At 45.8% G+C, this 144,179-nt stretch overlaps 2 protein-coding genes across 2 annotated transcripts; one reads left to right on the top strand and one right to left on the bottom strand.

The window, feature by feature from the left end:
• The first annotated feature begins 27,513 nt into the window (after nt 1–27,513).
• Nucleotides 27,514–121,574, top strand: LOC124098776 (guanine nucleotide-binding protein subunit alpha-12). The gene is made up of 4 exons (XM_046453727.1): nt 27,514–27,831; nt 72,466–72,681; nt 117,406–117,456; nt 118,621–121,574. The coding sequence occupies exons 1-4, from the start codon at nt 27,529–27,531 to the stop codon at nt 119,188–119,190; spliced, it is 1,140 nt and encodes a 379-aa protein (XP_046309683.1). The 5' UTR covers nt 27,514–27,528; the 3' UTR covers nt 119,191–121,574.
• A 9,187-nt stretch (nt 121,575–130,761) lies between these two features.
• LOC124098783 (archaemetzincin-1-like) lies at nt 130,762–136,218 on the bottom strand. Its single transcript, XM_046453734.2, has 5 exons — nt 136,209–136,218; nt 134,098–134,223; nt 133,637–133,725; nt 133,066–133,242; nt 130,762–131,392 (listed from the first exon to the last, which is right to left on the bottom strand). Exons 1-5 carry the CDS (start codon nt 136,216–136,218, stop codon nt 130,847–130,849), a joined length of 948 nt encoding a protein of 315 aa, XP_046309690.1. The 3' UTR covers nt 130,762–130,846.
• Between the last annotated feature and the right edge of the window lie 7,961 nt (nt 136,219–144,179).

Below are 144,179 nucleotides of genomic sequence, written 5' to 3'. Positions count from 1 at the left end.
ATGTGTATTTTGTGTGTGCACATGCATGTGTGTTTGAGTGTGCGTGCATATATGTGCGTGTGTGTGTGTGTGTTCCCTCTCACATCTGGTATGTGGGGAGCATGCACAGGTGCTAGGCCTTCTCCCTGGTCCCAGGTGCAAGCCAGAAGACACACCCGACTTTCCTCCATCAGCCTCGGTCTCTTTGGTGGCCTTGCTCTCTTCAGGCTGTGACAGCCTGGTGACTCCCGGGTGCATCTCACCCTCTTTGCATCTCCCCAAAATAGGCGGGGCTGACAGCTGAGCAAACCCAGACCTTGGAAGATCAACCCCCTCAGGCCACTGACCCACCTTTCAGTCAGAGGGATGGGACTCCTCTGACCCAGAGTCCTACAATCCTTAGTGGCCTTCATCCTCCAGGATTAGGCTATTCCTTGCTCTGAGGAGGTATGGCCAGTCTTTGTCCCCGTTGGGGCCACACTTCATGCAGCGGCTTGCTGGAGCAGAGAAGACTGATTTCCCTTCTGCAAAGCATCACAGATCCCAGGGCAGGCCCAAGTGACCTGGGCCCCTGAGACCACCAGGCCCTAAATGTCATTCCAATATATCCTAGTGTTTGGCATGGCCTATTGGGCAGTGGGAGACACTTACCTCCAGAGTCCTCTGAGATCTTTGAATGTCCCCACAGGTGGGACTTTGGATAGCCCCTCAGGGCGAGAGCTCACTCTGACCCCCTTGACTGTGTGCACTTGGGCCTGGGGCTCCTTCCCCTGGGCCTCCAGGGTTCCAGCTATACAATGGGCACACATCTGTGAAACTGGAACACAGCACTGCGTATATCACTATGGTTACACACATACCCAAGAACTACATTCACACAACAGCAAGACCAACAGTCAACTGAAAATGTGTCTCTTTCTTGGGAGAACAGGAAGGGGAAAGGCTCAGGGTGGTGCACGCAGGGAGAGGGGCTTGGGTAACTTCTGTGGTATTCTAAGTCTTCATGAAATCCAAAGAACGTGCCTTGCAAAATAAGAATTCCATGGTCTAGGGGGTTGTTTCACAAAGTGTAATATGAGGAGGACACAAAAACTTTCTAAAATAATATATATAAGAAAACGTAAAATACATATGAGTAGTATATATCCATCCAGGTGATACATGGGGGCGTAAAGTGGAGACATACTGATTTCTGTGTTATCATCTTTTGTTGGCAAGTTATACTGGTTTCCTATAAATCAGTGATACAAAGTTTCCTTTTATAGTCAGTTTGCTGATATGAGGGGAAAGTGATTCAGATTAAAGAAAAATGAAGACAGAGTTGGGGGTGGCACATGGATGCCAATCAAGGTCCCTAGTACCCAGCCAGGTGTCTGAGAGGGGCTGAACTCAGCCTGTGCCCACCCGCAGGCCTCATGCCCGACTCTGGCCACCCAGAGGATAAGCCATTACCTTCTTCACACAGAGGGACCATCTGCTCACCAAATACTGTGAGGGTGGAAATGGAAGTTCGCAAAACAAAGGGACAGCAGGACACCCAGGCTCCTTTCTATCTGGTGACCCTGTTGCAACCTATGTCTCTCCCATCCCCTTCCTTCCATAGGGACCACAGGTCCAACCAGAACATACCCATGTCCCCACCTCTGGGCTGGTCCCAACTCTCCTATTTATTTGCTGGGTGACCTCAGGCAAGTGCCTGTCCATTCCTGGACCCGAGTCCCATCAAAAGATGGGAGCTAAAGATTTCTAGTGGTTTCTAGAGGTGCCTGCTGCACAGTCTACGATTCACTGCCCCGTGTCTCTCCCACCTGCCTCCCCTGATGGCTTCAATGATTCCACCAGCAAAAAGCGGTCTCCCCCAGAGCAGATGGATTGATGGCTCAGTCACCAGCCACAGCCTGCTCAGCCTGTCCTGGCGAGGGACGGAGGCAGCACTGCCTTCTGGAACCTCCACGCGCCCCTCCTAAGTGCTCCAGCTCAGAGGCCCCCAGAGTCACACCTAAGCTTGGACCTCAGGGCTATTGGGTGATGTTGCCAGGCCACAGGGGCAGGGCACTGGGAAGGCACCCAGAGCCCTCAGGCACCAACCAGGCCCTGCTTTACTAATGGAAGCCTGAGGCCTGGCCCAGGGCTACTCTTTCAGGGTGGCAGGAAGTCACTGGTAGGGCCTAGATGAACATCCAGCTGCCTTAATGGGACTGCCACCACGGGAAAGTCCCAGGTATGGCTCCCAGCCTCCCAGGCAGGTCAGTGCAAGGCCTACAGCCCGTCTTTGCCTCCGTTTGGCCCTCTGTTCACTCTCAGGCCCTGGGTATGACCCTCCAACCAGGACCTCTGCTCCCAGGTGCCTCTGGCCCCCTCCTCACTGGCCCCCGAAGAGAGCCTTGTTCTACCTTGGCCGTGGAGGTGGGGTCCTGGTGGCACTTGCCCCCACCACATTGCAGGGCGAGGTCTGAGCGGGGATAGGAAAGCTCCGTGAAGCACCGCGGCTCCTTCAGAGCTCCCATCCCGGGGGCCGGGGCTCGGAATCACAGCACATCCAATCCTAAGGAGCCCCAGACACACGTGCTCTCGTCATCTCCCGTACACCCAAGAGGAAGCTGAGGCTCCGAGAAGGGACGTGGCTTAAGGCCAGGAAAACTGCAGCTGGGATTTGGAATCGGGGCACCTGGACCCAGGCAGGTGGCCCCAGCATAGCCACCAGAGCACACGCATGCCACACGGGTGCCCACAGGGAGCCGCACCTGAAGCTTACTTAGCAAACTCTCAGAAAGACCAGAGGACGTTACAGTGAGTGACAGTCTTAATGGGTCATCTTGGGCACCTGGGAGAAGACAGGGAGTTGGAGATCCCAAACTAGCCCCAAGAATCATTACCTCTTCCTTTTTCCCCATGCCTCACCTCAACACGTGAGGGAGCTTCCGGAACCTACTAAGAAAAGGAATGAGGATCCCTCCCCTGAACTTCTAGAAGTTTACACCTGAGCAAGGCAGGAATGACCCACAGGGGGATGCACCTTGCCCAGAGCCTTGCGTGATCTTGAAACTTTGGGGCGCAGGTGCCACCCAGGGTGCCCGTCCTTTTCTCCTACAGGATTTGGCTGCAGGTCCCCTTCCACGGGGGGCCCCCAATCCTCAGGGCTGAGCCCACCTTACCCAGACACACCCTGGCCCCCCACCACGAACTGGGATATAAATTAAAATTCAATTTCATTAGAGCCGGTGAGCAATCAATTCCTGGCTCAGCTAACAATGCCGGGCTGGGGGCCTCGCTTCCTCCCACGGCTGTAATTCACTCGGCCTCCCCTGCTCTTGTTCACAAACTGCTAGAGCTGCACTTTCCGCCCAAATTTATGGTGCTGGCAGCGTCTGGGGCCTGAGTTACAGCTGCAGGTTTGATCGGGGACTGCATTATTCTGCATCTAATCCTCACGCTTTGACAGCCAGGGAAGGGACTGCTGTTCCCCAGAGCTGGGCATTGTCCTCTGGCGGGCCAGGTTCTGGTGGAAACCAGGGGTCCAGGCCCTCAAGCAGCCCACACCCTGCAGAACACCTGCAATCACAGAGCTCAACCCACATTGGCTCCAACACCATCGCCTTGAATACCCTAAAGGAAGGGGTGCTGAGATCCCGTGTCACAGAGCAGCAAACGGAGGCACAGAGAGGTCATCAGGAGGCCCAGCAAGTGGGCTCTAAGCTTCTGCATCAGGGAAATTCTCTCCCCAAAGTGCACCGTTTGTGTCCATGGGTGCCCCTGCGGTGTCACCTGCAACAGGCTGAAATCAGAAGGAAAGAAACAACCATCAATAGGTCACAGAGCAAAAAGAACCTGTGAACTCTGGACCCATGGTAAAGAGCAAGGGAGCCGGGTATGGTGGTTCATGCCTGTAATCCCAGTGGCTCAGGAGGCTGAGGCAGGAGGATCATGAGTTCAAAGTCAACCTCAGCAAAAGTGAGGCGCTAAACAACTCAGTGAGACCCTGTCTCTAAATAAGATACAAAATAGGACTGGGGTGTGGTTCAGTGGTTGAGTGCTCCTGAATTCAATCCCGGTACCCCTAAAAAAAGAAAAGAGCAAGGCAGCTCCATGTATTCCAGTGTGCAGAGACTCAAGAGGAACTGGCACAAGGAAGAGGCTAAAGGGCAGGTGGGAGGCTCGTGTGCACAGGGGAGCCCGGAGGTGTAGATTCCCACTGTTACCTCTGGGAACCAGAGATCATTTTTTTTTTTTTTAAGGACTACATTCTCCTTGCACGACATCTGGCTGCATCTAGAAGTTTCCATACCCCCATCTGGGCCTCAGAGGTTGACAGAGGGTGGGGTTCAGTTATCTGTGCCCCCCCAACCCCATCCACACCCACATATAGGGACTGACCTGCTGGGACCCTGGATTCCTCCCTTCAGGGCTAGGCCATCGGCCAGGATCCCTGGGCTCTGACCTGAGTGGCAGGCCTTGAAAGAGGACTGCAGAGAAGCAGGCATGGGATTGGCCAGAGCAAGAGGCAGAAGGAAGGAGGATAGAAGGGGGATGCCAGAGGACCTGTGACACATCCCAAGCCAGCCCTGAGGAGCATCTCCCAGGTTCTAGCAGTCGCTGAGGATCCTGAGTCCCTCCTGCTCAGCTGAAGAGGGGCCCCCATCCCTAGCTGCAGCCTCCCTGAGCTCTCCTACCACGTAAGGGAGTCCCAGTACCCAGCAAAGGACCCACTGCTTGCAGGAGTCAATCAAAGGTGGCTCCTTCCCACTCAGCTTGTTTCTCTTCAGGAACCAGTATTTAGTAAAGCCTCTTTTATGTTCCTGAGGCTACAAGCAATTCTGAGACACCATTTCTGCCTTCCAGGGAGGCTCTGGGCTCCAAAGGGAAGAAAGGTGCCCAGGAGACACAGACATGGCCATGCCAGCCGTGCCAGCCTGGGCAGCTGCTCAGGGAGGCCCCATGCAGCTCCTGGGTAGACGGGCGTCTCGGTCTCTGTCTCCCCACCATTGCCTCCACCCCTGTTCAGGTGTCAACTCCCATGAGGCACAGCAAGGGCTAGCCTTTGTCTGTGCCGGCTCCCTGTAGTCCACTGTCCTCCCTGTACACAGAGGGTCTTTCTTTGTATTTGCAAATGTGGCCTGATCACTGTCCAGCATGAACCCTCCTGGGCTCCCACTGCCCTCCAGACTGACCCTGCCCTCCACAGTCTGGTTCTGCACAGGATTGTCTCTGCTTTCTGTGCAAACTTCACCACCCGACCCCCCCACACCTGCCCACTCACAGACATATGTGCATATGTGTGCCCAAGCACGTGCACCCACAACATGTGTACATTCACACATAGAACACACTCAGGTTGCTGATGTCACACATGCATGCCATCAAGCTGAATATGCAGACACACATGCTCCAGCCAGGCCAGTACTCACCCCGCTTCCCCGCCTCTCCTGGGCTGCCTCTCCTGAATGAGCCCCACTCCTTTAAAACTGAGCAGCAGCAGAGGTAGGTGGCCCTGCACACCCACCCTAGTCCCCTCTCCTGGACACATAGGTGTTTTGCATTTTCGCCCCCTAGAAGCTGGTCTGTACCACATGCCCCATGGACCTTGTCACTGCCCACCCCAAGCATCAACTTGACCCTCCAGTCCTTTCCCCCTTACAGAGCAGCATAGGCAGAGACGGGGACCCACACCCAACTGTGGGTGACCAAGAAACAAAGCTTTGTCATCCTGAGCCACTGAGATGTGGGAGCACTTGTTACTTCACACAACAGCAGCCTAACCTGATACACTGTCCCCAGCTTCAGTGCTACCTCTTTGGGGACTCCCCCGGGAGAACCACCTTCCAAGCCAGGTCAGACGCTCCTCTCCAGTGCCAGGCTCTCTCCAGCACCAGGGCCCCAGCTTCTCCCTCCACACACTTGGCACATCACAGTAGGGCTGCTTGGTCACATGTCCATGTCCCTCTCCCCAATAACACTGAGTTGAAACCCTGAAAGGACAGGGGCTTGGCCAACTACATTGAGGTCACATCAGGGCCTGGCAGAGAGGAGCGTCAAGTAAATAGGTGTTGAATGAAGGTGTAATTGGGAGTTGGAAGTAGAGCTGGGCATGGGAGCTGGGCAGGTGTCAGGGGAGGGAGGGGGAGGGGAAGCTCCAGGAGAGGTGTCCTGCTCGGCATGCCCCAGCCCAGAGGAGGAAGAGACGCCAAGAGGAAGGACAAGGAGACAGTGAGGGGCCCCATCAGGCTGGGGGCAGGTAGCAAGAGGTCAGCCAGTGAGATTCAGGGCAACGGGCCCCCACCCCGGGTCAGCATGTCACCAAGCACTAATTAAATGTGACCCATTTGGCCCTCCCTACACCAGCACAGTCCTGCAAACTGGGTCCCCATCCAGGAAGGTCAGGACCCGGCCCGGTGCTGTGGGGCAGCAGGAGGTCATTCTCTGCCACCTGAACCCTGGCACCTCTGCTGGTGCGTCGCTCTGGGCCCTGCATGGCCTCCAGTGGGAGGGGGGGACAGCGGGACTGCTCCTCCTTTCTCTTTGTGAGTCGAAATGTATTTTTCCCTTTTCCTAATTAACTCCCTGCCACCCCGCTCGCGGTAAAGCCAGATTTATTTCTGCCTCTCTGCATTCAGGCGACGGGCTATTTAATCTCGGCTGCGTGGACTCCAACACACCATCTCAATGAAATGCAGATCCTTCATCCTGTTAGCGGCCGGCCAGCGCTCTTCCATCTTCCTGCTGTCCACCGCTGGCTGTCCGGGGCTGCTGCCACCGCTGCTGTAAATCATGCAGTCTCTCTTTCATAATAACACCCTTTGCCCTTTGGCCACACCTGTCAGTACAGCGGGGACTCTGCTGAGCTGGAGTCAGCTGCTCACTTTCATGGGCAAACCCGGCCTCAGGCAGCACCTGGCCAGCTGGTCCCTGGAAGCCAGAATCAACATCACACCCTCCAGTGATCAATTAGATACCCTTTGTCTCTGCTCAGTCCTCACCCTGTGTGGTCTAATTCCCTGCCTTATCTTAGTTCCCAACTCTATGGTCAACAAGGGGGTCACCTCCCAAATAAACGACTTGTAGCCTGGCCTCAGGATCAGCCTTTGGGGAAAGTCATAGACAGGCAGGCGGATGAGCCAGGCACGTGTAAGTCCTTGGTGTTTTGTGTGCGGGCTTCTCTAGGTGGCTGCCCTGTCACCCTGTGGCTTGGACCACCCTCGTCCATGCCAACTGCACTGTAGCGTTTCATTGTCCTCATCTCTCAGGTCACTACCTCCACTCCCCCACATGCCACTGGCCTGCTCTTGACCTCTCATGTTGCTGGGGTTTCTCACTCCCCTGCAGCTTAGAGCTGATGGCACCTGCCCTCCAAGCCCCAGCACCCTCCTTCTTCACCTGCCTCTAGGGGACTACCTCCTGCTCCCATCCCTCTGCAGCAGAGGCTCCAGCAGCCCTGGCTAAGTGGTCTCCTCCCAGCGGGAAGACAGCCTCTCATTCACCCAGAGAACAGAGCAGGGCAGGTGAGGTAGGGTAGCAACACAGGTTGAGGTTGACCTTGAGCCAACCTTTGCACATCTCCCGTGGGCCTTCTTCCTGAGCTTTCCCATGCTGCTAGCTCTTGCATTTATGCAGTTACCACCACCCCCACACACACCTTGAGAGGCCCCTTTGTTCCTCCCACAGCTTGATTTCCACTGCCGATAGCTCCACCCATCCTCACCCCATCTATCCAACCTCACACACCTCTAAAGCCTGATTGGAAATATGGTTCAAATTCCTTCCTAGCAGACTCCAGGCCCCCTGCAAATCAGGGGATATGGCTGAAGCTAGGAGATGTGACGATGAAAGTAAGAAGAGGCCTGTCTAATTCCACATCAGTCCCCTTGGCTTTAGTCAGCTTTGGCTGCATAACAAACAGCCCCAACTTCAGTGACATGGACAGTATTTCTCATATCTTACTGATTTAGTCTGGGTTACAGCCCATGGCACAAGGACTGACCAAGAATGTTTATTCTATGGTGGAAAAGAGAAAGGTTGAGAGGGCAAGTCCAACACCAAGTGCATTTCAAATGGGCACACATTCACGGGCCAAAGCAGGTCTCTCCCAGGGTCCAAAGTTGGGTGCAGAAAAGTGCATGGTTGTGAACAACAATGTCAACCATACACCCCACAATGTATGCAAGTCCAAGAATTTGGTGTTCCAATGCTCATCAAAGCATAAACTTGCTGAGTTGGCAATGCTGGGATGAGGCACAATGGGACTTTCAGGAAGAAGGCCTTGACTTCCCTCTTGTGAAAAGATCACTTCAGCCACTCCAGCAAGGACAAAGCAGGTAGCCTGTGACCAACATCTGCCAGCCACAGTCCTCACTGACATAGTTTCTATTCAATCCATGACACTCCCTGAGAACCTCACTGTGCCATACCTCACATCGGCCATAACTAACCAGATGCCCCCAACGGCCATGGCTTAGCAGGGGGACAGGTGAGCCTGCCTCCACAAAGGAACAAAATCAGTTGCAGAACAAAAGCACAGGCCATGTGTCTAGGACACGTAGACTGGGGTGAAGAAGCTGATGGGCATAAATGGGAAGGAGGATAAAACATTGGCAAAGAAAAAAATAAATGGGAAGGAGGGGACATTTGGGCTGGGTATCAAAGGGTGAGTAGGAGCCCAACATGCAGAAGGAGTGGGGAACAGAAGGCCACATTCTGGGAGAGCAGGTCTGAATGTGAACAACTTAGAGAGCAGTTTTCTTTTTCTGTCTCAGAGATTGTGTTCAGGACAGGACTAGGGCATGTCGTTACCATGGTACCCAGCTCTGCAATCTGTGTGACTTGAACATCCTGCTCTGACCTCAAGCGGGCAAGTGGATTCCTTTTCCAGAAGAATTAGTCTATGAGCTCGATTTCAAGATGGTCCCTCAGGTAGGTTTTGACAGGTCATAAATTGGGCCTGCCCTCGGGTGTACTTTTTACTGAAGGCTTTGGTCATGTGCTTTGCAGTCCAAAGGCCTGATGTGCTGAGTCTGTCCCCAGTAGGGCACTTTCTACAGTGGCCTACAGAGCAAACCTCAACCTGAGCCCTGAGCACGTGGAATGAGACTGTACCAGGCCAGGGGATGTTTCTCAGACGTGAGTGAGCGTGAGAACTTCGGCAAGCTTCTAAAACATGGACTCTTGGTCTCGACCTCTAGGCCCTCTGATTCTGCATATCCATGGGAGCCAGGGAGTCCTTAATCCAACAAGCTCTCAGGCAATGCTGCTGCTCCCAGGTCACATTCTGAGTGGCACTGAACTCCAAACCCCACCCTACAAAGGATTATCAACCTCGTCCTGTGACATCATGATGGCCAGCCATACTAGGAGAGAGCTTGGGCAGCATCTTCCTAAGGCTGATGGTTGGGCCAGGGGAGAGGTTTAGAGACAAGCAACCTGTGGGTGGACAGAGACCAGCAGGCCACGGAGCCTGCAGCCTCTAACCTGGTCTTGAGGGGAGCAGAGTGGGTGCAGAGTGGTGTCCTCACTCCTCCCAGGGCTTCAATACCCCACCAGCACAGCCAGGGGGTTGGCTGAGGCATAGGCCAACATTCTTCCAGCCAAATGCACTGTCACAGAGCACTCACAATATCCCAAGCCTGGCTTTGGAATCACCACCTCCAGAGGGACCGACTGTTCTCACGACAACCTTGTTTTGCAGATGAGTAGCAGGAGGCAGAGGGAGGCAAGGTGACCTGCAAACCCAAGGTCACAGCCAGTAGGTGGGAGAGCAGGGATTGGAATCTAGATCGTGGGCCTTCTGGTGACGCTCTGCATGGCCAGGCCTGTCCTGGAGCTCTGGGGAGGGGGAGGGAGGAGCTGGCAGCAAGGTTAGGATGCTCTGCAACAGGGGACTGCCTTAGTGGAGTCCGAGTGGAGGTTCTCCTGTGCATGTGGGGAAGGGAGGCCCAGAGAGGGCTGGAGGTAGCAAGGACACCAACAGCATCAAGGACACCAACATGCTCCTGGCCCATTAGGGTGAGAAAGAGGAAGGGATGGGGGCCATGAGCTTTTCTAAAAGCCACCAGGTCAGGCCCAGGCCAGGAGGTACTCAGCTCCCACTTGTCCCTCTCCCAACACTGCCTGGGCTGCAGCTCCACAAAGACAGCTCTGTCCCTGTCCTCTGCAGCCAAGTCATCTCCATGGGGAAACCATACGGCCACCCACTCCTTCCTCCTGGGGATGCAACCAGACTCACTCCCCCACGTCTGCACCTCCCCTTTGGCTCACGTCACTGTTGCCAAAGGAGCAAGCAGGTCCAGGTCACAGGCCCCATGCCTCTGTGTGTGCGCACACGTGTGGCTCTACATGTGTGTGAGTGTGTGACTATATGGCATGTGTACCCGCGACTCTGTGCGCACAGAGGTGTATGGTGCATGCACATGTGTGTGACCGATGTGCTCTTTATGTGTGACTGTGTGGTACCTGGGCACCTGTCTGTGACTCCATGGGGGGGCGGGGGGGGGGGTGTGCATGTGTGTGTGTCTCAGGAAGCTTCCCAACACTGAAATGGGGAGATGGGGAGCTGACACTGGAGTAAGAAACAAAGGACACTGGACAGATGAAAGCAGAGCTGGCCACTCACACTGCTGCTCCTCCCGTCTCCCTCCCTTACCATAGGACTGCATTAGAGTCCCCATCTGTGAAAGGTTTCAGCTATCCAGTCAGCTTTGATCCAAGAATATTAAATGGAAAATTCCAAAAATAAACAATTCATAAGCTTTAAATTTGCATTCCAAATAGCTGGGCAAAATCTTGAGCCCTCTCACTCCAGCCCACCCCAGGCACGACTCATCCCTTTGGACACAGACTCTGCGTTCACATGCCACCTGCCTGTCTGTCACTTAGCAGCCACCTGGGTCATCACATCGCTGTCCCGTGCTGTGTTCAAGTAGCCCTCATTTTACTCTGGGGACTCCGAAGCGCAAGAGTAACGACGCTGGCAATTCATAAGTGCAACAGAGAAGTCAGGAAGTGCCTCCTTCAAGTTTGAAAGGGTGAAAGTCCTTGACTTAAGAAAGAAAGGGAAAAATCGCATGCTGAGGTTGCTAAGAAAGAATCTTCTACCCATGAAATTGTGAAGAAGGGGAAAAAATCATGCTAGTTTTGCTGCCGCACCTCCAACTGCAAGAATTATGGCCCCAGTGTGTGATAAGTGAAGATGGGAAAAGCCTTACCATGTGGGGTTCGGTGCTCTCCAGGGTTCTGGGCATGCCCAGGGCTTTAGGAAGCCCCCTGTGGACAGGGTGATGCTGGACCTCAGTTAGGGGCTGTTTCAGGAATCAGTGCAAATGAAGCACTTCAAGTTTCCAAGGGCAGCACGGGAGACCACACCCTCTTCCACGCAGCCCTGAGTACAGCTTTAGATGTAGCCATCACTCAATAGACATCATGTCCATGGAAAGGTCCAGAGGACACCTGCCAGGGGGGACCTCGGGGATGCTCCCTGCTCCTCTTCAGCAATTTCTCTCTTGAAAAGAGGCCAAGAGTGCATCTCCAGGGGTGCAGGGTCACTGTCGTCTGTGGGTCAAAGGACTCTAGTAGGAATTATTCAGTGGACAGATGGGGAAACAGAGGCCAGATGTGGTGGTGGTCACCTATAGTCCCAGCAACTTGGGAGGCTGAGGCAGGAGGATCACAAGTTCAAGGTCAGCCTCAGCAACTTATTTATTATTATTTATTTTATTTAAAAAAATAAGAAGAGCTGGAGATGTAGCTCAGTGGCAGAGCATTCCTGGGTTCAATCTCATAAAAAGGAAAGAAGAAAGGAAGGAAGGAAAAAGGAAAGAGAGAGAAAGAGAGAGAAGGAGAGAGAGAAAAGGAGATTAGGGGCTGGAAACAGCCATTAGGTTGAGTTCTATAAACACAGTCCTGGTTTTGCTTCACTCAGTCCTGAGTGAACAGTGATTCAGTGACTAACCATGTCCTCCCATAGCAGTCAGGAAGCTTCCAGAACTCAATTGTTTGGTCTGAAGGCAAGATTGGCCAACCCAGCCTCAGCAAGCTATTGAGGGGCCCCCTGGGCTTGGAGCATACACCCTGAGTTAAGATCTAGTAAGTTCCTGAGGAGTGGTGGCAGGAAGCCAAATTAGCTCCTCAGGCAGGGGGAGGGCTTGGCAGCCAGGGCGAGAGGTCTAGGCAGCTGATGAATGGCCTGGCCAGCAAGCCTTTTCTTGGGTGGCCAAGGCCAAAGCTTGTGGGTGGGAAGTGGGTGGAGTCATGGCTAGCAGTGTCCAGCCTCAGGCCCAAGGTCCCCATCCCCCATCACCCTCCTGTTTTCTCACTTACAGCTCAGAACTGGGGAGAGGGGCTACGGAGCCTTTGGCCCGCAATGATGGTCAAGCTTGTATGTTTCTAGGGAAGGAAATCCGAGTGCTAATGAGAACCAAAGGAAGCCTTGAGAACTCATCTGTGACTCACAGACTGAGACTCCAGCTCCAGACACCCAAATTCAGCCAAGCCCCATCACTGGGTTTCCTTGTGTGACATGAGCGACACCTGGTGGTCATGTGTGGAATTTCAAGACCCGTTCTCCAGGATGCCCAGGGGCACCCCATCCCAAATGCACTATTGTCTGGGCAAAGGTGGGATGTGCCCCAACCAACCACCCCACACACTGAGCACCTGAGGACCTGGCAGTGGTAAGGAGGTGTAATACAGTGGCCACACCTCCCATCCAGAAGACATTTCATTCATTTGTTCATTCATTTCTCCACGCATTTACTGAGTGCCTCCTGGATGTAAGGGACAGAGATGAACAAAATGGCCACTTGGCTGGCTTCATGGAATTGACATCCTAAGGGAGAGGCAGGTGACAAGCATGTACGTGATAAGATAATTCAGACTGTTAAGTGTGTTCAGGAAGAGAGTCCAAATCCTTAGAGCCCCTTCAGTAAACCCCAACCTTATCTCTCAAACCTCACCTTGACCCAGGCCATGGCCTGACCTCATGAAGCTCCCAGCCAGTCCTGGTCAGATGCCCTCCAGGCTTCAGGCCCTGGCACACACTTTTCACTCTGACCTCAGTGCCTCCCTCCCTCCTTGCCCTGAGAGCTCACCAAATGTCAGAAATGGATTTGGAAGACCTTGGGTCCTGACCATGACTGCCACGTCCTAATGTCATAACCTTGGGCACATTTCTGAACCTGTCTCAGCCTCAATTTCCTTGACAGAGAAAAATGGGGTTCATAAGAGGACTCACCTCCTAGTTGTGAAACTCAGACACTTCTCAGTAAAATGCTTGGGGCTGTTCCTGGCCCAGAGAAAATGCTTCGAGCATTTAGTGCCATGGCCAGGGCTGGCTTGTTGCCTGGCATGGCCCTAGGCTGTGAGTGTCTTGTTGTCTTATCCTACTGAGCATGCCTTTTCCCACTGCCCCCAAAGTGACATGTAGGACTCCAAACTAGAGCCAGTGTGCTAGCCAGCAGCCCTATCAACAGAAGGTAGCTGAGACCTGTGAGGAATACCAAAGTCCTGGGGACCCCACCCCTGGTCCCTTTGGATACTAACCACAAAGAGGCTGCCTTGGACAGACGCAGTGACCCAAAGGCAGGTGGCATCGGGTGATAGCTGGAGGTGAGTAAAACATTCTAGCTTTCCTCCTCCCTCTCCTCCCCCCTCACTCCCTCATCCTATCCCCCCCACGCCAACTCCATGGGAGGGAACAAGATGATCATGAACTTGGATCTGAGATGGAAGTTTTAGATTCAACCACTCCGGGCTTTTTATTGCCCCAAAGTGCCCAGGCCGCAGGGAAGGGACAGGAAGCTGGGATTGGAAAGGCCAAGGCTGAACAGAGTGAGTCAGCAGCAGGGAGAAGATGAACCATTTCCTGTGTGTTCCCACAGAGGTCGGAGCGTCCAGCACTCAGTGATGTACATCCTGGACTGGCTATTCCACAATGGCCTCCCCTCCCCAGAAGGGCCCTGTGTTTAATACTTTTTTTTTTCTCTTCTTCTTCTTCTTCTTTTTTCCAGAGCTAGGGATGAAACCCAGAGCTTGGCACATGCTAGGCAAGTGCTCCACCACTGAGCTGCATCCCAGCCCTTCTTAGCCCTTTTAAACAAGAGGCTCCGTGTTTACATTTTGCACCAGCCTTGCAGATGGCAGATTGTGTGACAGGCCCAATAGGTATTACCCCAGGTAACCTTCACCTTCTAGGATCGAGGAGTTTACCACCATTTCACAGAATGGGAGGCAGGCTCAGGTAGTATCTTGTTGGAGCCCACAAGTAAGTGGCAGAGGGGGCCAGACCTGGCATTTTCCATGCATGATCTCTAATCTCGCCGTATCAGTGGGGCAATTGCTAGCAGTAACCAAATATTTCAGATGTTTTCAACAGTGTTCAAGAGTGTGGCTGCTGGAGCAGCCTGAATCCTGGAGTGAAGTGACACAAAGGGGAGTCCTTAACCAGAAAGAAATCTTGGCTGTTGAAAGCCACCAAAGCTTTTTGTTACTGCATCACAACCTAACTTATCCTTACTGGTAGAACTTCCACATGGCATTGCAGTCTAAGGGTTAAGGATGTGGAACGTGGGATCCATCTCTCTACGTTGGAATTGTTGTGTGATCTTGAGCAATTACTGAACCTCACCATGTCTCATCTATAAAGTGGGAATAATAAATAATACATACAATAGCACAATAGGGTTGAATTCAAAATCAGGTTACTCAGACATGTAAAGTCATAAGAAGAGCAACTGGCACAAAATCAACTCTCAAAAAGTGTTGTCATCACAATTTTTATCTTCATCCTATACAACATGAAACTGGCTCCCTGGACTCCCTCTGCATTGTGTGCCTCCCCACAAAGCCATCAGGACTTCCTCAGCCCTGCTCACTGCACCGGCCAGAGGTTGCTCCCACCTTGGGGCCTTGGCTCCCTCTCTTACCTTGGCCAGAACAGCACTGCCTGCCCCCCTTCCTTCACACTTCAGAGCTCAGCTTTCTCAGGGAGTCTTTTCCCACCCCAAACCCTTCTCCATCCCACCAAACTGGGCCCAGAACTCCTCGGATCTCCCTTCCTACTCCTGCAAGCATCTCATTCCTGACATTTACTACAACTATATGTATAAAAACCTATGTTTAATGTCTGTCTCCCCAGTTTTACATATGAAGCAGGGATTGCACCCAGCTAGGGAGAGCTGGAGCCTGGTGCCTGTACACAGGAGGAGCTCTGGCACTGTTTTGTGGGGTAGATGGTAGAAGGAAGGGTTCGTAGGAGGATGGCGGGTGGATGGATGAGTGGACAATGGAAACTTGGGTGGATGAATGAGTAGATGGATAGGCAGGTGGGTGGGTGATGGACGGATAGATGGGTGGGTAGGAGGAAGAATGGATGAATGGATGAGTGGGTGGGTAGATGAATGGATGGATGGGTGGGTGGATGTGGATGGATGGATGAGTGGATGGATGAGTGGGTTGACAATGAGAACTTGGGTAAATAAAATAGATGGGTGGATGAAGGAGTAGGTGAATGGGGTGGGTGGGTGATGGGCAGATGGATAGGTGGGTAGGTGGATAAATGAATGGGTGTGTAGGTGGATAAGTGAATGAGTGGGTGAATGGGTCTAGAGATGGATGATGAGTGCAAGGCTCCCTGGGAGCCTTGAGAGCCGTGCCAGAGGCCCTCTCTTTACAATGGGTTTCGACACCTCTGGAATTAGACGGGGGACCCTCTGGGATGCTGCCAGCCACATTGGGAGAGACAGTTACTGTCTTCTGACTGATTATCTCACCCAAAGTCAGCAACATTTTTAAGGAAGGGTTGGTCGTGTGACCCAGGCTTGAGTTCCGAAGCACTTCTATATTTGGGGGTTTTCTGTTTTATTTTTATTGTCATAGTGGTGTGGCGCTGGGGATGGGCCTCCTGCATGCCAAGCACATGCTCTACCATGAGCTACACCCCCAACCTCCCTTCCCCATTGGAACTTAGGTTCTACTTAGTTGTTCCCCAACCCCAGGAGAACATTTATGGGGACTAACAGGAAATTTGAGAACCAAATTAGAGGTTTGGAGAGCTGGGTGACTTGATCTCTTGACCATGGCTGGTCCCAGTTACCATTTCATTCATGGCAACAACAGGAAGAGCTTCCTGCAATGATAGCTATGAGGAGCAGGCTGAGCCTGGGGTGCCCTCTGGGATTGCTCAAGAAAGTTGGTTGGAAGACTGGAGTGTGTTTCTGGTATCCATTCAGATGGTTAATTTTATGTGTCAACTTGGCTGGGTCACAGAGCCCAGATATATAGTCAAACTTTATTCCGCAAGGCTATTTTTGGATGAGATTAACGTTTAAATTGGTAGACTTGGAATACAGCAGATTACCTCCATAATGTGGGGGGCCTCATGCAGTCAATTGAAGGCTTTCAGAGAACAGATTGGCCCTTCAGAAAACAGACATCTTCCGACTTCATCTACGACACCTGCTCTTCTGGGTCTCCAGCTGACTCCAGATGTTGGGCTTTCCAGCCTCCACAATTGCATGAGCCAGTTCCTTAAAATAAATTGTTCTGGTTTAGATGTGAGGTGTCCCCCAAAAGCTCATGTGTGAGACGATGCAAGAAGGTTTAGAGGAGAAATGATTGGGTTATGAGAGCCTTAACCCCATCAGGGAATTAATCCCCTAATGGGACTACTTGAGTGGTAACTGAAGGCAGGAGGTTATACCTGGAGGAGGTGGGTCTTTGGAGTGTAGCTTTGGGGAATATATTTTGTATCTGATGAGTGGAATCTCTCTCTGCTTCTTGATCATCTTGTGAGATGCTTCCCTCTGCCATACTCTTCCACCATGATGTTCAGTCTTAATCCGAGCCCCAAGGAATGGAGCCAGCTGTCTATGGACTGAGACCTCTGAGTCATATCTAAGTACATGAGCCCTTAAATAAACTTTTTCTCCTCTGCAATTGTTCTGATCAGGTCCTTTCGTCACAGCAGTGAAAAAAGTTGACTAAAACAGAAATCTACGTATGTGTGTGTGTGTGCGCGCACACACACACACACATTATTACACTATTGTTTCTGTTTCTTTGGAGAACTTCAAGTAAAACATGTATTTATTCTAGAACCCACAGATTTCAACTCTCATGGGGCTTCAGTGCTCCCCAAGGAGAGAGAAAGGGCAGGGGGCAAGTGACCAGCTCCTGCCTAATGGGCAGCCCCTTTCAGTTTTCTGGAAGTCCCTCCTGAAGACTGCCACCTGCATGTAATTGGCCACCCCCACACTGCAAGGGAGGTTGGAATGGAAACATTCCCCTGGGCCATGTGCCAACCCAATAAAATCAGACTTTGGCTGACAAGGATCTGGAGGAGGCAGAAACACGGTTTGCTATGGAGGAACCAGATGCCTGGAGGAGTCTCTGATCAGACAGACAAGACACCCAGCTATTGCCTCTTCTAACCCAACATCCTTACTTTTCCACAGCCTGATTTCTTGTAGTGGGAAGTTTGTTGGCCTGAGAACCTGAAGACCCAGAACTCTGCTATAGCTTGGGTAAGTGACGTTGATCTGGATACTCCACACCGGGAGGCTTCAATTTCCCCAACTGCAAAGTGACAGGAAAGTGTCCTTTCGACTCCATGGTGCTGCTTCTGAAGGGTAACCTACACCTGGCCCCATCGAAAGGTGCACGCAGGGGTTGGGGGTGTGGCTCTGTAGTGGAGCATGTGCAAAGCGCTGGGTTCCATCCCCAGCACCACAGAATGAAAAAGTGCGCTCATTTGTGTGAGGGCTGGGGCTGCACTGGCAGGTGCTTCTTCAGGTCAGGAATAAATGGTCTGAGCAGGGCAGCTCCCTGCCAGCGGTGAGGCAGCTGCCCATTAGATGACCAGAGCATCTGGATCTGAGTGTCACTTGGGCCAAACCTCTGCCATACGAGTCCCAGACATCCTAACACTCCACTGCTGGGCCTGTGGAACTGTCGAAGTCATGGTGCTCTGGCCCTGAGAGTACAACCAAGACAGCCGCTGTCTTCATCACAGGAAGTCAGGTGAGGACGGGAGCCCTACTACTGGGGTTGAATGTCCCCTCTACACTTCATGGTGACATTCCATTGTCTTGCTGAAAGGTGAGACTGGAAGAGGTGATTAGGCCAAGAGGCTCCACCCTGTGGTGGGGTTAATGTCATCACAAAGGGTAAGTTCAGTTTCCTTTCTCTGTCTTTTACCTTGTGAAATGGCAGCAATAAGGCCTTCCCCATGCCACTGTCTTGGTCTTAGACTTCCCAGCCTCCCAGGACTGCGAGGAAATAAATCCCTGTTCTTTATAAATGACCCAGTCTCGGGCATCTGCAGTTCAGAACAGAACTGAGGAGAGGGGTGTACCCCAAAGTGTTCTGTCCCCTGCCTAGACCCCGCACCTGCTCAGCCCTGTGCTAATAATGCCTATGCCTCAAAAGGGTCCTAGCACAGATCCGGGACTGAGACGAGATCCAAGGCTTTTGCATTTTACAGATGAGAAAACTGAGGCTGCATTTTCCACATGGGCCTTTGAGAGGGCTGAAAGGGCCCAGCACCGCTCCTTGAGGTTTTTGTCCCCCCCCCCCCCCCCCCCCGTATTTCTTTTTGTTATTTTGCTCTTGGACAAAAGCAGCTCTGGGGGAGGGAGGAGCCACCGCGGCTAATGCACCAAGGAGCATCGGGCAGATATTCTTGCAGCACATTCATCTGGACAAGGGGCCCTGCTTCTGAACACTGTCTGTCTGGGGACACTCAGCCATCTGAGGGCAGCTTGTGGGCACTGAGACCCTGCAATTACCCAGGTGCTGATCACCATGGCAACAGAAATCAAGAGCTGAGGTCAACGTGATCTTGTTTATTGTAGCAACCTGTGAATCCAGGGCAATCCAGACAAGACCAGACTGTTTGATTCAAAACAACCTCCCATTTCCTATGCGGGCTGGATAATAAAGTGGTTCCAGAGCTACCACATATAAAAGCACAAAAAGCCCCTTTAACACTAGAACTACAGCTTTAAAAAAAATCAGTTGATTATTTAATAGATTTTATATTACTGATGACCATAGCAATGCTCTATCCCAAATCCAATGGCTTCAAAAGAGAATTAGTACTTCTCACTCATGTGTTTGGTTTGGCCAGGAGTCAGAGGATCAAAGTTGGGCTCAGCTGGACTCTGTTGGTCCAGGTCGCCTGCCCATGACTCCTCCTCTTTGGTCCTGTGCCTCCTCAGGGCACAAGAGGCCAATCCAACCCAGGCAAGCATACTGCCAACCTCTGCCACCACAGTTTTTGAAGGCTACTTCACTGGCCTCTTTGGGTGAAAATAAAGAGACGAATCCATGCAAAGTAATCATCCAACAGCAACTGCCCCAGGCAGAAAGAAAGACGTCTGGAGCTGGGCTAGCCAAGCAAGAAGAGGGCCAGAGAAGTTCTGCGTGTGAGAAGTACAGCCCACGCTGGAGGTGTGGTGTGGTTACCTGGTCAGTCCCAGCCTTGGCCAGCATCCTGCAGAGGGTTTAATCTGCAGCCTTCCGGTCCATCATCAGAGAGCTCACGTCTAACTCACTGTGGGATTCGGAGGTTCTTGCTAACCTGTTAGTGCCATTTTTCATTCTTCTTAAGGTTTACTTTGTTGGTACTTTTTTTTTTTTCTTGCTCCTTATTTTAGATGCTGTGTGTGCGTGTGCGTGTTTTTGCTGGGGATTGACTACCACTGAGGCATATTCCCAGCTCATCATGGGTTTTTTTTTTTATGGGGGCAGTACTAGGGATTGAATCAAGGGGTGCTTTACCAATAAGCTACATCCCCAGACACTTTTATTATTATTATTTTTTTAAATTTTGAGTCAGGATCTCGCTAAGTTGCTTAGGGCCTTGCTAAATTGCTGAAACTACCCTCAAACTTGCGATCCTCATGCCTCAGCCTCCCGAATCTCATCATGCATTTTTGATATGTAGTAATTCAACTATGGTTTAGTTCTAAATACACTAAATTAGATCTTCACTTGATGAGATTACTTAGGGGTGTATTTTTAATTTCTATAACTACGCAGTTGTTTCAATATATCTTTATGGTAGGATAGAAGTTCATTGGATTAGACAAAGGGGAATGAAGGGAAGGGTAGGAGGATGAGAATAGGAAAAACAGTAGAATGAGTCTGATATAACTTTCCTATGTTTATATATGAACACATGACCAGTGTAACTCCACATCATATACAACTACAAGAATGGGAAGTCATACTCCATGTATGTATAATATGGCAATATATATTCTACTGTCATGTATAACTAAAAAGAACAAATAAAAAAAGGAATACATCTTTATGTTAATGCTTTCAAATTTAATGGCAACCTGGTTCAGAAAACGTGGTCTATATGATACTAGTCCTTTGACATGTGTTGAAACTTGCTTTCAGACCTAGTATTTGGTCAGTTTTTTTTTAATATTCCTTTTATTTGAACAGAATATGTACTCTTTAATTCTTGTTCATGTACATTTAATAGGTCAAACTTATCATTACAAGCCACTCGAAAACTTAGTGGCTTAAAACGTTTTATCTGGTCATGATTTTGCAACCAGAGCTGAGCTTAGCTTGGCTCAGTTCCTCTGACTACATGCAGCCCGTGGATTGGCAGAGGGCATGGCTCAGCGGGTGCTCTCAGGGCCTTTACCTCCGCCCATAGTCTCTCCTGCAGGGTAGCTAGAGTTCTTATCTAACAGCTCAGGACTTCACTATCACAAAATCAGAAGTTATCAGGCTTTCCTAAGGCTTAGACTAGAACTGGCAGAATTCTATTTGTCAAAATAAGTTCCAGACCCAATGCAGATTCATGTGGAATAGCTATAGAACATCATGGATACCAGGAGAGGTTCATGTGGAGGTTACTGACATCACAGACCACTATAACTACATTTTTCAACTGCCTGAACTATTTTCTTACTAGAAGGAAACAAAATTGCTTAACCCACACCCCATAATAATGGTGGACTCTTGAGATTCTCCTTGATGTTCTGTCCATTTTTTTGCCTTAAGTGTTTGAGGCTATGTTATTAGGTGCATACAACTTTAGAATTGCTACATATCTTACTACTTAATTAAATCTCTTACTATATACAATAGCCCTCTTTCTCACTAGTAATTCTTTTGGACTTAAAAAAAATCTATTTTTTTCTCCTATTAATATTGATACTCCAGACTTCTTTTGGTTAGTATTTGCCTGGTAAATCTTTCTGCTTTTTTTTTTTTTTTTATCTTTTCTGGGTCTTTAGGTGTGTCCTTCATGAGCCTGTGGTTGAACCTTGTTTGTTTTATCCGGTCTGATAGGCCATCTTTTAACTCTTTATTAATCTACTTACATTTATCTTGATTAGTCAAATATTTGGATTTATTCCCACCCTCTTATTTTGTCCTATTTGTGCAATTTTTAATTCTCATATTTCTTTTTTCTTCACTTCTCTCAAATCATATACTGATTTTTATTTCCTTATTTCATTATTTTCTCCTCTCCTAGAGTAGAATTTAAAAATTCTATTCCTCTTTTTTCATGGGTTTACCCTATAAATTTTAACATGAATATTTAAGTTGACAAAATTTAGCATTAACCAAAACATTTATCCTCTTCTCAAGAAGATCTTTGAATTCTTTAATTATCACAGCTTTTTTTCCACATTGTCTTTTGTGTCCAATACTTTAGCTCCATTTTTTTCTTAACTTTATAAGTCAAAGTTATTATTGTTAATACAGTCAACGATAAGAATCATCTACACATGCCAGCATGGTGGCACTTGCCTGTAATCCCACCAATTCTGGAGGCTGAAGCAGGAGTATCACAGGTTGGAGGCCAGCCTCAGCAACTTAGGGAGGTCCTAAGCAACGTAATGAGACTCTGTCTCAAAATAAAAAATAAAAAGTGCTGGAGATGTGGCTCAGTAAGTAAAGGGCCCCTGGATTCAATCCCCAGTACCATAAATAAATAAATAAGAATTATCTACAGGTTCACAAAATGTCTGCCATAAATTTTGGATTGTCAGACCTTCCTTTTGATATTATTTTTCCCTCTTCCTATAGCATGCAATATTAGTCTGCTAGGTGGTCATGATAAAGTACCATAGACTGAGTGCCTTACAAATAGAAATGTATTTTCTCACAAATCTGGAGGCTAGAAGTCCTACACTAAGGTGTGAACAGGTCTGACTCTTCTTCTCCAGGGTCCTCACAGGGTCATCCCTCTGGTATGTCTATGCCCTGATCTCTTTTTATGAAGACCCCAGTCAGACTGGGTTGGAGCCAAACCAAATGACCTCAATGCACCTTAATCTCCTCTTTAAAGGTCCTGTCTCCAAATATAGTCACATTATGAGGCACTGAGGGATTAGGATAAAATTATTAGTATAAAATAATCCTGTTTTTTGGGGGGAGGGTTATTTTTGGTACCATGGATTGAACCCATGGGGACTTAATCCCTGAGTCACATCCCCAGCCTTTTTATATTTTGTTTAGAGATAGGGCCTCCCCGAATTGCTTAGAGCCTCGCTAAGTTGCCTAGTTGGCTTTGAACTTGCAATCCTTCTGCCTCAGCCTCCCAAGCTGCTGGGATTACAGGCATGCACTACCATGCCCAGCCAACCCTGTTTTTATCTGAAGCATCTTTATCTTCTCCAGGAGATATTTTCACTGAGTTTCCAGTTCTAGGTTAGTGACTGTTTTCTCTTGGCACTTTGAACATGCCACTTCCCCATCTGGCCTCACTTCTGTCATGGAGACGTCGGCTCTCAGTTTACCCAGTTCCTTAGAGGGTTGCAAGAGCCAGTAAGTGCAGAGGGTCAGACAAAGTCCAGAACCTAGTAACTACTACCTGCGCTGTAGCTGTTATTACTTTCTCTCTAGCTGTTGTTAAAATCCCTTTGTCTTTGATACACTTTAGTGTGTTATAGGTTGCATTTCTTTTTATTTACCAAACCAAGCATTTCTTGTTATTTGCCAATTTAAAATTCTCAGTGATTCTCTCTTCCTCATTCTTTCTGTCCCCTTCTGAACTCTGCTTAGATATATTTTAGATATTTTCTCCTCTTTCTCTCTCTCTCTCTCTCTCTCTCTCTCTCTCTCTCTCATTTTCCTATCACACTTTCCATATCTCAGGTCCGTGTTGGATTCAGGGTAATTTTTTCCAGACCTATAATCCAGTCCAGTCTTTCTTTTGTGTCTTAATCTGCAATTTAACCCATCCATTAAGTTTCTATTTAGTTTGCTTTTCATATTTACATGTTGTTTGGTTCTTCTTCCACATTTCAGGCATTGATTATATTCTCTTATTTCTTACTGAGACTTTCAATTGCCTCTTTTATTTCTTTAGAAGTAAATACATTCATTCAGTGATCTATACTTGATAATTTCAGTACCCCAGCTTTTCGTGGGGGTGATTCTTCTGGCTGTATCTGAGCTGGTTTTCACTCATGTTGTCTTGTTTGCCTGTTCAGGGATTTTAAATATGCGTTGAGAAACCTAATGTATTGATAAACTTTGTCATACTCTTGATTTGGCTACTTCATCTTTCCCCTGTATGCACAGATCTCTGTGACCCTGGGTTTATCCAGTGGCCCATCAGAGGCTCTGTCTTTGATGATCTCTACTCCTGCCCTCTGGTCTCCTGTGTCCCCAGCACAGCCAGGGAGATAGAAGGCCAGATTCAAAGGCTTCAGCAGGAGCCCCCAGGCAGCTGGAGTTTCACAACTTATCAGTTCAATTCTTTGTCTTTCTGCTTTCACTTTGATGTTGGCCAGGGGCCTTCCTTGCTCTGCTCAGTGACACTTTTTTAAAGTTTTGATTTGTTTGTGTGATATTTTTTAATGGTTACTGAGTATTTGGTCCGATACACCATCAGCCAAAGAAACTTTATTATTTCTTTACCTGTGTCCCTACCTCCTCCTCCTCCCTCTCCTCCTCCTGTAAATCCTGATTTGCTATTTTCATTTTATGCCATGAACAGTTTTCCTAAGGTGGGATGACAGTGGTGGTGATGGTGGTCATAGTGAAGGTGGCAATGATGGTGATGACTGTGTGGTGGTGGTAGTGATGATGATGGTGGTGATGGTCATGATGGTGGTGATAATGATGTGAAATTCTACTCACCACTATTGGAAATATTCTATTTTATCTGCTTTTCTCTGGTACATGCGTCTCCTTAAGTTTGTGTTCTTTTTTTTTTTTTTTTTTTTGTACTCACAGCTCTTGGCCTTTCAGAGAAAGCCTTTAAGGTCTCTCATGCAGTAGAGAAAAATGGTGTAATGGACAAGGTGCTGCTCCTCTGATGACTACCAGTTGAAGCAAATGCAGTTGTTGGCAAGCTCCCTCACTCAGAGATGGAGAAAATGTCCCCCCACCCCATGTAGCTCTCCCACATTTTCCCCAGGGCCAAAAACCCTTCTAGGACATCACAAGGGAGTTACATGCATGGGATCCCAGGGATCCTCTTCCTCTGGGGAATCCCAGAAAACTGAGCTCAATTCCAGGCCTCCAGGCCCTCTCACTTCCACCCAGCTAGGGAGCGAGAGTCCTGTGGCTGCTCCCTTTCTAGAGATTCCAGATGAGTCCACTGTTTCACACATATGTTCCAATCCCTGCTGGGTGCTCCTTGGCTTAGGAGGTGGAACTGAACACAAATTGGGAGGAGCATTCAGTATATCCCTTCCACCCCTCAACCAATTTTTAAACACATGGTGGTCTCAGACAGACAGCATGTCTGTGGGCCATCTGTTTGCAAATCTCAGTCTTGCTTATTCTTTTAGGAACTTCATATTATTGCATTATATGAATGTACCTTAATTTAACCAGATCATTTCCTCCTCTCTTCCTTTTTTCCCGAAGCAATGAAATCTCACTATGTCGCAGATTGGGCTTCAATTTCTGGACTCAAGTGACATTTCTGCCTTAACCTCCCAAGTAACTGGGACCACAAACTCTTGCCACCACGCGTGGCTCTTGTTTTGTTTCCTGGGGATTGAACCCATGGTCTCATGTGCAATCAGGACATACTCTACCAATGAGCTACATCTGCAGCCTTGCAGGTTAACTTATTTAATACTTATCAAGGTCTTATTTTTATCCTGACTTTACAGATAAGGAAACTAAGCCTCAAAAGCATTAAGTAACTCATTCAAGGTCACAGAGCAATGGGTGGTAGAACCAGGCTCCCAACCAGGCTCTCAGGTTTTCCTCCAACTCCATTGTATGTGATGAACACACTGGGTTAGGCTTCCCATCCAGGTCCTACAATTACCAGCAGACTTCTCCTGATGAGCAATGATAGCTGCCCAGGACTCAGATTATTCTATTACAGTGCCTCTGACTGGCCTCCCTCCCAGCAGTGTGGAAAGGACAGATGAGATCATGTATGTGGAAGCACTTTGAAAATTATAGCTTGCCATAAATATAGGGGATAATTAAGAGATTATTATTGACTACACAGATAAGCTTGTTTATTTGAAGCACTTTAGCCCCTTGACAACGTGAAGGATATGTCCAGGGACCTTGTCAAATTCCCAAATTAGATACCACTAACAGCATATAATTTCTCCCATAAAATGCCATAATGTGTCACTAAAAAAATGTAAGTGACCCTTTAAAATATTTAATGATTATATAAACATAGACATCAAGCTATTTGTAAAGATATAAAGTTATTTGTTCCTGTTGTCTGAAGCACTTGGTGATTCTATTTTGTGAATTACTTCAATTTTTTAACTGAATATGAGATGAACTCTGACTTGAATACTATTGTCCCTCTTTGAAATTTCCCTATTTTCTGTTTTAGAAAATTGCTTTCTTAGTCCTCTTCACTTCTGTTGTAATAGCGGTGCTTGGCTTTTTGCGGGAGATGATTTTTCACAAAGAAACAAGATTTCCTTTTAATCGTTTTTCAAAGATAATATGAATTTTATCCATATTGTTTTACTGAATAATGTTGACTCAAAAGGAATACAAATTCATGCCATGATTTATAGCATTTGTAGCAAGTGACAAATGCTATAAATCATGGCCATTTAAGGTCCTCAGAGAGTTTAAATCTCAATTAAATCTTGAATATCCATGGCTCCATGGCTGAAAATAGGGATGCCTTTAGACTCTGCTTTGCCCAGTAATTTGAACAGTCTGGCTTCCTAACGAATGTATAAGTTTCTTGATGCAAAAAAAGGATCATGCAAAAATTATTCATAGAATATAATGGAATCACATTCACTAATCATTTTTTTTTCTCTATTGATCATATCCCTCTCTGATTAGAAGCAGACAGATGTTCTAAAAGAACAGAGTTCCAGCTGCCCTGTGTGATCATGGGTTATTTGTTTTTCCTGCTCCCCTTCATTGTATTCTCCTGTACGGGGTGGAAAGGCAAGTCGGTGACAAAATAATCTTTAAGACTGTTCCCAAATCTAACCAATCACCTGGATACCTGGGCTCCTTCCAGCAGATTCAGTAGATCTGGTGAGCATAAGGAATCTAATAAAATCAGCTGACATTCCTCAAGCACCTATTTGGGGGTAAACACTGTACTGTTTTGCAAGTTCATGTTCTCAGTTTATATTTTCACAGCTACTGGAGGTACTTGCTAAGAACAAAACACACACACACACACACACACACACACAAAGTCCCTTAAAAGGTAACGCAACCAGTATAACCAGTAACTTGGTTGAGTATAGGTTTTAACTCACAGGCTCAGCAAATAAATCCAGGTCGCCCTCTCTCGATCACTATGCTATATAAAGACTTTCCTGAGGAATTTCAGGTGATTATGAAGATTAGCCAGCTTTTCGAAAGTCGCCAGGAGTCCCATGCAACTCTTAAAGGTATATTTGCTTGAAATTTATGGCCTATCTCTTTCCAGTGTTTCTGGGGAAAAGATGGTTCAGAAACAGATTTCTCCCTAAATATAGCAAGAGTAGCTGGACCTCCTATCGGTATTTTCCAGCTTTCGGGCCACGTCCCCGTTCGCTCCGCTAAGGTCCTCGTCTCGGGGGCTGACCCAACCTGGGAACCAAGGGAGACTCTTTCTGTACACCTGGCACTTCTGGTCACGCCCCATTCCGCGAAACTCCCAATAACAAGCCCATTCACTATGACTGACGTGTCCTCAGAGCAATTATAATTGACCATGGAGGACGGCCGCTCCACCTCCTAAACGACCCCGCCTCCCTTTCATTCTGAAAGAAAGAACCTCGCTCGCGAGTCCAATGAGAAGCGCCTCCACCCCAAAGATCCCGCCTTCTTCGGTGCCGGCCCCGCCCCAAGGGCGACAGGGGCGCCCGCCCTCCCGGCGCGAGCCAGGCCAATCGGAGGGCCCGTTCAGCCGGACGGACAGCCACCGGCCCAATCTGCGGGCCTCGCGCGGCACCGCCCGCCCGTCGCGGCCGCCCCGCCCCGCAGCCGGGCTGAGCGGCGGCCGGGCGAGTGCGGGCCTCGGGCGGCGGCGGCGGAGCGGCCTGGGGAGCGGCGGGCGGCGCCTGGCCCGGCCTGCGCGCGCCGCGGGCGTCCATGGCGCGCGGGCCCCGGCGGGGCGCGGCCGCGGCCTGAGGGGCCATGTCCGGGGTGGTGCGCACCCTCAGCCGCTGCCTGCTGCCGGCCGAGGCCGGGGCCCGCGAGCGCAGGGCGGGCGCGGCGCGCGATGCGGAGCGCGAGGCCCGGAGGCGCAGCCGCGACATCGACGCGCTGCTGGCCCGCGAGCGGCGCGCCGTGCGGCGCCTGGTCAAGATCCTGCTGCTGGGCGCCGGCGAGAGCGGCAAGTCCACCTTTCTCAAGCAGATGCGCATCATTCACGGCCGCGAATTCGACCAGAAGGCTCTGCTGGAGTTCCGCGACACCATCTTCGACAACATCCTCAAGGTGAGCGGGCCCGCCCTGCCCCGCCCGCACACCTGTGTCCAGGTGGGCGCTGGTAGCGGCGGCCAGGCGCGCGCAAGCTGGGGCCACGGCCGCGCGCTTTGTCCCCCGCTCTGCGGCGCCGCCTGGCTCGCAGCGTTGTCCACTGCTCCCGCGACCAGGTACCCCTGCGCGGAGTCGAGAGGGCCACTAGCCTGGGTCACCTGGGGCTCTCCTGCACACCCCCTAGTCCCCGTCGGCCTGGTGGCTTTGCCCCTTCTCCGGTGTTTGGGGACGTTAAGAGTAGAAGCTGGCCAACTTCTGGCGACTTGGGGGCGGAGGGGTGCTTGGTGATGGAGAAAGCCCCCCTGGACACACCCTGGCAGGATGGAGTCCGGGGTTTCCCCTGCAGCTGCGCCGGGTGAGGGAGCTGAATTTGCCCTGCCCAGCCAGCAGCAAGCCCTGAAGAGCAGTGAAGTCTGGAGGAGAACCAGTCACCAATCTTAAGTTTTAACTTTATAGTAGGAAAATTTAAAGCATATACAAAAGTAGCGAAGATAGTAGAAAGAACTGTAATGTACACCTCTCAGCTTCAACAGCGATCATGTCCAGGCCAGCCCGGTTCACCTATGCTCCCATGATCTCCAAGCAAATTCCAGACGTTGTACAGTGGCCTTAGAAAACATAAGATCGCTAAAGATAAAGGCCTTGTTTAAAAAAAACAAAACAAAAAAACACATTACCATTAATGAAAAAGGTTATTACTAAAAGTAGTAACTCCTTAATGTTGCCAAATATCCAGTCAGTGTCCATATTTCTTCCATTGTTTCATTATAAGTTTTATTTGTTTGACCAGGATACAAATAAAATCCTTACATTGTGTCTTGCTCCCTTTATATCTTTGCTGTGTTTGCGGAAGGAACGGTAGAGTTGACTGTCCACTTTCCAGTGTCTCACTACTGTGAGCTTGTGTAAAAGGCCCCAGAGAAAGGAAATCTGGAGAAAACTGATGAGAAGGGGAGAGGAGAGAGTCAATCCTGCACTTAGATTGGGTCATTTCCTTTTTGAGTTTCTTATCTATACACTTTTCATGCCCCACTCCTCAACTTTTCCCACGTCCATTTTGGAGAAGCCAAGTTACAGGTCTGAGGAACAGTTGTCTCCAAGCAGACGTGGAGAGACATTTATCTACCAGAAAACCTGCCTGAAGACTCAATTTTATGGTGCCTGAGGGATTTTAAATTTAGCAAAGGGCAGGAGAATCGAATCTGGGACATCTCTTTCACTTCACCCTGGAAGCTCCCCTCTGGCCATGGTGCCAGGATCCTGAGCCCCAGAATTCCAGGCCGGTATTCCCACTTTACATTTTTGTTACTAAAATATCTCATTTCAACACAAATAGGTCATTTGGGATTGTGATGGGAAGAAAATAATTTGAATGATAAAACATCCCTTGCCTTTTCAAAAGCCCGTCCAGTCAGGGCTCTGGCCAAACACTGGATGAACTTTAAAGAGGAGGTGCCCAGTGCAGCTCACTAGAGATCAATTGTGTGCTTCAAAAATCTCCTCATCTTCTGGGGTAAAGTGCACTTGAGTATCTCTCAAAACCTGCTCTCTTAACTTCTCTTCAAAAGGCTAGTTTAATTTTTGCTGCTTTCCTAGACCTCGGAACAGGCAAATTTGGCTGGTTCACTGTCTCCTGGTTTCTTTCAGTTCAGGATGCAGGAAAAATATTCAGAAACAGAGGGCTCAAATCCAACTTGGTACCCGAAGCATATTTTAGAAAACTCAGTCTTAACCTTTTCCCAATGCATATAAATGTTAACTTTTACTGGCTTCCTTATCAAGAGAAATAAGATTTGTTAAATAATATTAAATTTTCTTTCCCAATTTTCTTTTTCTGTCTGGGGGCGGGGGTGGCAATACTGGAGATTGAATTCAGGGGCACTCAACCACTGAGCCACATCCCCAGCCCTATTTTGTCTTTTATTTAGAGACAGGGTCTCACTGAATTGCTTGGTGCCTCATTTTTGCTGAATTTGCAATCCTCCTGCCTCACTTTCCCAAGCCACTGGAATTATAGGTGTGTGCCACCGTGCCTGGCCCCAATTTGTTTTTGACTAATTGTAGTTCTGTATTAAACTCATTTTATCCATTGTGAGGATTTTAAAAGCTAGTTAGAAATTCATCTTTTAATTTGAAACAACAAAAAACTTTTCCTCTCCCCCATTCCCATTTTTATTTGGACAAAATAACTTCAGAAAGAGACTTTTTAAATAAATGGCTTTGTAGTAGCTTCAATTGTGGACATTTGAATGATACTGTTCAGAATAATATTTATATAGAGGCTATTTTTAAAGCAATCTGTGCTATGCATATTGTGCCAGACCCTTTCTGTATGGCATTTAATTTTCATAACACTTTCAAATGGTATTGTCCCATTTAGCCAATAAGGAAATTGAAGATAGAGTTTTAAAATCTCAAGGTCGGCTATCTAATTAGCAGATGGCAGAGCTGGAAACCAAATCTGGTCTTTTTTAATCAAACTTTTAATTTTGCAATAATCAGAGTCGTGTGCAGTTGTAAGAATAACACAGAGATCCCATATACCCTCTACCCACTTTTGCTCAATGGTAATATGTTGTAAAACTGTACTACAACACTACAACCAGAATATTGGCAATGATACAGGCAGGACCCAGACCAGTTCCATCACTAAAAGGCTCTCTAGTTGCCCTTTTGCAATCTCTTTTTTTTTATGCTCCCCTCCCAGACCCTATCAGTGACTGATATATTCTTCAATTCTATAATTTTGTCATTGGAAGAATGTTGTATGAATGGAATCTTGCAGAACGTGATCTTTTAAAATCAGCTCTTATCTCTTAGCATAATTCCTTGGAGATTCAGTGCAAGTAGTTGCGTGTATCTATAGTTCTTGCCTTTGTTTAATATTTATTTTTTAGTTGTAGGTGGACACAGTATCTTTATTTCATTTTTTTAAAAGTATTTATTTATTAATGTTTTTTTTTTTAGTTATCGGCGGGCACAACATCTTTGTCTGTATGTGGTGCTGAGGATCGAACCTGGGCCGCACGCATGCCAGGCGAGCGCGCTACCGCTTGAGCCACATCCCCAGCCCTTCATTTTTTTTAATGTGGTGCTGAGGATCAAACCCAGTGCCTCACACATGCTAGGTGAACACTCTACCATTGAGCTACAACCCCAGCCCATCTTGCCGTTTTATTGCTGAGTAGCCCACCATTTAACTCTTCTCCTATTGAAGGATGTTTGGGTTGTTTCCAGTTTCTATTACAAATAAATCTCCTTTAAACATTCATGTACATACATTTATATCTACATAATTTTTCATATATCTGAGATAAATTCCCATGCATACAATTACTGGCTCATATGGTAGTTGCACATTTAGTTTCATAAGAAACTGCCAGTTTATTTCCCAAATGATGTGCTATTTTACATTGCCATTATCAATGTATAAGAAAGCCAGTTTCTCTGCATTTTGCCAGCATTTGGTGTCACTGTTTTTTATTTCAGTTATTTTGATAGGTGTATAATGACATCTTCTTGTAGTTTGGGGGGCTTTTTGTTTTGTTTTGGTACCAGGGATTAAACTGAGGGGCATTCAACCACTGAGCCACATTCCTAGCCCTATTTTGTATTTTTTTTAATATTTTTTTTTTAGTTGTAGTTGGACACAATACCTTTATTCCATTCATTTATTTTTATGTGGTGCTGAGGATCGAACCCAGGGCCCTGCGTGTGCTAGGCAAGCTTTCTATGGCTGAGCATAATCCCTATTTTGTATTTTTATTTAGAGACAGGGTCTCATTGAGTTGCTTAGCACCTCACTGTTGCTGAGGCTGGCTATTGAACTCATGATCCTCTTGCCTTAGCCTCCAGATTCTTACAGTTTTAATTTGCATTTCTCTAATGGTTAATGATGATAAACATCTTTTCATGTGCTTATTTGCCATTCATTTATTTTCTTTGGGAAAGTGTTTCCCTGTTTTTGTCCATTTTCTTATTAGGTTGTATGTTTTTTTATTGTTGAGTTTAGGGAATTTTTTATATATTCTAAATACTAGTCCTTTGTTATAGATGATGAATTATACATATTTTCTTGCAGTCTGTGGGCTGGCATTTTATTTTTTTAACAGGCACCTTTTGTAGAGCAAAATTTTTGCTTTCAATGAGGTCTAGTTTACCAATATTTTTCTTTTATAGATCATGCTTTTGACATCAAGTCTAAGAATTCTGCATAGCTCTGAATCTCAAAGATTTTTTCCTTACTTTTTTCTAAAAGTTTTGTAGTTTCACATTTTACATTTTAGTGTGTGATCTACATTGAGTTAATTTTTGTGTAAGGTATGAGATTTAGACCAAAGTTCATTTTTTCTGCCTGTGAAAATTCGGGTGCTCAGGTACCATTTGTTGAAAAGGCCATCCTTCTATTGAGTAGTTTCATGCGTTTGTCAGAAACCAGGTGGGCATATTTATGTAGGTCTGTTTCTGAGTTCTCTTTTCTGTTCCATTGATCTGTATGTTCATCCTTGTGCTACTATCACATTATGTTGATTATTACATAATTCAACTTTAATATCAGATAGGGTGATTTCTCCTATTTTGTCTTTTCAAGATCACTTTACTTATTTCAGGGCTGTGCCTTTTGTTTCTGATAAATTTTAGAAATCAGCTTTGTCTGTGTCTGTTTTTAAAAACTTTGTTGGGATGCTAACAGCAATTATATTAATATGAATCAAATGAGAGAAAATTGATAGCTTTGCTAAATTGAGTCTTCCAATCCCTAAACATGGTATGCCTTCATTTAAGTCTTTGATTTCTTTTATCAGCCTTTTCCACATTGCAGCATATATATTCTGTACATTATTTATTAATTTTACACCTAAATATTTAAATATTTTTTTAAAGCAATTGTAAATGAGATTGTCCTCTTACTTTCAATTTCCACATGCTCATTGTTAATGAAAACAATGTGATTGTTTTTTATATCTTGGTCTTGCATCCCATGACCTTGCTGAAAATTACATCAGAAGAGCTTTCCTGTGGATTCTTTGAACCTTCTACGTAGACCATCATGTTAGTTTGTTAGCTACAAGTAGAGAATTTTACTTCTTCTTCCCCAATTGGTATGAATTTTATTTCTTTTTCTTGCCTTACTGCAAAGGCTGGAACTTCCAGTATTATGTTGAGTAAGAGTGATTAAAGTACTGATTATCTTCTCTTTCTGATCTGATGTTGATGATTTTTGCTTTCTGTATTTTTGTCAGTCTTCATAGAAGCTTACCATTCTATTGATTTTTTTTTGCCCCCTAACCAAAAAGAACCAGCTTTTGATTCCATTGATTCCACTCTCACTTCATTTCCTTGTTTCCAATTTAATTTATTTCTGTTCTTTGCTTCTTTTGTCCATTTACCTTAGATTTATTTTGTTCTCCCCCCCATCCCCATTTTCTTGAGTTAGAGACTTAGATTACTTATTGAGATCTTTTCTCATTTCTAATATAAACATTTTAAGTGTTGCAATTTCCCCTCTCAGCACGGCTATAGCTGTGTCCACAAAATTTGAATGTTCTACTTTCATTTTTATTCAGTTTCATGGGTATTTTATTTCTTTCGAGATATCTTCTTTGACTCATGGATTATATTTTTATAAGTATGCTGTAGTTTATAAATGTTTGGAGATTTTTCTGTTATCTTTCTGTTACTAATTTCTAGTTTGACTCTAGTATGTTTAGAGAACACACATTGTATAATTTCAGTTCTTTGAAATTTGTCGAGGTTACTTTTATGACCCAGCATATGGTCTATCTGTCATATGTTTTGTGGTCCTATGTTGGTGAATATTCCATAGGCATTTGGGAAAAAAATATGTATTCTGTTATTTGTTGGAGTGTTCTACATATTGTCAGTTGATGCTACTGGTTAACACGGCTGTTGACTCTGTATCCTTGATGAAATTTTGTTCAGTAGTTCTATCACTTGCTGAGGGTTGGATATGAAAGCTCCCAATTTCTTCTTTAGTTCTGTCAGTGTTTATGTGGTACATAAACAATTGGGATTATTATCTACCTGATAGATTGAGCCTTTGCCATTATGTAATGTCCCCTCTTGTCTTTACAGATGTCCCTTAAATTACAATGTGATTACTCATCCTGTCAATTTGCAACTCTTTGTAAATTGAAACTGTTATAAGTCAAAATGCATTTAATACATACCTAACCTACTGAACATCCTAGCTTGGCAACACAGTACACTGTTGTGTTCAATTTTTAATCCTGAGGATGTGAGGCTAAGCTGGAGCTGTTGCAGTATCTTACTGCATTCTACTAGACCAGAGAAGATCAATATTAAGATATTGAAGTAGGTTTCTATGGAATGTGGATGGCTATTGCACTATGATAAAGTCAAAAAAGCTGAAACATAGTAAGTCAGGAAATCATCTATAGTAATTTTTTTTGTGTGTGCTGAAAGTGTCTTTATCAGTTATTGTCACATACCCACTTCTGGGTTTTTTTTAATATTTATTTTTTAATTGTAGGTGGACACATACCTTTATTTTATTTTTATGTGGTGCTGAGGATTGAACGCAGTGCCCCATGCATGCTGGGCGAGTGCTCTACCTCTGAGCCCCTCCACTTCTGTTTTTATTAATGCTTTCAGGGTGTCTGGTTTTTTCATTCTTTTAACCTACCCATATTGTTTTGAAGTGACTTTTGTGTGGATTTTTTAATCCAATCTTCCAATTTTAATTAATTTGAATATTTAGATTATTTGCATTTAAGTTAAGGTTAATTTATTATTAATGTGTTAATTGTAGATGGACATAATAGCTTTATTTATTTATCTTTATGTGGTGCTAAGGCTCAAACTCAGTGTCTCACACATACTAGGCAAGTGCAGTACCACTGAGCCACAACCCCAGCCCCAATAATTTGGATTTTTGAAAATTTTTTAGAGAATCCTTTGGGGTTTTTGAAATTTTTTTATTTGTATAAATTTTTTATTCTATTGACAATAGAATGTATTATGTCCATCTACAACTTAAAAAAAGATATTAAAAAATATCCATGCATACATGGAGTATAAGCTCCCATTTTGTGATTGTACATGATGTGGAGTTATACTGGTTGTGTATTCATATATGAATAGGAAAGTTATGTCCAATCATTCTATTGTCCTTCTATTCCCATTCTCCCTCCCTTCCCTTCATTCCCCTTTATCTAATCCAATGAAATTCTCTTCTTTGGGTTTTTTTTTTTTGTTGTTGTTGTTTTTCTGTTTTGTTCTTACTTTTTTATGGGCTATCTGAACATGTTTTAGGACTCCATTTTGATTGATTTTTTAGTATTGCATTTTGAATCAATTTCTTGGTAGTTGTTCTAGATTTACAATATACATAGGTAACTTACCCAGTCTCCTGACAAGGGTGTTTTACTACATTAAGTTTCCATTTAGTTTACCCTCTCCACTTTTCAAATATAAATATTTTAAATATAAATATAAATATTTTAAATATAAATGTAAGTATTTTAAATAGAAAGTAAATATAAATATAAAATATAAATATAAAAGTGGAATATTACTAATGTCCTCTTCTTACCTTTTATATCTGCACCTCTTCTTACTCTTCTGATGGTCGTCCTCTCTCCTTTCTGGAGTTCACAGCCTTCTGTTCTCATTCCCTTTCTGTTTAAAAAAACTGCTGCTGGCTGTTCTTTAAGAATAAGTCTGCTTGCAATAGATTCTCCAGGCTTTCTTTCATCCAAGAAACTTCTTTATTTCCCCTTCATTCATATATATATTTCCCTTTATTTTATTTATTTATATGTGGTACTGAGGATCGAACTCAGGGCCTCGCATGTGCTAGGCAAGCGCTCTACCACTGAGCCACAACCCCAGCCCTCTCTTCATTCTTAAGGGACATTTTTTGCCAGCTGTAGAGTTCAAGCTGTCAGTTCTTTTAGTAGTTGAAGAATGTGCCTTACCCAGTTTCAGATGAGAAGATGTCATTTGAATTGGTGTCCCTCTATAAATTAATGCTTTTTTTGTTCTCTGGTTGCTTTTAAGATTTTTCCATCATCTTTAGTTTTCAGAAGTTTGATTATGATTCATCTTAGCATAGGTTTCTTTCAGATTATTCTATTTGGGGATTATACAATTTACTGAATCTGTGCCTTTATGTGTTTTGCCAAATACAGGGGAGTTTTCAGGTATTATTTCTTCAAATACTTTCTCAGTCCCACTGGTTTTCTCTTCTCCTGGAACTGATGGCTGAGCTCTTTGCTCTTTGGTTATTGACCTCCAGGTCACCAAGACTATTACCTTCTTGAGTGGGGTTGTAGCATCAGCCTCCTGCCACCTCCTAGTCATTGGGTTAGGGTCCTGTTTGAGGCCAAGGTTCAGGCCCCCAGGGCCCTGCTGACATTATTCCTGTAGGGGATTTGGACACCCGTGCTCTTCCAGGCAGAGGGGGGATTCCTGTCTGGCCTGCCAGAACTACCTGCTGGGCCACTTGGGAGGACCAGCTGTTTCCTCGGGGCAGGAAGATGACGGAAAACCAACTTCCCTCCCCTCACAACTTTGCTGAAACCTCAGTGGGTGGCATATTTGGGGTTTTTGTTGGTGTTTGGCTGGAGTAGGGTGGGTATTTTAGTCAGCTTTTTCACTGCTGTGACTAAAAGACCGGACCAGCACAATTGCAGAGGAGGAAAATTTTATTTGGGGGCTCATGGTTTCAGAGGTCTCAGTCCACAGACAGCAGGCTCCATTCCTCAAGAGTGTGGCAGAGGGAAGGCCGTGATGTGATGATCTGGAAGCAGAGAGGTCAGTCGCTGGTTGCCAGATACAAATATGTGCTTCAAAGCCACGCCCCCAAGTCCCCTCTACTCCAGCCACACCCTACCACTTCAGTTACCACTCAGCTAATCCCTATGAGGGGATTAATTCACTGATTGGTTAAGACTCACAGCCCAATCACTTTTCCTCTGAACCTTCTTGCATTGTCTCACATGTGAGTTTTGGGGGACACCTCATATCCAAACCATAACAGTAGGCATTGCCAAGGTCTCCTGCTGTAATCCCACCTCTCCCTAGGTGCATTTGCCAGGAACTGGCTCATCTTGGGGTTCTTTTTTCCTCTGCCTCCTGTCTCTTCCAGCTGCCCTCTGCAACACCTGACTTGTGTGGGTAGGAGGTAACAGGATACCCAGGGGACTCACCAGCATGTCCTTCAAGTCCAGAGGTTCCGAGGCAGCCTACCTTCTTTCCCACATTTGCTTATTGTGTTTTCTTGATATTGTGTTTTGCAGTACTGGGGATTGAACCAGGTGCTCTGCCCAGCCATTTTATTTTATTTTAAATTTTGAGACAGGGTCTTGCTAAGTTGCTGAGGCTGGTCTCAAACTTGCAGTCCTTCTACCTTAGCCTTCCAAGTAGCTGGGATTACAGGCATGTGCTGTCACGCCCCATAGCCTGCCATGTTATATCCAAGACTTTTTAGGGGTGGAGATACTCCATCTTGATGGTATGGCAGTCTTATCCCCCTTGTTCTTTGATTCTAGATGTGGGGCTCATCCCTCTTGATCACAGGTGTGCCTGAATTTAAATATGTGATTTCTTTAACTTCATTACCTCCAACCATCCTCTGCAGTTAATTATGTGAATCTACTAGTTGCTTTGACTTGCTATAAATAGTTCCAGTAAGACTGGTTCATTCTTTTATAATCTTAAAGATGAAACTCTCTCATTTCCTTAGTGGGCTTTCCTTAAAGTTCGTGTGTTTGATATTTGGAGTTTGCTCCAAATTAATACCTCCACTTGGCACAAGCTCAAACCCAGCTTGGATTTGATTTATAGTGGTTCCATAGCCTCTTGTGTGTGATATTATGCATTACAAGAGGGTTTTGGGTTTTTATTTTTTCTGTTTTCTGTTTTCTTTTGCAGTTCAGGGGATTGAACCCAAGGCTTCATACATGTGAGGCAAGTGCTCTACCTCTGAGCCACATCCCTACCCTTTTTTATTTTATTTGGAGACAGTGTTTCATTAAGTTGCCAAGTAGGCCTCAAACTTGTGATCCTCCTGCCTCAGTCTTCTGCGCAGCTGGGATTATAGGTGTATACCAGTGCACCTGGCTCAAGAACATTTTTAATGACTGAATTTCATATCCAGTTAGAAGTAAATAAGTTGTTTGAAGGTTTTTTGTTGAATATACATAATACCATGCCCATAATTGCATTGGTATCTCTTCTAACCACTCCAACATAGTTCCACCTTATGTATATGTATATGTATGTGTGTGTGTGTGTGTGTGTGTGTTGCTGATTTTAGAAACTTCTTGAAGATTTGATTACTAGAATGGGTGGTCTCTGAAACAAAATAATTGACAACTGAATTGTTGATACTGTTGATAATGAAATGAAAAAATTACATTCAACAAATATGCAAGGCCTTGTGCTAGGCGCTAGTGGCAGAAGGGGTAGTCAATGAAAAGTGCCTGTTCTCAACCCTCATCTGTTAAACTGGAAAGACAGTTGCACAAATATATTTAACATAGAGTGTGAATGTACACCCTGTAAGCACCACTATGGAAGTAGTGAGTTGGTGGGAGAACAGGGAAGATTAACACTGGCTGAAGAAGCTGAAAGGCCTTGTCCAGGAGGTGTGATTTGAGCTGGCTTTGGGAGGCTCTACAAGATTTCAACAGGTATAGTAGGATTCACAAATGAGACCATCTCAGTGCTACAGAAGTCTACCAGTGAAATTGGTTTGTTATTGTTGTTTATTTTCATTTATTTATTTATTGGGGGTGCTGGTGATTGAACCCAGGGGTGCTTTACCACTAAGCTATACCCCCAGTCCTTTTTATCTAATTTGGAACAAGGTCTCACTAAGTTGCTCAGGCTGGCCTCAAACTTGATCCACCTGCCTCAACCTCCTGAGTTGTTGGGATTACAGATGTACACCACCACACTCAGATATCAATGAAGAAAACTCTAACAGGGAGCAATATTAAAAGGAGACTCGGCACAGGAGCTGGATGGAATTTCCTAGTCAAAGCAACTGGTCAGATTGTGGTAGATTGTGACATACCCTGTATTCATCACATTCTAGCTAAAAGCTGTGGGTTTGATCCCTGGAAAATTCATGTATATACACATCATTCCAAGGGGTTTTCTGAATGCCCTAAGTTCCAAGAGTGGGCCTACAAGTGGTCTAGGAACTATTATTAAGAACTTTTATTGTAGAATAGTTAAGATTAAGCTAACTTTTTGGAAGTTTCTTTTTCTTTTACTTTTTGGGTGTTTTTTGTTGTTGTTTGTTTGTTTTAGAATTTTGTTGCTTTTGTGTTTAAGACTTTGAAGACACCAACATTGCTGATTTGCATTTTTTGGTTTTTGGTTTTCGTATTTTGTTGTTGGGTTTTGTTTTGTTTGTTTGTACCAAGAGTGAACCCAGGGGCGCTTAACCACTGAGCCACATTCTCAGCCCTTTCTTTTAATTTTACAATCAGGGTCTCACTGAGTTGCTGAAGCTGGCTTTGAACTTGTGATCCCCCTGCCTCAGCCTCCAAGGCTGCTGGGCTTATAGGTGTAAGCCACCATGCCCAGCTGCTAATTTGTGTTTTTAATCACTTTGCAACTCTTGCCTGCAAGATTCTGCATGTGTTGGGCTCACAAAATACTGCTTGGGACTCGATGCTGCAGTGGGTTTTCGTGAGAGCAGAAGCACAAAGCTGCTTCTGGGGTCTGGAGCACAGTTGAGTTTTTATTGCCTTGTTGGAAAATTTCATTTAAGTAAGCAAATTTACTTTTACACTGGGAAACACATGGTTGGTTTTTTAGAAATGCCCGAAACCAAAAGCATCTTTTTCCATCAGTTGAGAGAAATGCAGACACACCCCTCTGGCCATTGTTGAGATTCAGAGCCCTCAATGCCCTCCAGCTTCCAAGTTTACATTGTAACCAATCATATCAGGGAGCAGTTTTTGGCCTTTAGTCACCTGTAGGGTGAGATTTGGAACATAGCTGCTAGATGCTTAACAAGGTTCTGTTGACAGCTCATAATCATTTTGTTGTTACATAGTTGAGAGTGGGTACATGGATGGTATCATTTTTTTAAAGTGTAGCTGAAGATTTAAACTTGAGGCTTATCTAGAGATGTAATTATAGGGTTATCTTTAAATCCAAGAAACTTATATAGTGTAATAGACCTGGTACTTTGCTTAAGAGACAGGCTGGTTCATTTTATTCTGTAGCTATTATTATTTATTTGTATTCAAACAATTAATTTGAGTCTTCTTTCCTCTTGTATCAAATGGCTGGACAAAGCTACATAGTGTCAACTGTCCTTTAAGGGAAAGCAGAGTGTAAAGTTTCTGACCTGTGCAATAGTTTTTCTGTATGTTTCTTTTGCCTGTCTTGAAGAGCCAGGTGTGATAAGGCACCTGTAAACCCAGCTACTCAGGGGCAGAGACAGGAGGATTTATGAAGCCCACAAGTTCAAGACCAGCCTGGGCAACACAGCGAGACATCTCTCTTTTTGTTGTTGTTGTTGGAACTGGGGTAGGGGGATGTGGCTTAGTACTAAAGCATGTGCTTAGCATGGGTGAGGCCTGGATTTTATCCTCAGCACCACAAAAGAAAAGAACTGTGTGTGTCTACTTCAGGATTGAATATTCAGGTATGCCCAGGGACATTGGTTTCGAGAATAGAAGGCATAACTTGCCCTCTGCATAGTTTGTCTGTTGGAAGTGCCCATGCCTCTGTGTTGATTTCATGAATCAGCTGGTTTGTAACTTGAACTTCGGATATACAGCATCCATATGGCAGTAAAGGGACAGTCCTTACTCCTGGGAGGGTTGTGAGCAGGAAGGTGTAGACAGAGAGCAGCACATGGGTTGTTATGGAGTCCAGGGGAATTAGTCCCCGACCCTTGCTGATGCCCACTGAATAGCATCCTTGTCTAGATTTTGGCATCTATTTTACTATCTGGTCTAAAGCTTCAGCCCTGTTGCATCAGACCACTAATCTTAGTATCACTGGCGTGAGCCAGTGCTGTAAGCATTAGGTAATCAAATGACTGTGGGAACTGAGTTGAGCAGAACCAGAAGCTGAGGAGACACTCATGTGCAAATAATTTGGATTTTGTTGTCATTATCCTGAGGAAGTATTCCCATGACTGTGCACTGTGGCTGTACCAAGCCCTCCAGTTTCTGTTTGGAACAGACAGGTGGGTTCCTGCTGTGACCAGGAAGGGCCAGGTGGCTGTGGAGGAAGACCTTCCCTATCACTTAGGGCTCTGTATGTGTGCAGCCTGAGTGGAAGAGACACTTCCTCCTCTCCTGGAGCTTCCTCTCCTAGACAGCTCCTTTGAGACCAGAAGCCCAACAGAGGAGGGCAATGTGTATGTGTGTGGGGGGGTGAAGCATCACTGGTTATACCACTGGCAGGACAGGGAGCCCTTGCCTGGCTGTAAATGTGCCTATTGGATGTGTGATTAGATTCTCCTGGGCTATGCTAGCAGCATCCAGGGCCAGTCCAGGTTCAGACTGCTGAGGAATCTCTACAGGACAGCTCAGTGCTGGGTGTTGGTCAAGGTGCGCATGCCTCCACAGTCACTGACAAAGCTCCAAGTGACATAGTTGCATTAATTTTCAGGGGAAAATATTATTCATCTTTGTAGACAAGATACACAGTATTCCAAGCCAAAGACTTGACATTAACCAAGGAAGGAAAGGGAGTTGTTATTTAAAGCCTCACCTTAACTTCTGACTAGCTGCTGACTAACTTAGAGGGACTAGCCGCTGCAAACATTATTTTTACAATTTCTATAATACTTATTAGCAGAATTTATTTCTTTTTTTAGTTTTTTAGAGGTCCTAGAAATGGAACCCAGGGTCTCATGCATACTAGGCAAGTACTCTACAACTGAGCTACACTTCAGCCCCCCCCCCCCCATTAATAGGATTTTTAAAAATCTATATATACTCCATTTTAAAACTAATTAATTAATTATTGCTATGGGGATTGATCCCAGGGGTGCCCTACCACTGAGCTACATCCCCAACTCTTTATTTTTTATTCTGAGACAAATCCTTGATAAATTGTCCAAACTGGTATTAAGCTTGCAATCCTCCTGCCTCTACCTCCCAAGTTGCTGGGATTGTGGGCATGTGCCACCACACGCACCCTCATACTCAGTTTTTACCTACAATTCTTAGCACACACAAGATGACTAGTAACTTTTTATATTTTTGTGACCACTTAGATGTTTTTCCTTCAAGGCAATGAAGTTCCATAATTTTAGTTTGAGGATGGGGAAAGGAAATGTTTTTTCCCAGGGTTCTGATGACTTAATGAGATAGACATAAGTCAAAAAGCATTAACCTTGCAGAGTAATGTGGAACAAGACGAGAAACTTCCTGGGAGATTAGCAAGTTGAAATTGAGAAATAGAAATCTGGTCATTTACCTTCTTATCAGTACGTGTTTGGTATGACTATAAAGCAGTGAAACTATTTTTAAACAAACAAACCAGGACCACCAGAACATACTAGTTAGAGCAGATGTGTCATTAAAGGAAATAACCCAGGGAAGCCAAGTCACCCACTGCCTATTAAGTGTCCATGTGCAGACAGACACTTCTGAGACTTCAGGGAAGGCAGCCGGCCAGTGGGAGGGAAACCGCCCCATGTAGGGAGCATGCATTTTGAAAGTACCTTGTCTGTTACTGCATTTGACCCTGGGAGTAACCCTGCCAGGGTAGGCGGGGGCCCTCCGCTGATTGGGGTAAGATTCTTTATCTTCCTGGCCTCCTGTGTCCTGGACAGGAATTTCAGCTGCCTGGATTCTCCTGCCTTCTCTCACCATCCCTCTGCCCCTGTGCTCAGGGAAGGAGGAGCAACTTGGTAGTCTAGTGTGTTTGGGAGGAGAATGTGAGCAGGCAGGGCTCAGCACCCTCTTCAAAGCCATCCTGCCCCCAGGAGTGTGCCTTTCTTCCTGCACCAGCCGCAGGGCCCCCGGCCTGTGTTGTCAGCAGTGCTAGTGAGCAAGCCCTACTTGGCTGCACATCTGAAACCAAGCTCTGTAGTCAGAAAGCCAGCGTTTTGATCTCCATCTATCTGACTCCTGTTTTGATTTCCAAATTGATTCTAGACTTGGGGGCAGGAGTAGAAAGGAGACTCCTGTGAGGATGGATGCACACTACAGCCAAGGATGGAGAGAGACTATTCTAGTGCGGTGGTACCTCTTGACCTCGCACTTCCCGAACATTCTCTCCAACACCCTCTGATCTGGGGAGAAGTAGACCCAGGATCTGGAATATAAGCCCAGGGAAAAGTTAGAAGGCGACCTCAGAAGTAGAGGACCATGTCAGGCTGAAACTGCACCATCTCCAGAGCCCTGGGCTGGAGCCAGGCTCAGGGGCTAGTGAGTGAGCTTGAGGTCTAGGTCACCAAATAGGACTTCACTGAGCCCAGACCAGATTTCAGCTGTTGTTCACCTCCTCAAACATGCTTTGAAAGCAACCTCTGTCTGTCACATTCCAGTTCTGACCTGAGAAGAAAATAGGTAGAAATGGTATCAGGGAGATTGACCTGGAGAACTGCTGAGAAAGGTTCTCAGCGCTTGGAGAACTAAGCTTGAGAAACTTTTAAAGAAATGAAGTGGCAGTTCTGAAGTACTGTAGCCAAATTAGTAGTAGTGTTGGGGAACAGCATGCAAAAGGCAAATACAAAACCAAATCTGAAAAAAAGCCAAACTGTAAGATAGAAGCATTGCTCAAAAGTGCTTGTCATCATGCAACATTACCAAGCATATAGATTCTATGAAACAAAAGCTTCAGGATATCATACAAGAATAGCTGAGATAAAAACGGAGATTTGCACAGTTAATGAGATAAATTAAAAATCCAGATAACACCATTATAGATCTCATATGTGTTAAAAACAGGAAGGAAGATAAGCTACCACAGAAAAGTAAATTAATGGTGTGTGGGATTGTGCCCCAATCCCACTCAGCATTGGTGTCCCCACAGTTGTAGAGCCAGGAGTCGCAGGACACCTGACTCCTTTGGATGCTCGCCTGTGAAACAGATCTGGTGTCAGTGTCCAGAGAAGGCTTGGTGCTCTGCAGTCCGTCCCTACAGAGGGGAATAAGGGCGGCTTTGCCAGTTCTCCTCTCTTCTTTCTGAGTATACACTGCCTCAGGCGGCGTCCTGGGCCTGGGCCAGGGGCTACAGATGGCCTTTTGTCCTCTGAGCCCATCTCTGCTGGCACTGCCATGGCCTTTGTCCTGCACTGCAGTGCAGTGTGGGTACTCCCACTAAAGAAGGGCCTGTTTGGGCAGAGGGAAGTTTATCTCTTAGGCCACCTCTTAAACTAAGGTCCCAAGAGCAGGAATAGTTTTCCTCTGGTGTCTCACCAGTGCCCACACATAATGGGAGTGGGAGACGCAGTCCAGGTACCTGCCACAGGTTTGAGAGCAACTCTGGCCCTTCTCTCAGCTGCCTCCTTGGATACTTTTTGGTGCTCAGCTGCACAGTTGTCCACCCTCCGTTGCACAGTTCCCTGTTCACAGTAAGTGGCAAGGCAGGGATCAGGTTTCAGATGAGAAAACAGGGACAACGGCCCTTTGTAACATGTGACTCAGCCTGTCGGAAAGTTGGTGACAGTGGACTGAGCCACCTAGGCTGTCTTCTTAAAACATGGGAGAACTGTGTCAATGGTGCTAGAAGTTGCTACAGTGTTTCCTGCATTAGGAGTAGATGTGGGAACTGTGCATGTGTGATAGTTGCTACAGGTGAAGGAGCCAGGCTGAGTCTTTTGTGGAATCCAGTGCAAAACCTGGAAGCACAGGAACACACGCTCACACTCATTTGCTCTCATAGATGCACACACACAGTACAAAACATTTCAAATACTATGATTCTGTTGTAACAATATATGTAACCAGACCTAGAAAAAAGTGCTTATTTCTAGGATACAATTATAGACATGTTGTTTTTTAAAATGTATTTTCTACGGTAAACATTATTTTAGACACTGCATTGATCATAGCAATTTTGTAGTATGAATCCCTAGGAATATAATTTAACTATCCACTAGTGATTAAACCTTTTCTCCCCACGTTAATTCCTCTGCAGTTACCCGGAAATTTTCATTTTGAATTGTAGGTGTTGTAACTTAATTTCTGGTTTTAATCTTACTTTAGAATTTTTGTAATCTTGAATATTTTCAGAATGCATAAATATTTGCCAAACAGACCACAGCATCTTCAGCATTTTTTTTTTTTTTAATTGGAAACTTGTCTTAATTCTTGGTAACATTTCCCCTGTCCCTCCCTATCCCAAGATTCCCCTGTTAGGAACATCTTGCAGCAGTGTGGTACATTCAGTACCATCAGTGAATGAACATTGACATATTTTTATTAATTAAAGTCCCTAGTTTACATTAGGGTTCATGCTGTTGTACAGTTCTGTGAGTTTTGACAAATGTATCCACCATTACAGGTCATACAGAAAAGTTTCACTGCCCTAAAAATCCCCTGTGTGCTACCTGTCCGTCCCTCCCTCCCTCCAACTCTTGGCAACCACTGGTCTTTTTTAGGATTTTTTGGGGGAGGAGGGTCCTAGGGATTGAACCCAGGGCCTCACTCATGCTAGGCAGGTGCATCCCCAGTTTAGCAATCTCTGATCCTTTGCTTTCTCCATAGTTGTACCTTTCTAGAGTAACATATAGTTGTAAGCAGACAACATACAGCTTTTTCAGATTGTCTTCTTTCACTTAGCAATTTATATTTAAGGTTGCTCTGTGAGTTTTCATGGCTTGATAGTTTATTTCTTTTTATTGTAGAATCATACACCTTTGTGGCTGTACCACAGTTTGTTGTTTCTTTTACCTGCTGAAGAACATTTTTGGTGGCTTCTAAATTTGGGCAGTTGTGAATAAAGCTCCCTAAACACCTGTGTGCAAGTTTTAGAATAGACATGTTTTCATCTTGTTTGAAGCATTACTGCTGAATCACATGGTAAGAGTATGTTTAGTTTTGTGAGAAACCACCAAATTTTGATTTCCCAGCAGCAGTGGATGAGCGTTCTTGTTTCTCTATGCTCTCACCAGCATTTGGCATTGTCAGTATTGGGGGTTTTAGCCATTTTAGTAGGTATGTAGTGGTGTCTTGCGGTGGTTGTTTTACTTTGCAGTGCCCTAGTGATGCATGGTGCTGAACATCTTTCCATAGGTTTATTTGCCATATGTATGTCTTTCAAGACATACGGTGTCTGTTCAAATCTTTTGTCCATTATTTTTTAAAAAATATTTATTTTTTAGTTGTAGTTGGACACAATACCTTTATTTCACTTATTTATTTTTATGTAGTGCTGAGGATCGAACCCAGGTTCTCGCATGAGCGAGGCAAGCGCTCTACCGCTGAGCCACAACCCCAGCCCTGTCCATTATTTTTTTTTAATCTTGAATTTTGAGAGTTCTTTTTATATTTTAGATACATGATATATGTTGCAGAGGTTTTCTTCCAGTCTCTGGCTTATCTTTCTGTCCTCTCAAGCATAATGTGTTCAGCATTCACATGTACTTCATTCCTTTTATGACTGAATAATATTCCATTGTACAAGTATACTAGAGTTTGCTTATCCATTTATCAGTTAATGGACATTTGGGTCATTTCCACTTTTTAAAAAATATTCTTTTAGTTTTCAGTGGACCTCTATTTTATTTATTTATATGTAGTGCTGAGAATCGAACCCAGGGCCTCACACATGCTAGGCAAGCACTCTACCACTGATCCACAACCCAGCCCTCATTTCCACTTTTTGACTATTGTGAATAATGCTGCTGTGAACATTCATATGTGGGATGTGTTTTGTGTGATATATGTTTTGTTTTCATTTCATTGGCTATATTCTGTTAGGTAGTTTTTCATTACTATAACAAATACCCAAGATAAATCAACTTCTAAAGAGAAACGGTTTATTTTGGCTTGTTTGGGAGGTTTCAGTCCATGATGAGTTGGCCACATTGCTTATAGTCTACCAATAATGTAGCCCATCATGGTGGGGAGCATGTGGTAGAGCAAAACTGCTCACCTCGTGGTCAGGAGAAAAAAAGAGAGAAAGAGGAAGGGACCTGGATTCCACAGTCCCTTTCAAGGGCACACTGGCTATGACATGAAGATCTCCCACGAGCCCCAACCTCCTAACCTACCACTTCTCAGTAGGGCCAGAGGCCAGGGGACCAAGCCTCTAACACATGGCTTTTGGGAGACATTTAAGATCCAAACTATACACATGCCTAGGAGTGGAATCACTGGAGCATACAGTAGCTCTTATGTTTTTTTGAGGGGCTGCCAAGTTGTTTTCCAAAGCAGCTACACCATTTAACACTTGCTTCAGCAATGAACATGGATTCTAGTTTCTTCACATGCTTGCCAACACTTGCTGTTGCCTGTTTTGTGTGTGTGTGTGTGTGTGTGTGTGTGTGTGTGTTTAAAAGCCATTGTGGTTTTGATTTGCATTTCCTTAATAGTGTTGAAAACTTTTCATAAGCCTCTTGGTTTGTTCTGTCAAAGATTGACTCTTTTTGACTTCTTGAGTTTAACTCCTTGCTGTTTAATCAAACCTATGTGAAGACTCATTAAATTTTATATATAATAAAGATGTATGTAGACCTAATGGCAATTTGGGCACCAAGGAATTGAAAATATCCAGTGATTTTAGGGAGTTACATTATTATTATGATAATGATGATAAGGAAGAAGAAGAGGAAAAATGTTGCGAGTGTGTAATTGGAATGAAAGTCTGTCCAAGACTCGTCCTTCTGACTGTCTCGATTGCTGTATGCCTGCGTCTCCACAGGCACCCTTGCTGATGTTTATCCTCTGTGTACTTCCTTGGGTGTCCTGTGCATGACTGCTGTCCCCATAAGACTTCTCAGGCATTCTTTTTAAGTCTGCTTTCTTCCTTAAGAAATGACAGCAGGCCTTGATTTCCTATCAGATCAAGTAATTTCTAAGCCAGAAATGACCACAGTTGTTCTATTACCCTTGGGCACAAGTGTGCACACTCCTTGATAGGCTGGCCCCTCCCCTCCAGTGCCTTCTTTCTTACTTTACTCTTTCTCCATTACTTGGCTTCTTAATGTCATCAAGTCAAATGAAAACACACCCCATAGAGGGTGACGAGCTTCCTGGCACACTGCAGGGGCAAGCATGGGTGGGTTGCTTGGGTCTGCTTTCCTGGGGCCTGGGGACTGCCCATACGAATGAGAACAGTAAGCTTCCTGCTTTCTGGCTGCGAGGCAGCACTGGGGAGTCCTGGAAGGAGATCAGAGGGAGAGACAGATTCCTTCTGATACTATTTCTATGCCCCCTCTACCTTCCCCCCTATAATTCACTAATTTGAGTGTGTGTTTATTTCCTGTTGAGCACCAGAGTGATTTAGAGGGTAGACTGGCATGACCTCTCTTCAGCAAGCAATGCGATGATCCAAGTGGTCACAAAGCCTTGTGTGCTGCACAGAGCAGGTTGAGGGTGAGGCCAGCCTCTTTTCCAACTTGTGACAGATCCTCCCTAAGTGCCTATTGAATGAATTGTTCTAATTATTTTGAGTCATGCCTGGCCTCTTCCAAAACAGTTTTGTTTTTCTAAATCTGTGGAGGTTTATTATTAGCGTGGCTGAAAGACCAAAGCATGAATGTCTGCCTCTTTAAGAGTCTAGTTTCTTCTTCCCCCTGTGCTCTTTCCTTATCACCTGCCCCAGGTGCTCGCCCCACACCACCAAAAGAGGCTTATTTGAGCTCAGAGAAGTTGTAATATCGGAACACACATTTGCCCTCACTGCTAGCAGTTCTTTCGGTTAGATAAGTAGCCTTTTTATATAAATAGTTCCCTCTTGTCTCTGCAGTTAGAAAACAGGTCCCTTGGGCTTGTTTGTGTATTGTGTGAAGTGGGAGGTGAGCTCCTGGGACCTAGGCCTGTACTGTTCCCAAAGTGTGGAAAAGGTCTTTCCCCCAAAGCCTGTTGTACATGTCTCAACCCTGACTTTTTTTGTTACAAATATTGTATGAACAGTTACTTTTCTCAAGGCCATAGTGGTAGCTGGTAACTGCAGTTCTTGATAGACATTTTATCTCTAATCTCTTAAACCATATTGGATTCCAGTAAATGTGAGGTCACAGCGTGGGCAGAGGAACTCGGATGACAAATTCATGGAGCATCTTTTCAGTTAGTGTTCTGAGGAGTGGCTTTAGCAGACTATCTTGGGATTGGGGGCTTCAGAATGTTTGTTTTGTTCAACTCCTTTGCAAGTGCCTGGCTTTAATCTTTGTTAGGGTTTGAGGAAGGGACTTGCTTAAGAGGTATCTTAGATTTGGGAGGTCAGAATGGGCCAGATTCCCACTCTCAGTTAATGGACAGATGGTCATTCCAACAGGAAAATCTTTCAATTGGGAAGAAATTGTCCCAGTGAAACCTGGTAGGTGAAAGAAACAGGAAAACCTACCAAGGAAACAGTTCAAAGGAAGAGTAGCCTTCAGGATTGGCAGCTTTAAGTATAATGGTTTTAGGGGGTTGCACCCCGTTTTCATCTTTTTCCTAGGCATTGAACCCAGGGTCCTGCACATGGTAGGCAAGCGCTCTTCCCACAACTAAGCAATAAGTTATAAAACAGAGATTGGGAAAACCAAGTAAATACATATTAACCTTTTTAAGCTTTATTAAGAAATGTCTGTGTTTATCTGAATCATCTCTGTTTACGCGCATATTGTGTTTTACATGGTTCTAGGCAATGCATCCCAGAATGTCAGTCCTTGGCAGCATGCAGGGACCTGGCCTTGCACCTGGCTCAGTGCCCACACAGGATAGGCATTCAACTATTTATTGGATGTATAAATGAATACTTTTAGAGAAAAAAGTCTGAGGGAACTTAGAAACCAGTTTTAATATTGATTATCTTGAAACAAAGTATTTGTCACGTTTTAGTAACATGAATGTGGAGTTCTATGAGAAGGAGTCTAGGCTAGCCTGGGTTTCCTGGCAACTAGCTCTTTGCTGGCAGACTTGGAAGAGAAAGAGAGAGCTCACCTGGTATTGTGCTTTGCTGTCTTGCTAAGGTGGAGGGGACAGTGGAGCAGAGAGCTAAGACAGAGAATCCCTGTAGGAGTTCACTGTCCGTTGAAAAAATTGCTCAGGGTGAATTGTTTTGCTGGAGGCCACCCAGTGAGTGCGTTGGGAGTTGCAAGCCTAATTTCCTTATATAGAGTCATTCACACAATTTGGGAGTTTCATGTGCAGATGATAAAAGCAGTTCTCTATCCATTACTCTCTGGAACTGACTACTCACGGGTATAATTTTTCCACTGTCAGCTGGAGCCTGACATCCATTTTCTCACACCCTGTAAGTTGTTTGGCTCATTCCTGTGGAGCATCAAGAGGGGCACCAGGCTGCAGGAAGCAGTGTGTCCCCACTGTTTTGAGAAGAGGGAGTATCTTCTCAAGATACAGCTGCCTTTCTCAACATCTCTGTAGAACATCTGTAACTTAAGCATGAACATAGAACCCTTAAGCCTAGGATGAGCAGAACATGCATCAGAAAGTCATAGATTAGCATCTTTCACTTAGAATATTCTGTAGAGCCTACAGGAGTGGCTCCCATAGTCTGTTCATATTGACAGGTGGTGGCGGTAAGGTTATAAGGCAGAGGCACGGTGGCCATTGGCCACGAGATGGTAACTGATTGGTGGGAGCAGGTCTGGAGAAGCAGCAGCTCATGGATTTTGTGTCATTTTCTTACTCTGCATTTCACATCACTGGAGAGGACTTTCTATTTCAACTTAAAAAAAAAACAACCCCGTTTTATTGAGACATAACTGCCACTGCATGCTATTCACTCATTTAGAGTCTACAATTCAGTGAATTTTAGTGTATTTATAGAGTTGAGTGACTATCACTATAGTCATATTTAGAACATTGTTGTCACTCCAAAAAGAAACCCTGTACCCATTGAGGGTCTCCTTGTTTCCCTCCAGCTTCCTTCCTAGCTCCAGGCACCCACAGCCTTCCATCTCCATTGACTCGTTTCTCTGAGCATTTCAGATAATTAGAATCATACAGTATGTGTTGTTTTATGACTCGATGCTTTTCTCTCTTTTGAAGTTCATGCACCTTGTAGAATTCTTTTATGTGGTTAAAGAGGGCTCCATTTTGATAGACCCATTTCATGGAGCTCAGGTGACGGACGTTGGGTTGTCTCTATCTTTGGGCTATTAAGAATGTGCCGCAAGCTTTAGTGTGCCAGGGTGTGTAGGGACAGATTTTCATTCCTCTTAGGTGTATCCCGTGGGGTGGGATTGCTGGGTCACATGGTAACTCCGTGTGTGACATTTTGAGCTGCCACTGTACTGCTTTCCAAATCAGCTGTACCCGTGGTGCAGCCTTCTGTAGCCCTTGCGCTCTTCCTTAGATTTACCCTTCCTGGTGGCTGTGAGGTGACATCTGTGGTTTTGATTTGCGTTTTCCTGATGGCTGATGAGGCTGAGGTTCTATTCATGTGCTTTTTGGCCTTTTGCATTTCTTCTTCCTTGGAGAAATGTCTATATGGAGCCTTTGCCCATTGTTTATTTGTCTTTTTATTATGGAGACTGGGGAATTCCTTAAGGGGGCTGTTTTTGATTATTGTGTGTCTCACTTATTAATCTCTCTGTAGCATGTAGGCGGAGTCTCCATGGCTGTTTGAGTTTTCTGTTGCTGCTGTAACTCACCACAGACTTAGGGACTTGAATCTCTTACTAGTTAACTCAACAGTTCTTGGGTAAGAAGTCTGGACACAGTGCGGCTCAGTCAGTTGCTGTGCGTCTCACAAGTCAGAAATGATCGTGTCAGCTGGGCCACGTTCTTTTCTGAAGACTATTGGGAAGAACCGGCTTCCACTCTCACATAGATTGTGGCAGATGTCCACCCTCTGTGGCTGTAGGGCCAGGACCTCTCCCCAGCCTTGCACAGGACCCCTGTACCTCAGAACCAGCAGGGGCATGTGCGATGCTGTACGTCCTGGGAATCTGCTTGACTATTCCTTCTTCATTGACTTGTAAGGACACATGCAATTATATCAGGACACAAGGTGATCCAGGATAAACGCCTTATTTTAAGGCCAGCTGAGGGGCAACCTTAATTACATGTGCACAGTCCTTTCATCTCAGTGCCTAGATAGTGTTAGATTGAGTAACTGAGGTTACCTATAGAATCCCCACCCAGCAGTGTGGGCCCACCTTGTGGCCTTGTGGGGGAGGGCCACTAAAAGTTAAGGGACTGCTCAGAGAGAACAAGTACAAACAGATGATCAAACCTACAAGCAAGGCTGGTTTGATGCACCTCTCCTATTTTTATATATATGAATTAATTTTTTTCTTATTGCACCTAGAGTCAGTTTGTCTAGCCTCTGGTCCACTAGTTCTTGGTTGGAGTGCTTTTGCTCCCCAGGTGATGCTTGGAACTGTCTGGAGACCTTTTTGGTTGTCACAGCTGGTGGAGGTATCAGCACTTAGTGAGTGGAGATGCTGCCAAACACTCTGGTACGTAAGACAGCCTCCGAGTCAAGAACTACCCAGCCCAAAATGCCCACAGTGGGTGCCAAGGCCGATCCTCGTCTGTGTCAGATGATCAAACAATCTTTGCATGGCAGGATGGCTCTGTGTGTTAAATGTTAATGTCCTTAACAATAACTTCCCCCCAGAAACTGCTGAACCCTGACATACCCTTTAAGTCATTGAATAGTCATTCCATGTTCAATGAATTAATTTAAATGTATTGCATTGAATTTTAGTGCCATTTGAAATGTTAAGGGTTATTTTATGGTGTTCTAGTACATTTAAAACTAGTAACTTACTAGTCACTAGAGGGCAGGAAGGAGGGAATATAATAACCATCCCAGCCGTTCATCGCCCACAGTTAAACATGATAATATCTGTCATGTTTGCTTCAGGTGTGTCTTCCCCTCTGTCTGCATCCAGTGTTTCTCCCATGCTCCTTTCCTCTCCGACTCTAGCACTGGAACCTGCTTGGCCTGGACTCAACTCACCCTCTCCGGCTCAGGATCATTCATTTCACAACACCTGAGTGCCAGGTGCTGTCCTCGGCTTTGGGAACACAGTCGTTGCTGTCATGAACTTGTACTCTTGGGGGTGGGAGGTTAGAGACAAGTAAGTAAAGAAATATGTAAAGTTAGATGATAAGCCATCTGAAGAACGATACAGCAGGGTGAGGGAGGTAGACTCGTGCAGAGTGGGTGTGGTTATGTGCTGTCTTAGGAGGCTGTGCTTGGTGTGTTAGCAAGGACTTGCAGAGGAACCCACGTGCTAACCTCTGGGGAAGGTGCCCCAGGCAGAGGGAACAGCAATGGGATGCTCAGGTCTTGTGTGCCTGGGGATTGTGGCCAGTGGAGAGGCCGGGGTAGGCCAGCAGGTTGAGAAAGGGAAGAGCCAGCCAGTGGATGTGGGGGCAGTGGGCTGGCCACAGCTCACTTAAAATGGAGCAGGATGGGAAGCCGCTGTCTAGGTGAAGTAGAGACATGAAATGATCCAACTTAGGCCTTTAAAAGGAGGACTCCACGAAGTTGCAATGCTGAGCCACAGCCTGGGGGACACAGTGGTGCAGATGCACCCCCTGGGTTGTTCAGTCTGGGAGGAGGAGTGCATAATAAGAAATCTCAGGGATGCGTTCTGTGTGCTTCATCATTCCACAGGCCTGTTTTCTCATCTGTGAAATGGTGGTGATAATCTTTGTTTTTTCATGGTTGCCCTTACAATGGAATGAGTTGAGAACATCCAAGACTTTTGCTGGACACAGCAAGTATCCGATTAGAATTAGCTCCAGTATTATTATTCTTATTCTTTTTTGGTTTTTGGTTTTTTTTTTTTTTTTTTTTTTTTTTTTTTTTGGTACCAGGGATTGAACCCAGGGGCATTTAGCCACTAGCTACATTCCCAGCCCTTTTTTATATTTTATTCTGAAACAGGGTCTTGCGTAGTTGCTGAGGCTGTCTTTGAACCTGGTATTAGCAGTATGTGCCACCATGCCTGGCCCCTCCAGTATTATTCTTACTATGATGGCTGCCACCCTTCCCCCAGAGACAGCCACTGTCACAAATTTGATATTTGTTCAATCCACGTTTTTATGCTTCTGTTACTTATGTGCACATCCATAAACAAAATATGTATATGTTTTGTTTATTTATATAATTAATATCTATTATATAATTTGTATATAATTTGTTTGATATATAATTTACATACTCACATATAATTTGTTTCTAAGGATTCATATAAATGGTGTCAAATAAATTATTTTCCTAGCCTTACATTTTCATTCTGTCCACGTTGATACATGTGGGTCCAGTCTGTTCCAGCCCTCACATAGCTTGCCATAGTGTGTGATTCATTCCCACACTGATGCGCAGCTGGGTTGTTTACCGTTTTCTCTGTGACCAACAGTGCTGCACTGTGTCCCTGTCCACATCTGCTGGTGCACTGTGACCAGTCTCTCTGGAGCGTGTACTTAGATGTGGGATGTTGGTTCTGAGCTGCAGGCAGTCCCAGCTCCTAGGTGCTGCCAAACACAGTTTCTCAAGGAAGGTCTTAGTCAATGTAGCTATTAAATAACCTGGAAAACCACATTACTTATTTTAGATTAATGGAAAATTCACCATAGATAGATTATTGGGACTTAGCAAATATATGTGCTACAGAAAGGAGGAGAGGAGTAACATGAAATGTACCTGGGATTTGTTTTAATCAGGCATGGTAAGACTGGAGAACATGGACATGACCATCATGAAAGAAGGAGCTTATATTCATAGGTCCCTAGAAATAGGAGGCAGGGGAGCACGGGGAAGATGTGGTCAAGAAGAAATGAGCAAGGCAGGATAAACAGTTGGGGGCTGGGTAATTTGCATCAGATAGTTTACATCCTGCCGTGGTTGTGAGGTGGTCCTGATTGCCTGGGGTGACTGGGCCAGAGGAACATCACCTCCTGCAGTGTAAGGGTCAGGTGGAAGAGGGTCCTGAGTTTGGGCATGGATTGGTTGGCTACACGTGCAGAGCTTCTCATAAGGGAGTCAGTTCTTCCTGTTCCTGGACGGGGTGGTGTCTCCAGGATCAGCAAGGCCCCAGATGTCAAAGCACCATAAATGCAGAAAGTAGAAAACATGATTAATACCAGAAGTTATTCAAAGAGAGTTATGTCACAGTTATGTAGAGCTGAGAAACATGAGGGCAATCATGTTTTCTCTGCAAACTGCACTGTTCCAGGCTCAGCTGGGCAGAAGTTGGAAAGCACAGCTACTTGAGGGGACTTGGAGGTGTTCAGCCTGGGCTTCAACCCTGGAGATGCTGATTCAAGAGCTCTGGGGTAACCAGGCATAGTGACCAGGCCTGTGATCTCAGCAATATTTTGAATTTCATCAATATAAAAATTTGTTCTCTCTTATTGTGAAGGTAATGATGTAACATTCTTGATAGTGCCTACTGGCATGCAGAGCCTGCAGTCTTCACTATCTGACCTTTACAGGAAAAAAAAATGAGAACTTCTGGTGCTTCAGCTTCTTCCTCTTAGAGTGCCTTCACCTTGTATTAGCAACCCTCAGGAGCAGGTAGGCGAGGCCCCTCTCCCCGCTCAGGGCTTCTCATCCTTAGCTGCATCTCCCCCAAGGAATTTGAAACTGACCCCAAAGCTCTTTTTTTTTGGGGGGGGGTCTGGGGTTTGAACCCAGGGGTACTCTACCACTGAGCTACATCCCCAGCCTTTTTCATTTTTCTTTTGACACAGGGTCTCACTAAATTGTTTAGGGCCTTGCTAAGTTGCTAAGACTGGCTTTGAACTTGCAATCCTCCTGCCTCAGCCTTCCAAATTGCTGGGATACAGGTGTGCACCACCACACCTGGCTTAGAGTACAGCTTTTTGTAATACAGGTATACTGATAAGAAGTGGGGGATTCCTTCTGGAGGGAATAACATTTCAATTCATTCAGTTCATTGTAGTTCAAAGTTAGTGTTCCTGACCATCAAATCAGTAAAAAACAATCCCCAGCTCACAGGCCAGATGGAGACAAGAGATAGGATGGGTTTGGCCCACCTGCCCCCCAAGAGATAAGCAGTCAGAGTGTCTGAGGGGGGGCATGATCAGCCTCCTTATTCTCTGTCCCAGGGAGCTCTTAGCCCAGGGTGGTGAGGGGAGAGACTTGATGTTGGTCTTCGGTTTTGTGAGAGTACAATATAGTCCCATTCATTCTGGTCTGAAGTTTTGCTGGCTTCCACCCTCAGATTCAGACTGAGTTATAGGCTGTGTAACAAAATTCAGCCCTGGAGAAGACCGTCTCAGATGACCCAGAGCAAATGTGAATGCCAGGGCTTTGAATTTGAAAATTAATTATGAAAAATTAATTTCTTAAGGTCTCCATAGCCGAATGCACTGGGTTCATATCTTGGTGAGTGTAAAACCAAAAATCACGACCAGGAGACAGAAGAATGGAGAAAGGCTTTATTACACCAGTGAGGAGAGCGCTGGAGTCCTTGAAAGCCACAATCTCCCTGATCAAACAAGGCTGAAGATTTTATCAGGGAGCCTACATGTATTCATATAGGAAAGCACAGGAGGGGATGGGCATACTCCTGAGCATGCCCAGTTTGAGGTCATCAAGTACCTATTCAGGAAACATGGCGGACAGGAGCACTTTTGGGCATACTTAGTTCAGTATTCTAATGAGTCAAGTTTATTCCAGGTCAACTAAAAGGAGTCACAGTGGCTTTGGCCTTGGATGGTTCCTATTGGATTTTTCCAGAGTTTTAGCTAAAAAGAAAGAAGCTGGAAAGTATATTGACCACCTTTAGGGGGTGGCGGGTATGCAAGGGAAGGAGCCGCCCCTAAAGAGCCCATCTTGCTTGGCAGTCAACATCTGGTTTCCCAAGGTCTGGTACTGGGGTCATGGGGAAATGGAACCTCTGTTGTATTGTCTTTTGGGCCAACTGTGGACAAATCTGAAAGCAACTTTGTCTTTCATACTTGGGTAAACAAATGACTAAGAATGCCAAGCTCCCAAATGCAAAAATTGAGTCTACTCTGGTAAACTTTCATAGATTTTATTTATTTTTTACTTTTATTTTTTTAGTTGTAGATGGACAGACACAATACCTTTATTTTATTTATTTGTTTTTTATGTGTTGCTGAGGATTGAACCCAGTGTCTCACACATGCCAGGCAAGCACTCTAAGATTTTTTTTTTTTTTTGATAAAGTGATTCTGACATTAAACCTCTCCCCATCCTAAATTATTTTACAATGTTTTCCAACAGTAGTCTGGGGTATATCTGAAAGAGCCACGTGGAGCCTAGCCACCACCATCGCCCTGCGCCCACCTCTGCTGTAACAGTTCTCTCTGCACACGCTCCTGCCACTCTGATGTGGTGTTTAGTTTTTCAGAAATGCTAGGCTCAGGGCCTTGGCCCACGAGATTCCTCCCACCAGGAAAGCTCCTCCTGCTGCCTTCTGCATGGCCTGTTCTTCCTCCTCTGAAGGTCAGCTTAAGGGTCACCTGCTTAGAGGGACAGCCCTCCCCTGCAGCAGCCTCCTTCCTCTAGCAGGGTGGTTCTCTGTGGAGCAGGGCCGCCCTGCCTGTCTGTTGACTTGCTGTTTGTATTGCTAGTCCCCAAGCACGTACTCTTCAGGAGGGCCTGGGTCACATCTGTCTTGTTCACTGTGGTCTCAGTGCTGCCACAGCACTGGGCACGTGGTGACTTTGGGGGTGCACTGAATTGAATTATGAAACTGCTGCAGGACTGCAGCAGTGCCCTGGTCACCCGTGCCTTGCGGGGAGTGCCTGTTGTTAGACACCAGGAATAAAAAGGTGGACGCGTCACAGGTACTACACTTAGGAGGCACCCAGCCTGCTAGGGAGGCTGAGAAGCCAATTCAGGTTTCCCTACCAGTTCAGGGGACAGGTCCACACAGTGCTGGAGCGGGCGAGTCAGGGATCCTTTCCAGAAAGAGTGTCAGGCACAGCTGATAAACTTGACAAGGCTGTTACATATTAGGAATTCACATCTGGAGGGAGATTTGACAGAGTACCTTTTAGATTCCTTCCAACTCAAATTTTGTGCCATGGGAGAAAAAAAGAGAGAGAGAGAGAGAGAGAGAGAATAAGGAATTTTGTGCTGGGGAATGTGGTTTTAAATAGGATAGGCCTCACTGAGGAGGACTTTTGAATAAATACTCATAGTTTCAAAAGAAATCCTCCCAAAGTCTTGGCTTATGGACTTGATGTTATTTGTGAACTTGGATAAAAATGGTGAGGGTTATTCCCATATCTTCAGTTGTCTTTAGTCCAGGTTATTGGAATTCTTAAAGACACATGTTGGTTTGCATGACTCACCCATATTAGGGAGGGTAGTCTGCTTTGCTGAGACCCCTGATTCTACTGCTGATCTAGTTGAGGAACAACCCACAGACACACCCAGAAACAGTGTCTTTTGGGGCCTGGCCATGTGACATGTGCATTTAGCTTCACAGTCTGTTCCCATCTCATGAACAAGGACTCTTCAGACACACCCAGTGATAGCGTCCTGGCTGGGCACCTCTGGCGGGTCATGTGACACGTGCAGTTAACATTGCAGTCTGTCCCTGTGTTATGGACAAGGAGCCTTTGCAAACAAGCGACACAGGCACAGACACAGACTCCAGATCTTGTCTCTACAGGAACCTGCCCCTCTCTGGGTCCATCGAGTTCCTTGCACTGGACACTTGCTGCATCTCCATTTTCATTTCCTTCCCAGGTTGGTCTGTCTCTTGTTAGGCATATTTTGTCCCCCCCCCCCACTTGAGAGCTCTTTGTCCCCAGCTTCTACCCCTGAGGCATAGGACATCCCAGTTCACTTCCTGCAGGTGTCCTTTATTCCAGGTCTCTTATGTCTATCCCAGCAACAAACCTCACAGACTGGGAACTTCCGCTTCCTCTGGAGGGAGGAAGAGGAGGCAGGAGACAGGCCAGGAAGGAGGCATCACTGGAAACCTTATAAAGTCTATACTGTGGCACCTACTCCTTTTTTAGATAACTTTAAAAATAAAAACATCACTCTGCGGAGAAGGAGCATTCTGTTTCACCAAATCCTATAAATATTTATAACTTTGAAACCTTGTTTCATGATAGAGCTGGAAAGCATAAACTGAGCCCTCTTACTATTGGGGGTGAAGCGATTATATCTGAAAGGTCACTCAGGTCTGTTGATTTTATATATGTATTTATCCTTAAATCCATTTTTTAAAAAAGCCAAATAAGTGTACATTGTTTACCAACTTTGCCTTTAGTTAGAGGTAGAGTTTTCCTGGTAGTTGTAGTAAGTGTCTGCATTCAAGTGGCTTTGGTCAGGCACAGTCATGGAAAGGTCTGCCCGAGTGGGATATCAAGCCCTGATGTTGGCAGAGCACCAGCATCTGAGCAGCTGTAGAAAGAGCAAGTAAGCTAAGGAAAGCCGGGTCTCAATGATTTATCATAATTTTGAGGAAAGCAAATGTGAATCTTTAAAGGAGGAACTATTAATGTCTTGGAAATGGCCAGTGGGTTTGTTCATAGAATTAGTAGCAGGGGGACTCACTCATTTTCAGGCTTCTGATGGCAAGCAGTCCACAATGCTGGTTCTGTGTGCACTTGAAATCCTGGTGTTCTCTGTGCTGCCGGGACATCTGTACACCCCAGTAACTGGTGCTTCGTCTGTTGAATAATGGACCTCTTCCTACTTCATGAGGAGGTGAGCTGGGGCTTTTCCCTAGTTCTTGATGAAAGGTGCTTGGTTGATGAGTGGATCCTGGTGTCCAGTATAGGCTGCTGGACTGATTTCCCAGTGGTCAACAATCCCTTGCAGGGAGCCTCAATCTCAGCACAACATGCTGCTGACGTGACCTAGTGATCAAAACCATGGCTGAGCTCAATGTAGTCTGGGAACTTTTGCTGAGCGTGCCCACTGGGAGCTATCAGAAGAAACCTGTCCCTTCCATACTATGATTATAAATATGCAGTGTGCATTGTGCACTTTGAATTAAATTGATCTTGCATTGCAGTCTTGTCTCAAGTGATTTTTGGAAGAAGTTTTTATAGTAAACAAGAAAGTTACTTTGTCATAAAATTCATCTTAGTAGCCGAGCACAATGGCATGTGCCTGTAGTCTCAGCTACTCTGAGTCTAAAGTGGAAGGATCAGTTGAACCCAGGAGTTCAAGGCCAGCCTGGCAACACAACCAGACCCTGTCTCTAAAAACAAAACAAGCAAACAAATTTATCTGAGGAATAAGAAGCAGCAAATGTATGCTCCTGTACCTTTGGAATGTGTTGGCTCCTCTAGTTGTCCTGGGCTTTCTCTGCACAGTTGGGAAACCCGGGTTCCTGCATTGCCTTTGCTCTATGGAAGTTGGTGTGAGAGCAGCCTCTTGTGTGTGTTTTGCGCACAACGTGGGCACTGTGCTGTGTGGACCAGGAGAAGGGGCATGTGGTCCCATGCAGAGAGCAGGTTCAGGTCAGCACAGGGAGGGATTAGCCCTGCCCAGTGCTGCACTGAGCTCCTTCTGGGTGTGAAGTCAAATCCTGAACCTGCCAGGGCCTGGCCCAGGGCCTTTGGACTGGGTTTCCTGTAAGCTTGTATTTTCTTTCAAATTCTGATCTTTTGCTGCTGGAAGATGAAATCCCCTCACTGACTATTCAGGAAACATGTGTTTCTAATGATTCCCTAGAGGCTGAGCTGCTGGTTTGGGTGGGTGTTTTGTTGAATTAGAGCTGACCAGGGGCCCCACCTCCACATCTCGTCTCATTATCTTGCAGCAACTGCTGGATCCAACATAAAATTATTGTCATCTAGAGCTAAGTTGCTCCTAAAGAATATGACATGATGAGTGATAGTAGTATTGCTAATACTAGTGGTATTATTGTGCCCATCTAGGGTTCTGTGGCCTGAATATGTTCTCCTAAAATTCTTACGTTGAAATTCTAACACCCAAGGTGACAATATTAGCAGATATGGGTCCTTTGGGAGGTGATTAGGTAAGAAGGACAGAGTCTTCATGAATGCCATTAGTGCCTTTCTAGTGGGACCCCAGAGAGCTCATTCACCTCTTCACCATCGTGAGGAAACAGCCAGAAGGCACTGTCTGTGCACCAGGAAGCAGCCCTTACCACTCACCACGTGTGCTTGTGCCTCATTCTGGGACTCCCAGCCTCTAAACTGAGAAATTTCTGTTTATCACTTCCCAGTCTGTAGTACTTTGCTGTAGCAGCCCAAATGCGGTAAGGTATATAGCAAACTCTGAAAACTTGGATGCTTTGTAAGAGGTCCCACTGCTCCACCGTGACCGCTTTCTAGTATCAAGCCATTTCCCAGTGAGAGTGACTGCCGGCTGAGAGACGTGGCACTGGAGGGCTGCCCCCGACTCAGCAATGCCTTTAAAGGAGAATCTGAATTTTATTAATCATAAAAGCATCTGTATACTTTGAAAAGAAGTAAAACAGATGTAGGAAATCGCTTCTCTGTAAATACAGTCAGTCACTTCACAGTTTTAATCTACCTGTGACAGCAAATTAAGCTGTCTTCTTTTTGGTTGAGCTTTTCTTTGACATGAAAAGGAGATGTATATAAAAGGAACTTCCAGATCCACTATACAGCTACTTTTTAAAAATCTAGGATGGGCCCATATTGCTAAGCTCATTATTGAGTACTTATGTGGGGGATGCCCCATAAAGTGACTCATAGTGTTTAGTTTATGTACCATTGATCAGCGTTGGTGCAAGGCGATCTAATTGCTCTAAATATCTCATATAAAAATACCTGCAATTGGGCTGGGAATGTGGCTCAAGCGGTAGCGCGCTCGCCTGCATGCGTGCGGCCCGGGTTCGATCCTCAGCACCACCTACAAACAAAGATGTTGTGTCCGCCGAAAAAACTAAAAAATAAATACAGGTGGGGACCCTAGGAGCCCTCACTCTTCTCCCCACACTGGGCATCCACTGTGTGCCAGCCCCAGAATGCAGGAAGCAGCAAAAAAAGAAAAAAAATCTGCCCCTGCTGACCGTCCAGTGAGGGAAGAAATAATAAACAAGACAGAGTGACCTGTGACGGGTGTTAGCTAAGAGAAACAAAAAGCAGGGAAGGTGTGTGGGAAGGTGGGCATAGCATGGGTGTGGATGTGATTTCATACTCTGTGCAGGGAGAACCTTGCTCAGGTGACAACAGGAGGGAGACTAAGGAAGTGAGCCCTATGGAGATCTGAGCTTGAGAATTTCAGTTGTTAGAAACCAGACATATAAAGGCCCTGAGGCAGAGACACGAGGCTGGGGAGGCTAGAGTAAAGCAAATCACAGTGCTGAGGAGGAGGAAGAGAACTCAGAGGTATCAGACCATGTCCTGTGGACCTTCTGGGCCTTTGTGAGGCCCTGGGCTTTTGCTTTGATGTGATGCAGACCTTTGAGGTTATGAACTGATTTGGTGTAGCAGGCCGACCTGGCTGCGGGCTTTCAGAACAGTCGGACAGGGGCAAGTGTAGACATGAGGAGACCAGTTGGAAGACTTGGTGGTAACACAGGTGAGAGAAGATGGTGGCCAGGCCAAAGCAACAGTCTAGGAGTGGCAAGAAGTAGTCAGGGGCCAGGGATTGCTACAGGTGCATGCCAGATGGGTGGGATGTGCCACTCCCAGCTACAGGCCACTACTGCGCTCCCACAGGTACAGGCCTGCAGGAGCATGGGCCTCCTCTGTCCAGGACAGGCCCTCTTGACCTCCTGACTCCAGTCCTGCAGGGTGGCTAATTCAGACTGCCACCAATGGCCAGTCTGCAGGGGAGGCAAAGGCCACAGGGGCACAGTAGGTGTCTCAGTCACTGCTCTTGGTGATCTGCAGAGGGTTCTGATGTAGTTTTTCCAAAGACACAGTGGTGACAGGGTCCTGGACTCCTGGGTCGAACTCAGCCAAAGCCGGGATTAGCTGCCCAACAGGACTGCTGTGTACACTGCTGGAAACCATTGTGCACGACAGCCTCTCTGCCTAAAGAAGAGCAGGGGCTGAGCCAGAAGAAAATATATTAACAGATTCCCGCATCAGACACTGAACACTGCAGAACCCAATGCTGCTGTTCTGTAAACACGTGCTCATGAAGTCTCATTCAGGACGCTTGTTTTCAGCGTCCAGTCCATGGAGGGCAGAAGCCTGAAGGACGGGGTTGTTGCATGGCAGCCTGAGACCTAAAAGGAAGGAAGCAACTGAGTAAAAAGAGCCTTTTTAAGTGCTTTACCTCATAATCCGCCAGAGCCCCCACCCGGCAGAGGAGCACTGTTCCCAGGAGTTCTTTCTAACGAGCAGAGTAGCCACCTCTCTCCCGAGTCTGTTTATGCCTCAGACTTACCACTTAATTTGAAATGCTGCAGTGTGACAGTTGGGAACGCATCTGCCTGATGCTGATACTTAAATTTATTGACATGCCCAAGTACATTTCTGACACTATTTACGTTCCCATTGAGTTTATTTTCTGCAGTAGTAGTTTTATCTTCTTTACGCTTCTCTCCAGTTGGTTTTATCATCAACCCAAAACCCCACCAGATAATTTTTTGCTGTTTTTTTGGTTTTTTTTCCTGCAGTGCTGGGGATGGAACCCAGGGCCTTGTACATGCTAGGCAAGTGCTCTGCCATCAAGCCTCCCTCGGTCCCCTCCAGATGGTTTTAGGGGCAAGGAAGGAGTATAATGAGCAGGCTGGTTTGTTATTCTGGCTAATCCTTGCCTCTTACACTTTACTTGAAAGCTTCATTATTTCAAAGGGATTTCTGTTCATATAGACAATAATTAAGGTTAACTCTTCAATCAAATTCAAGACTCTCCTGATTTTAAAACCTCTAGAAACTCAGGCTAAGTGTTTTAAATTTGTTCTTTATGCTGTGGCATTAAAAGTTTCATTGGAAGAGTTGGCTGAATCAGATTCTCTAATTGGAAATCTAAGATGCATGTGAAATTTAGGTATTTTGGCTACAAAGTAGTTACTTTTTTATTTTATCTATTATCTATTTTATTATTTAATAATGGCTATTTTACTATAAATAGGAATGAGATAAAAATTAACATATAAAATATAAAAATGAATATAAAAGCTTATTTGAAGTATAGAAGCCAAATATCTATCAATTTCCCTTTTTTTTTTTTTTCCTCCTACTGTGGATTGTTGGGATGTATTTGCTAAATTTTTTTCATTTTAAGTCAATTAGCATGCTCTTTCTCTGGGCTCCCATCTGAGGATATGCCTGCCTAGATGTTGCTGGAGAACAACTTTAGTAAAGCAAATAAATCAATTCAAAACACAAATTGGGGAAGTTAAAGGAAAATAAGATACAAAAAAAGTGTAAATGTGTAAATTGGGACAACCTTTCCAGAGAGCAGTTTAGTACTAGTTATCAAAAGTCTCAAAACTGTATAGGTTTTGACCTTGACCTTCTGTAATGCAGTTTCTACCAACTCACCACAAGAAAATAGTCAGATATGTGCAGAAGGCTTTGCATGGTCCATACATTGGAAATGCCTCCCACATGTCCCATGTGTTGACCTACTGTGCATCAATTCCAATCCTGAAAAGATGGAAGTAATTAATGGCTTGGGAAAGTGATTGTGATGTATTGCTAGAAATGTTCTTCTAGGGCTATAAAATGTATATATTGGGCTGGGGTCATGGCTCAGTGGTAGAGCACTTCCCTAGCACATGGGAGGTTCTGGGTTCAATCTTCAGCATTGGATAAAAAAATAAAATAAAGATATTTTTAAAAGATGCAGATCTATACACTCTTTTAAAAAAAAGTATATACTCACAAAGAGGATTTCTAGGAAGAATGAGATAGTTAACATTCCAACATGTTAATAAATGTTATTTCTAGGTAGTGATGATTTTGATGATTTGATTTTTTTATGCATTTCTCTATTTCCTATGTTTTCTACACTAAAAATGTATTATGTGTATAATCAGAAAGAGGCAGATTCCATTTTTAGAAATGTTACCATACAGCAATACTGTCCAATAGCAATATAATGTAAGCCACAAATGTGAGCCACATGTGAACTTTAAATTTCCTAGTAGGCTTTAAGAAAAACAAAAAGAAACAGAAAAAAATCAATTTTAATATTATATTTTATTTAACCCAGTATATTCAAAATATTATCACTGCAACAGGTAATCATATTAACAAAAAGATGTTTTGTTTACTTTTCATAGTGAATTTGAAATCCATTATGTATTTACAGTAATCTCAATTCACACTGGCCACATTTCCACCTCTTGGTGGCCACTTGTGGTTATGATGGAGCAGTCAAGGGATATTCTAAAGTGCTGCCGGGACAGGGAAGTTCTACTCTCTGGAGATTAGACAGAAGTAGAATCTGAACTCACAGAATTTATTGACTGAGCCAGGCTTACAGCATATCCCATACCTCTAGATTTTAATTACTGTTTTGTAAAAACATTCTGCAGATTCAAAGGTCAACTCAGATCTGGTCTAGTCTCAGCGCCTGCTGTTGGCTGTGTGGTAGCAGCAGTATGGGCCACCTCTGCCTCTTGCTTCTCCCTCCTCTCATTCCCCAGGCATACCCACTCACAGTGTAGATGTAGCTTTAAAAATCCTAGCTTCAGATTAGATCATGCTTTGTGGCTGTGGATGGCGGCTTTGCACTTGTTTTCTCATCTATAAGGAACATTCACCTCATGGAGTTATAAAGATTAAACCAGCTAACAGATGTGGCATAGTCCATTAACAGGGCAAGCACCAAGTATGTGAATGGTGTGCATTTTTATAGCTTCTCTGAACCAGCCCTTTGTTTGTTAGACTAGCATGCAGTTTATGCACACCCGCACTTGCTTGTGTACTTGACATCTCCATCAGTACTTAAAGGCTCTGTGGGAAGGCTTTGCAGGTACTTTTGTGACCTCTGCACCTACATTTACTATTATATGCCTAGGGCTGAAAGTGATGAGGTTTGGCTAAGTCAGGAGACTGTCTTTCTAAGTGGATATTAACTGTGTATTCTTTTCAGCATCTTAAGTGGAAGAAAGTATGTGATAGCTCCATGGGCCATGCCTCACCTTGCAATCCAAGATGGCGCTGAGTAATGGGACATGGCTGGGTTTCATCAAAACTGGCCTAGTTGTCAGACACAGTGGCACACACCTGTAATCCCAACTCAGGAGGCTGGTCAGGATGATCCTAAGTTTGAATCCAGCTTCAGTAACTTAGTGAGGACCTACATCAAAATTTAAAAATAAATAAATGAAAGGGTGAAGTGCCCCTGGTTTAATCCCTGGTATCCAAAAAAAAAAAAAAAAAAAAAAGGAGGGGGCTAGTGATGCTACCCCCAAAGAACCAAGGTTTCACAATTTCTCACACCTCACATTGTTCCTTTCCACTCTCTTGTCAGTGCCTCACAAAACCCAACTTGCTACAGTTGTACTCTGATTCTTAGCCAGTCTGCTAGATTTGAAGGAGTGGGACATAGGAAAGGGTCTCGTAGCAGGCTTATCTACAAGAGTCTGGCCCCATGACTCTCAGCCCACTACCCACAGGGGGAGAAAGGGTTATGGTTGGGACCCAGCGCGCGCGCGTGTGTGTGTGTGTGTGTGTGTGTGTGTGTGCGCGCGCGCACGCGCGCGCGCATATGAACATGCAGATGTGTGTACATGTCCATCCAGATTTAGCTCTCCTTATATAGGGTATCTATTTTAACCAAAACAAAAATTCTATGCAATACTTACCTTTGCAGTGTACAGTTTATTTAGATTTGCCCTTATATTCTAATTCATTTTTTTAAAATGCCTACTAGACTATTTCACAGTGGGCATCCTGGCTTGAATTTGAAAACACTGAATTAGCACATTAAACTAGATACCTGTATTTGCAGGCTTCTTTCTCTCTCGGAATGATCTTTAGCATTTTTTTCCTCACGTTTCTTTAATTTTTTATATTCTTAACCAAAAGGCTTCATTTCCTTCTTGTACCAGCATTCATCCAAATAACATTTAGTGAAATATTTAAAAAGGGTCCAAGGGTTATAGCCTGACACCTGAAAGAACGGGAGGGAAAAAACTTGGTTTATGTATGGCTCCCGGACGTGATTTCAGAAGTCTCCTGAATGCCAGCCCTGGATTTCTGAAACACATTCTTCTTCCACATTCCAGTTTGGAAGCTCTGAGGAAATCTGAACTGATGCTGAATTCCTTTTTTCCTTTTTCCTTCTGGCTTTCAGGAAAACTTGTGCTAGTTATCTGAAAAAAAAAAAAATCTAAGGATGACTGTAGCTTCTCGTGGGCACATCCTGAACCTATAGTTTTCCCATCGTTCCATTTATTTCCTGAAAATCTTTCTGAGATTTCTCACTGCCTTGTGAAATTCAGCTTGTCAGTAACTGACCCAGGTGTCCCTGCTCCTGAGCTACCTTTCTGGGGACTGGTAGCGGCTGTCTGGTGACTGTGGCCTGCACAGACTGTGCTGGGCTGCCGTTCTCTTAGCTCTGTGTGGGTTGATAGGTGGGACACGTGGTGTCACCTGGTGCTGCCCTGCCTTGGTGTGTCTTGTAGCCCCACCTACCACATGGGTCTGGAGGCAGCCCTCCAACCTCCAACCTTGCCCTTTTTCAAAACCTGTTTTTCCCCCATTTCCTACAGAAGTTCCAGATTTCTTAGCTCACCCCAGTTTGTCTTTAAACTTCTTTCACCAGAGTGGTGACTTTTCTGGCTGTCCTCCATCTTGCTCTGACCTTCGTTTGCAGCATTTATCTCAGGACTCTGCATCTGATGGCCTGTGGCTCATCTGCTGTCTCTGTCCTGCTGCCGAGGTGTTTTGAAAGTGCTCGATGTAGAAGCCACCTGGCACTTTGCTTTGCCTAAGGAGAGCCCTTGAGCTTTAGTTGGTAGCACTCTGTGGGTGGCTTTCCTGGCAAAGCAGTATGCATTTGTCCCAGAAAGCAGCCTTGGAGAGCCAGGGTAGGTGCAGGCAGGGGTGGCCAGCTTGGCTGCAGCCAGCTTCCCACTGGAAGCTGCTAGAAACTTTGGGGCCAGGCTCCTCGCCTCCAGCTTTCCTTTCTCACTCTCTCTGACCTTTGAATAGAAGGTACCCTGCACTTCAGTTCCAGAGAGAAACCGAGAGGAGTGTCTGTCTTTGTTGAATTCATTAATTTAAAGAAATGTATCCTGTTTACATTTCTGGCAGCCTTTCTTTGATTTGGATGGTGGCCAAAGGCAAACAAGCCAGCCTGATGGAGTCAAAGCATGGAGCTTTCCAAGTACACAGGCCTCGTCCAAGTGCATGCTCAAAACCGGATAATGGCCTCAATGTAACTGTCTCGTCCTATAGAAAAGGCTTGTTCTATTTACTTGCATTTTATATCCAACTTAGCTGTAGTATTTATTGTGGGAAGGTTTTAGTGGGGAGTAGCTACTCTAAAAAGATTTGGCTTGATTAGGAGCTAAACTAACAAAATCTATTTGGAAGTGAAATAATAGGCTTTACAATTTTTGGTCCTCTTCCAATAAAACCAACATCTCCCCCACCACCACCACCCATCTACATTCCCCAGCAGACTGGGATATATGCTCTGACTCGGAAGTTCAAGTTGCTGGATTTATAAGTTGTCTTAAAAATGCTCTTTGAGCTGTTTAAAGTGTTACATTGTATTGAGATGAAGTCATCAAACTGCTTGAGACTTTAACTGTTTGTATTTGCACAACTGAGAAAGTATAGGATTATCAAAAAAGTTAGGATTTGGGTAACACTGTTGATGAAGGCTCTCCTTTGTCATAAAGGAACTTAAGTCTGTTGTCTTCTGGCCTGTTTGTTTTTTGGGTTTTTTTGTTTGTTTTCTATTTTCCGTTAGGTATATATGAGTTTTAGGATTTACTTGGCTTTTGTCTTTCAGGAAATTGGTTTTTTATTGGAAAAGACCAGGCTAGATTTTTTTTTTTTAATCATAGCTTATTCTTATACTAGTATCTGACTGAAGACACTAGCAACTCTTATGAGTCTGCAAGATAAACACAATGTCACCAAAGACCTGAAGCCCCAGAGGTAGTCCACATGTCCCTCTAAGAAGGAGAAAGAGTGGACTTGGAACTTGAGCAGATGTCCCACAGCAGAAAACTTACCTAGAAGTCTGTTTGGGAATTTCAGAATAAAGTTGTCAGGGAGCAGTTTTTGACTTGAATAATTTAAGTGGGCCAAAGAGAGCCATCTTTTCTCCTGATGCCTTTCCTGCAAACTAAGTGAAAAAGATACAGAAAGTGGACTCCAGTTAACTGTTGTAATTCAAAGTTCATCATTAATTTTGCCAACTGCCATGATTTTTTATAAAGTAAGGAGTCTGTTCTTCATGGCTAAGTGTAGCTGGTTGGAGTAACTGTGGCTTACTCAGGTGGCATCCAGCAGGGGGGTACCAGGCTACTGTCAGGTGTCTACTATGTGTGTGTAGCCAAACCGAGGTCAACCCCAGATTTCATCTCTGACATATAGAAATGATACTCCCCAGGGGTTGTAGATTTCACTGGGAGTGAGGTCACACTCCTTATGAAGCTAAACAGTTGTATAAAAATAGCACCTGAAAGGGTACCTTAAGGGTCAGATAGTGTGCATATTGAGGTGCATTGGCAGGGCTGGTAGGTGGGCTGGTTTCCTGACTCGGGGACAGGCAGAGGCTGAAATCCTGTCTAGGATTTGCCAGTCTTGGGACTGCATCCACCAGGACAAGAGGGGTCCTTTCTCTGACTTGGACAAAGGCTTCAAGACCCTTTGCTCAAATCTCATCAGAGAAATCAGTGCTGCCTTCTGCATGTGCAGGTAACTTTTGCTGTGCATGACGTGGAAAATTTGAATCATCTTTTTTTCTTGAGTTCTCGGACCTGTGAATATATTGCTCTTTGGGGAAGGCTGAAGATCACTGTGTAGTCAGAGAAAGAGGTGAGATGGGAGCATTCCAGAGGCAGCAATGTGGAGAGTGAGGAACAGGAAGGGAGGAAAGTGGAGGACTTGGCTCAGTTCCCCCAGGATGGGTTCTGACCCACTGTTGCCCTCAGTACAGGAATCAACTCTTCAGAAAGCTTGGTTAGAGACCCAGCTCCGATTAGGAGTTTTCTGAGCCTTGCCTTTTCCTACTACCTCTTTTCCCTTGGCCTCTAGTAACCTTCCCTTTCCACACCACATAGTCAGGGCATACATTACTGTGACTGCTATTTAGCTTTTTAAAAACTTTATTTTGAAATAATTATAGGTTCATAGGAAGTTGCAAAGATGGTATAGGGAGGTATCATCCAGTTTCCCCCATAGTTATGACGTACATAATTACAGTACAATATCAAAGCCAGGAAACTGACACCAGTACAGTGTAGGAGGGGTTCTGTGCCATTTTATCACCTGCATAGATTGATGTGACCAACAGTCAAGACCTCAGAGATCTCTTTAAGAGAATCACATAGTTGTGACATTTTGAGATTGACTTTTCTCTTTTGACATCATGTGCTGTAGTTCCCTCCAGATTGTTGCGTGTCAATAATTCTTTTTAATTACTAAGTGGTATTCTGTAGTATGAATGTATTGTAGTTCCCAGTTTGGGACTCATGGAAATGAGGCTACTGTGGACATTCCTGCACATGCCTTTGTGTGGACCTCAGTTTTCATTTCTCCAGCACAAACACTTAAGATTGAGGTTGCGGCACTGTGTCATAACCATGTGCTTAGTTTTCAAAGAAACTGTCTACTTCTGTCCACGATCTGTGCTGGTTGTGTTCCCATTTCTCCACGTCCTCACTGCCACTTGGTGGTGTCACTGCTGTTCCTTCCCACTGTTTCCCATCGTGTGGAGATGGCTCCTGGAGGTCCGGCCCTCTCTGCTTTTCCCTGGCGTCTAGCAAGCATGAGCCTCTTCACCTGCTGATTTGTCATCTGCTTGCACTACCTGCAGAGATATCTCTAAGTGTCCTGTGCCTGTTTTCTAGCTGAATTTTTAAAATTTATTTTGCTTTCTAAGCACCAGTTTTCTTTTTGTTTTTTCATTCCATGTGTTTTATTGGTACCTTATAATTGTACATAATGATGGGATTTGTAGTTACGTATTCATACATGCACACAATTTAACAATATAATTTGGCCAGTGTCACTCCCCAACGCTCTCCCCTCCCTCCCCACCTTCCACCTCCAGTCCTGTTCCTCTACTGATCTCCCTTTGATCTTCATTATATCCCTGATCCCACCCATACCTTTTTCTCCCCTTTTTTTCTCTGTAGCTTCCACATATGAGAGAAAACTACCCATCCCTTGACCTTCTGAATTTGGCTTATTTCACTTAACATAATGGTCTCCAGTTCCACCAATTTTCCTGCAAATGACATAATTTAATTCTTCTTTATGACTGAATAAAGTTCCAGTGTGTATATATACCACGTTTTCTTTATCATTTCATCTGTTGATGGGCTCCTAGGCTGGTTCCATAGTTTAGCCATTGAGAATTGTGGTGCTGTAAACATGGGTATGTAGGTATCGCTATAGTAAGGTGAACTTTATTCTTTAGGATAAACCCCAAGGAATGGGTCATATGGTGGTTCCATGCCTAGTCTTTTGAGGATCCTCCATACTGATTTCCTGTAGTAGTTGTACTAATTTATAATTGCTCCGACAATGTAGAAGTATTCCTTTTTCTCCACATCCTCTCCAGCATTTGTTATTCTTTGTATTCTTGATGGCTGCCATTCTGCCTGGTGTTGACCCTGGGGTCCTCTGGACTGGAGGTCAGGGTCCCACCCAACTGTCACCTGTTTGGTTTCCAGTTGGAAAGGCAGACACTCTGTGCCCTGTGCTACTCTGCAGGGTATCGACCATGTAAGAGAGCACTCTGGGGACCTCAGAGAACTCCACCTCCATAGACACTGTCTTGCTGGACTCTGCTCTAAGAATGATGAAACAATCCAGCTCAGCTGGCAGCAGAGATGGACGACCCCACAGCCAGAGGCCTTCCCTAGTACTGTTTCATGTAGGCTGCTTCTCCATCCCTTTGCCCTGTGAGGTGAGAAGGGGCAGAAAATACTCACTTTTGGTTTTTTAACAGTGAAGAAATAAGCAAAATATGGAAAGCAGTTTCTCTTCACCCCAAACAGTGGTGGCATCATCCCCAGGATGTGGTCGAAGTTCCTGCCCAGGTGGGGTTAGTCTTTCCCTGCTGCATGGCTGCCAATTGCCAGTGTGTTTTCTCACCCAGTTGGGACAAGTGACTGCAACCTTCTGGTTTCTGGGAGCTGCTGGATTTCTGACTGCACTGCTTCCTCCTCCCTCTCAGTGCTTTTCATATGCATGTAGGAAACGGTGGCCCATTTGGGTGGTGGTGTCCACACCTGTCTCATAGGGTGTGGTCCCAGGAGTTGAGACATTGGTTCCACAACAGAACAAACCAAAGGCAAATCTGGTTGCAAGTTCCACAGCTCGTGAGTTTTCTGCTTTCTGACAGTCAGCGCCTGTACTAAGGTTCTGTATTTTGATGTCGTCTCAGAGCACAATTAAATCCTTTTTCCCTTCTCTTTTTTCCTAGGGCTCAAGGGTGCTTGTTGATGCACGGGACAAGCTTGGCATCCCTTGGCAGCACTCTGAAAACGAGAAGCATGGGATGTTCTTGATGGCCTTTGAGAACAAGGCAGGGCTGCCCGTGGAGCCTGCCACCTTCCAGCTCTATGTGCCAGCCCTGAGCGCGCTCTGGAGGGACTCGGGGATCAGGGAGGCTTTCAGCCGCAGGAGCGAGTTCCAGCTGGTGAGTGGCCTCTCACTTGACAAGACCGTTTTGACCTTTAGCAGAATTTCCTTATAAATTATGTGAAAATATAGGTGAGCTGTCTGTTGTTATAAATCCTGGCAGAGGCTAACGGAGCCACCAAAGGGTGCTGCACAGTGCACTCAGGCCAGAGGCATGTTTGTATCCAGGTAATGCAAAGGGGTGCGACCCAGGAACTCGGACATCAAGAAGGTCTCGTCCGTTGTAGGAAATCAACATCCCCTTAACACAGCTTTCTGGCTGTGATGTGTGGGAGATAGAGATGGGGGTGGGTGTTTCCAGATCAATCTGGGGAGCTGATCTCTGACCCCTTTCGACCTGCTCTCCTCAGATTCGTTCCTTCCACTTTACAGGCTAAACGTGTCACAAAGCCTAGCTATTTTAGTCACTTAGACTGCTTTACCATGCGAAACTGTAACCAGAGAACTGGAGATGCTTTGCATTTTTGCCCTTTGGTTTTTCCTCAACTGCCCTTTAATACTGACAGTATGTAAGGAGAAGCATGGGTTGCCCTTCTAACCAGGTCTGCCATCTGTGCACCCAGGGTCCATGGTACAGGATCACCTCCTCATGCCTTCCCCGATCCCTTGTCCCTGGCCTTTCTTCATAGTTTGCTATAATATGTATTTAGACAGTGCAGACTTGTGTTCTACTGATTTTCAAACTATAAAAGCTATTTCTTAGGGCGCATGCCATTCTGCAATAGCTTTTTTCCACCTGTGGAAGTCCCCCCACTGTGATCTTTGTTCGTCCACTGTCATGTGAGGATGTTCCACGTGTCATCATGTTTTTAATTGTTTTCTGTGTTTTGCTGTTACAAACTGTTGTGATCATTGTTGTCTGTCTCCAGGTGCTGCGTTCAAGGGCTTCTCTAGGATGTATACCTCGGTGTAACTGTCAGATCCTGGGGCACATGCATCTTCACGTAGACAAGATACTGCCAGAATATTTTCCTGAGTGTCTGTACCAGTTATTGCCTCTGCCAATAGTGGAAGAGGGTTCCATGAGTTCCACAGATGGGCCAATATTTAGAATTATCAGGCCCCCAATTTTTAATTGTATCTCATTATAGCTTAGTTGAAGTTGCCCTGAGTTTGTTTATACAAACAAAATACATACGCATTTTCTCTTCCAGGAAATGCCTATTCATGTCCTTTGCCCTTTTTTGGGGAGCAGGGGTGGAGGGGTTGAACTCAGGGTCACTTAACTACTGAGCCACATCTCCAGCCCTATTTTGTATTTTATTTAGGAATGGGATCTCACCGAGTTGCTAAACGCCTCAACCATTGCTGAGGCTGGCTTTGAACTCACAATCATCCTGACTCAGCCTCCTAAGCTGCTGAGATTACAGGCATGTGCCACCCTGCCCAGCTCTTTTGCCCATTTTTTTCTGAGTTTTTTAAATTTCCGCATTCAGCCAAGAGATTCTGCAGTGCACCAATGACCCTTGCAGTTCAGTCTCTGCATGCTTCACCTCACTTCCTGCAGCACTAGCATCTTATACAACCATAGTCCACTGCCTGGAACCAGGAAACGCACACTGGTACAGTGTTTAAATGTCACCTGTTTGTCCTCTGATGTCTCTTGTGTGCCAGAACCAGCTCTGGGATCTTCAGTGTGTTGTCTGTGCCCTTGGTCTCCTTTGATTTGTGACTTGATCTTTACTTGTTTTCCATGACCTGGAGACCTAAATAACACTGGCCAGTTGCTTTTGTAGAATGTCTCTGTTGGGTCTGTCTGGTGTTTTCTCATCATTAGCAAGAGCACCATGGTAGTGACTTGTGCCCTGCCTAGAGTACTATGTCAGGAGGTGTGTGGTGTGGATGTGTCCATTGCTGGTTACTTGGTTAAGGCGGTGCCTGGCAGGTTCTCTGTGTTGCTATGACTTGGGGAGGTGTTTGAGACAATGCACATATCCTGTTTCTCATCAAGCTTTTGCCCACTAATTTTCATCTTAAGGGAACCTTAAGGATGACATTGTCCTAATGCTCATTCATTTGCATATTGTTTCTCAAGTTAATTTAATAATTAAGGTAAAAGCATGAAAAGAAGCAAAAGATTTGGTTACCATAGAAACAAAAAATCTAAATCGTGTTAAGGGCAGGAACATAAGAATCAGCTGGGAGAACATAAGTTAGCGTCCAAGTGTGGAATTTGGGGGGGTTAAGTCTTTTCCCCCATAAGCTCACATGGTCTGGGAAAGATGATTCTAGTCTATTCAGAACTGGAATTGGAAGGAAATTGCTTCTGTCGATTGAGGACTTACCAAAGAAGGAAATGTAAACATCCAGAGCTGATTATTCACAACGCATGTCCAATAAGCACCCGCCCAGGAAGTCAGTGTGTGCGCTGGTGGTTTCCTCAGACTTATCATTTGCCTCGTTCCTCTGGACACAGTGTTTTAGAGCTGGAAAGAACCCCCAGCTTAGGAAGTCAAGCTCTCAAATTGTTTCAGACTTGGACACAAGCCCAGAGAGGTTGTGGCTGGGTTGAGGTCATATCTGGTAACCATTCTGAGAAATTGGGGCCCAAAAGCCCAGTCACTTATTTCTCCCTATGTTCACTCCCTCAACACTTTAGAGCACCTACTGTGCGCCAGATACTGTGCTCCATGCTAGGGATACAGCAGCAAGTAAGACTCAAGACATGTCTGTCCCCAGAGAGCTTTTAGTCTTGCCATCAACCTGGCATGGGCCAGGTGAGGCTGCCGTGGGGCCTGCAGCCACCTGTTTGTTCGTCTTTCGCTTCAGGCAGCGTGACTTTTGAGGCTGTGGCCACCTGAATAGTCTGCTATTCAAGACAACTATGTGTTTTGTTTTAAATTTTTTAGTTTTAGGTGGACACAATATCTTTATTTTTATGTGGTGCTGAGGATAGAGCTCACATGTGCTAGGCAAGCACTCTACCACTGAGCCACAACCCCAGCCCCACAACTATGTGTTTTTAAAGACCATAGTTACTAAAAGCAAGCATGACAGTGTTAAATTCTTGCTTTTTGAGTATTGGATACATGGGTGTGTGTTATTCCTACATTTTGTACATTTCTATGTTTTTCTTTATTTTTAAAATATCATAGCATTTTATTGAATAACTAGACAGTAGGCCCTTAATAGTCATTATTGTCAAAATATACAGTTACAGCCAAAGTGCAAGAGGGTGACTGTCTTTAGTCATCTGTGTTCCTGAGTAGCCCCAGCTTCTGTCCCCCACTTCTTTTCCTTGGTGTCGGAACCTCTCTGGCTGATGTTTCAGTGACTTGGTTTTTGTTCTTCCTCTCCCTGCTGACAGAACCCACAGCCTCTGACAGTCTTGTGACCCCATTGCTCAGAGAGCTGCTCCCGGCCAGGTGGTGGCTTTTCCTGCCCCTCCACCATCCTGGGCATCCTTCCAGCCAGGGACAGAAACAAAAAGAGGAAGACAGAGGGTTGGGCCTGGTGACAACTTTGTGACAGCCTCTCTCCTCTGAAGAGTGTGGGGGCTGGGTGCTCCCTTTCCAAAGAGGACACAACCCTGCATCTCCTGCCACGAGCCCAGGGGACTACTCACTGTGTTCGCCGCCACTTACACACAGGGTTGATGTCCATTCTGTGGCCCAGCAACAGAGAAGGGAAGATGACCTTGCCCTGTCCAGTCTCGCCTGCTAAGCCCCTTGAAGGAAGACTCAGCAAGGCCCTCGATGGGGGGATTGTCTTAACTACCACGAATGTCTTCTTATGTGCCCTCTTTGTTTTTGTTTGTGGTGCTGGGGAATCAGACCCAGGGCTTCACACATGCAAGGGAAGCACTCTGCCACTGAGCTACATCCCCAGCCCTTTCTAAAAGCCCTCTTCTTAAATAAAAGGAATTTAAAATTTTTTAAAACATAGCATATTTTATTAACGAATGTGCTTATAGCATAGCATGCAGTTGATAGCAGGAAGTGTCTACTTTCTGTTATACCTCTTGCTCTGGGGGACTAGTTTATTAAAATGATTTGACCTGGGCACTTGGGTTTTCTGGTGTGTGACTCCTGCTCTGAGGGTGGCCACCAGTCTGCACATCAGAGCCCCCTTGCTGGGGTACTCAGGATTCTTTCTAAACCTGAGTTCTCTCTGAACACCAGATACTGTGTTGTGCTGTCAAGTCCAAGTCCCTCGAAGAGCTGGTAGGACAGACAGATGTGCAAGCAAATAACCAGTAGTAGTGAAATGTGGTGAGAAACATAGCTGAGGAGTGTGCAGGCCATGCCAGCCACAAAGGGGAAAGAAGGTGACGCCACCTGGCAGGAAGTTGTCCGGGAGATGTGTTTGGAGATTTTTCCAAAGGTAGGTAGGGATGAACCAGGGAACAGTTGGAGTGAGGTGGCAGAAGGACAGAGAATGGTCCATAAAGGGACTTTACTGGCTGTAAACAGAGTACAGGTGACCAAGGGTGAGGCAGGAGCACTGTGTGTGGTTGGAACCATTTCTCAGCTCTTTCTTCAGCTGTCCCCACACTTGTCTGTGCTGCTCATTTTTGGCCCAGCTCCTCCTGTGCTGGCAAATGGCAGCAGCAGGACCCAGACTCATATGTGCCTGCCACCAGCAGGAACAGAGAGGGACTAGGCATGTGGCCAGGGAAACACTGGGCCTGGGTAGGTTTAGGTGTGGCAGAACTTTCTGCCTCTGGACAGGGTATGAGAATGGTGGGGTGTCCCTCACTCTATGCCACACCATGGGGAGGGGAATCTCACTATGGCATGGAATGATCTGTAGGCAGAAGGCATCGCTGGGGTTTTGAAAGCAGAAAATAACAGATGTGAGTCGCAGTTTTCCCAGGAACATCTTCAAGCATTGTGAAAGGCAGCCAGAGGGAGGCAGGGCGGGACACGGCTCTGAGAAGCCAGCACCAGGGCAGGTGGCTTCAGTGTCTTCAGTATAATCCTTTGCTGCTTTTCTAGTGAATTTTAGTCTTTGTCACCATACGTTCCTATACACAGGCCACGTGAACAGACTGGGGAAACCGCTAGGTATGGGACTAACCACCTGGATTAAGGAACCTGGTTTGATTTTCATAATGTGCTATCGAAGTTGTGGCCAGATGACCAAGTGCAAGGGTCAACTTGTTACCATAGGTTAGGTGTGCCCCGTCTCCCTCAGAGCATGGGACATTATCCCAGAGTGTGGCGCACCCATCAGAGTCCTCTCTGCACTTTGCCCAGTTACGCTGAGCATGTGCTCATGTCCAAAGCTGGGGCCTTTTCTCGGGTGGAGGTGCCACACACCAAGTGGCCCATCTCTTCTGTCCTCGCCTCAAACACTTCTTGTTTCCCTCTTCTCAGCTGTCAGGAAGAGTCCTGAACCCTAATCATTTTCACTACCTTTCTGTTCTTGTTTCAGAGTGGCAGGGTCTTGTGCTTTCTCAAAATGTGTTCACATCTTGGAGTTGGAAGATGCAGGGAGAGACTCCAAAGACTCAGGCGATGCTGCAGCGCATTGCTTCTTGATTTCTGGGTATCAAGTGACTGGGCTGATACAGGGACTTTTTTTCTGCCATAATTAAAGGAATCAAATCTTTGTAACATTCTTGGAGACTGCTAGAAAAGACTGGAGGTGCAAGGTGCATTTCAGGGGTAGAGGAGAGACAGGTGGCAGTGTGGATGCTGCTGCAGGAGGACGCATCTGCATGGCACTGCCAAGGAAAACCTGCTGAGCTGAGGGATCCCTGGCATCAGCAGCCTCATCCTTCCCTGAAAGCCACTCGTGCTACCTTCACTTGGAGAAGTCTGGGCCCCCAGGTGTCCCCAGATGAATGGCAGTAGCACACAGGCTGGGGTCCATGTCATCAAACTTGACTCTCTTCCCTCCCCTCCTGTTCTCACCTGGGGTCTTGTGCTTTTTTAGGGGCCACGGGCCATAGAAACATGGCTTACAAGTTCTCAGGGCTTTTTTTTTTTAAAGCTTTTGCATTCCTGAGACAACTATCTGTCTGTCCTTTGTGGTAGCAACATCATTTTAGAAAAGAATTACTTATGGAGACGGCTTGACGGTGTGTTCCTTTGGAAACCTGCCCACACTTTTGCTGATATTATTTTAATTGACTTTCACATACTTTTCCTGAGCTTTCTTGGTAAGCCTGGTGGGACACCAGTAGACTGGCTAATAGAGAAGGAGGTTTGTGGCTACAGTTACTTTTTGCAGTGTTCTCTGAGACCACAGGAAGCAGTGACTTTTAACAGTGCAGTCTGTGCATTCTCCCTGAGTGAGTACCTTGTCCTTCCAGGAGAGATCTGTGAGTGATGAGCTGCTTGCTGTGGATGCTCGAGGAAGTCTCATTGCAGCTGCTCCATTAGGAATAATACCTAAGGGAACTCCAATGCCTGCCAAGTGACAGGAGGTATCCTGGGGTCATCTAGGGACAGCATAAGTGTTTTGCATGTACCCTTGTGGGCTCTGTTGGTCCAGTTGTCTCTGTCTTAGGTCCACCTGGGAACACTTGTAGTCCTTTACAAGTTTAATTCTTTGCCTTTTCCTATTTCTTCTGTTATAAAGATGTCCCATACACTTGACTTTTAAAAACACATGTTGCAATCCAAGGTTAGACCAGAGGAGGAAAGGAGAAGGCAGGAGTGCTGCTGAGGACAGAGCCTCGCCCACTCCACCCCCCATGTTTCTTATACATTGAAACAGCTGGAACATTTCAAAGAATCTTTCTGCTTAGCGACTATGTGGCCTCCTGCCATTTGTCGCAGATGGCGAGTCTCCCTGATGTCTGTGCTCTTACGATGGATTTTGGCTGCATGCAACTGAAAACCCAAAATAGCAGTGCGACTCAAATGTGAATGTCTCTTCCCTTTCTTGAAAAAAGCCCAGAGGTAGCCAGTCCAGGGACCATGTGGGGGTCTCTGTCTAGGCCTTTTCCAGTGTCCTGTCGCATGGCTTCTGTTCTCAGGTGTAGCCAGCAGACTATATTCCAAACAGAGAGAAGGAGGCTGGGGCAAGGTGTACCCTCTGCTCTCACGGTTGCTTCCTAGAAGCACCACCCTACACTTCCTCCCAAGTCTCAACTGGAGTTTATTGACCTGGTCACACCTGCAAGGAAGCCTGAAATGTAGGATCTTGGTGGGCAGATTGTCACTCAGGAGGAGGGGGAGTATGATGGAAAGGCATCTGGCACTCTCTGCCAGAGTGCTTTGGGGCCTTTCCTGCCTCCATCCTGGCAAACCAGTACATCATGTGGAGCCCACACTAAGGAGGTCAGAGTTGGGCCGTGTAAAGTCCTTTTAACTCTTTATTGGGTAAGGAGGAAATTCTAATCTCATGTCATAGTCTATGACTCTTATATGGGCTAGTGGAGATAAATCACAAGTGTACTTTCAGTTTTGTGCACCTATTTCAGTTTGATGGAATTGATTCCACAAAATTTTGTGGATCTGCTCTCCTGTATCTGGTGTTCTTGTAGGTGCTGGGCAAATGGAAGCAAACCAAGACCCCTGCTTGTGTGGAGCTGACTTTCTGGTAAGCAGAGAGCAAGTGACAATAAAGTATTGGCACGCACACGTGCATGCACCAATAAAGTAATGGCACGCATATGTGCATGCACCTACATGTGCATTATGTCACTAGAGAAAATCAAAGCAGGCACTGGGGTAAAGGGTGTGGAGTGGGAGAAGCTGGGAGTATACACGTGGACACATAGGGTGGCCGTGAGAGGTTTCTTCAGCAGGTTCTTGGTCTCTGGTTCTCCTGCACCTTAGTTTTCTCTTCTTTCGTGGTGACAGAGTTGAGAATACAGCCCCAGATCCATGGCTACTTCTAGCTTTCTCTACAGCTAGAAGGAGCCATGGGACTAATTACTGGGACTTGCTCTTAAAAAGATGCCAGACACATTTGCCCCAGCTTCTCTGCCCCTTCCTGCCCAGTGTCAAGGTCTGGGTGGTCAGTTCGAACCCACACGTGGCAGTGGCATATGGCGTGTGGCAGAGCGCCCAGCCTGCCTCTGCGTTGGATTTCCTGGAAGGCTGCAGAGGAGGTGTCCCAGGGGGAGAATAGCGAGTGCAAAGTCCCTGAGCTGGGAGTGGGCCAGGTGTGCCAGAACACAGCAAAGAGCCAGTGGAGATGGGGCCTCAGGAGCACATCGGTGAGAGGGGCCAGGTCCCAGTGGCAGCTGTGTGTTGTGGAGGGCTTTGGATGGTCCTAGAAAGGCTTGGACTTCGGGCAGAGGCATGATGTGGTCTGGTTTATGTTTTAATAGGACTGCTTTTGCAGCTTCACCCATGATAAAGTGAGGAGAGCCACTAGGAAGGTGGCAGTAGCCTAGGTGGCACTGCAGAAGCACTGGGCGTGGCCTGCTTCTGGGAGTCCAGATTTGGAGAGGGGATTGTAGGGCATTGAGGCTCACTGCTCACCTGGGTTAGGGATCCCTGGCGCCAGCCCTGATGGTGGGTTCAAGCCCCCGTTTTTTTATCTTATGTTCTTACTTTCAGACACTTAATGAAGAGGTCTGTGTGAGCAGCTCCCAGCTACCTCACGTGTTGGGAAACTGCCCCCAGAATGCAGAGCATATGGAGCTGAACCCCAGCTCATACCATCATACCATGTCGTGGGCATAGCTCACTCTTTGCCTGGAGACACGTTCTAGACCTAATGTTCCCAGTGTCTCCATGACTTTCAGGTCCCGAGTAGGGGTGTTGGTTGGGAATGCTCAGAGCAGAGGCTGCGGGTGGAGGTTGCAAGTTTAGAGCAGCTGAGAGGCCCAGGCCTGAAGTACCAACTCCTCCCTGATTAGCAAGAATTGAAGCCAACCAATAGGACCAATCCAGTGCACACCTCCTCCAGATGCACCCTTTACGCCAGCCCCCAGCCTTCCAGGCTCTTTCACCCTAAAATTTCACTGTCTTGATCAGAAAAGTTCCCATGAATCAATAGATTCTTTTCATGCGTTTATTGGCCATTGGCTGTTGGCACTCTCTTCTTGTTTTTCTGTTGGGAACAAGTTTCCTTTGCTTTGTGCCAGTCTGTCACCAGAACACCAGGTGTTCTTCTTTTTTATTTTTTAATAATTATAGATGCAGAGGAAGTTGTAAAGACAGTCTCCAGTTTCCTTCACAGCCCCCCGCCACCCTGTGGCTGCATCATGTGTGATCATGGTATCATAGGAAACCAGGAGATTGACATTGGTCCAGCATGTGGTTCTGTGTTGTTTTATTAGCCCATAGATGGAGTACAGAGCTGTCCACCACCAAGACTTGCTCGAGCTCCCCCTTGGTGGCCACTCCCACCATTCTATCCAGGTCTCCTCCTTTGGGGGATGTTATGTAAGTGATGCCACACAGGAGAGCTTCCAGGTTGTCATCTTTATCAATCATTTACCTTTTTATTTTCGAATAGTAGTCCATGGAGCGGCGGTACCACAGTTCATCCTTTATACACATGCGTGCACACACACCCACACATATGCATTTATCTCAGAAGTTCAGTCAGAAATATCAGAATTAGTGAATAATTTCTAGAGAAAATGGAGTTATATTTCAGATAGTCAGGTGTCCAAAATTACTGTCTTGGTTTTGTACTGTGTATTCATGTGAACCTTCAAACTAAATTAGAACCTAAAATTTGAACCTTCAAACTAAATTAGTGATTCATAGTGGAAGGTCTTAGCTTTCTTAAAACTTTCTGTTAGGTCAGAAGGACTTGAAAATCCAAGTCTTCTGATGTGAGACCTCCTCGAATCTGAGAGATGAGGTTATAAGCCTGCGTGACACATGAGCACCCAGAGAGCTTCCAGCAGCTGCAAAGTCAGGTGCTCATGTGGGTCCTGAGCCAGCCCCGCAGGGGTGGGACATATGCCCTCCCATGAGTGGCTCCAGAGGTGCGTGCTGTTCTCTGTGCTCACATGGGTGAGAAGCTTGTGCATCTATCCCGTTGTTGGCCTTTCTTCTCTTTTCATTAGTCTCCAAGAGTATATGGTTGCAAGCCAGAAGTCCCCTCCTGGACAAAGCAGTGGAAGCATGTGCATTTCAACACAGGTCCTGTGGGACACATTGCTCTAATCTGTGCACTGGAGGGTTTGTCAGCCAGTGACACAGTGGCCCAGGTGGGAATGGGATACATAGTAGAATTGATAGTGAAATCTCCTACATGATAACAAGGCCAGAAACCCAAAGGAGAAGAACAATGGACTTGATTCATAAGCATTTTTAATTTGTGTTGCAAAAGTCAGCTTGAAACTGGCAAATGACAAATTGGAGAGAAATTGCAACATATAAAAAAGAGGGTTTTGTATGTTAAAAGTGTGTGTGAAACAACAGCTGGCTGCATGGACAAGCTCTTACGAATCAGTAAGTGAGGGGTTTGCCCCCAGTTTGAAAACTGAGGGAAAGAAGAGGTCAGATACCCAAACTTGCCCCTAGTCACAGAAATTCAAATTGAAGCAATAATGATGTAACCTTCTATCGATTCAAACAGCAGGGATTTTAGAGAGTCCTACTCCAGGCTGACTGGGTTGCAGGAAGTAGGTCCTGTCCTACACAAGTGGTAGGAGAAAGCAGGGATCAAGTTCTCCAGGTGCATCAAAACATACAGTGTCCTATCCTCTGACAGTAATCTGTCACCCAAGAAATTTATCTAAAACAATAATGGTAAGATTTCCGGCTTCTAGTTACAGTGGACTGGTTATCCAAAGACCTGCTGCAAATAATTGAAACTGCTAGATAAAGTGTTAAAAATAACTTTACAAAAGCCACTAGACACCAGCAGGATTATAAGGGATGAGAGCCCTGAGAAGTGGTGGAGCCCTGGCAACTGGCCTTCCTGAGACACTTGGCGGTTGAAACTCTGAACCCGAGCTGTGCTTTTTGATAAATCTTTTTGGGTCTCAATTGGGACAGAAATTGAAGATTGTCAAAGTTGGGGGATCTGATTGGAGACTCCCCTGTAGTGACCTGAGACGTCAGAAGGCAAGGATGAACAAAAAGTTAACTCACAAAAGGAGAAAAAGTAGAGAGTCAGGGTGTGGGAGCAAGGCGGGGTGGGAGACAAAAAAAGACCCATGGGCTAGCTCCCCTGGGGACTTGTCAGCTGGATTTACACTAGAGCAGTCCACGTAACCTCCATGCTATAGATTCAGTTTAAAAGGGACCCCAAGGAGCTTAGGCTGTGGCTGGGCAGTAGAGCACTTGCTAGCACGTGTGAGACACTGGGTTCGCTCCTCAGGACCACATAAAAATAAATAAATAAATAAATAAATAAAGGTATTGTGTCCAACTACAAAAACAACAATAGCAGCAAAAGTGACCCCAGCAGACAACGCTGCCACAGACGGAGATGCCACTGCAGCACCCAGAGGTCTCTTCTCTGTGCCCGGCCTCAGTTACCTCTGGTGCAAATGCCCACGCTACCTCCGTGGTTGCTGCAGCTTAACCGGAAGTCTCCTGTCACTCAGCCACCGACTGCACCGCTACCACCATTGCTTCTGCCTCTGATTCCACTGCTGCCAGCCTGAGATCCCCTGGAGGTCTTCTTTCTGGGTGCCGCTGCCCCAAAAAGAACTGCTGCCCTGGATGCAACTGAAGCCGACACTGCTGCTGACTCCCAGAGATCGTATGGTAACGCTGCCCCAATAGCTGCAGTTGCAGCTGCCATTGCAACCACCTCTATTGCTGACCCACTATCTGCTGCCAACAACCACTGCCACTACTAGCCTGCTACCACGGCCTTGAGGACTGCTTCAGGGGAGACTTCAGGTTTGGTTGCACAAGGTTGCACCATTTTGGGACACCAGCCAGGGCCTGGGGCCCGAGTGCCAGCAGGTTTACCACCACAAGAGCCTCTGTCTGGGAACTCCAGCTGGGACCTGCAGGTCCAATGTGGGGGTGCATGCAGATTTGGAGTGGCCTGGGGTCTTCCTGCTGAGAGTGCTGGTGGCCCTTGTCTTGTTGCTGTATCTCAGAATTGCTCCTTTGCATGAGTGTATCCCTGATGGTCCCTCTGCAAGGAGCAGCATTGAGATCTTGGGACTGCAATGTGGTTGAGCCTGAGGTATGAGGCCCAGATTGGTGGGATACAGATTGGGTTTGAGAGGGCTGATTTAGGTTTGGTGATCCCGAGAGACTTCAGAAACAGGGCTGAGAAACTGTTGAACACTGACAGAAAGATTTTTTTATTTTATTTTTTGATTCACTAATCTCTCTACCATATTTGGAACAGGATGTTTTTTATGCATCAGTGTGTGGAGGACAATGAAACATGAATGGCATTTTGCATTTTTGTTGTATTCTTATGTCTTTAATTTTTTCTCTTTGTTCATATTCTTCCTTTCTCATCTGTTTTCTTGGATTTTCTTTCCAGTTTTTCTCCAACCAACAGCCAATCTCTGTTGGCTTCCTGTAAATTTTTACTTCTAGCTTCTCTCTTCCTTCCTCGTGAATATTGCATACTACACTACCTCTGTTCTCTCATCCACCATTTGGAATTATAAGTCGTTTTAACAAATATTCTGTTTGTACCGTAGATAGTTATTGAACTCATCATTTTGGTTTAATGTGAGAAAGCAGTAGACACCTTAGTGGGAGCTATTAGGTTTAAGGCCATGTATTGTGTACACTGGGTGCTGTTGATATTGGTCTCACCAGTAAAGGCAAAGCGCTGGAAACCTTCAGGAACACTATAGGTCTACAGGGTAGAATTTATCCTGCCTTAGATGGGAAAACACACTAACAACATGAAAAAACAAGGGATTAAAGCACACAAACAAACCAAGATGCTTCAACAATAGAAGCTACTGATAACACAGTAGAAGAAATGTCTAAGAAGGAGTTCAGATTGTATATCATTAAATTGATATGTGAAGTAAAGGATAATATAAGGAGTAAAATCAAATAAAAAATACAGGAAGTGAAAGACCACTTCAATAAAGAGTTAGAGATTGTGAAAAAATAAAACAGAAATCTCAAAATGAAGGAATCAGTAAACCAAACTGTAAATTCAATAGAAAGCATCACCAACAGACTAGACTACTTGGAAGACAGAACCTCAGACAAAGACAAAATATATAATCTTGAAAGTAGAGTTGGACATGCAGAGAGGATGGTAAGAAACCATGAACAGAACATCCAAGAATTATGGGATAACATGAAAAGACCAAATTTAAGAGTTACCAGAATAGATGAAGGAGCAGAGATACAGACCAAAGGAATGCACAATCTTTTCAATGATATAATAGCAGAAAATTTCCCAAATCTAAAGAATGGATTGGAAATCAAATACAAGAAGCTTACGGGACCCCAAATATACAAAATTACAGCAAACCCATACCAAGACATATTATAAAGAGAACAACTAACACACAGTATAAAGATAAAATCTTAAAGACTGTGAGAGAAAAAAAATCAAATTACATATAGGGGAAACCAATTCAGATCTCAACTGACTTCTCAACCCAGACCCTCAAAGTTAGGAAGCCCTGGAATAATATATTTCAAGCTCTGAAAAAAAAAAAAAAAATGGATGCCAACCAAGAATTTTATATATAGCAAAATTAAGTTTCAGATTTGAAGATGAAATTAAAACTTTCTGTGATAAACAAAAATTTAAAAAAATTCACAACTGTAAAGCCTACACTACAGAGCACTCTCAACAAAATATTCCATGAGGATGTGGGGAAAAAAAAAAAGTGAAAACCAGCAAAGGGAGGATCTTCACTAAAGGGACATTCAACCAAATGAGAAACTAAGACAAATTAAAAAACCAGAAATAAATCAACAGAGAATACAAATCATATCTCAATAATAACCTTGAATGTTAACAGCCTCAACTCATCAATCAAAAGACAGACTGGCAGATTTGATTAAAAAGCAAGACCCAACAATATGCTGTCTTCAAGAGCCTCACCTCATGGGCAAACCATCCAGAGGCTGAAGGTGAAAGGATGGGAAAAAACTTATCACTCATATGGATTGTATAAACAACAGGGGTTCCCATTCTCTTCTCAGATAAAGTAGACTTCAAAGTTAATCAGAAGAGATAAAGAAGGACATTCCCTACTTCTTAAGGGAATTATATATAAGCAAGACATAATAATTATAAATATTTATGCCCCAAACAATGGAGCATCTATGTACATCTAACAAACCCTTCCCAATTTTAGTAGTCAAACAGACCACAATACAATAATAGTGGGTGACTTTAACACACCTCTCTCCCTACTAGTCAGATCTTCCAAACAGAAACTAAATGAGGAAACTATGGAACTAAATAATACAATCAATAATTTAGACTTAACAGACATATATAGAATATTTCATCCATCAACGAGCAAGTATACTTTCTTCTCAGCAGCACATGGCTTCTTCTCTAAAATAGACCATATATTATTCCACAAAGCAACTCTTAGTAAATACAAAAAAAAAAACAGAGAGAATACCCTGCATCTATCAGACCACAGTGGAATGAACTAGAAATCAATGATAAAATAAAAAATAGAAGCTACTGTAACAAATGGAGACTAAATAATACACAACTGAATGATGAATGGATAGTAGAAGAAATCAAGGATGAAATAAAAAAAATCTTAGCAGTAAATGAGAACACTGATACAACATATCAAAATCTCTGGGACACTATGAAGGCAGTACTAATAGGAAAGTTTATTGCATTGAGTGCATTCATTAAAAGAATAAAAAGTCAACAAATAAATGACTTAACACTACATCTCAAAGCCCTAGAAAAAGAAGAACAAATCAACATGAAAAGCAGTAGAAGATAGGAAATAATTAAAATCAGAGCTGAAATGAATGAAATCGAAACAAAAGAAACAATTGAAAAAATTGACAAAACAAAAAGTTGGTTCTTTGAAAAAAATAAATAGATAAACCCCTGGCCATGCTACCAAAGATAAAAATTACTAAAATACAGGATGAAGAAGAAAATATCACAATGGACATGTCTGAAATACAGAAGATAATTAGAACCCATTTTGAAAATTTATACTCTAAGAAAATAAAAGGTATCGAAGACATCGACAAATTTCTAGAGACATCTGACCTACCCAAACTGAATGAAGAGGTCATACATGGTTTAAACAGATTAATTTCAAGTAATAAAATAGAAAAACACCATCAAAAGCCTACCAACAAAGAAAAGCCCAGGACCAGATGGATTCTCAGCCAAGTTCTACAAGACTTTCAAAGAAGAATTAACACCAATACTCCTCAAAGTATCCATTGAAATAGAAAAGGAGGGAACCCTTCCAAACTCATTCTATGAAGCTAATATCACCCTGATACCAAAACCAGACAAAGATGCATCAAGGAAAGAAAACTTCAGACTAATATCCCTAATGAACATAGAAGCAAAAATTCTCAATACAATCCCAGCCAGTCGCATGCAAAAACATATTAAAAAGATAGTGCACCACAATCATGTGGGGTTCCTCCCAGGGATGCAAGGTTAGTTCAATATATGGAAATCAATAAATGTAATTCATCATATCAATTGACTTAAAAGATAAGAATGATAGGGGCTAGGGATATAGCTCAGTTGGTAGAGTGCTTGCCTTGCATGCATAAGGCCCTGGGTTCAATCCCCAGCACCCCCCCTAAAAATATATATATATATATATATATATATATATATATATATATATATATATATATATATATATATGATTATCTCAATAGATGCTGAAAAAGCATTTGATAAAATACAGCACCTCTTCAAGTTCTAAACACTAGAAAAAACTAGGAGTAGTAGGATCATACCTCAACATTGTAAAAGCTACCTATGCTAAGCCCAAGGCCAACATCATTCTAAACAGGGAAAAATTGGAAGCATTTCCTCTAAAAACTGAACTAAGACAGTGATGCCCTCTTTCAACACTTCTAGTCAACATAGTCCTTGAAATTCTAGCCAGAGCAATCAGGCAGACAAAAGAAATTAAAGGGGATATATGTATAGGAAAAAAGAACTCAAACTACACTTTTTGCTGATGACATGATTCTATGTTTAGAAGATCCAAAAAAGTCTACCAGAAAATTTCTAGAACTAATAAATTAATTCAGCAAAGTAGGAGGATATAAAATCAACACCCATAAATCAAACACATTCCTATACATCAGCAAAGAACCCACTGAAAGAGAAATTAGGAAAACTACTCCACTCACAATAGACTCAAAAAAATAAAATACCTGGGAATCAATCTAACAAAAGAGGTGAAAGACCTCTACAATGAAAACTACAGAATACTAAAGAAAGAAATTGAGGAAAAATTCAGAAGATGGAAAGATGTCCCATGCTCTTGGATAGGCAGAATTTATATTGTCAAAGTGGCCATATTACCAAAAGCATTATACAGATTTAATGCAATTCCTGTTAAAATCCCAATGACATTCTTTATAGAAATAAAAAAGGCAGTCATGAAATTTATTTGGAAAAATAAGAGACCCAGAATAGCTAAAGCAATCCTTAGCAAGAAAAGTAAAGCAGGAAGCATCACAATCCCAGACCTTAAACTATATTACAGAGCTATAGTAACAAAAATGGCATGGTATTGGCACCAAAATAGAGTTGTAGACCAATGGTACAGAATAGAGGACACAGAGACAAACCCACATAAATATGGTTATCTCATACTAGACAAGGGTATCCAAAAGTTTTTTTTGTTTGTTTGTTTGTTTGCTTTTTGTTTGTCAGGCAAGCACTGTACCAACTGCTCAGTGGAGTGGTAGAATGTTTGCCTCGCTTGCACAAGGCCCTGGGTTCAATTCCTAGTACCTCAAAAAAAAAAAAAAAAAAAAAAAGTTGACATTTTCAAACTGTGACAGAGACTGCTGGCCAGCAACAGTCCTCAGGGAAGGAATCATCAGGACTAGACTTAAAGCAGGAGGACAGCAATTCCAGAAAGAAGGCTTGAGGCCTAAGGAATGACATTACTTTTCTGTTTTTTCTTTTGCTGTATCAAATCCAAGAATTCCTTGCCAACTCGTAAGGTCACTAGGATTTACTCCCGTGTTTTCTTTTTACATTTAGTTTGTTGATACCTTTTGTATATGGAGGGAGTTAGGGATCCCACTCATTCTTTTGCATGTGTTTTTCCAGCGCAATTTGTTGGCTGTCAATTCCTTCCCATTTAACAGTCCCATCTCCCTTGTCAAAAAGCAGTTGCCCACAGATGTTTGGGTTTGAGCCGTTTCTGAACTCTCAGTTCTCTTCCATTGGCATGTGCGTCCTTCCTTACGCAGTGCCACACTACAGTGGTAATTGTAGCTTTGTAGTAAGTTTTGAAATCCGGAAGTGTGAGTCTCCAGTTCTGTGTTCTTTTTCCCCTTGTGGTTTTGATCTTCATTCCCCTGAGGACTAATGATGTCAAGTTAATTTTAAAGAATAAAACAGGCAGGACCAGCTCTATCACAGAGGTCAGCAAACTGTGGCCAATGGACTAAATGTCATGTGGCATATTTTTCTATGCCTCTTCAATTCCCACTAAGAATGTTTTGATATTTTTAAAGGATTGGAAAAAAAGAATATGCAGTACAGATAACTATTTGTGGCCCACAAAATCTAAGACAATTATCAATTGGCTCTTTACCAAAAAGTTTGTTCTTTCTTAAAGAAAATATATTTTTAGTTGTAGATGGACACAATAACTTTATTGATTTATTTTATATGGTGTTAAGGATCGAACCCAGTGCCTCACACATGGTAGGCAAGTTCTCTACCACTGAGCTCTACCCCCACCCAAAAGTTTGCTTCTTAATCAGGTACAAAGATTCATTTTTTAAAAACTTTATTTAATTATCAGCCAGGCATGGTGGCACATGCCTGTAATCCCAGTGGCCTGGGAGGCTGAGGCAGGATGATCACAAATTTGAGGCCAGCCTCTGTGACTTAGCAAGACCCTAAGCAATTTAGCAAGACCCTGTCTCAAAATAAAAAAATATAAAGGGCTAAGGATGTAGCTCAGGAGTTAAGTATCCCTGGGTTCAATCTCCAGTACAAATCATCATCATCATCATCATCATCATCATCATCATCATCATCAATACAATGGGGATATGGATACAGAATTAGATAAGTAAAGGGCTGGTTATGTAGTTCAGTGGTAGAGATCTCAACTAGTATGCATGAGACCCTGGGTTCAATCCCTAGCACTACACACACACACACACACACACACACACAAAGTGTATAAAATTAGGTCAATAGTACAACTACTTAGAGAGCACTGAAATTGGACCCCATGCACACTCACCCAATTTCAATGGATCAGAGATGTAAATATGAAATGCAAAACTGTATTTTTAAGGAGGCAATATAGTAGAATAATCATGATCTTGGTATAAGGAAGTATTTCTTAAGGCGCTAAAAAGGCAAATCCAAGAGGAAAAGACTAGTACATTGGGTACCATCACATTAAGAACTTCACAGCCAGGGGCCTCTCCAGCTATGGGAGTGAGAAACTTGGTTGAAATCCGTGACCTACAAAGGCCTAAGTACCCAGACTGTTTCAGGAACTTCTACAGTTCTGCAAGAAATAGGCAATTGAAGAGAAAAATGAGGTCAAGCCCTGAATAGGCACTTCTGGGAGGAAGAAATCATATTCTTGTACATTCTCCAGACTTGCAAGCACTAAGACATCTGACAGTTAATTCCAAGGAGTGGCAAGGACGCAGGAGCTCTCACACACCCAGTGCTGATGGAATGTGGTCTGTGTGCCTGCTCTGGAAAACAGATCAGTATTATTGCTGGAGTTTAAATGTGTGTAGCCGGGCGTGGTGGTGCACGCCTGTAATCCCAGCAATTTAGGAGGCTGAGAATCACAAGTTCAAGGCCAGCTTGGGGAGGCTTTGTGTCAAAATTAAAAAGCCTGGGAATGTAGCTGAGTGGTAGAGAACTTGCCCAGCATGTATGGGGCCCTGGGTTCCACCTCTAGTACTGAAAGGGAAAAGTAAAGAAAAACTGAGTGATAATTCACCTCTGAAAGGCTGTTAGTCCAGGAAGAACATCTAGGAAAAGTGAGGGCTGCTTTCTCCTGGCTGTCCTTAGGAGGCTGTTCTGTTTTGCATTTAAGTCAAATTAAGTATTTATTGACTTGTAGCTTTTTTCTTTGTTGAAACTGTGGTGAAATATGCCTTTTTCTTACATGTTCAGCCACTAACCCTCTCTAGTAGACCAGCATTAACATTTGAACAAGCTGAGGTCTTTGGAAAAATGCTGTGTAGGTGGTGGGGCTTGGTTTGCACAGAGTGTTTGCTATGGGATTCCTTGTGAATGTGAATGCAATTGTGATTTACCATTTGATAAATTGGTCGAGGGACTGGAGGGCCTTGTCTTCTGGAAGTAGACAACATCTTTGCTAGGATCGTCAGGAATGCCTCAAACCTTTTTATCAACTTTTTTTTTTTTAATTCCTTGCTTGTAAGTTCAAAGTTTAGAAAAAAAATCTGATTCATTATTTATGAGCCTTTTGAACTGTGCAGTGGTACAGTGGTAATGTTTTCTCGTGTTTTCTGAGTTTGTGCTGCTATAACAGAACACCACAGGCCAGGTGCCTGGGACATAGGTGTCTTTTTCTCACGGCCCTGGAGACTGCAAGTCCAGCAGATTGGGTTCCTGGCGAGGGCTATGTTCTTGTCCTGTAGACACTGCCCTCCCTGTGTCCTCAAGGAGGAAGGAGAGCTCTTGTGTCCCTTCTTTTTTTTTTTTTTTTTAACTCACAAAAAGAAAATTTTATTTGGGGCCTTTGTACCAAAAGGAAATTAATCATTCGATGGGTGAATAGTAAATGAACTATTTTCCATAAGTTAATCAGAAAACAATAATATGGCTCTTAATAGTTCATCTGCAAATACTTTTCAATAATAACTATACATTTAATCATCTAATTTGGAAATGTATATATTTGAATGAAATATCACCTTAAAAATGTGATGTGTAAACAATATAATTTTTTTTTTTATCTATCAAGCACTTTTTCAGGAATAGTTTTTTTTTTAAGCTTTTTTTTTTAATTTATTTTTTTTATTGGTTGTTCAAAACATTATAAAGCTCTTGACATATCATATTTCATACAATAGATTCAAGTTGGTTATGAACTCCCAATTTTACCCCAAATACAGATTGCAGAATCACATCGGTTACACATCCACATTTTTACATAATGCCCTATTAGTAACTGTTGTATTCTGCTACCTTTCCTATCCTCTACTATCCCCCCTCCCTCCCCTCCCATCTTCTCTCACTACCCCATCCACTGTAAATCATTTCTCTCCTTGTTTATTTTCCCATTCCCCTCACAACCTCTTATATGTAATTTTGTATAACAATGAGGGTCTCCCTCCATTACCATGCAATTTCCCTTTCTCTCCCTTTCCATCCCACCTCATGTATCTGTTTAATGTTAATCTTTTCTTCCTGCTCTTCCTCCCTGCTCTGTTCTTAGTTGCTCTCATTATATCAAAGAAGACATTTGGTATTTGTTTTTTAGGGATTGGCTAGCTTCACTAAGCATGATCTGCTCTAGTGCCATCCATTTCCCTGCAAATTCTATGATTTTGTCATTTTTTAGTGCTGCGTAGTACTCCATGGTGTATAAATGCCACATTTTTTTTATCCATTCATCTATTGAAGGGCATCTGGGTTGGTTCCACAGTCTAGCAATTGTGAATTGTGCTGCTATGAACATCGATGAAGCAGTATCCCTGTAGTACGCTCTTTTAAGGTCTTCAGGGAATAGTCCAAGAAGGGCAATAGCTGGGTCAAATGGTGGTTCCATTCCCAGCTTTCCCAGGAATCTCCATACTGCTTTCCAGATTGGCAGCACCAGTTTGCAGTCCCACCAGCAATGTACAAGAGTACCCTTTTCCCCACATCCTCTCCAGCACTTGTTGTTGTTTTGTGTCCCTTCTTATAAGGGCATTGGCCGCATCATGGGGCTCCACCCTCCCAGCTCATCTAATCCTAGTAACCTGCCACAAGCTCCATCTCCTTATACCATCCCACTGGGGATAAGGGCTATAATACACGAATTCTAGGAGGACAAAACATTCTGTCCATCCAAGTGCTGCGATGTTGTGAAATAGACCTTTGGTCTTCATCCCCATTTCCAGACACACATCCTCATGCCTTCAGGCAGCTGATATAATTAAGCCAATGGGCAGAGCCACCTCTAGCTTGGAGCTGCTTTCCAGGGCATGGACTGTCGAAGTTCCTCTGCCCAGCCCACTTCTTCCTTACTTTACCCTCAGCTACTGTTGCTCTTTCTCTTCCTTTGTACCCAAACATTTCCACCTTTGGGACATCCAGATGGGCCACTCTGCTGGTTCAGATTCCAGGCAGCAGTGTGATCTAGCAGAGGGGTCTTCCCTCGGTCCACTTGCATTCAGATAGGGTGACCTGAGACAGAACTAGTGAACTGTTTTTGCCACCAGGCAGTACGTAGCACTCACTGTTGATCCCAGTTTTGCCAGATGGCCAAACACAAGCCAGAACCCTGAGGAATTCTGACATAGGTTTAAAAAGGTAGCCAGGTTTCATGTGTGGGAACCAGCCCTTGCCCTGTGACTGCCCCAGGTGGGGGGGACTGAAGTAATGAGGGGAAGAAAGAAAAGTTATGATCATAAACCAGTATGCTCCTCCCTGGGCAAGACCTGCAGTCACACAGCATACTCCAAGAAAGTCTGGTGGGGACACTCCCTCAGTCTCCACCACACCAAGTGTGTGCATGCTCAGGAAGGTGTGTGAGCCAGCCCTCTGCTGTCTCCCTGTTTTAGATGACCAGTGTTTCCATCGCCTGCCCTGCTTCTCCTTGTGTTACTCTGAGGAGCCTCTCTGCCCATGTTGGGCATCACAGGCTGCACAGTGCATCCTTTCTCTGAAGAAATGATGGTCGGCCTCCAGATCCATGAACTGTCTCCTCTTCTGGTTCATTATTGCACTGAGTATGTGCATCGCCACTGGGTAAACAAAGCCCATTCCAGAGTCTGTGTCCACTTCAGTCAAGATCCACTGTAATCCCAGGCCACCAGCATCAGTCTTACTGGGCAGCCACGGTCAGAGCTCCCACACCTAGGAGTGCCATCAAAGCTCAGCTGCACAGACTCTTCAGAGTACAGAGCTGGGCCATATACACCTGGGCAGTCTGGTTTAGGAAGTTGGGCATCAGTTGCCCAGCCAGCTCTGTGGGAAGCTCCTTGGGTGGTTGGGATGCCTAGCCAGTGTGGAGGACCACAGATGCACCTCTGGATGCATGGTTCCTTCTGCTGTAACTCTAGGCAGGGTGATGGGAGCTGTCCTTCTTAAGAAAGCCCACTCTAGAACAGGCTGTTCAGATCTGACCCAGGCCTTCAGTGCCCCAGGCTCCCCAGGTCTCTTACACCAGGCAGTTCTGTTTTTCTGCCATGTTTATTAATAGAGCTGGCAGAGCACTTCGGCTCCCGGAGCTTCCTGAGACACTGGACACAGTGATTCTGCTGAGCTCTGGTGACTAAGGAGAGATGGAGAGTCAAGCCTGTGTTTTCACAGTGTTTTTCCTGTGCTCTGTTATTCTTCACTGCTTCTTATCTTCTGGTGTGTCCGGAGACTCCGTCACTTAGATCCTCATCTCCCAAGGCAGTTCAGGCTGGTTCTCATTCTGGTGAATTCTGGCTGGTTCTCATTCTCAACTTTGTGGTGATATTTAACTGAATAAGATTGTGAAATAAAAAGCAGTAGACCAACACCAGAAAAGAGATGCCTTGATCAGTGCTGTTCAAATAAAACCTAGACACCCAAAAACCTGTCACAGGGGGCTGCCGGTGGAGAGGAGAATCAGCTTTGTTTTGTTTGTCTAGAAAACTGAGCAGAGCACAGTTGCATGTTGAAACATCTTGCCCTCTAGATTTTTTCCTTTGCTTTTAATTATTTGGTTTACTTATTCTTCTCACTGTTCATTGCTGTGGCAGGAACTTATCAGGACCTAACACTTGCTGTCCCACCAGGTCCACATTCCTATGATCTTAAGACGTTGACTAAGTCTTAGCACTTTATAGGCATCGCCATTCCTCGGGGGTACAGCAGGACATGTGTCTTCAACAATTCTTATTCGTATGGATCCAGCATGAAGAAACAAAATTACAAATGCACATCCCATTAGCTCTGGTACTCAGAAAATCTGAATGTAACACTTAACCAGGTGGGAGGGAACATCATTGCTTATAACTGGCCCAGCTGAGTTGTCAAGCCTTGAACTCCCCTTCCCTGATATAGTTCAGAGTCTGTGTAGGCACACTGGATCTAAATTTAAATTCTGTGTGACCATTTGATACCCAAATCATAGCATGTTTGTTACTAAGCAAAATTACTTAGTAAATTTGCCTAGCAGTAATTATGCCAAGAGAATAAGCTTAAAGTGGAACTCACCAGGGCAAATGGTTATCCCATTTGTAATATGTATGGCAATGAACATCAGCAAAGTCATGCATTTTTTATTTATTTTGTGGTATCTATCTCAAGAACATATTTTCCACACAATACTTGAATTGAATCTTACCTCTGCATGTCACCATCATTCATTTTTATGTGACTTTTTCTTATAAATTATTTATAAAAGTGAAGGAAATATTAAAAAGTAATGGGCCCCTAACCCCCCAAGATAAAAACAAAACAATCCAAAAAAAACTATGCCTCCCATCAAATTGGGGTAAAATTAGATAATACCAGTGTACTGAGGGTATGGGGAAACAGATATCTTAAACGTTTGTTCTTTGGGATATATAAATCAGCACACCATTTTGAGAGAGACATATTTGGCCAAAATATTTAAAATTTCAATGTGTGTAATTTTTTTTTTGGGGGGGGGGGTCGCGGTTGTAGTGGGTATTGAACTCAGGGGCACTGGGCCACATTCCCAGCCCTAGTTTGTATTTTATTTAGAGACAGGGTCTCACTGTGTTGCTTAGTGCCTTGCTGTTGCTGACACTGGCTTTGAACTCATGATCCTCCTGCCTCCACCTCCCGAGCCTCTGGGATTATGGGTGTGCTCCACTGCACCCAGTTCAATGTGCATACTTTTTGACCCAGCAGTTCTATGTACAGGTATCGAGCTTAGGCACATAAATACAGCTGCATGAGGGTAGCTGCCAGGGCATTGATGGTAGGAGCAGAAGTCATGTGTTTGTTACTGTAGACATACTGAAGTATTTGACTGGAGCTGTTACCCCAGAACCACCTGGTGATATTTTGTAATGTATATCATATGTACCATATTACTTCTCCAAACTCTGAAATTCTGAGTTCCAAAATTTACCTGGAGCCAAGGGTTTCAAGGCAAGGAATTGCAATACAACAAAGCAGTCAAAAATTTCAAAATAAAGTTAAAAATGAGCCCACCAAAGTTGATTTTTAACTACTAAACAGATTGGGAGATGATTGCTCTCAAGCATGAGAAGCTTCTACAAAGGATATCAAGCCATCATTGCTCATAGTAGCACAACACTGGAAATAGTTCACCAAAATGGCTATTGGTAGGGGCAAGTAACTTTTGCACACTTAATTCAATGGAATACTGGACAGTTATTTAAAAAAAAAAAATTGACCCTTATCTTACATCATATGAAAAAACTTACAAAACTTAACTCAGAATGCATTAAATAAATAAGAACTAAAACTATAAAACTCCGAAAATAAAACCAAAGGAGAAAGTGTCATGGTTACTGGATTTGGCAGTGATTCCTTGGATGTGAGTCTAAAGGCCCAGGCAACAAACAAGGACAAATGTGGCACTACATCAGATAAGCCTGGAAATGGGAGAAAATAGTTGCAAATAGTAGATCTGACACATGATTATCATCCAGAATATACAAAGTCTCCTGTGATTCAACCATACAAAAAAATCAAATTACCTGATTTAAAAATGGGCAAAGGACTTCAATAGACATTTCTCCAGAGATGATCTAAAAATGACCAACAGGCCTATGAAACTGACCTCCACATCACTAGTCATCAGAGAAGTACAAATGAAACTCACATTGAGATACCACCAGACACCCAATAGGATGATCGCTATCAATGGAAAACCAGAAAATATCAAGTGTTGGTGAAGATCTGGAAAAATTGCAGCCCTGTGCACCACTGGTGGGGAATAAAAAATGGTGCAACCACTGTAGAAAATAGTGAGGTTCCTCAAAAAATTAAAAATAAAAAATAGAACTCTCATATGGTCTAGCAATTTCAATTTTGGATATATATGCAAAAGAATTGAAAAGAGGATCTCAGAGAGATATTTGCATGTCATTTAAAAAAATTGTTGTACATTGACACAATACTTTTATTTATTTATTTTTACATGCTGCTGAGGATTGAACCTAGTTAGGCCTCACATGTAGTGGGCAAGCACTCTACCACTGAGCTACAACCCCAGCCCCTGCACGTCCATTTTTTGTACAGCATTATTTGCAATAGCCAAAAGGCGGAAGCAACTCAAGTGTTCATTGACAGGTGAATTTATAAACAAAATGTGGTCTATACATAAAATGGGATGGTGTTCAGTCCTAAAAAGGAAAGAAGTACTGATGCATGCTGCAACAGGAGTGGATATGTGGGACATGATACTGAGGGGAATACACTAGTCACAGAAAGACAAATACCATAGGGTTCCAGCTGCGTGAGGTATCTAACTGGTCAAATTCATGGAGATAGAAGCTCATGGTGATTCCAAGGCCTGGGGGAGAAGGAAAGGGGAGTTTCTGTTTAATGGACATAGAGGTTCAGATTTTCAAGATTAAAAAGCTCTGGAGATGTTTCAAAACAATGCAAATGTACTTGACACTACTGAAACATACACATAGAAGTGGATGAGATGGTGAAGTTTATGTCAATGTGTTTTTTACACACACAAAAAAGTATGTATGTGGAGATGTGAAACAGGTCACAGGAAAGACATCACCGTGATGAAAACAGAATGCAGAGCTCCCTACTTGTTGCTGGCTTTCTTGACCTTTAACTGAATATTTGAGTCAGAAATGAAGTCTCAGGTTTACAGAGTACCCACTATTCTCTGCCCATTCATTTGACAAGTCTAATTGTATTGACTTTTGCCATCAACTTGACAAAACCAAGAAGTTATTTTCCCCTTAAATTTTAACACATTATAAAGATCCAGGCTTAGAGTTTGGGGAAGTAATTTGGGATCCTGGGATTCATGTTTCTGGGATTTTGCTTCTTTTCCTTAAGGAAGGGTTTTCATTTTCTTCATGACACAGAGCAACCAGAGGATTCTTTTTCTGCCTTACAAGATACAGTCCACCTACCTCCACACTGTGCATTCTGCCTGGACAGACGCATTTAAAATAATTAACACTTCCTTAAGTCTCTAAGGATTCCATTCTCTAAGAGGATTGAGCAAATCCAGCTGTAATTAATCTCTGCATTCCCCACAGGACCCGCTGGCACATGCTGGGAGGAAGGAGAGGCAGCTTCCCAAGGCAGCCCCAGTGCTCAGCTGGGGCTGAAACCATTAGGGCTTGCTCAGAAACAAAGAAAAACTCAAGTGCACTCGGATGGTGCCCCAGTCCCAAGAGCAGCCCTGTCTTTGATTCAGTTGGCTGGCAGGCCTGGATCCCTAACCCATGATTAAGAAATGATTTGTTTATCTGTTAGGAAAAAAGCCAAACCTGCTACCCAGATACCAATAGAGAAAAGTCTGCATTATGAAGTCAAAGCTGAGCTCCACCTTGGTAATTGTGAAGACAAATTGTTATTGGGATGGTTTGGAGGGTGGAAGTAATTGAACAAATAGCATCATACAGAATCTCAACTGTAACCTGGTCAGAAAAATCCCAGGTTGCATTCAGTTACACTTCTCAGTCAGTAATAAGCCAGATGGAGGACACCAGTGCTGTGGGCCTGGGAGCCTTCTAGAAGATGCCTGCAGTTCTCCCTCAAGGGAGAGCTTCGTGCTCATCCTCCTGTGATGTCTTTATTGGAAAGCTGGGTGTTCTGCCGGGCAGACAGGATCCATTTCACCTTTCAGATCAGAGCGCATCATCCATGGAAGTCAGTAGGTAGGATCTGGCAGCAAAGCCCCTGCCTGGCCAGTCCAGGGAGCTTGTCACCCAAGCCTCCGATAGGGAAGGCAGAGACTGGAAGGGAGATCTGGTGTGGGAAAACCACTTTCAGGACTGGATATTCTGGGCTTCCTTATCTGGTACAAGGATTTCATGGAGCAGACTCTTAACTGACTCCTTTTTTGAAATATTGTTTGTGGTCATATTTATGCTCATGTTTATGAATGTATAATGTCTCTTGTTTAAAAAAAAAAGATTGAAATAATTTCACACTAAAAGTTGTAAGAGTACTGAGAACTGCAGTCTGCTTCCCACCTACCTCATTTGTGCATGTGCGTATTTGGTGTGTCTGTCTGTCTGTCTGTCTGTCTCTCTCTCTCTCTCTCTCTCTCTCCCCCCCCCATCCCTCCCTCCCTCCCTCCCCTCCCTCCCTACCCCCTCCTTTCCTCCTTCTCACCCTCCCTCCCTCTCCCCCACCCCTCTCTTTAATAGGATTGTTTCTGACTGGTGTCTCTCTTAACTCTTGCCTTGTCCCAAGTCAAAGCTGAAAGCTAGGGACTTCCTGTTAGGCACTAAAGTGTTTCAGTAAATTATAAAGACAGTGATTTCCCTCTTTTTTCATAAGGCACATTATAAAAAGGGTTTGGGGTTTTTTTGTTTGTTTCTTTGTTTTTGTTTGTCTGTCTAGCTTTTAAGATGGAGTAGAGTAGTTTTGGTCTTAGATGAAAAAGAATTTAGATGGTAAATAAATTTGAGAAAATGGGTCAAATGGAAGCAGAACAGACCTCTGGGCACCGGCCCACACTGCAGCTCTGGGCCTCTCCAGGAGAGATGCGCACTTCCTTCTCTCCAGGCCTCTCTTTGAGAATGTGCCTCTGCAGACCCAATTTGGGAATCCTGGATTCCAGCAGCACCAAGCCTATGCTGTGCCCACCTTTCTCTCCAGGGGCTCAGCACAGGAGGGGCCGCTCCATCCTCTGGGCGCTTCCTCCCCTTCTTCCTTGTACTGGGAGCATGCAAGGACCTTTGAAGGGGACATGCCAGAGCCTGTACTTCCACTTAGGGATCTTACTCAGTTTTCTTTTAATTGACATTTGGGGTCTGTTTAACTTCCTGCTGCTATTTGGTTAAATATCTGTGGTTTAATAAAGATGAAAACAGCCGGTAACAGACTTTACAGTGGGAGCTTTCCTGCCCGAACGCTTTGAGCCTCTGAAATGGATCTTAGACCTGAAGCAGTGTTGAGCCACTTGGGTGTTACTAAATAGGGGATGATTAATTCTCAGTGTGAGCAAAACAGGACCATTATTAAGTAAATAACTTGGTTTTACAGAAACATTTTTCTTTTTATGCAGTTTTTTAAAGTATAAAATTCAATAACTTTAAGTACAGGTACCAAATTGTTCAGATATCACCATTAACCCATTTTTTATTTTTTAATTTTTTTTCCAGTTCTGGGGATTGAACCCAGGGCCTTGTACATGCTAGCAAGCACTGAACCACTGAGCTATATACCCAGTCATAAACCTGTTTTTAAAACATTTCTATCATCCCACTGAGGTCTCCCAGGCCTATTGCACTTACCCCAGCTCCCAGCCCCAGAGAGCCACTCAACCACTCTGTAGATTTTTCTGGACATTTCCTATAAATGGAATTGTATGTTAGATAGCCTTTGTGACTGGCTTCTTTCCTTTGCAGAATGTCTTTCAGGTCACTTGGATTGTACTGATCATCAGGTATCAGGATTTCATTCATTTTTACTGCTGAAAGGTATTCCCTGGCTCCGATAAATCACAGTTTGTTTTATCTCTTCAATTGTGGGATGAGCAGTTGATCATTTCTACTTTTTGTCTATTACAAATGATACTGCTGTGGATATTATTCAGCACCCTTTTAAAATGAAAGATAAATATATTAATGGTGCTTATGAGAGAGCTGAAGTTTTACTCTTTGGAGGTGAGTGTTGCAATAAATAATGTTTTTTTCTTCCCATTCTTCCCTTCTTATCTAACATTGCACCAGAACCAGGGTCTCTTAATGATGGTTTAATGATCTTTGGAGAGGAGTGAGTTTGTCTTTCCAAGTAAAGGTTGGGACACTGTGAAGACAGTGAGCAGGGAGCAGAGTTGCCACCACAGTGCTGGTAATGCCCCCTCCCTGCAGCGATTGTACATTTCAGACTCCACTAAAATGGAGACCCAACTGCTCACCCACAGTTGGTGAATAGATAAAACAAAATGTGGTGTGCTGTTGTTGTTTTAATCTATTCTTGACTTATCAATGAATGTTCTCTTTTAGAAGAGAACGTCATATCTTCCCATACCAGCTAATAACAGCTATAAGAAGCAAAGTTTTGTGAAATCCTACAATTTACTCCTATTTACTAAGATTTAGAGTTTTTTTAGAAATATCAAGCAAAATTCTCTGAGAAGGTGGAAAACATGTTGCTTTGAGAAGTGATTTATTGACACCTTTCAAATGTCCCCTCTGTCCAAGAAGCTCCTGCTGAAGCTGGTGGCTGACATTTTGCTGGGCACTGCTCTGGGCGGTGCCAAGGCATGGCTGGATGGGCTCCGCGGCTGTCCCATGAAGGCTGGCTCCAGGTGGCACTTCACTTACAGGAGCCTGAGTTCTTGCGTGTCTGGCACGGTTCTCATGGGAGGAAAGCTGGCTGGATATTTATTTCTCATCTCATTTTCTAATGCAGGGAAGGAAGGAAATGAAGCTTGGTTACTGATTGAGGTTTGAGCACGAAATCATTTGGCAAATTGGTTTCACGTAAGAAATTTCATTCAAACTTTGCTTTTCTGCCTGGACCTGTGTACTGTCTAGACATGCCAGATGACTTGGCCAGGTTGTTCTATACTGAAGTCATCTCCTTTGGTGACACACCAGGACCTCCATAAAGATCATTTTGTTCAGTCTAATTTGCCTTCTAAGGCAATTTTTTTTTTAAAAGACTGGAGATTACGGGCCTGGGGATGTGGCTCAAGCGGTAGCGCGCTCGTCTGGTATGCGTGCGGCCCGGGTTCGATCCTCAGCACCACATACCAACAAAGATGTTGTGTCTGCCGATAACTAAAAAAATAAATAAATATTAAAAAAAAAAAAAGACTGGAGATTACCAGTGTGATTTATTTCAGGTTAATTCAGAGTAGTTAGTGAAAATGCCAAATTTTGAATATGATGGCACAATAAGCAACCCACACAGGTACCAGGGGTGCCTACATCCAGAATCTTCTTGGTGTCTGTCATTGGGAAAAATAAATATTTTCATTGCAGCTCTATCAAGGTATTTTAGACCTTGAAATAATTCTTTATCTTCTAGCTAGCTTTGATTCTGGGGCTCTTTCAAGTTGAAACAATTCTTGATACATGGGGTTCATGCACATAGAGCTGTGTCCTGGAGTGGCTTGGTGGCAGGGTTGAGGGCACCCAGGCAGCTGTACAGAGGAGGCTTTGATCCCCCCCCCATTAGTCAGGCAGAGGACGAGTTCTCACAGGGCGACCTGTGCTGAGCCTGAGCATCCCCTTTAGTGCTTGTGCCATTCCTCCTTCAGGTGTGGGGACACAAATTCTCCATGAACTTCCATTCCTGAGTGTGTGTACTGAGGCAGATCTCTGAAGAAATCCTGCTAACCTCTTGTCAGCAAAAAATCCAAGAGATGGCTCTGTGAGGAAGGGACTTCCCAGGCTGCTGCCAACTCTGGTCAGCAACGAAGAAGGAACTTTTGGCCCCTGTCTTCTCGCAGCCAGGCTCAGAGCGCGGGTGGAGAGCTGGCACACTGAGTCTGTGCTCCTGTGCCCTGTGGCCTGTTGGCCAGGGGGGACAGCTCAGGGTGTTTTATGAGGGGCGGAGGCCCCAGCTGGCGCCCACAGCAGAGTCGGGCATCCCTGCTTTGGCCTCACCTCCCTGTGGCCACAGCACAAGTGGCTCCATGGGCAGAGCTTGCCTGTTCTTGCTCCAGAGAGCCCGCCGCCCCGCACTGCAGATGACTCAGTGTTTGGCAGACGGAAGCCGCTTTGAACGCTTTTCTTTTCCTTTTGTTGGGCCTGTGGTGGGGGAGGACAAGGCCTGGTCAGTCTCCAGCCAAAGGGCACTGTGACCCTTTCCCTTTGGCGCACCTCCACTGCTGGGGGGTCCCTTCCACATGCCTGCTCCTCTCGACACCTTGCAGCTTGTGCTCCCTCTCACTGTGTGGCATTCAGGTCCCATTGGGAGGGGGAGGGCTGTCCTTGTTTGGATTTTGTAGTCTAATGTTTAGGAAATACAGTTGCACTTGGCCTCTGAGTCGAAAGCCTGGCGTGTGGTCTTTGGTAGCTGACAGCCTCTGCTCATCCCTGCAGCCCGGTGCCCCAGCCGCTGAGAGCTCAGACTCCAGAGGCACTTTTTTTTTTTTTTTTTTTTTTTTTTTTAATTTTTTTTTTTCCAGAGGCACTTTGACCTTGGCCAAATTAACTTCTAAAGCTTTGGTTTCTTCAACTAGGAAAATAAGAATCCTTGTGCTCCATTGGATTTAAAGAGAGAAAATATGTCCCGTATGCAAACGCCCAGTGCCTGGCACCTCGCAGCCAATATTAGACTTTGCCATTGAGCTGAGCTGTCTGTTACCCTCTGCCATCTTTCATGAACCAAGGTCTGTTGTGAGCAGGGCTTGGCACAGAGCCCTCAGAACTCCCTAAAGAGAAGCCTGTTTGCCTCCCCACCCTTAGAGCCACAGCCATTTGGTGTCTCCAGTTGGTGTTTTGGTGTCTTGTTTTCACGTGTTTGTGGAGGGGCTGGAGAGAGGCAGGTGGAGAGGAGTGGGCATCCGTGCAGGTTGTTTTCTCAGGTCCTGGCATTTTGTTGACCTGACAGGTGGGAAAACGTGGACTTGGTGTGATCTGAAGAGCTACTTGGCCTTAATTACCTTCAAAGAAGGTGGAGAAGGTTTAGCGCCTTTTCCACCTTCTCTTTTCCAGGCAGGCCTGGTGCTCCCGGGGCTTCAGCCTCCACCTCCCGGCCGTGCTCTCTTCTGTGAGGGCAGTGCCTCAGGCTTCTCACTTTCCAGCCGCCCGTTCTGGCAACTATTCATTGCAGCATTTCATTTTGTTGTTTTTTTAGCAAATCCAAGCATATGGTGAAAGCAGACCCAAGAGCTGCAAGTTGTAAATCGAGTGAAATTTAATTTGCATTTGGGGCTGGAGGCTGGTTTTGGAAGCAGGATCCTCTGTAAAATGGGAATTGTTTCTGTCCTTAGAAATCAAATAGAAAACAGTGCTTCCAGAGGACAGTGCCAGCTCCGGTAGGCATGAAGGACAATTTGCCTGTGTTCTCTTTCCAGTTGACCTGAGTAACATTAGGTTAATAAAAATTTAAAAAATAAAAGTTTCCTGGATCTTTCTCTTACTTTACTTTCCTCTTGTAATGTCCCAAATCCTGTCATCAAGTCTGCCATCCTGGAATTGGGAGCCAAAGCAGTGGCTTCAGTCAAATGGTGGGGCTGCCATTCCAGTGCCTGCCCCGGGTCACCCTGCACCCTCAGCCTGAAGAGGGTCTTGTGAACAGGGGTGTCATTCTGACCTGACAGAAGGGGAAACAGGCCTGGAGAGATGACCTGCCATCCACAGCATGGAAGAGCAGAGCTGGGTTGCCTGGGGTCTAAACAAGCTCTCCCAAAAAGTGTGAAGACTGGTTCCAGGCAGGATGGATGCAGGGTGAGGGAGGTCAGCTGGAAGCTCGCCCGCCCACCCGAGGAAGCTGGGCTGCTGGGAGGACCTGCAGCTGCAGCCCAGAGTGAACTAGGGGCTGGTGCCTCTGGGAGGCGGAACCCGGCCAGGTCCCTGGAGGAAAGATTAGGAATGGTAGTAGCTAAACTTAGCTCTCGGGATAAGCTGCCTGTGGAAGGAAGTGCAGACGGATTTCAGGGAGGGGGCTGGGAAGGCTTAAAAGGACAGCAGCAGGTTTGTCATGGCTCCTGGAGTGTGTGTGAGCCTGCACGGGCTGCTCCACAGGGCCATTGGACACCCCACAGATCCAACACTGTGCCGTCATTCCTGGTGTCTCTGGACTAAAGAATACACTGTGCCCAGCAGTGAGGAAACCCAGTGCTGACGCTGGCGCGGGGGGGGGGGGGGGGGGGGGCGGGGGGGGGGGGCTTAGCCCCAGGTGCTTCCCGTGCTCAGGACAGGTTGCTTCTGGTGGGGCTGCTGGGGCTGCTGTGCTGATGCGATGCTGGCCTGGCCTGGCCTCGGGGCTGGCACAAACAGACAGTGTGGGGATGCTGAGAGGCAGGCTGCTTAGAAGTGAGCCCAAGCAATTTGTTTTGGTAGAAAGTGACCTTTCTCCTACTTGGAAGTCTTGAACCGCTAGTGATTTTCTGGCTCTTTAGTCATCTCTCCGCGTTCTCCCCTTGCCCAAGGTGGAGACACGAGCAATAAGAAAGAGCAGTCCTCTGTTCAACTAGTGACTTGCCGCAGTCACTTGTGTGCCCAGTTTACGTGGTGCACACAGAGGTCTTTGATTTTGTCAACTTTTATCGCTTCTCGGCCTTTTGGCTAAGATCAAGTGTGATTTTGTCAACTTTTAATTCCTCGACCTTGAGATACCAGGTGGTTTTCTATTTTTAAAAAAATAAGTCATTTTGATGTGTTCCCAGTCATATGACAAAGCTACTAGTTGCTTCTGGCCTGGGCAGTGTGCTTAGTGGAGAGAGTGGCAGAAAGCCAGGAGCAAGGCTTTATAAAAGGAGCTCGCCGATCAAGGGGCTTTGAGAAGAGGCGGAAGGACTGTGTTTAATGAGATCTGCACACACTTCTGAAAAGCTGCTTGGAAGGAGTTGCCTGGCCTAAAGGACTTGTTTTTAATAGCCTTCACTCTGAATTTGTTTGGAGTTATTTTTTTCCTCCCCACCTCTTGCTTTTTTTTTTAATTACAATATATAAGTGTTCCTCATATCCTATATGACTACAAAAGAGGGTTTGAAACATGCACAGATTAAAATACAAACCAAGGTTGGACGCAGTGGCGCATACCTATAATCCTGAGGCTGGGGAGGCTGAGGCAGGAAGATCACAAGTTCAAAGCCAGCCTCAGCAACATCGGAGCATGAAGCAACTCAAACCCTGTCTCTAAATAAAAATACAAAAAAGAGGCTGGGAATTGTGCTCTATATGTGTAATATGAATTGTAATGCATTCCACTGTCATTTATTTTCATTTTTTTAATATATTTATTCAATCATCACACACTGCTCACTGATACTCCCTACTTTCTTTGTTTTTAATATTTATTTTTTAGTTGTAGGTGGACACAATATCTTTATTTCATTTTTATGTGGTGCTGAGGATCGAACCCAATGCCTTACACATGCTAGGCAAGCACTCTACCACTGAGCCACAACCCCAGCCCCATGTCATTATTTTTAAAAAATCAATTAAAAAAAAAAAAAGGCTAGGGATGTGGCTCAGTGGGTGGGTGCCCTGAGTTCAATCCCCAGTAACCCCCCCAAAAAAAAAACACCAAACATGTCAGTGCCCACCACTCAGATTTAGAACTTCTACAGGAACTTATACACCCCTGTACCCATTACCTCCACCCAGCAGAACCACTGTTCTGAGACTGGGGTAGTTATTTCTTTCCTTTTCCTGTATTTTTGCCATCTGTCTATACCTAAATTGTCATCTAAGGAGCCAGATGACCACTGTGTCTCCTCTCCTCTGCAAGATGGGCTGACACCTGCCTCAGGTGTTGTGAGGAACAGCAGAGTTAGTAACAGAAGACACTTGCAGTAGCATCTGCCACAGAGGAAGCACTGTATGTGTTTTCATTCTTATAACTAGTGTGTTTAGCTTTGTCTGTTTTTTAACTATAAATAAAGTTAATAAAGAATGTAAATAAAGAATCACTTGAAATTTTTATTCTGACTCATTTCTTTGTTCCGTGGCATTTTGAGACTCCACACACTGGGACAAGTGGTCATGATCTCCTCATTGGCTCTTTACAGTTCTGTTGTATAGGACTGCAGTTCATCTGTCACACTTGGAGGTAGACAGTGGTCACTTCTGCTTTGGACCATGGTGATCCTGCTGCAGGGCAGTCTGGTCCACCTGTGCCCATCTCCCTATAACAGTGGTCTCTGCGTGTGCTCTGGGGTCCCAGGACTCCTTCAAGGACTGCACAATGTCAAGGTGATTTTTGTTCACAGGCTCCTCCCACACTCTGGAGGATGAAACAGTACCAGGGCATGTATCACTGAGGTTCATCTGAGAATTTTTGCAGCACAGAATTTTTTCCTAACTGAAAAATCACAAGGATTTTCTCCTATTTACAATCAAGAGTTTTGGTTTGTACATTTAGATCTGGGGTCCATTTTGCATCTGTTTTGTGTCTGAAGTGGTTGGGGACGTTGTTTTGTGTGTGTGTGTGTGTGTGTGTGTTTGTTTGTCATTTTGTCCAAAAAGATCTCCTGGGTTTCTCATGTAACTTCCCTTTCACGTTGAATTACTCTGACAACTTTTCAAAAATCATATTGGTCATAGATATTTGGGCTACTTTGTGGACGCGCATTTCTCTTCAGTTGATCTATGTAGCTTTTCTTCCACCGGTACCAAAATCTCTTAGCATTACTTTATATTAAGTCTTAAAATCAGGCATTATAAAAACTCTATTCTTTTATAGAATTGTTTGAGTTCTTCTGTGTTGTCCTAAAAAGATATGTTTTAACACAAGCTTATCCATGTATATTAAAAGACTTCCTGCTGGAATTTTTGCTTGGGTTTCTCCTGAGTCAGTAGATCAATTTTGGGGGTTGATGTCTTAACAATATTGACTCTTTCAGTTCATGAACATGACATCTTTCTCCAATTTTTAGGTATTAAGTTTTTTACACAAATGGTCAGATAGTTTCTGTGAAGAGGTTTGTCACATTTAAAAAAAAACACATCCTGTTAATGCAGTAAGGCCTGGGCCTTATTGGAAATCTACAGTAAAGGAGAAATGAAACTGTTCCTGGTGCAGATGGCTTGGAAAATCCCAGGGAGTCCAGCAAGAAGGTAGTAGATTAGTGTCAGTTTAGGAAGGTTACAGAGGATATGCAACCAATACACAAAAGTAAAATTTATTTCTATTTACTGGTAATGAACACATGGAAAGAAATTTTAAATGTCACACCATTAACAGTCATGTAAAAATGAAATACTTTGGTGTAAATTTAACAAGATGTGTAGGACTTGCATGATTAAAAACTATAAAACAATAAAAGAAATCCAAGAAGATCCAAGCAAATGGGGAAACATGTTGCATTCACAGAATGGAAAAATCAACATTGTAAAGACATCATTTCTTTAGACATGATGGGCACATTTAACACAATTCCCACCAAAATCTCAGCAAAATTTTTTGTAGCTGTAGATGTGATGATTCAAAAATGTATCTGGGAAGGCACTGGAATAGGGAAGGGAGGGAGGGAACCAGCAGGAGGAGCCCGCCCCTTGACTTCGGGTCTTGTATGGCTATAGCACTGGAGATGTGGTGTTGGTGAAGGACAACTCCCAGGTGGGTGGAGCAGCTCATGCAGCTCCTCCACATGTCCAGCTGATCTCTGACAAGGACAAAGCAAACTTGAAGGAAGCAGGCCTCTGAACAAACCATGCTTAAGCAGTCTGATATCTTCAGGCCAAAAAGCTAAGCCCTGTCTTAAATCTTACCCTATACAAAAATTAGCTGAAACTGAACCATAGATCTAAATGTAAAATTCTAAAACTTTGAGAAGATAATGTAGTAGAAACTCCCTGGGACCTAGACCTTGGTGAATTCTCAGACACAACATCTAAAGTGTCACCCATTAAAGAAAGAAATCAAGATTGAAAAAGATGATCCAGAGACTGAGAGAAGATATTTGCAACCACATATCTGACAAAGGACTCGTGTCTAGAATCTTTTAAGAACTCCAAGGACTGTACTGAAGTAGTACACAGGAGCACTAAAGTCCAAGTACAAAATAAGGTATGAAGAGTTTTACCAAAGACAATGCACAGATGGCAAATAAATAAAGACACTCAGCATTACTGGCTTTTGCAAATTAAGGGAAATGTAAACTTAGGCCTTTTCAAAATATTACTACATACATTTTAGAACAGATAAAATAAAAATTTGTGAAATATCAAGTGCTGGTGGGGATGCTGATCAGCTGAATGCCCCATGTATTACTGGTGAAGGTGTAAAATGCACAGCCATTCTGCGAAATAGTTGGGTGGTTTTGTTTAAAAACTAAACATACACTTATGACCCAGCAGTCACACTCTTAGACATTTATGCTAGAGAAATGAGAACTCGTATTCCACAAATCCCTGTCCTTGAATATCAAGAGCAGCTTTACTTATGATGTCTCTAGCCACGTCCTAACGGTGGATCCCTACTCAGCAACAGAAGGGAACAAACTGTTGACAGCTTGGGTGGACCTCAAGGGCATTACGCTGAGTTGAGAAAAAGCCAGTTTGGGAAAGCTGTATATTTGCATTTAAAGTACAGTCTAGAAAAAGGCAAAACGGTAAGGCAGGGGACAGACCATACACAAGAGATGGAAATCAGGTTAGCAGTGGCAGGGAGGGTGGAGGCAGGGGCCCGTGTGCCTGTAAATTCTAGCTCGAGGGAGCCCCTTGTGGTAGGGGATAGCTCACCTTGATTGTAGTGGTGTCTCAGGAGCTCACACAGGTGATAAAGTGCATAAAATGCACAGGTCATCCAGTAAGTTTCCTCCTTTTGATATTGTACTAAGTGTTTCTAAGATGTAACCATTTTAAAATACAAAACATACAGCAAATAAGAAAATTTATTCTCATTTGAATACTTTGTTTCTTAGTGCTATTGTAAATAGAATTGCGGGGGGGGGGGGGGTTTGGTACTGGGGGTTGAACCCAGGGGTGCTTTACCACTAAGCTACATATCTCCCCAACCCTTTTTATTTTTTATTTTGAGAGAGTTTCCCAGTCTGGCCTCAAACTTATGATTCTCCTGCCTCAACCTCCCAAGTCACTGGTAATGCCAGCATGTGTCCCCACACCTGACTGAAATAGCTTTTTTTAAACTTTGTATTCCAGTTGTTTACTGCTAGTATATGAAAATGCACTTGATTTTTGTATACTGGCCATTTATCTTGTAAACACGCTAAACTCATTTATGGTTCTATTGTTAGCTATTTTATAGGTTCCTTCCTTGGGATTTCGTACTCACAGTTCCGTGATGTGCAAACTCAGTTTCGTTTCTTGCTCCTTGTCCCCACGTCTTTTCCTTGTTTTGTGTGTCGCCTGCCTACTGTCTCCATTGTATGTGCCGGTAAACCTGCCCATACAGTAATGACTGGAAGCTATAAAAGTGAGCACCCTTGCCTTCTACCAAATGTTACGGTAAAAGAATTCAGAAGTTCACCATTAATTAAGATGTTATCTGTAGGTGTTTCATAGACGCCCTTCGTCAGACTAAGAAGCTTCCTATGTGTGGCTTGGTGTGAATTTTTAACCATGTATGTAGGTCAAAGGTTTTTGGTTTGGTTTGGTTTGATACTGGGGATTTAACCCAGGGGCACTTTAACTGAGGTACCTGCCCAGCCCTTTTTATTTTTTTATTTTGAGACAGGATCTTGCTAAATTGTTTAGGCCCTCACTAAATTTCCGAGGCTGGCCTCAAATTTGTAATCCTCCTGCCTCAGTTTCCCAAATCACTAGGATTACAGGCATGTGCAACTGTGCCCAGCTTACGTCAAAGTTTTCAAGTACTTTCTACTGCATCTATTAAAATGTTTATATGTTCTTTCTTATTTTGTTAAAATGGTGTTTGTTTTCTATTTTGTTGATGTATTATACTTCCTGTGTATTGTTGGGATTGATTAGCTAAGGTGTTTTAGGGATATTGATTGTGTCTATGTTCAAGAGGGATATTGGAATATACTTTCTTTTTCAGTAACATTCTTGTCAGTTTTGGTGTCAGGATTGTGCTGGCCTCGTAAAAGAAGCTGGGATTATCCCTTCTGCTTTGATTTTTCTGAAAAACTTTGCAGAAGATTAGTGTTTTTTCTTCTCTCAGTGTTTGATGGAAACCATCCAGGCCTGGAGTTTACCTTTGGGGAAGATTTCTTTTATAACAAATTCATTTTTTAGAATAAATATAGTTCTATTCAGATTTTCTGTTTCCTGGCATGCCACTTTAGGTAAACTGAGGGTTTTGTTGGGTGGGGGGGCTACCAGGGAGCCACTGGGATTATAGGCATGTACCATCGATCATGGCAAGCTGAGTTTTAAACAATTGTTTGTCCAAATCCTCGTGGATATCGGGTCTGTCAGCCTAAAGCAGCTCATGACTTGCTCTTTTTATTTTTTTTATTTGTTCTACTCAGTTATACATGACAGCAGAATGTATTCTATTCATCGTACACAAATGGAGTGCAATATTTCCATTCTTTGGTTGTACATGATGTAGAGATGCACCATTTATGCAATCATACATGTACCTAGGGTAATGATATCCATCTCATTCCATCATCTTTCCTACCCCCATAACCTCTTCACACCCTTCCCTTTGCCCAATCCAAATTTTCTCCATTCTTCCCATGCCCTCCTCCCCCACATCATAGATCAGCATCCACTAATCAGAGAAAACATTTGGCTTTTAGTTTTTGGGGACTGGCTTCTTCGCTTAGCATAATATTCTCCAACTCCATCCATTTACCTGCAAATGCCATAATTATATTCTCTTTTAATGCTGAGTAATATTCCATTGTGTATATATATACCACAGTTTCTTTATCCATTTGTCTATTGATGGGCATCTGGGTTGGTTCCACAGTTTAGCTATTGTGAATTCAGCTGCTATAAACATTGGCCTGGCTGTGTCACTAAGTGTGCTGATTTTAAGTCCTTTGAGTATGGACTGGGGAATGGGATAACTGGGTCAAATGGTGATTTCATTCCCAGTTTTCTGAGGAATCTCCACACTGCTTTCCAATATGCAGTCCCACCAGCAATCTTTGAGTGTACCTTTTCCCCCACATCCTCTCCAACACTTAATATTGCGTGTATTCTTGATAACTGCCATTCTGATTGGAGTGAGATGGAATCTTAGAGTAGTTTTGATTTGCATTTCTATAATTACTAAAGATGTTGAACACTTTTTCATATATTTGTTAATCACTTGTATATCTTCGTCTGCAAAGTGTCTGTTCAGTTCCTTAACCCATTTATTGGTTGGGTTGTTTGGTTTTTTTGGTATTAAGTTTTTTGAGTTCTTTATATAACCTGAAGATTAGTGTTCTCTCTGATGTGCATGTGGTAAAATTTTGCTCCCATCATGTAGGCTCTCTTCACCTCAGTGATTGTTTCTTTGCCTGAGAAGTAGCTTTTTAGTTTGAATCCATCCCATTTATTGATTCTTGATTTTAATTCTTGTACTTTAGGAGTCTTGTTAAGGAAGTCGGGGCCTAATCTGACATGATGAAGATTTGGGCCTATATTTTCTTCTATTAGGCATAAGGTCTCTGGTCTAATTTCTGGGTCCTTGGTCTTTTTTGAGTTGAGTTTTGTGCATGGTGAGAGATAGAGGTTTAATTTCATTTTGCTACATATGGATTTCCAGTTTTCTCAGCACCATTTGTTGAAATGGCTACCAATATAGATTTTTGGCACCCTTGTCTAGTATGAGATAACTGTATTTATGTGGGTTGGTCTCTGTGTCTTCTATTCTGTACCATTGGTCTACATGTCTATTTTGGTGCCAATAACATGCTGTTTTTGTTACTATTATTCTGTAACATAGTTTAAGATCTGGTATTGTGATGCCTCCTGCTTCACTTTTCTTGCTTAGGATTGCTTTGGCTATTCTGGGTCTGTTTTTCCGAATGATTTTCATGATTGCTTTTTCTAGTTCTATGAAGCATATCATTGGAATTTTAATAGGAAACTGACTGGCAGACCCTGGTTCCCAGGTGTGGAGAGGTACAGCTCTGCGAGGCCCTGTGGGCCCTTCTCCTGGGGATCCCATAGTTGCCGTGGACAGCTGCTTGTGGATGGAGGGTCGAGGACTTAAGTCAGACCTGGGGTGTTCACAGCACAGACACGAGGCCCCTCAAGCTCAAAAGAGGCAGCTTCCTCCACACTTGCCCCTGTGCTGGGCCAAAGCGTGAGGAGAACTTCCAACCTGAGGGTTCTTAGCTAATTCATTTCAGTTTGGCTTCAGTTTTGAAGAGTTGATTTTGTCCTTTAGGTTTTGGGGGGATTTTTTGTTTTTTTCTTCCAGTAGAAGATCCTGGCTCACCTTGGCAGGCTGCCCCACTTGAGAATTTAGAGTTGTGCTTACTAAGTCACTAACAGTAAGAGGACTCACACGTGTAGATAGGATTCAGACTTCAAAACCTATGGCCCCAGGCTAGAAGCTGGTGTGTGCTTTCTGTAGCCACTTTACCACCACCTTGTAGACCATCCACACTTTGGGGGAACCAAAGTCAGCTCTAGTGTGTTGACTTTGAGGGCCCTCTTGGTTCTTTTCTCTTGGTCCTGCAGCCCCAGGGAGTTGTGTGAGGCCAGCAGATGGCATGGACGGCAGCTTCTCTGGTGCAGCAACATCGAAGCAGGGGCCACAGACTGCAGTAGGGCAGGCCTGGGCATGTGCCCACTGCAGGGTAGGTGGCAGGTTATTCCCGAGGTGATCTTATGAAGGATGCAGCCAGCTTCATTCCATTCGCCTATCTGTGCCTATCATAGGTGCATAACCCCAAATATACCTGCTGTGCTTCCTGAAACAGCCACCCGCTTCTCCACCCAGTGGTCTCAGCGCTAGGAGGGGAAGGCCTCACTGAGAGGGCTGACTCAGGAGGGCAGGACCCCAGCAAGCATGGGCCCCAGGGCCTAGGATCCCAACCTGATGAACTGTTTCCTCTTGTTTTAATCCATGAATCCTCGTTCTTACTCACCTTAAGTGACTTAGATTTTCAAATGAATGAAAAAAACAGTCTGGGCCTTCCTCCTGTTTGCGAGGCCATGAATTCAGCTGCTGTCCTGAGAGGAGCAGTCCTGTTCAGCATGCCCGTGTGCACTTTCTGTCTGCCAATTTCATTTTAACATCTCCATGGCTGTCACACGCTAGTTCTCCAAAGAAACACTCTGTGTGTTGAGACCATCTTGGGATTTTAAACCGGCGTGTTAATGAGCTGATGCTGTGGGAACTAAGAAGTCTGTTGCAAATGACTGCCCTGGAAGCAATTAGATCTGCCCCAGCACAGCATCACAGAGTGTGGATGCCAGTCACCAAAGTTCTGGTTTCAGCAAGGTTGATTGGTGCTCCCTTCCTTGCCTCCTCTCCTCCAGCCCCTTGCTGAAGAGCAGGGTGGTCGACAGCGCAGTTCTAACAACCTTCTCATCCTGACGAGGCAACCTGGCCTGAAACTGGATTTGACCCCTCCCTCCTGTGCTGTTCTTCCTAGGAGGATAGAGGTCTCCACGTGTGCAGAATGGCCAAGGATCACAAATAAGTACAAAAAGACGCAGCCATGAGATGGGGAGAAGCCATCCTGGTAGAGAAAGATCTTTTTTATCTTGGCATCTGATACATTTTACAGGAGTTAGATGAACTTGATTTCAAATTCAAAAGGAATATTTAAATTAAATTTAAACTGGGGGAGAATGTCCTTACGTCTAAATCTTTATATTTTACCTCATCTCTGGTTGTGTGTCTGGGCACTTCCATTTGGGTAAAACACTTGCACCCGGGTCTTCCTATCTCTTGGTGGCCAGAATGGTAGGGGCTGTGGTTTGCGTTGCTATGATTTATTTATTTATTTAGGTACTAGAGATTGAACCCAGGGGATCTTTACCACTAAGCTACATCCCAGTCCTTTTTATTTTTATTTTGAGACAGGGTCTCCTAAGTTGCTCAGGGTATCACTAAACTGCTAAGATTGGCCTCAAACTCCTAATCAGTCCTCTTCCCTCAGCCTCCTGAGTCACTGGGATCTCAGGCGTACACCACCATGCCTAGCTGCTGTGACTTTTTATGCCTAACCTGCCACCCCCCTGCAAAGAGAGCTCATCTGCCCTCCTCTGCCCAGTGCTTCCTTCTTCCCCAGTGGAACCAGGCAGGAGCAGCCCTGGCTCTGAGGTGCTGTCCCTGTTGAACCTGCCTGGAGAGCATGGTGGGCACCATTGTGGCCAGCAGTGGCAGAGGGCCTGTGAGGTACAGGGTCTCCACACCTCCAAGATTCTGGTGAGAGGTAGGAGGGAGAAGAGAAGGGCATTTCAGGGAAGTGGGATGTCCTAATCAGGTGCACTGCGGTCCCTGCAGAGCTTTCTCACTGCCCAGCTGTTTCCTGTCCGAGCATGGGGGAGGCAGATTGCAAACAAAGCCAAGGACCAGAACAGCCAGCAGAAGGGCTGTGCTGCCTCACTCTGTTGGACGATGGCTTCCTCTCATGCAAGGGTCTGGTGTGGGAGGGGAAGTGGGGGCGGGAGCCACCCTGCATAGAGCCCTGGGCACCCCAGGAGGCACGGGGGTGGCTCTTCCTACTTTGGAGCAGCCTGTGTTCCCGAACCAGCAAGGAGTAAAATCGCCTTTACTGCTTATCATCAGTGCTGTAATGCCGGAAAGGGGCCTTCCCACCCCTTTAAACAAAACATTCTCTTGAGTCATCCTCACATTCTGGAGCAGAAGGCTGACTCTTCAGTAAAGGAAGTCACTCTTCTGCCTTTGGGCCATCCGAGACAGAGGAGCATAAGAAACTAACTTGAGAGCTGGTGGCTCCCATCGGTCCTCCCCCTTTTTCTTGTGAAGTCACAAGCTGTAATCTGGTGCCTTTCCAGTGATCTTTCCTCCTTGGGAATCTAGAGTGTCAACTGGCCGAGTGTGTGGGTGACCTTGCCTCTTGTACACTTTGTGGGAAGGTGCACAGTGACCTGAACAGAGCAGCTCTTGCACAAACCCCGCAAGGGGCAGTGTGTGAAGCCCAGGCCTGCCTCACTGCCACCCAGCTTTCAGAGTGAGGTTCTGGTGAGATCTTCGTACCTGGGAGCACTCATTTCTGCCTTCTAAGAGAGGCCTTTGCTTGCCTGTTCACTTACTCCTTCCTCCAATAGCTCCACTGGAGCCAAAGCCAGCACTGGAATGTCCCTGAGCCCCCTTGTGCCTTGTGAGTGCCACTGCCCTAGACACTAAGCACATTCTGAAACAGAAAGTGGCGTGTCCTCAAGTGTGCCTCCAGCCATGGGACCTGGCCCAGTCCATAGGATGTATCAATCCACCTCGGAAACCCAACCTAAAGGTGCTCCTTGTTCTGCACCAAGTCATAAAAGTGTGTGAAATCATATGGAACGCTTCTGGAAACTGGAAAGACTGCCCCTTCTATTCAGGGTTTACTGTCTTTAGAAACAATGTCTGGGTCCCTTGGGCCAAGTTTGTCAGAGACAGAACTGCAGACAGAACTAAGCTCCTGTCCCCCGCTGGCAGTGTGGCCTGGAGCAGGAGCATTCAAAACAGAGTTCGTATCTTGGGGCTAGAGCTGCAGAAACCGCATTGTTGTAGAAATTCTGTGGTTTTAATTTTAAAAATCACATGAATACTCTTTGTCTTTTTTACTTTGCTTTCCTGTCTGCACAGTGAAGTGTCCCTGCTGTTGCCTGTTTAGTCCTTTAATTTGCCAGTTGGGGTTCCTCCATTAAGACTGAGCTGCGAATGTTTTTCTCTGTGACAGGGTGAATCAGTGAAGTACTTCCTGGATAACCTGGACCGGATTGGCCAGCTGGTGAGTGACCACCCCGCAGGACTCTGCAGCCCAAAGCAAGCAACAAGGGCCCTGGCTATGCTGATGGGCCCGCTCGTCCTGCCTGGGTCCTGTGACAGCACGTAATGTCATGCTCTAGCATAGATCTGTCCTATATAGAAAGACTCTAAAAATCATCACGATACCATTGTACTCCCGAAAAATTAGCAAGGATCCCTGTCGGCCAGTCTCCAGTCAGCCCTGAGATTTTCTCAGTCATCTCCTTAAGGTTTTCTTGGTGTTTTTTTTTTTTTAATAGTTTGAATCAACATCCTAATATTATCCACCATCCCAATCAGTTGATGTGATTAAATTTCTTTTAATCTATAGGTTTCTTCTCCCATCTTTTTTTTTTTTTCTTTTTGATTTACTGGCTGAACTAACTGATCATCCATCCTGTAGGGTCTTAGTCTGGACTTCTCTGTCCCATCCCCCGTGTGGTTAATGATGCCTCCATCCCCTGTGAACTGTAGTTAGCCTCCAGGTCCAGGCCTGTTCACTTTCTGCCCAGTCCTGGGCTAGCTGTGTGGGTGGCAGTGTGCCCAAGTCACTGAAAGGCTTGTCACAGTGCAGGACCACAGTGGTTTAAGTAGCCACATTGTCTGTGGTGCCGAAGACTTCCAAGGGCTGGGTGTGGTTCAGTGGGACAGCACAGGCTTAGCATGTGCACAGCCTGGATTCCATCCCATCACCCAAAACAAAGGTTTTCAAGAAGAACACATCACATATACATCTGATTTCATTTCATAAATGCTATTGTAAAACCTAAATTAAATTAATTCATAGTAAGGTTTTAGAACTTTTATACTCTGGAATTTAAAAATATAAAAGATATCTATGATACAGGGGGAAAAAAAAAAGATAGTTTCCTCTGGAGAAGAAACTGGATGAGATTTTTCCCCCGGGGCCTCGCAGTAGGAGTTCTGATCATTCCTCCTCAGATTGATGAAACCCCATTCATTCTTAAATGAGGCATTTGATTCTTTCACCTTGTTGCACAGTAAGTTCATAACTCTGTAAATGAAACTTGCTTCTGTTATTTGGCTAAACTTCTTACAAAGTCCACGTAACTTTCTCTCCTTTTCCTTTTGCTGTGTTTTTGTTGTTATTTTCTCCTAAATGTCTCCCTCATCCTGTATTTTGCAGAACTACTTCCCTAGTAAGCAAGACATCTTGCTGGCCAGGAAGGCCACCAAGGGGATTGTGGAACATGACTTCGTTATTAAAAAAATCCCTTTTAAGATGGTGGATGTGGGTGGCCAGCGGTCCCAGCGCCAAAAGTGGTTCCAGTGCTTTGACGGGATCACATCAATCCTGTTCATGGTGTCCTCTAGCGAATACGACCAGGTCCTCATGGAGGACAGGCGCACCAACCGGCTGGTGGAGTCCATGAACATCTTTGAGACCATCGTCAACAACAAGCTCTTCTTCAATGTCTCCATAATTCTTTTCCTCAATAAGATGGACCTCCTGGTGGAGAAGGTGAAGACAGTCAGCATCAAGAAGCACTTCCCAGATTTCAAGGGTGACCCTCACCGACTGGAGGATGTCCAGCGCTACCTGGTCCAGTGTTTTGACAGAAAGAGACGGAACCGCAGCAAGCCTCTGTTCCACCACTTCACCACTGCCATAGACACCGAGAACATCCGCTTCGTGTTCCATGCTGTGAAAGACACGATCCTGCAGGAGAACCTGAAGGACATCATGCTGCAGTGAGAGGAAGCCCCCTCGTGCCTTTCTGAGGCAGCCTGCGTGGCTGTTGGCACTTGTGGCCTGTGTGGTCCTGCAGGGCTTCTCAGATCCATGCCGTCGAATACCTGGTTCAAGAACGCTGGGCTCCAGCCCAGCCACGAGCTCTAGGCAAGAGGACGTGGGAACTCCATGTTAGCTACTGATTTGGGGACTAGTGAAACTACTGAAAATCCCAGTGCTCACTTTGGTGTTAATCTGCAATACCTAATAACACAACCTTCTTTTTACAGGAACTGCATTCCTTTCCTGACACAATTTAATCGAGGATGGTGTGTGCGCACACATTCTCTCTTTAATGACTAAAACACAAAAACCAGCTGGCCTTGCACATGGCTTTTCTCTCTAACCTCTGAGTCTTCACTGAGACTAACCAAAAGCTTCGCCTAGTGGTAGCTTGTAGAGATGCATTGCCAGTGCTGCTGGGCACAGTGCCTGCTGGCCCTCCATCTCTGGCGCAGGGCCTGAGTGCCACCTCCCAAGTGAAAATGTCCTAAGCGCCCCCAGTCCAGGTATATTAGGTTGAGCCGAGGATCTGTGTCAGGGTCCCCACTCCCTTCCATGGAGGACGAGGTTGAGAGCCATGGACCTGCCTTAATGCCCCAGCAGCAGTGTGGAGTGGGGGCAGCCCTGGGCCATGGCTGTCACTCCCTTCACATGCTCACAGTGGTGCTTTTTTCTCCTTACCCTTCTTCCCCACTTAATGGCACAAAGACACATAAACCAAGTGGCCTTGCAGATGGCTTTTCCATCTTACTTGCAAGTCGTCTTCTGACCCAACATTTGCTAGCATGTGAGTTTCCTTCTTTGGGAAATAGTGGGGATCTTCTTCTCCTTCTGGAAGCTGGCAAAGGTACGAGCTGCAGCCGCAGCCTTTGATCCTGCTGCAGCTGCTCGGGGAGTTCTGTCAGCTGGCCCCCCTAAACCCCCAGACCCTGCAGATGGCCTGTCCGCCAGCATCTTTGGGCAGTGGCTTCTTTCTGCCTCATTCCTGCCGGGCCTGTAGCTCCTATGACTGTGCACACAGAGCAGCAAGTGCTCAGAGTGCACACTCGCCCAGGAGGACAGAAGACTGCCATGTTGACGGGCTGGTACATCTAAGGGGCCTCCCGGTGACTCACTGTGTTCAGAATGCCCTGTACTCCAAACTGCCCCTCTGAGCATCAGTTGGGGTGGGGTGGACAGCTTTTCTTGGCACTTAAAACAAAGGTGAAAGTGGCACCAGCGTTGCTGGGGTTTACTAACATAGCTGAGAGCCCTGTCCTGACACCACGCTGCTCCTGACCGTGTGTCCCTTTTGCCTCTCACGCTTGGCTCATTTCAGCAACCAGATAATATGAGTCTTGTGGCAGATGCTAAACCAGAAAGGGAGGGAAGGCCTGCTTGAAACGTCCTATTATCACCACACTTCAATTATGATACCACATGAGACTCTCCCTTGTGGTGCTCAACGGTCTGTGTCAGAGTCTGCTGGGTTTGGGCTCTTTTCTTTAGCTGAAAAGAAATAGTTGCTTTTTTTGTGCTGCTTTCTATAACTCTTCAAGCTGAAAGGATGTGACCTCAGGGTCACATAGTGCAGATGGCCTTATTTAAAGGAGATGAGTAGCCTTGGTAGGGCTCATCAGGATGGACTCAGGTCACATCTTCAGTTGGGCACAGTGAAGAAGGGCCTGGTCCATGGCACAGAGAGCTTTCCTTACCTTCTCAGTTCTCTGTGTGCCCCACGTCTATTAGGATTAAGAGCCAGGAGGGGAGCAAGCCATTCTCATGTTGGGGTGCTCTCCCTGGCTCTGAAGGCTTCTGCCGCCGTGGCTAGGGTAACCAGTGGCATCGCCATAGCCAGCCTGGGCAGCAAGAGCTCTTCCCTTCCAGCAGTCAGTATGTGTGCCTGTCACTTTCAAACCTGGAAACATGTGAGTGATAGCACGGGCAACTTTGCTTCACTGAACAGAAAGCCATGGGTAGCCAGAGGCCAGGGTCCTCATGCAGCTCAGCCTCTGTCCAGGCACCTTGGCTACGGCCCCCGCCAGCTGAGCCTGGACGGCCTTCTCTTTCTAATGGGGGTGGATTAGGACACCTTTAAGGACATCCCTACTATGAACTCTGTGAAGTGTTGTCATTGGAGAAGGAGATAACTGTTTGCAAGGCCAAACTGAAATCATTTACAATTTTTCTACACATAGATTGTAGTTCTTTTTGTCTCCAAAACCTTAAGCTTTTGTATTTTTTTATTTTAATTTCACTGTTACCCTTGACTGTTGTCTTTTTTAATTGCAATGTCGAAGAAGCAGGAGGTATTCGTGCCTCATCTATTATTGCAAAAAATGTAACAATAAACTTCCTCAAAATAAGACATCTTCCTCATAATTCTGCTGTTTACACAAAAGAGCACATGTCGGTTTTTAACTGAAATATATACTTTAACTCTTTCATTTATAGAGAAATTGTTTCAAAGATTTTGAGCCATAGCTCTGTAATTTATAGAGATGTCTAGAATTTTTATTCTTGTGATTTTCCTACTTCTTTGACAAAAGAAAAATTTGTCAGAGTATTTTAATTCCAACATCAAAACATAATGTTGAAACAATCTGATTAGCTGTGACTAACTTGAAAGTCCCTGAACACCTTACTAGTTATGCTCTAGGTTAGAGGCACTGGTTGGGGCCAGTGGATGAGGACCAGCCTGTCACGCACCAGTGGATGAGGACCAGTCTGTTACATACCCGTGGTGGCCTTTGCTGGCAGGGTCTGCCTTGAAGACCCTAGTCTCTAGAATTTGGTTAAAATAAATTCTAAAGTTTTTTTGCTGAATATAAAATATCACTCAGCATTCAAAACCAACACTAGTTTTAATTTTTCAATCCCAGAAGTTCAGAGCAAATAACTCCCATCCTAATTTCATTTGAAGATTGCTATTTATTGATCAGTTTTACTTCCACATCCCAAGTCTGGCACATAGGGGAGCAGCCATAAATGTTGCTCTGAACTAAAGCCTCTGGGCACAACTTTAAAGCATATAAAGGCAGCACATCAGAGTGAGACACCCTACTGTGCAAGATCTGGAAGCCCCAAGGGGAGGGATTTGATGACTGACTAGAGAAGCCCCAGAGAATGGCAGGGTGGGAGTGTTGAGGTGGAACCCTGTGGGTGAACGCTGAGGTCATCAGTATGGTTCATAGCCAGAGCTTTCTTGTGCTGCGGACTCCACTATAACTGGCTCTCCGCTAATTGTCTCTTGCCCTAAAAGCAGGTTTCTAGAAAGAGGACTGGGGCTGCTGCTCAATGCCATTGTCTGTGTGTGGCCAGGTGTCTGGAACTGACCACAAGTGAGAAAAGCAGAAACTTCCCAGAGGGATTCCCTCCAGGAGCACACTGGGTCCTGGGCTGTCCAGGTGGCTGTGGGATGCACTTGGGCACTGCCCACGGCTGCCCAGATTCAAACATCATATATATGGATTCCTACTGGAGAACTGGGAGATTCAGATGCAAAGCCAGGATTGAGGGCCACAAAAGTACACACACTTGAGGTTCCTTCCAGGCTTGTGGAACTGTGATTAGCACAGTGAGGACTGCTACCCACCCAGCCTTCCCCTGGCTGTGGCCAGCAGCCTGCCTCAGGAGGAAGGTGGGTTTTCTTTCACTGGGTGTGACCATAGGAAACCCTTGCAAATGAGTAGTTCTCTGTGTGTCGCAGCCCTGCAGATTTTTGGTGCCATTCTCTCTAAAGAACCTCAGGTGTGCTTAGCAACTCAGACGTCAAAAATTGCAGTGACCTGTACCTCAATATCAGAGCAGTAGTCAGTTCTTGTGCCTCTTCTGCTCATACCAGCTGTCGGGCTGAAAAAGTTTCCCAGGTTCACCTGCACGTTGGCAGCCAGAAGCTCATCAGTCCCTGGGGGTGGGTGAAGGGTGCTGAACTGGGGGCCGGGGGAACCCATTCACCTATACACACCATCACATGGGGAGTTCACCTGCAGGGTTCAACAGGCCTAGTTAGGAGAAACTTAGAGATAGATTTTCATGGAGCCTGTGACTCTCTAGAACCTTGGAGAATTACCTTTGGACCTTATGCAAATTGATATAAAGCATTCTAAACATCCTTCTTAACTCCATTAGAACTAAGTGAAACCAGTTGGCTTGTTACTGGCTGTGGCCCCAGGTGATCAGGAAGTTCAGTGTTGATATGCCCAGACCCCATTCAGAACCACTTAGTCCTGAGCCCACTTTCTCCGTGCTTGGTTTGTCACCCATGGAGAGCAGCTGTGCATGCTGGAAGCTTGAGGCCCCAGGTGTGGGATGAGGTGGGGGTGGCATGTAGCTTTGGCACCTAAGCATTCTTGACAAAACAGCAGGGAGCTGTCAGGAGTCTTAAGTGCTGAGAGCCTGATGCTCTGCCTTGGGCTCCTCCCTGGGAAGCACCGATGTGCACCAGAACTGCCCAGATGGGGCCACTGCACTGCGACAGGTAAAAAGTGTATTTCCTACCTTGGTGGTTAGTTAGCAGGTTCTGTAGATGTCATTTTGATGAATCTATTAAAAGTTTCCTTAAACGACATGTGTCTTCCTGATGGGTCGCCTCCCATCAAACAGCCAGTTGCCACCCCACAGGCTACTACCGTACAGCGTGCCCCTGAATGTGACCATCCACTGACTGTGTCAAAGCCGAACAGTGACCTGGGTGGATCTTGAGTGCAGGTGTAGCTGGGTTCACAGGCTTTGGGGTAAATCTCCATCTTCGGTCTGACACCGCTCCTGAAGCAGAGGTGTCTGTGGCCTCACAGTGGACAGAGTGCATGTGTCAGGTGCATGCGTGGGCAAGTGAGGTAAGCAGGTGCCCCGTGCCCAGCTCTGACCCAGCCCCTCTCCTGTGTTTCCTTGGCTCTGCCGCCTTCCCCCCCAGGTGCTGAACACTGGCTCTTCCTCATGCCCTGGAGCAGTCTCACATCCTACCCGGTGTTTATTCGGCGAGAGTCAGCCATTTTTCAACTTAATAGCCCTCAGAAGCACAGGCCTGTAGGTGTGGGCGAAGTATGAGAAGTCAGCAGGACGGTTGGGCCGGCAGGGCCGAGGGGAAAATGCTCCCGGTGACGAGAGCGCAAGCATATGAGGTCCCCCACCACACATGCCCCTTTTTGTTAAATCACATCAAAAGCCTCAACCCTGGCTCAAAAATATGGAAACGTGAGCACTGATGAAGTGACAGTTTAATAGGTCTTTCTAAGACTTCCAGCAAATGACTGAAGATGGGAGGCGCCTGCTGGTCACTCAATGTATGGATGTCCATGAGGACACGTGGCCAGGGCTCCCAGCCCATCCTCAGCAGTACAGCAAGAGCGACTCAGAGGAGGCCTTGCACAGGGACGAGTGGACCATCCATCCATTGCCACAAGCAGGGGGAATGGCACCTTGTAGAGGGACTCCCGTGGGAGCCTGGCATTCCAAACAGGAAGCACTGACTGAGCTGAAATGAGGACTTCTCCCATGTCACTTACACTTCTGATTTGGGCTTACAGTAGTATTGAGATGTAACAGGGAAGCACTCTAGAAAATCTGGATAACACAGAACATGCTGTGTGTCGGTCACCTGTGGTCTCAGTACTGATTCCTGAATTTAGGTGGACTTAAGAACGGTGCCCTGTGAGCAGGCAAGCCATCACCACAGGAGGCCTGTCACAGCCAGGTGCTGCAACCAGGGCAGGGGACTTCTCCTGGGACACCCCACCACCACCTTTTATGAGCACCTCTCCTGCTTGGGGTCCATGACTCTCAAGAGCCCCATGTAAAGTGACTGCTTCAGGGAGATGTGACGGGAAGGCAGCAGCAGCAGGAATGAGAGGGAATTCTTGACATTTAGACCCCTGCCCTCACAGCCCCAGCAGCTTCCATTCTGTCCCTTCAGAGCTGGATGGTGCCATGCTGACACCAGCCCTGCCCTGCCCTGCCCATCCACTAGAGGGACCTGTGGAGCCCCTGGTGGGACATGAAGGAAATGCCGTAGGTCACTCCCAGGCCCGATCTCATTCAGAAAAACAAAACCTTTTCATGTTTGCTCCCGCCCTACTCCTCTCCTACTGCCCACTTGGACCGTGACTGGCACCCTCCACACCCCTGCCAGTCATTCCAGTGACCCCCAGGGAAAGTGTGCTTTCTCTCCACTGGGCCCTCATGTGCTGTCCCCTCTTCCCAGGGGCCCCTTTGACAACCTCTGTTTCCTGGTCTCTGGGACTCCCTGTTTAACAAAACCAGGGCAACAGGCCTGCCCATGAGGCCACGCTCCTCCAGGGCATCAGCACTGATGGGCTGACCACAGGGACCTCCACCGCTGGGCCTGATTGGCCTCCGCACTGTGGGCCCAGCTGGGCGCTGACCACAGAGCAAGCCCAGTGGAAGCAGTTCCTCAGGTGAAAAAGGCCAGCAGTTGAGAGTGGTCAGCAACATGGCCTTCCTGTAGGCGGGTGTTGGAAGAAACAGGAAGTCATGTTCCTGCTCCCTAAAGGCCCCCTGAGGAGGAATGGCTTCCAATTGATCCAAGCTGCTTTGCATGGCAGGTGGGTGTGTGTGCCCAAGAGTCGTGGTCCTTGTGAGCTCCCGCTGACCACAGACCTGTAACAGCCCCAGAAACAAACTCACAGATGGTGGTAAAGTTCATAAAGAAACAGAAGGTGCATGTGGAGCACGGGGGCAAAGCGGGCAGACACATCACCTTTGCCAAGAAGTAGCATTTGTGCTTCAACCAGAAAACCAGGCACCCGTGGGAGACAGGCACCCTATGCCAGGAAGGGGCCTGGGTGGGACACAGTGTAAGACAGCACATGCCGTGAGGGGTGGGACATTGTGGCTGGGGCCAGAGGAGGAGCGGAGAGCCCAGGTGCAATGGCCTGGCCCATGTCAGAATGAGTGCAGTGTTCACTTGCAGGCCCAGGTTGTGGCATCTGGGGTGGCCTTGCTCATGGGCCTGGCTGCTCTGCTTTATGGTTAAAATGGAGAGTTGGGATCATCTGGGAGAGGGTCTGGGGGTGGACAGGTTGGTAAGTTACCCTGGTGGAGCTGTTCCTTGCAGGAAGCAGGTCTCTGCAGCCCACCAGTTTTGTTGTGAGTGTTCTGGTTGCCTCTGACCATCACTGGGAGTCTGGGAGTCAGGGATTAACTGAAAACCCAGTAACTCCTAGATAATTCTTGGAAATTCGTTTTTAAATCAAACCCCTGACTGAAGCTTATTTTTGTTGTCTTCTTACCAAGAAGCTAAGCTCAAAAATAAGCCTGTTGGGAGCTGGGGTGGTGGCTCAGCAGTAGAGCACTCGCCTAGCACATGCAAGGCCCTGGGTTCTATCCTCAGCACCATATAAAAATAAATAAAGTAAAAGTACTGTGTCCAACTACAACTAAAAAAATAAATATTTTTTAAAAAATAAGCCTGTTGTTTTGGGTTCTTGTGGATTGAGGTGATGCTGGGAGAGGAAAGGACAGTCAGCCATTCCCACTGGCTATCTGCATTTATTCTAGTAGCTTTCAAAAGCTGAGGTCCTTTACATGAGGCAGGGGGCTTTCCCTGATTCCTCAATTACTCAGGAGTGTGTGTGTCTTTGGCAGCCTGTTGTTCTAAGGGCCATAAATTCCTTGGTTTTTCATCGAAACCAGGTCCTTCTGTGTTTCTTCCATCTTTTGGGATCAGGCTCATGGGCTCACAAAATAAAACCAGTTCTGGGAGCCACTCTGTGCAGGCCTCTCCCCGGACAGCACCTGTGTCCTTCCAGCCTGGCTGGAGCTGCTCCAGGGGAGCCACAGAGAAAGCGACCTCCATCCTGCAGATCTGAGCACGTCCTCAGGAAACCCTGCTGCTCCATCCACTGGGTGGCGGCATCCTTCCTGGGGATTCACCCTCTTTCTAGAAGCAAGTCCACAGAGCCGCAGCACCCCGGGCTCTGTTGTGGTTGGCACCTAAGAGCACTGCCACCCACCCCATGTTCCTTGGGGAGCTTCCTGGTGATATCAGGAAGTGTCTCAGTGCTGAGGTGCAGCCCCCCAGATGCCTGTGCCACCCCCGCTCTGCTTCCTGCTCAGACACATCCAGTTTGCTTCCTTCCCTAAGGAGCCTGTGGAACATGGTGGGGAAACGAAGAGGCTCCCTCTGGGGCAAAGGAGCCTGAATTTGGTTCCACCACCACTGAGGCTTGGGCAGGTCACCAAGCTGCATCTCAGCCTCCACAGCCACAGAGCAGATGTCAACAATGCCATGTGCCAACACTGTTTTGAGAATTGAGGGTGATGGGCGTGCAATATCCCCTGGTCCTCAGAGGGACCCCCTAAGATGTGGAGAATCAGCAGCTGATCCTTCTGAGGCCTGGCTGTCCCTGACCCTTGGATCTGGAGAGTGGCTGGTCTTAGGATTGTGGGTAGACCTTCTATAAGTGGGCATATACCTTGAATGTTGTAGCATGCCCTTTGAACTTGGTGGCATCTAAATTTGAACAGAGCCTTGCCATTAGTTTTTTTTTTTTTAATAATGTTATTGTGGCTTTGGGGGAGTTTTGTTTTGTTTTGTTTTAGTTTAGTTTGGTACTAGGGATTGAACTCAGGAACCTCCACCACTGAGCCACATCCCCAGCCCTATTTTGTACTGTATTTAGAGACAGGGTCTCACTGAGTTGCTTAACACCTCACTTTTGCTGAAGCTGGCTTTGAACTCACGATCCTCCTGCCTTAGCCTCCCAAGCTGCTGGGGTTATTGTGTTTTTTATACCTTTATTTAATTTATTTATATTTTATATAAATAAATAAAATAAAGGTATAAAAATAGAGGATTGAACCCAGTGCCTCACATAAGCTAGGCAAGCGCTCTACCACTGAGCCACAACCACAGCCCCACCATTAGTTTCTTGACTCAGCCAGTGCTTGTCTGTGCTTTAAGCCCTCTGGAGAGTTCTTTCATCACAGAGGGGTCTGTATCAGATGTCCCATGGGCTGGCTCACAGGACAGCACCCCTTTTCAGACTCAGCCCTGGAAATGGGGTGCAGAGCTACACTAGCTCTCCTGCTCTATGAGGGTTCCCACCATGGGCAGGAGTGAAATGCTTCTCCCCTCCTTGGATGGCGAGTCTGGGCTTTGGGTAGAAAGAGGGGTCTGCTCCCTCTGTCTAGGGCCTCTCCAACTTGGCCCCTGGTCAAAGCCTGGGGAAGGGCGTGTGCAGCCAGGGGTTAGATGTTCTATGGAAGTGACATGTCGTGACCCTGAGCCTGGAAAGGAACATGTGGACCCAGGGCTTGATGTCCTAGTGACACAGATGACATGTCATGACCCCAAACTACTTAGTTCCTCTCAAGCGCCTCCAGCTTGACCAAGACGTGCCAGGCTCTTGGAGGATCTGTCAACATGTCCTCATGCACCCCAGGGACCCTGACAGAGCAGGTGAGGAGCAGCTGAGTCAGCTTGTGCGTTTCTTTGACATTTTAGACGCCATGGCCCCGGGACCCTGCAGACCACACCTGTCAACACCACAGCTGCGACATCTCCAGCTCGAGTTTAGGAAGGTCTGTGAGCCCCACTTGGCTCCTCCTCTCCTTACCCTCCTCCCGTGGTGACTGTCCCATTACCCTTCGCCTGTCAAGGACAGAACCTGGGCCAGCGTGTGAGGAGGGAAACATGGCAGAGGAAGCTGCTTTTCAAAACGTCCTCCCAACACCAGTCTTCAAAAGCCTCTGGGTGAAGCTTCTGGCTTTAGTGGTTTGCTTCCTCCTACCTCCATGTGCCCCCTTGGGACTCATGACAGTTGGGAGCCAAAGGCCAGGGGCGGATGACCCTGATGGCCTCCTGCCCTCCATCCACACCTGGCTATTTGTCACCCCCATTGAATCTTCCGCCACTCCAGTAACTCGCCTCTTGCAGAGGACAGAAGAGTGGCCTCAGGTAAGACCATGTGGCCGTCATGATAGTGAAACCCAGGCCACCAACACCAACCACGGCCAGCTTCTCATGAATGGCCACAATGTTATTTCCCCAAGTGGTACGTCCTTCCAGAAACTTGCCACACCTCCATTCAGAGGTGGCGTCTGTGTCCCTCCCAGGGACCTGCAGGGGCCTCAGTGACTGCCCAGCAGGGTGAGGCTCTGACATGAGGCTTAGGTAGAGCCCCACCTGCCTTAGGAAGGCCACAGCTACCCAAGGCTTGGGCGTCAAGGTCCAGTTGTGCTCCCTGCTGGCAGACACGGGCAGCTGCATGAGCCGTAGCGTGAGTCCCTTCATCTCATTGCAAGGACAACCTGGACCATGGGACACCTGTATGAGATGGCAAGAATGGCCTGGGGGCCTGGGGAGGGTGCCGATACTGCATCAGAGCTTTTTGCTTCCAAGCTCAGATGACCTTAACCCTTTGCATTTTTCTGGGCCTGGGACCTGCCCTTTGCCCCGCAGTAGTGTCACAGTCACAAGGCAGCTTCAGACTCCCTCTAGGTCTATATTTGTAGTTTTTTCTCAGAAACAATTCGAAACTGTCTAAGCTTCCTGTTCTTGCCTCTTTCCAGTGAGGAAAAGCCAGGACCCCACCTGCTTCACTCTGCAGGATCCTACTATCTCAGGCTGGGACATTTGATAGTGATAAAAAGGTCACTTTGAGGGGGTGGGAATCAAATGAGGCAGGAGGACAGATTCAAGGCAAGGCCAGTCTTAGCAACTTAGAAAGACCTTAAGCAATTTAGTGAGGCCCCATCTCAAATAAAATAGGGCTTGGAATGTGGCTCAGTGGTTAAGTACCCTTGGGTTCAATCCCTGGAACCAAAAAATGAAAGGGTCACAGACAATGCCACGTGAGGACGGTGTCCTAACCGCTCTCAGGAATGGGATAGAACTCAGCCAAAAAGACGTCTCTGAAGACATGAGCTGCACCCTGCTGGCACCAGCACAGGCACCTGGTGGCCTAGTACAAACTGACCCCACATGGCACCACCGCGGCCTAGTGCCCACTGACAGCACAGCCACCTTGGTCAGAAAACAGTCCCGAGAATGGGGCTGCAGTGTGTTTTCACCACTGAGTGACAGCAGGCGACCTCAGGGGATAAGGAGGCTCCACCCTCCTGCCCCTTAAACCTGCAGGTTAGACACCTGCCTTCCCGCAGTGTGGGTCCAAAAGGACAGACCCCCGTGAGTCTCAAGCTCAGAGACAAAACAAAACCCCACGGCTTCCACTTTGAGGGGACCCTGGAGCCCAGTTAGTTAGCAGCAGCACAGCCCATGTCCCAGGGTCACCACTGGCCTGGATAACTTTTTGAGCTCCAACCGGAAGTAACCAGAGGGAGCAGCAGGCCCAAAGCCCAGCCTGCAGGGAGAAGGCAAGCGCACAGCTCCCCCCTGGCCCTCAGACCACGGTGGCGGCCAGGAGAGGGGCGGGGTACTCCCCAGGCTGCAGGCTACTCTGCCATGGGGGCCCTGGGACCAGGCTGTGCTTTGGGGTAAGCAGTGGGCACAGGGACCCAAGGAGCCAGCTAGAAGCAGCCTCCTCATTCTGAGGGCTTCTGTTAGCTCTGCTGGGCTCACCATGCCCTTGGTGGCTGGACAGCAGTGGTCAGTTGGTGTCCTGGGGAGAGATGTCAGGCGCTGACTTTTCTGCAGGGGACAGGCCATCTTGCTGCACTAACTACCCCCCTCCCAGCGGCAGGGGGAGGACTCGGCCTTGGGGAGTCTGCGTGTGCTCAGCCGCCGCCTCAGGGAGGACAGCTTGTCCCCCAGGGCCTTGCGCAGCCCTGCACTGTCCCTGACACAGGGCAGGTCTTGCCTGGTAGCCGGGAGTTGCCCTGTGAACATCTCCCACCGGTCCAGGGCATCCACGGCCCTGTCCACCTGCGCGAGCTCCTCCTCGGCCACTTCCCGCTCCAGGGCCTGGATACTTGTGGCCAGCCACCATCCGTGCTCCTCGATGGCCTCCACAGGGCCCTCAAGCTTCGGCAGAGCCTCTGAGGCCACCAGGGAGCTCTGCCCATCCTCGGGTCCCTCAGGGAAGGCATGACTCCATGCGTCAGGGGTGAGGGGCTCTGATAGGCTGGTGACAGGCTCTGAGTCGCTCTCACAGCACATGCCAGAGTCTGCGCTGAAGGGTGGGGTGTCCTCCGACATAGATGGCTCTCCTGCCTCCTGGCAGGGCCACGAACCTGCTGCTGCCTGGGTCCAGGCGAGGAGTCTCTGCGAGGGAGAAACGGGCTGAGTTCTCTCTGGTGGGCACTTGTCTGGCCAGCGAGCAGCCCGAGGACCCAGCTGCATTCAGTCACCTTGAGGCCCGTGGCAAGCTGATGCCACCTGGGCCCTGCTGCCCAGCACTGCTGGGGACTGGAGTCCAGGCTGTGCCACAGCCAGACGTTCCAGGTCCCAGGAGCCTGCTGTTCACGTTTCAGGAACTGGGCACCTCTTGCTAACCCAGCCCTTCCTCAAAGCTGATGATTAAAGTCAGAAAATGTTAAGGCAAAAGAAACACTCAAAACACATCACCCCTAAATGTTTCACCATGGCCTCCCATTACCTGTGCTCCTGAGGTCCCCTGTGTGTGCCATGTCTGCAGGATGGGCGTCACAATGAGCAGCACTTTCCAGCTCTGCTCAGTCAATCAGTGGACACTGGCCGGCACCACAAAGCTGGGCTTTTTCTTTGAGCAGAGACACTGGCCCTGGGTGGCTCCATGGCTCTTAGAGTCCTTGGGCCATCCCAGGACATGTGGGAAATCTCCTGCATAGCTCCCCACCTACTACAGTCATTGGCCCACCAGGTCCCTGAGCCTTGTCCTAAGAGGGGACTGGCTGCCCCCAATGGCCCAGCCATTTCAGGGAGCACCATGGGAGGAGAGGCTGCACCCACCACCTCAGCCCTCAGAGCTCACCCAGGGTCTATTGAACGCCACACCCCCGCCCTCAACTGGGTAAAGTTCTAAAAGTTCCCATCAGATGGTTGAATGAGCCCCAGATGAAGGACACAAGTAAGAAATCAAACCCTTTCACAGCCAGAGCTGTCTTCAATTCCCATTTCTCAGCCTCACCAGGACAATAAGGGCTGCCTCCAACCAAGCCCTTTGCCCGTGCCCCCGTGACTGGGCAGCTGGCCCATGCAGGGTGTCTCCACAAGTGACAACCACACCAGCTGCCCTGTTCTGCAGCGACACAGGCTCCTGGCTCCCCACTAGGGAAGAGCTGTCCCTCTGCTCCCAGGGGAGTCAGTGCTATAATCTGAAAATACGTGGCCTCTACTTCAGGCCTCCAGCATCACAGGGGACTGTTCTAATGCATCTAGGTGAGAACCTCATCCCACCAGGGAATTGTGACACCAGGGCAGGCTGAGAGCCACTACCCTGCCAGAAACCTGCATGAGGAAGGGACTCCCCAGAACCATAAGAGTCCGGCCTTAAACCCAGGGAAGTTCTGACAACAAGTTTTGGTTTTCAAATTGATAGGTCCTGTGCCTCCATTGAAAATTTGTTTTCAGCCAAAGGTGGATTTAAAGAGAAATAAAGAGAGAGTGAAGTTTCTGAGTTTACAAACAAATCTTCCCATGGAAATAAGAAAGGGGACCGTGCTCTATGGCCATGCCATATACCACCAACAGAGGGCAGCATACCCCTTGCCAGCACTGCCAGAGGCAGGAGCTCCTGTTGAGGACTGGGTTGGTCTGGTTCCCTCTTCCTTCTAGTGACCCACAAGTCAGCCAAAGTGCCCCAAAGTGCTGGGGGCTTCCACTTGTCAAGCACCTGCTAAGGACTGGATCTGCCATCAGGGAGATCTGTGAGGTCCTGGAGGAGCAGGACACAGCACAGGTCCTCTGCCTGTGTGTGGCTTCCCCTGGGCCAAGTCGGCAGCCAGGGCAGCGCTCACCTTGTACTTCTCAGCAAGCCGGAAACTCAGGACTTGTTGCAGCTTCCTCAGGCAGATGGGGCAGAGGTCTGGGGGCCACTGCAGGGCTTCATCCAGGCTGAGCGCCCCTTTCATGAGGCAGCGGAGCCAGCGGCAGCTCCCCAGGCCCAGGAGGTGGCAGAGATTGTGGCATGTGACCTGAGGGGGAAGGCCACCAGCCTTGCCTCAGAACCTTTCCCTCTACCCACAGACCCCCAACCCCTGGTGAGGACAGACTGCTGGCAAATGGTCCAAGCACACCTTCCCCTCTGGGGGCTCAGGGGAAGCCAACAGCATGGGGCTTGGGAGCCAGGTAGATCGTAGGTCAGATCCTAGCCGTCCCCCAGAGCTATGTGGCCTTTGGCAAAACACTTGGCATCTCTGAGCCTCAATTTCCTCACTCCGTAAAGTGAGGGACTGACCTCTTCCTGGAGAGAACTGGACAATATAACTGGGCAGGCAGAAGGCTCAGCCAGAGCCCACTATGACCTTCCTCTGAGGACACATCCATAGCTGCCCAGCCACCCACCCTCTTCCTGTCCCCCATGCCCACCCTGCAGCACTGTTCCACCCCCATGGTGCTAAAGCACTGGTTCCTGCCTGTGTCCTGCCACCACCTCAGGTAGAGCTGGATCAAGGTCACTGAGCCCCACCTATGAGAATTCCCCTGAGAACCAGGTGAAGCTACAGATGCACCCTTCTGGGGAGAGCGAAGGACAAGGAGACTCAGTGGGCAGCCTCGGATGCAGGGAGCCCAGAATGAAAGCAGCCCATCCTCTCTTGCAACCCAGGCATGGCCTGAGGATGAGCAGTCCAAGTAGACCCTGCCCTGCCATTATGCCCACATGAAGGCCAGCCCTGAGGCAGCAGCCAAGCCAGCCTTTTGCCCAGGAATAGCAAAAATATGGGGGATCAAGATCACGCAGCTGTTTCCACAGGTGTGCATCACCCTCCCCTGGAGCAAGAGCACATGCCAGGCTCCCTCTAGGTGGAAACTGCAGGGCCCCAGCTCACCATGCCCTGGGAGGGACTTGCTGAAGGTGAAGCTCCAGGTCTCGTGGGGGTACAGGTCAGAAAGCGTGAGGCCCAGCACACACAGTGCGTCATCTGGCTTGTTGTTCTTTAAGGACAGGATACCATCTGGGAGGAGAGTGCTGGGGGTCAGGAGGTGGCTAGTGACTCATTTCCAGCTCCTGTTGAGGGCAGACTAATAAATGTGGAAATGGGGACATTATTCTGCATTATCAAGAGGGTTAAGTTCAGAGTGAAAGATCTGAGCTGCTGCACTACTGTTTTGGAGGATGGAGGAAGGGGCCATAAGCCAATGAATGAAGATGCCCAAGAAATTGGAAATGCAGACAGATTCCCTCCAAAGCTCGAGAAGGAATGAAGCCTGCCCACACCTTGACCTCAGCCCAGGGAGACTCCTGACCCACAGAACTATAGGACCAGGTGTATGGTCACTAGTCACAACGGTGATAAAGAATGATACTTCCCAGGAGTGTGGGCATGGACAGAGCTCAGGAAGCCAGGACACAACCAAGGCGGAGCCCAAGGGAGCGAGAAAGAGTGGCCAGGAAAGCCAGGAGGGGTCTCACTGTGACTGATGAATGGGATGGTGCTCAGAGTGACCAAACAGGAAGGCTGGGTCATGAAAGGAGCGTGCCACAAGGGGATTGGACCCTGCTCCCTGACCTAGGGAGGTAAGCCACCCCTCCCCTCAGCAGATAACAGTGAGATCACAGTCACTATCCAAGACCTCCAGAGGGGAGCACTTACTGCAGGGCCACTGAGAAATTCAGGGGCAGGGCTGCTCCTTTTCTGTGATCAGGGATGGCTGTGTCAGACATACTCCCCCAGACTCAGACGATACACTAATGAGGAAGAACCTCCTGCCTGAACTATACCCCAGTAAATTTCAGATCCATCAGAAACCTCTGAGGAACCAGGACTCGGGGAGGATTGGAGCTCAATGCAACAGAGCTGCACTGCTCCTGAAATGAGGAGCCAGTGTGATCTAGTGACCCTGGCTGCCATCCTGAGGTGCCATACTCTGGGAGGGATGAAGTCTGTATCCCTGGGGGCCCTAGAGCTGCCCAGAGAAGGGTCACATCTTTGTCACAGGTGGAAACTACCAGAGGGAAAAGAAAATCCTCTCTACAGAAAACTATCATCCCAAGGCATAGATACTTCTAAAGATTAAACTAAGCCGGGTGTGGTGGCAGAGTCCTGTAATCCCACCTATCTGGGAAGCTGAGGAAGGAGGATCAGAAGTACCAGCCCAGCCTGGACAACTTACCAGACCCTGTCTCAAAATTAAATATCAAAAGGCTGGGGCTGGGGCTCAGTGGTAGAGCACCTCTAGGTTCCGTCCCTAGTATTAAAAAGAAAAAGAAACAAAATCAAAGGACAGGAATTGTTGTCACATGTGAAACCCGGGGAGGCAGGGACTTCTGCAGGGACACCAGAACATTGTAAGCTGACCAGGTGAGGCCCTCTAACAGGTGGCAGGAGCAAGCATGTTTCTCAGATGAAAAGTCAGCCTGGCTGAAACAGGGGTGTGGGCTTATGCTGGGGAGCATCAAATTGGTAGAGCAGGGAGGAGCCGTTGGAGGGAGGGACACAACAAGATGGCATACTAGAAGGACAGATGGACACAGACCAAGGATGGAGGATGGAGGCTGTGAGAGTGGTTGCAAGGTCCCCAGACCAACTGCCTTGGCCTTACCCTGGAGTTGTTAGAAATGCAGGTTCCTTGGCCACTCCAGACCTCCCACCCATCTCAGCAAGGTGTCCACATGTCAGAGAGGAGAGCTCCCAGAGTTGTAAGTAGGACACGTTTAGAGGCTCACTACCCAGATGCCAGCCTCAGGGGAAGGACATGGCATAGTAATGTCTCAAACAGAAACTTGTCATTCCTCTCCAAAGCCCAGCACCACTTCTGCCATGTTGAGGCCACCTGCACTTGGAATGCTCAAAGCACACTGACCAACCTACCTCTGATCCTCCTCATTCCCTCCCTGGGTCATTCTTGTGTCCCTTGCATGGGCCTGTGTCCTCCAATCTCTGAAAAGCCACATGTTGAAGAGGGATAGGCCTGAGGCTGCCTGGACCCCAGTTCTCACCTCTTAACATGTTCCCACTTTGTGTAGCCCGGAAGACTGGGAGCCCCTAAACTTTGCTTCTCTCAGTTCTCTGCACTATGACCTCTAGCTCCCATGTCTCCTTAGATATTCTCTCCTTTCTGCTGACTCCATGTCCCCTCCTGCTCTCTAGATTGGACACTCCCTATCTGGCCAGTGAGCTGGGCTCTCTCTGGACTGGCCTCTCTCTCAGGGATCTAAACTCCTAAACACCGACACTCCATATATTTTGCCCTCTTTTTAATTTTGTTTCAGCAGGGACTGTAAACTAGACCCTTGAATCCATATTGGGCAGAAACAACAAAAATCCACCTTTGATGCTCCTGTTTTTCCAAGGATATCACTGGATCTGTGGTCACAAAGGGAACTTCTCTTTGAGATGCAGAGACCTTGACTCACCAGAGGACATAGAAAGGTGAGAAGAGCAGACTCAGCTAGGTGTGGAGAACCTGCTGGGGAGGTGTGTGGAGTTTCCTTGGAAACATCCTATTCACACGGACCCCAAGGTTAGAACCCAAACTGGGACAAGCCCAAAGAACAGACACATGGCTTGAGGTCTGGAGGGTCCCATTGAAAGCTTCCATGTCCTCAGGATATATCATCTTACCAGGACAGTGATGTGTACACCCAGCAGGGAAGTTCACCTTGGTTTCAGTGTTCTGAGTTTTTATTGGAATTCATTAGGTAGGCATGATTTTTCAATTGTCTTGCAGTGGAACCCAATCTCTTGCCTTCCTCTCCTTCCTTAAGTACTAGCTGATATGAAGCTCAAAGTTGCACACGCCCCACAGTCATGTGGTAACTTTTCTATTGTGGCTGGCTGTTTTGGGATCACCTTGTTATCATAAACTCAGATTTAGTCCCAGAGGCCCACTATGAGTAATAGAATCTTCTGTCACCCAGAAATTTTCAAATACTGGTTAACACAGATAGTATAGCTGACAAAGCCAAGGAGTCACAAGGAGCAGAACAGTCACATGAAGACAGCTTGCTGTGACTGGATATGTGCCTACAAGGGTTCAGGTGCAGGAAGCTTGGTCCCAAATGTGGCAGGGTTGAGGTGGTAGAAACTTTAATACGTGGCATCAAATGGAATGTAATTAGATCATGGGGACATTTTCCTCAGAAGGTATTAATGCTGGTCTCACACACTGAGTTATGAGAACAGGTTGTTAATGGATTTGGCCTCCTTTGTACTTGGCCTGTTTCCTTCCTACTTCTAAACCACACTGTGATATGGCCAGGGAGCAGGAGGACTGCCAATATTCCAGCACCATGCTTTTGGGTTTCCAGAACTATGAGCTCAATAAACTTCGTTTTGAAGACTGAGGTTATAGCTTAGCAGTACAAGACTGGCCTCGCAGGCATGCAGCCCTGGGTTCAATCCCTGGTAGTTCAAAAGTAAGTAAATAAATTCCTTTTCTTAATAAAAATTTCAGCCTCATGTATTTCTTTATTGCAACACATAATGTACTAAATCGGAGCTCCAGGAGATGGGCAGCAATCAGAAGCAGGATGAAGGTGATAGTTGAAGAGCAGCATGAACTGTAGGCTCTGCAGACGCTGAAATAGCTAGAAAATGAAGAGGAGAAATGGTCTGGTGAGGGCAGCTTGGAAACAGATCCTGTTTATGAGACACATAGGAATCACAGGTAGTGAAGTAGCTCTAGGTCCACTCAGGATGGCAGACGTGGGTAGAAGAGGACATATGAGCAGCTAAGATGAGAAAAGAGCTGAATGAAAAGGGGTAACCTAGGAAACCAATAATGTATGTGAACAATCTATCAGTAACAGATAGGGTGAGAAGGTCAGGTGGCCAGGCTACAGGGTCAGGGTGGGAGCATTTGGAAAGACTGGGGAAGAAGGCTGTGGTATAAGCCCAGGGGCAGAGAGAAGCCTGCAGTGAGTCCAGCTGAAGAGAGGGGAGGTCACTGGGAAGGGGGAAAGCTCAAACCACTCCCAGGATGAAGATACGGACCAGCTGAGAAAGTGAGAGGGCTGGAGGCCACGGAAAGCTGAGAAGGAAAATAAATCAAGGGAGTCGCTTTGGAAATGCATTGTGATGACAGAAGGAATGTGACTCCCAGAGAAGAGAACACAGGAGCAATTAAGACAAGAATATGGCAGACTCGGAGCGCCCAGGCTTCTGGAATTGAAGAACCTACAGAGCTGTGGAGGCTGAGCAGAGCTGGGGAGAGGACAGCTGTCGTTGCGGGTCACAGGAACAGCTGGCTTTCTTAGAGAAAGAGAAGTGTGGGGAGAATTCAAAACCGTGTTAGGAATGATTAAAACAGAAAAATAGGAGGTCAAAGGAATCAAGGGTTTGAGGTTATAAAAACTTATACAAAGTGGATCAGATGAGAAAATTAAAAGAGCAAAGAATCAGGAAACCACAATTTTCTATGAGGAGAAAATGATGCCACAGGACATCAGAAGATACGTAGGATCCCAGACAGTTATGGAGGTGGGCTTTACTGAAGGAGAAGGTCGGGGATAGTTTAAGAGGAAGGAAGAAAACCAGTGGCAGCAGCTTTATGAGGACAAAATGTTTAGAGATCAGAAAGATGCAACGGGAATGACACAAGAGTCCATCAGGCCACCCAAGGACACTGTCACTTCAGCTAATCCCATACACTCAGGTTCTCTCCTATGATTGCAGACACATCTTCCTTCCTGTATCTACACTGTTCTGTCTTCTGCCTCTGGATTTCTAAAACAGATGCCCAACTCCCAACCTGGCACAGGTGCAGTGTAAGGTGCTCCCCTCTGGTCCTTCATACATGTGTCTTCTCACATTTGTGGCATTCTATGTACCCCCTGAAATTCCTTCCAGGATGGATCCAACCACCTCTTAGGCCTCCTCCACAAGTGTTGCTCACTGCTTTCCAGACAAAGGCTGGAGTCCTTCAGAAGGTGTGTGTCTGGCAGAGACCTCTGGACCAAGGCATGGTCCTCTGTAACACTTAATAGGGCTGGTGCAGTCCTGTCTGAAGATGGTCCTCTGGGAGTCCCTTTTTTAGAAGCTGACTCCAAGGGGAGGCTTTTCCTGGTTGTGTTGCTGAGGAGCAACCTGGTTTCTTTCCCCAGCTACCTGGCCAATGACATGGAGGAGGACAACCAGGCTCCTAAACAAGACATCTTTCATTTCCTCTACGGGAAGAGCTATGCCCAGCGTCCCCTGTTCCACAAACTGCGCTATCAGTTCATCTGCTCCATGGGCTGGAACACTTGGGTTTCCAAGGAGGAGTGTGAGGAGGTGGGTGGTGCTGTGTGTGCTTGTTGGGGGAGAGGGATGGGCTGACTGGAGAGACACAGGGAGGTGGGTGGCTGCAGGTGGGCTCTAGGGAGGAGAAAACTCCGACAGCTGTGCAGGGAGGGAAGGATTCTTTGTTCTCCTGTATCTCTTGCCTAAACCAATCATAGGCCACACCAACTGGAAAGCTGGAAAAATAAAATAGGGGCGGTAGTACTAAAAGGGAGAAGGGGGAATGAATGAAAGACAGCTTACCTGTCACTGCTACCTGCCAAGCTCTATCTCAGTGTTCCAAAATCAGGAAATATAACTCTTGTTTTCAAAATCAAGTTGTTATATTTAATATTTCTAATCAAAGCATTCATTTTGATAATTTGGGGAAAATTTAATTGACCATTTAATTATCACCAAATAATAAAAGAGATATTCCTGTGACTTTTTCCAAAAGGAGCAACCCAGCCCCTACCTCTAGGAATCCACCAATCCGCCATAGAGAAGAACAGTCTTTCCCAAAGATGCATAAAACGAGAATTGAACAATGCTCTCCAGGCTCCCGAATTTTCAGTCAACATAAATGCTTGGTTGAAAGTTTTTACTTTCTTATTTAGTCACAAGTTTCCTTGACTCTGTATTTTGAAATAAAAAAAAGTTTAAAAATTCCAACCATCACTGAATCAAGACGCAATTAGGAAAAAAAAAAATGAAGGAAATGCATTCTAGACATTCCCTTAAAGGCTCTCTTGATCTAAGGAGAAGCCATGCTGGAGGGTGGGAGGCCTGTGGGCAGCCAAGGCTCACAGCATGTCTCCTCTGCACTGTTAGACGAGGCAGGCACATTTCACGCGGTCCCTAAATTGAGGGTGGTGGGAAGCGCATAGACTTTTGGGAAATAGAAATAGAATCCCAGTACTTGCCTAGGGACCTGCTCTGGGCCCTGGATTACAGATTTCCGGTGAGCTGTGCATGCAGACTACCGGACTTCCAGTGCGGTGAGGAACTCAGCCTTGCAATGGGAAAAGGCAGGCCCACTGAAGTGGGCCGAGACAGACCTATTTCCGGTGGGCCCAGGGACTGGGAGTCCGGTGCCTGCCCGCCCAGCATTAACCAAGATGGGCCTTTTACTGGTCAGAGAGACAAAGCCAGTCTGGAGACCCTGATGCTGCCTGGTGCCACCCTCACGCTGTGTAGGTGACATCATGACGTCCCCTGTCTCTATCCACACCCTCTTCCCTCGTCTTCTTTCCTGGACACTCGCCTGTCTCCCCCACTCTATGGTAAGCACCCACAGGGCAGGACCTGAGCCTGGATTATCGCTCTACTCATCCCACTCCTACCAAATGCTTAGTGAAATTCCAGTAAAAACTCTAGACACTGAAATCAAGGTCAGCTTCCCAGGTTGGTCATATACATCGAATGTCCTCTGAAGGTGCTGCATCCTAAGGACATGACAGCTTTAATTCAAACTTTCCTAGACCCTCAGCCACGTGCCTCTTTTAGTCGGTGCCAATTTGTGTCCTTTTTCACATGACAAAACAGTAATTATAGGATTTGTGCTCTCTTAATCTCAGTGAGATGTTTTAGAGAATTATACAATAGGAATCCCCGAATATGCAGTCGTTGGTGAGAAGTGCCAGTAGCTTGGGAAACAGTTTACAGCTGGTTTCTGAAGACAGGGCAGTGTAGAGGGGGCCTCAACCTGCAGCATGTGACCTCCATGCAATTGATCAGCATCAGAATTGCATTGCACAGTGCTGGTCTTTAATGACTTTTTCCTTCAGCGAACTTTTACCTCTTCAGTTGCTCCACTCACCCAACCACCATTCCTCTTTTAACACATTCAACCAGTCTTAAGCTCATTTCATGCAGGTACTTTCCAGCCTCTTCACATCATCTCCACTTGCCTCTAACCCCACATCACATCTCATCACTGGCTCTGTTGCCACCTCTCTTTAGCTTTGTTTTTCTTCTGACACTTTGCTTCACCTGCTTCTTTCCACAGCTGCTCCCGTATTCTCTGAAGTTCCCATCTCCCAAGATGCTTGTCGGCAGTCATTCGGTGCCCACACTGTTAGCCCTTTCCTCTCTGTGCCTATCTATTTACCAGCTCGAGCTCTTCCTATCATCTCATTCTTCTCACAACTTGCCCTAGTACCTTCATTTCCCTTCACCAGTTTCTATTTCAACAAGACCCTTTGGGTTTCCTTCTGTTATGTAAAACTAGTAATAGATTGTGGAAAAGACTCAAACTGCGACTCCAGTAGCAAAGTCTACCATTCCCTGTGTGTCCCCATCCTTGGACCATTACCAGGAAGGCATCTCCTGTTGAGATGCCTCTTCTTGATTTTGGATTTAGATTGTTATACAGCTCTCCTAGAATTTTCTTTCACTCTTCTGTGTTGTCTCTCTCAATGTCCTCCCTGTGTTTCCTGCTTCCAGTCTCTAGTATAAAGTTCTGCAACCTTCTCTGTTGTTTTCAGACGTGAAAAATAATTGAGGTGTTTTCCCCCCACAGGTAAGAAATTTGGTCAATTAACAACAACCCTGTTAAACAATAGTAACATTTGTCAGCAAACAAACAATCCAGAATGTCATGATCAGATGCATCATTAAGGTAAGAAGATTCTCAACTTTATTCAGTTTCCCCACAAATGCTGTGCTCTTGAAAAGCATATAGCTCCCCCCCCCAAAAAAAATGTACATAGCACATGTGTTCTCTTACAATACATACTTTAAAATAACAGAAAAACATGTCAAACCAAGTTAAATAACAGCAGCTTGATGCTGGGAGCCATTAGCCAAGTAGGTATGACAATTTCCTTGCCAGCGTACCCCATGTTGCTGACATGTTGCAGTGACATTGAATGTAAGTGACCTTGCTCAAGGACCAAGGCAGATTAGGGTGTTCCCGGTTTTAAGATAATCTTGTTTAGGGCGTTCCCAATTTAGGTTCCAGGTTTAAGGTTTAAGATTATTCCTTATTCCTGCTGGGAATAGGGCGTATCCTGCTGCCTGAGTTCCCCTTGAGTTCTCACGGGATTCAGACAGTATATTTTGGAGATAGAAGCCCAGTGGAGGTAAATTTGGGAGAGAAGGTGGATTTGGGAAGAGAACGTGGATTTCCCCAGAATGTGATTGTAGACGGCTGGTGTGAGTTCGGGAATAAAGAGTTGCTGTTTGAATCTACAAGCTGTGTGGTGGCTCGTGATTGTGTGCCCAGCCAGACTGCGGCATTTGTGCCCAGCCAGACATTGGCACTGGCACCAAGGCCAAATTTGGGGGCCAACAGAGGTGAGGCAAAGAACCTCACCCCCCCACTGGTGCATAGACCTATCCACAAGTATGGCTGTATGCTGGACCGGTAGTCAGTGACGGGTATGATTCAATTGCAGTGGTATCAACCTAAGACAGGAGGCTGACGCCTAAAGGTCAGTTTTTCCCATGACGGGTAAGAACCATATGTTGAATTGGACAACCTACCAGGCACGGTCCTTAAGCCACATTGCTTGTTGTTTAATTAATCAGAAGGGGGGAGATGCTGGGAGCCATTAGCCAAGTAGGTATGACAATTTCCTTGCCAGCGTACCCCATGTTGCTGACATGTTGCAGTGACATTGAATGTAAGTGACCTTGCTCAAGGACCAAGGCAGATTAGGGTGTTCCCGGTTTTAAGATAATCTTGTTTAGGGCGTTCCCAATTTAGGTTCCAGGTTTAAGGTTTAAGATTATTCCTTATTCCTGCTGGGAATAGGGCGTATCCTGCTGCCTGAGTTCCCCTTGAGTTCTCACGGGATTCAGACAGTATATTTTGGAGATAGAAGCCCAGTGGAGGTAAATTTGGGAGAGAAGGTGGATTTGGGAAGAGAACGTGGATTTCCCCAGAATGTGATTGTAGACGGCTGGTGTGAGTTCGGGAATAAAGAGTTGCTGTTTGAATCTACAAGCTGTGTGGTGGCTCGTGATTGTGTGCCCAGCCAGACTGCGGCATTTGTGCCCAGCCAGACATTGGCAGCTTGATATTTACAATAATGATGATTGAACATCAAATGAAAATTTATATTTATAAGACTATGGGGTAATACCACTGAGGTTTAAAAGTAATAGATAAAATAGATTTAAAAGATTAAAAACTTCAGAGAAATAATTATATACACAAACCTGTTATAACACTCATCACAAAACTAATAAGAAACAACAATTTTCCAAACAACATATGTCTCAAAACAATTTAAAATAAACATAGTTCAAAATAAGCATTTATTATATATACTAAAACTATGATAATCCTATAAATAAATCATCTTCATGCTTGGTATCCTTAAGAGATGCTTGACCCAAGATGAATTAAAAGGAGAGGGTAAAAAGACAATTTACAGGGAAGTGAGATATTCATGGCTAAAGGACATTCACTTTAGACCAAGATCAGCCTTTCACCACTGCTGACATTTGGGCCCAATTTGTCTGGGTTAAGGATTTCTAGCACATCCTGTGTGATAAGCTGTTCTTTCTCAGGTGTGGCTGAGTAGCCTCATAGCACTCAGCACATATAGAAGCTCATCTGTGTGGTTGGGGTTTGAGACCATGAAGCTGACTTGGATTCAGTCTGTTTCACCATCTGCACACAGTGGCTATGAGTGGAGGTGTAAAGGAGTGGATCGAGAAGTTAGGTCCTTGAGCATCCTAAATAGACAATCAGTGACTCT

This window comes from Marmota monax, unplaced genomic scaffold (assembly GCF_021218885.2).
Source record: "Marmota monax isolate L192 unplaced genomic scaffold, Marmota_monax_Labrador192_F-V1.1 WCK01_AAM20220418_F8-fsc00148, whole genome shotgun sequence".
Lineage (NCBI taxonomy): Eukaryota > Metazoa > Chordata > Mammalia > Rodentia > Sciuridae > Marmota > Marmota monax.
This window is presented reverse-complemented; position numbering and strand designations above follow the sequence as displayed.

Coding starts and splice junctions, on each gene's coding strand:
- LOC124098776 (XM_046453727.1), top strand. CDS start 27,529: ATGTCCGGGGTGGTGCGCACCCTCAGCCGCTGCCTGCTGCCGGCCGAG. Junction 27,832..72,465: donor TCTTCGACAACATCCTCAAG/GTGAGCGGGCCC, acceptor CTTTTTTCCTAG/GGCTCAAGGGTGCTTGTTGA. Junction 72,682..117,405: donor GCAGGAGCGAGTTCCAGCTG/GTGAGTGGCCTC, acceptor TCTCTGTGACAG/GGTGAATCAGTGAAGTACTT.
- LOC124098783 (XM_046453734.2), bottom strand. Junction 133,243..133,636: donor GGGTGGAACAGTGCTGCAGG/GTGGGCATGGGG, acceptor CTTCCCCCTCAG/GTCACATGCCACAATCTCTG. Junction 131,393..133,065: donor GGCTTGCTGAGAAGTACAAG/GTGAGCGCTGCC, acceptor TCTCCCTCGCAG/AGACTCCTCGCCTGGACCCA.